This window comes from Thunnus albacares, chromosome 9 (genome assembly GCF_914725855.1).
Source record: "Thunnus albacares chromosome 9, fThuAlb1.1, whole genome shotgun sequence".
NCBI classification, from domain to species: domain Eukaryota; kingdom Metazoa; phylum Chordata; class Actinopteri; order Scombriformes; family Scombridae; genus Thunnus; species Thunnus albacares.
In genome coordinates this window covers 28,106,477-28,249,423 of record NC_058114.1, presented here as the reverse complement: position 1 = coordinate 28,249,423, position 142,947 = coordinate 28,106,477, and the positions used below count along the sequence as shown (strand labels likewise).

Below are 142,947 nucleotides of genomic sequence, written 5' to 3'. Positions count from 1 at the left end.
AGCCCAAAAGCCCCACCTCGTTGTGATGTGACGGTGTTTATATCAAATAGTCCCTGCTGCACTCAGACACAGCGCTGAGTGGCTCGCTGTTCACTTGTTTATTCAAAGCTTACTAATATTAAATGTGTCATGTGTCCAAATTGCACCAAAGTCGACCTTGTATGTCCATGGGTCCCCAGCAATACACCTGCCAAGCGTGAAGTTGATCGGATGAATGATTCTCAAGATATACAAAGGACACACACATACATACAGACAGACAGACATTTCTTGCTTTTTACTTAGATGAACTGCAGCACCCGTTCAAAACATGTCTGAGACATCTTGCAGTAAGTCTTGAACGTACATGCCAAGTTTTGTTCAAAATACACAATTCAATAGTAGAACTTAAGTCTCTTAAACTTTTTCAAGTCATTATCACTATGGATGTCATCCCACCTCCAACCACAATATGGGTTGCAATGGCAGAGTGGTGCTGTCCGTACTTCCACATTTTGACGCCACGGGCAGAAGAAACAGATGCAACATTGTTTATGAGGTATTTTTATATATTTTTCGAAAACTGCTCATCCAAACAACTTCACACTCGACACTGCACTTCCTTGGGTCCCCAGTAATGCATTCGCCAGGTATGAAGTATATCAGATGAACAGTTTTCGAGATATGCGAAGGACAAACATACACACAGACAGACAGACAGAAAAAGATTCCTTGCTTTATATAGAGATATAGAGAGACTACATGTCCAAGTCCACTTGGTCATCAAACAAATAAGAAATGGTATAAGTGTAGGTACTTTAGGAAGACTGGTGAAAACTCATGAATTCAAGTCTATGCAACTTTTGCTGATTGGTACACCTGCATTAACTGATTTTTTTTGGCCACTTGGGCACTTTGTTGTTGGTGCTGGGCAGGAAACAAACAATCAATTGTTTGAGATTTTTCACTGAAAACAACTGCCCGGCGCGGCACAAAATTACTCTGAGAGCAGTGAAAGTGAACCAAAAAAGTAAAGTTCAATTATCTCTAAACTGTACTCAAGCACAATACTTGAGTCATTGTACTTAGTCACTTTCCACCATGGAATAAATTGATATTGCACGTTTTGGTACTGCAAGTTGTGTCACTTGCAAGAAACAAATCTGAAAAATAATCAATGCAGCAGAGGAGATTTTTTTTTTTTTTTTTTTAACTTTTTTGTCATTTTTGCCTTTATTAAATTGTGGGCAGTGAGGAGGCAGACAAGGGGAGAGAGAGATGGGTATGACATGCAACATACATCCCTGGCTGGAATCAAACCAGGGACATTGCGGTTATGTGGCATGCAGAGTAACCATTCGGCTACTGGGGCACTCCATATGGAGATATTCTTAATCTTAGTCCCCATATAGATCCCACAATTCCCATAATACAAATAGCATATCCCTTTGTCCATGACTAGTAAATGATCTGACATGTAAAATCTGTGTAGTAAAAGTTTCATCAACCATCAAGCCAATTCAAAAGCCTGGTTCCCATGCCCATTTACAGATGTGACTCTATTAGCTCACATTTATATACAGTATAAATATGCTCTGTTTATGGGAAAAAAACATACAAAAAGTTGTCATGACAAGAATGTAATATTGCATCCTGTGAGCTCTGTCCTGTACCTTCTGATGTATTTTCTATATTCTGAGTAAATCCGGGAGTGTATCTACACTCTGGGTCACGGTTGGGCTCCACACAACTAAGACACGAGTATGTGCTCTATGGTGTGAGAAGTGCCTGTTTTGTGTAACACAATACTGTTAGAGTCTTGCTCTTCTCTCTGCCTGGGCCTCCAGCCAACAGACAGATTAACACGCTGACAAGCCTCAGTACATTTTTTACACTCACAGCCTTGACCTTTCACCTGGAGGGACATCCAGTAAAAACACAGAATAAGGTCTGACACATCTTTTAAAAACAAAGACTTTGCGCTGTGTGGCACCATTTGTGTAGTTCCAGGAAATGCAGCCACAAGCTCATCATAGCTAATGAGGGAGACAAAACTGGTATTGGAAATATTGTGGTGTAACGGAATGACTGGAAACACCAGATGCAGGGTCCAGTCAACTCTTTTCATCACAGCCCATAAACTGCCTAATTTATTATGTGCTGTTTCACTAAAAAGAATTCATCAGTGAAGAATCCAAGAGTAATAACAACGCTTTTGTCTAGAGGTGCGCTGCAAGCAGAGAAAGTGAGAAAGCCAAAGGAAAGGCTGGGAACCAGTAGGTCACTGAGCTCACCTTACACCTCTTGTTCCCACAATGTATTGGCTGCCTCCCAACTCATAAACTTATTCCTTCACGGACCCAGAGGGGAAAAAGTGAGTAAGCTGTTATTCTTAACTTTAAATCTCAACTAGCTTCTATTATCTGACACCATAATTTTGTGATCACAGGACGAGCATGAGTTGACTGTGTAAACACAAGTGCAGAGCTCCCTCCTGAGTCCTCAATGCAAAGAATCTTTCCCAAGAGCCAGCGACTGGGAACAGCAACACTTGGGAAGTAAAAGATTCCCATCAGCTTATTGTTCATGTTTATTTCCAAAAAAACATTGTTTATAGATTGACAGTGAAGAGTCAATGAATACATTCTGACTGAATAATCTGTCTGCTGTTGTTCACATTATATCGGCTGAATACTTTTCTTCTGAATGGTTTGCAGAGTGAGACTAAATATGATTGAACTCTTTGAACTCTTACTGGAAATGCCAAGGAGACTCTTCCGTCAAAAGCCTTCATGAATGGGAGGATCTCAGATGAACACTCAACACCATGTCCTCATTAGTGTCTAGAAATCACTTTATCTGCAGCAGTAGAGAGAATCACAGCAGAGGACACACCCTACACTATTAATCTGTGCCGTGCCCTGTGTCAAAGGCTGACACAGACTGTTACTTTGTCCCTCCCATGGACAACAACCCCCAAATTTGCTGAGCTCACACCATCAAATATGACTGATCTATAGTGTACAGATTATACTGTACATGCTGCCACATGTAGGCCAGGTCAGACTGAGGTAGACTGTCAAGATTTTCATGTAGTGATGTCTTAAATTAAATCCCTTGTTGGTGGTCTTATGACAGCCATTTATGTGAACAAAACCAATTAAATTTTCAGAAAAGCCCTAATCCAGTCATTAAGGGGCTTGGTTAACCCAAGATACAAAGGGCATATGTGCTTACTTACCCATAGAGGTATTTAGCCATGCATATACTGTAGTTGTGGTCAAAAGTTTTCAATGGAACTACTTTCTACCAAACAATTAGTCCCTATTAAAATTCCTGACATTGAGGTCTGTGGATTATCCAAAGTACTGAGGGCACTGTTTCTGGGAAGAAATGTTGCTGTTAAATTTTCAAATGTCATTTTGTGATTCTGTAAGCACTACAAGCTAAATTCCTTTCACCTCACTTGTACTGGGGTGGAGACAGAAATCTCAGACACTCAGATATTCTGGGTAAAGTGACCCTTTAAATTGCTTCCTCCCATTTGATATTCTCTATTGGGATGAATTCACATCATTATAATTTGTTAGAAAAGTGGTACAATTCAGTTTGGCAAATAAGGAGTTGGTCAAACTTGAGTTTTGGTGAGTCTACCCTGCACTGCAACCCTTGTTGTCAGACATGAAAAGAGGCAGCTGTTTTTGTCCTCAAGTGAGAGCAGTGAGAGCGAGCAGAGGCTCCCTAAAATAAACAGGCTATCTGTGCAGCCCCAGGGCTGGGTCAGGGTCACACTCCATGGTGCACACTCACTTGGGCTCTCCCTGCCCACATCCAAACACAGCCCCTCACTTCTTCACTAGCTGTGAGCAGAGCACTTGACTCAAATTAAGTAGGAAGCAGAACGTTAGGATTACACAATTTAAAAAGAAGGAAAAACATTCTCATTACATTGTTAGTTGACTGATTTGGGAGATAAATTATTTAGTATGAGAATGACAGAACACACATCAGTCATGCACAATTACAAAACTTATACAGTGTAATATTAAGTGCTAATAGTGCTGTTTTTCCATTCTGTTGTTAGTAATGTTTCAATTATATGTGCCACCCAGCGTTGCCAGATGGGAAATGTTATAGTATTGTACCAGAGGCTTAAAATGATCTTATTTTGAGGAAAATTACCATACGCGAGTTATATCCCATAGAACAAATAGGCATAAATGTGTAATTTCAGGAAACAGGAAATTTATTGAGACAAATGACTTTTTGACACCACCTACAAATCTAGCCACATAGTTTTAAAAAAATTGCTGACGTAGTTATATGATGCGTGGAAGGGGGTAACTTAGACTTTCAGGACTCACTCAAATAAAAAGGTCCCAACATTGAAAACAAAAGCATCTATTCAATAAACTAAAGGCTATAATAGTAAACGATAAACACACAAGTTGTAGCCAGCATCTACATGGAAATTAAATCAATAACATGCTTACCTTATCAGCTCAAGAGCTCTCTTCAAATGAGCAAGCCATCCAATCATTCTTGTTGTGATGAACGTCACATTCATCATCATAACAAGCATGATTGGCTGGAAAGATGTCATGTGAGAGGAAATGCATAAACACAGATGTAAGATCCATATTTTACTATCCTGATCGTGTCAGGAAATGAATTAAAATGATGATGATGAAAAAAATGATAGCCTAGAATTATTTCAACTACTAATATTAAGTGTCACAAAATGATCAAATTATTGTACATTATGGGACTTTTGGCATTATTGATTGTACATCGTACAGAGGGCAAAATTATCGTATAAATACGATAATCATTGTACATCTGGCAATGCTGGCACAACCCTTTGTGTAAAATGAACTTCAACAAAGATCACAATATTCAATCATGATGTACTGTATGTACAGTCCATTAAAAAACAATGTAGTGCATTTTTAAACAAGACTAGAGTCAACAGCAATGCTATAGTTGGGCAACATTAGCATGCTAACATGCTCACAATGGCAATCCTAACATGTTGATGTTTAGTTGGTGATGTTTACAATGCTTACCAACTTAATGTAGAATGTTAGCATGCTTACATTTGCTAATTACTGCTAAGCACAAGGTACAGCTGAAGCTGATGGGAACGTTAGTAGTTTGAACGTTAGTAGCATGAACATGAAACTGTGCACTAAATTTCATGGTAATTCATCCAATAGTTGTTGAGATATTTCAATCTGGACCACAGTGGTGGACCAACTGAAAGCTTGACATACAGATCGACAAACTGACACTGCCATTCCCAAGGCTATGCCACTAGCATGGCTAATAAATATATATTTTTAAAAATGTATGTATTATAAGAACTGGATACCAGACTCAAAGATGGCACCTACTCATTCGAATGAAAATTGCTTGCCTGGAACATAAGCCAAAAAAGCCCACTGAATATGTGCAATAGTGTTTTTCCCACTGGCCCTGCTCGTGCGTTGACATTGGGATGATATCACAAACTTTACAACAGCTTTTCTATGCTCTCGGAAAGGTTTACAAATATAAAACCTTCAAATCTTACTCAAAGTTGAAGTCAAAACTTATGATATATGAACTTACCAAAAGAAAAGTGAAAAGTGAACTTCCATGGCTGCTGCTTTCAGAAAATTTCCACTTCCGAAGTCATGAATACCACGAGAGGGGGGACTCTTCTTGTGAACATGGTAAACACGACCCCATTTGAAGGCAGCATCTTTTCAGCTGGTAATTAATTTAATTAATTACAGCTGTGCTTTTCCTTCTATGACATGTCACAATGTCTGTAGCTTTATGCGCTGGGTATAAAGTATCATTTTGGAATTGTTAGAGAAACTCAGGTTTAGTTTTTTTCTCCAGTTCTGAGCACTGAACAAACTTGATTTGGAGTGCTAAATTAATTTTAGAAAGGATTTTCTGTATGAATGCTACAGCCTCTTATTGTGAGAAGCTGTATTTGTCTTATTCTCAGCTCTGGCTGCACGTAAGCCTCACTGGATCACAACTAATGAACTCAGGCATTTACTGCTCCAGCTGGCTTCAGCTTCTGAGTGGAGAGTAAGACATACTCATGGATTGGCTGTGAGTAGAGAGACATCCCATGCTCTCTTTTCTATTCAGACTTGAATGATTTTTGATTGCAGAGGCATAATGGTTAGGTGCTCTTGTGGTTGATTATTTTATTGTTCTATAATTGATAATATAAGTGCTTTTTAAATCTCACTGGTTATTGTGGGTGCTCTGTACGTAGTGTAGTGTATTCTGACAATCAAAATATACCAAATAATGGCTTACTTAACGTCATTACCATATTATCATTGGGGGCTTCTTTTAACATGTATTACATATGAAGCTAGTTTATTTATTTCTATGTACTTTAAATTGAATGTTATATCATTTTCATCATTATTCAGTGCTTGAAGTTTAGTCAAAAGGTATTTGTCTCTTAGTAAGTTGTCCAACAGGTGATTTTATTTCCCAAAGTGCTTGTGAAATCCCGGAGGATGGGGACCTTCAAGGAATACACTGTAAAATCCATACATGTAATCCCCACGCCTACTGTGAATATATATTCAAAACTACAAGTATTTAAATAAATGTGAAAAAAATATGCATTAGATCTACATATTTAAATGTTAGAGAGGACATATTATGCCACTCTTTTGTGTGTGTGTGTGATATTAGATAGCATGCCGGTGTTCCAGAATCAGAGGCATAACGTGTAACTCAACAGCGTTTGGGCTAGTGTGTGTAGTCACGTGACGTGGTTGAAAAGAATGGCTGCATAGGGAAGGGCTGTGCCCAGCCCTGCACATTGCTGCAGGGCTGGGCACAATCCTGCAATTAGCTTTGAAACCTGACAAAGAGCCCAGTCTTCTTTGACTTATCTGGAAAAAAGTTGGCAGTACAGTGCAACAATGCCAAACAGTACTAGAAGTTCCATGAATCCCTCAAGAACTGGCTCCGGTGGAGTGGCTAACGCTAGCCTAGCTAACCAGAGGAAATCACTGCCTCGTGAAGCACCAGATACTGATGCACCTATTGCCAGCTCCATCTCCGGCAAAGTAGCCAAAAAGTTTGCTAAAATCACTGCACTAATCTTGGAAAAGTCTGAGACCCACGACTAGAAGCTAGAGGCTATCTGGGTGACAACAAGTGCTACAAATAGAAAATTGGCTTAAATTTCTAACCACATTTCTCAAGCCAAGAGCTGTCTATACTTCCTGGAGGAGGCTAACGAGAGGCAGCAGGCTAACCACCCAGCAACAACCACAGAAGTGGAAGCCCTCCAACAAAAGCTGGATGACATTGAGAACTAGGAACGAAGAAATAATTTACGTTTCATTGGGTTTCCAGAGGGCAGCAAGGAAGGCGATGCCCTGTCATTCCTGGGAAAAATTTTACCGGAGAACATTTGAAGTCTGAACATCAACTTCCCAAGGGGACTGGAAATTGACAGAGCACACAGGATTGGGGTATTGGCGCAAAAGCCCACATCCTGAACAGCCCTCACCACTGAGACCCATCATCACCAGATTCTTGAGATTCCAGGATTGGAACCGCATTGCAGATGCTGCGCGATGGGTAAAGTTATCTGGAAGGAGCATCACGTCATGGTCTTCGCCAATTACTCCAAGATGGGCATTGAGAAGCACATGAAGTTTAACAAGTGCAAGAATATGCTCCTTGAAAAACACATGAGATTCTCTCTTGACTATCCGGCAGTGCTCACCATGAGATCAACGCAGGGCCCCTGCCAATTTGATGGCCATAAAAAGGCCCTGACATACACTCATTCCCTGGGATAACTTGGTGTTCCTTTGCTTTGGGTTGCCATCATTTTTGCGCCTTAGTATCACCACCCTTCAGTGATGAGGCGTTAACCCCCTTCCCAAATATGATCCTATTGGCCTACCACTCACCCCTGAGCCCACACATGTATGGAGGTACACACACACACACACTTTCCCTGTATTCCTGTTTAACGGATGATTTTGCAGAGCCTCCCTAGGCCGGATGTATGATAGTGTTTCCCCTATAATAGTACAGGCCTGGCGGGCCACCAGGCCAATGAGAACCCCCACCAGGCCAAAAAATATTTTTATATGCCAAATATCTATTCATTCGGAAATCAATAGAGTTTTGGAGCTTCTGAGCTGTGCTGTTTCGAAACGCGAGTCAACATCTCTGTTGGTGCCTGGGAAACTGCAGGTAGCGTAACTCCTTTTAAGGAATAGGGCAGTACCAGCAAGTTAGTGGTTAAGTGAGAGAGCGAGCATCAGAAAAGTGACAGTGAATGTGAGCAGAGCAGAAGAAAAAGTTAGTTGTAAGGCCGTATTCAGACCAAATCAGGCGGTGCGGCGTTCAGCCGCAGGATCGAGCGGAGGTGTGTGGGGGTGTGGGCGTGTTTATTTGTCCAAGTTCAAAATGTTTTGCCTGTTGTTATTACAATTTATTATTATTTATTAATGGTTACGCTTGTGTCAGGCAGAGAGGAGGATGTATTGCCCTTGCTCTCCGGTGTTGGGCACAAGCTCAGAAGCAACTCTCTAACTTCAAGTTAGAGAGAGTTAGTTTTGGGCTATGCAGACGGATTTTCATAGCCTTTATTATATGTATGTTTAGATTTACTTTGTTTTTTGTCTGTTATTTGGTGATGTCAGGCATAAATAGCTCATTATGGAAGTTACAGCAAAACACTCACTATACATTATCTCAGTCAGTGGCAAAAAAGGTTTGAAGCTTATGAGCTGGAACGTCAGAGGTCTCTATAACATAGTTAAGAGAAGAAAGTATTAACTTTCATCAAATCCAAGAAGTGTGACATAGTATTTATGCAGGAGACCCACCTAGTAGCACAAGAATCCCAGAAGCATCATCTTGACTGGGTGGGCTTTGTGGGGGGCTATTTGTGGCAGTAGTAAGAGCAGAGAGGTGGCAACATTAATCAATAAGCAATTACAATTTAAATGACTAAGAGCGAGTGCAGATGAGGCAGGGAGAATCCTGTTGATGCTTCGTGAGATCCATGGTAACAGTGTCATACTAGCAAATATGCTCCAAATATAGATGAACCTGCATTTTTTGGACTACTTGAGAAGAAACTGAATGATATTGGAGACTACCTGATCATCATGGGTGGCGATTTTAATTACGTAATGGACCCAGTATTAGATCGTAGCTCTCCATCAGCCCACACCTCTAGAGCAAATATGGTGCTCAAAGATATGTCCAAAGTGTCTGGTTCGGTAGATGTCTGGCAGTTGCAAAACCCATCATCAAGGGATTATAAATTCTTCTCTTCATCCAATAGCTCATTTTCTTGAATAGATTTCTTTCTGGTATCTCAGTCATTGATATCCACTATAGTGTCAAGTGACATTGGTGATATACTTCTTTCAGATCATAGCCCAATATTTCTCCGTATACTGTCCTTTAATAGGCCAGATAGATCCACTAGATAGAGATTAAACTCTAGCCTTTGATTAGATGAGACCTTTAAGGAATCACTAAGGTCACAAATTAATCTCTACTTAGGAACTAATTTAACAACAGCTCCATCAACAGAAGTAGCTTTGGAGGCTTTGATAGCTTTTTTGAGAGGTCACATAATTCAATACTCTTCATTTAAGAAGACTCCAGGATCTTAAAAACCATCACAATTGCAGAGTCACACTTGAACAAAAACCCTGTCCTCGGTAAATCTTACCAGGTTGACTAGACTGAAGCACAAGTTCCATTCAATTTTGATCCAAACGACAGAATTCTCTCTCTTTTGTATTAGACAGAAATATTGTGAGGACGGAGGTAAGGCTAGTAGATTACTTGCCAGTTACATTAAACAAAGAAAAGCAATGAGCACTATCCCTGCCATCAGGAGGGATGATGGGCACCCTCTGTCTGATCCAAGGAGATAAATGGGGCTTTTAGAGATTTTTATGTAAAACTTTACACCTCTGAGCCAAAGGTGGACAAAAAAGACATTACATCCTTTCTGTCAGCTCTCAATCTTCCATTGTTGTCAGAAGACTAGCTCGAACGTCTTGACTCATCCATTGCTATTGAGGAGATAACGGACGTTATCAAGCACTTACCTTCAAGTTAAGTGCCAGGTTTAGACAGCATCATGGCCAAATTTTTTGTTTCAGACCCTGAACGCTCTCTTTTCTCTCTATTTAAAATTATTGACAAGTTGTCATCAGTTTCGGGTTACAAAGTGAACTGGACAAGTTTGAGGCTCTTCCTCTTACACCACATTGTCCCAAATTCCTTTTTCAATCAGGCAGTCTCGCTTGACTTAAGAAAGGCATTAAATATCTTGGTATATCTTGGTGTGCCTAACTTGTTATTTTACAATTACGCTTTCACTCTCAGGCATATGGCACAGTGGTCTTTGCCCTCGGAGAGAGCCCCCCCACCCTGTGGTTCAATCTGGAAAGCACCATTTGCATCCCTCTGACGTCCTTGAACTATATCACAGCCAAACTAGCTGCACAGAATAAGTCACATCCTATTTTGTCCCATATTCATTGGGTTTGGAAGAGAATGGCTCAGATCTTCAAATTCGACCCCTATCTTCACCGGTCTGATGGGTTTTGGCTAAATCCCAAGCTCTGTATAGATAAATCATCCTTCCTCTGGAAGTCCTGGTTGCAAAAAGGTATCACAGTTCTAGGGGACTTGTATCAGGATGAAACAATAAAATCTTTTGAGGCACTTAGAAATTCGACTTACAGCACAATTAATTTTGTAAGTATTTGCAGTTAAGACACCTACTAGTACAAACTTTTGGCTCCCCCTCAATAGCCCCATCTGGCGTTGGCACTCTAGAGAAGGTCCTAAACATTTTTGGACTTGGTCATGAAGCCTCTGCCTACTATTCTATGATCCTTATGACCTCAGATTCCAATATATTGTCCCTTAAATTGACATGGGAAACTGATTTAACGGTAACGTTTACAGAGACAGAATGGGAAAGAATTCTTAGGAATGGGAAAAAAATGTCAAGGGAATTGTGAACAAGACTGATCCAATTCAAAATTATTAATAGAGTCTACTGGACGCCATCCAGGCTGCATAAAGTGGGTTTTGTTGACAGCTCAGAGTGCTGGAGGTGTCTTGACACAGATGGTACTTTAGTACACATGCTTTGGAGTTGCCAAAAAATTCAGGAGTTCTGATGTGCTATACATATCATTGTGGAAAATACTGCCAGCCCAGATATTCCTTTCTCCCCCAGTCTGTTCATTTTGGGTGACCCCTCTGCATTAAGTGACTTGGCTCCACCACTTGCTGACTGGATCCAGACTGCCCTTATGTTAGGATGGAAATTTCTGGTCAAAGAATGGAAAGCCTCCTCTGCACCAGCACCATCTTTGTGGCACCCTTCTCTTGGTCAGCTGGCTGCCCTAGAACAATTATTATATAGGCTACTTGATAAGGTGGAGGAGTATCACTCGAAATGAGGGCAGTACCACTCTTATACACTCACTGGCCACTTTATTAGGTACACCTGTTCAACTGCTCACACAAATATCTAATCAGCCAATCATGTGGCAGCAATTCAATGCATTTAGACATGGTCAAGACGATCAGCTTAAGTTTAAGCCAAGCATCAGAATGGGGAAGAAAGGTGATTTAAGTGACTTTGAACATGGCATGGTTGTTGATGCCAGACAAATACCACTCGTTACAACCAAGGTATGCAGAAAAGCATCTCTGAATGCACACATCTAACACATCTAACCTTGAAGCAGATGGGCTACAGCAGCACAATTCTACACTGGGTCCCACTCCTGTCAGCTAAGAACAGGAAACTGAGGCTACAATTTGAACGGGCTCACCAAATTTGGACAATAGAAGACTGGAAAAACATTGCCTGGTTTGATGAGTCTTGACCATTCAGATATTAGGGTCAAAATTTGGCATAAACCACATGAAAGCATGGATCCATCCTGCCTTGTACCAACGATTCAGGCTGGTGGTGATGGTGTAATGGTGTGGATGATATTTTTTCGGCACACTTTGGGCCCCTTGGTGCCAACTGAGCATTGTTTAAACACCACAACCTACCTGACTATTGTTGCTTAGCATGTCCATCCTTTTATGACCACAGTGTACCCATCTTCTAATGGCTATTTCCGACAGGATTCAGTTCATTATATTCAAACGGCCTCCACAGTCACCAGATCTCAATCCAGTAGAGCACCTTTAGGATATGGTGGAATGGGAGATTCACATCACGGATGTGCAGCCAACAAATCTGCAGCAACTGCATGATGATATCATGTCAATATGGACCAAAATCTCTGAGGAATGTTTCCAGCATCTTGTGAATCTATGCCATGAAGAATTAAGGCAGTTCTGAAGGCAAAAGGGTGTCCAACCCAGTATTAGCAAGGTGTACCTAATAAAGTAGGCGGTGAGTGTATATTGGGCATTTAACAGTGTTTCCAGCTCATAAAAATATCAGTAAACTATCATATAAAATGTGAATAACTGATATATTTTGTTAGAATACTGGTTACAAAGCAGTTAACAAGGTTTTCTATATGTATATATATATGTCTGGGTATCTGTGGTCAAGTTTCTGTTTATTATAGTTTCCGATTTATTTTGTTTTGGTGTTGATCTGGCAATGTGACTCCACTGCTGGTTTAATGGCGGAACAGCAATGCCCCCCTATTCCTTGTTCATACCAAAACGGCAAGGCGGAATAACGGTGCAACATTCCCGCCTTGAACGGGCTGTGTAAAAAGGGGCTTATGTTAAACATGGTCAAAGTTCCAGAGCTTGAGGTTAATGTATGTAAAAAATGTTCCCTGCAAATCAAAAGCCAGGCCTTCCACTTGCTCTGCATGCTTTGTTTGTGATGTTTTTTTCTACCTTGCTCACAAGCTGATGTTTGCTCGTCACGCATGCCCATAAACAGCCATTCGTTCCATAGCCTTTGTTGTTGTTTGTCCATGTGTTATTTGCTTTGTCCGTTTTCATGTTTTGGATCTGATTTCAGCTCGAACATGTACGGATGTATTTGAGAGGTTGACTGTTGAGAAAGAATGAGAAAAAGTAGTAAAATCCTACTACTATAGTTTATTTCATGATTTGTTGACGTAGCTTCCGGAGTGGCAGAAGTCTCCCAAGGGGCAGTTTCTGAGAGCTGGCCAATCAGAACAGAGTGGGCTCCTCGGGAGGGGTGCCTTAAAGAGTCAGGAGCGACTACTATATTGCCTGTTTCACACATAAACTGAGGGGAACTGAGGGGCTGCATAAAGGGTCATATGAGTTAAATAAGGAGTTTTTTTTTAACTGTAAATCATGCAAAGTTATTCCAATAGAGCCCAAGATTTAAAATATAGACCTGTTGATGTGCATGGCATGTCCCCTTTAATAGTCAGGTCATATCTCATGCATTCTGTTCAAAACAGAAGCATGTTTTCATCTGAAGTTAAATCTATTTTTTTTAGGCTTTGTTGCCATAAATGTATACTTAGCTCTTAATTATAAGGTGGCTAACTGCAGATTCTAAAGTGATTGCAGCGAGGAGACTTTAATAGCTTTGTGGCTCCTCCTATAAACTTTAATTACAGCCAGTGTGAATATTGTTTTGAAAGGATAGTTTTTCATCCAGCTGTAATGAAAACGTGTTGGAGGGAGAAGAGAATGTAGCAGGAGAATATATCCCCCTGTTGTTTCCAGCGCAGGAAGGAGGCTTCCACCACAGGGACTGTGGGTCTCTGAGGGCAGGAGGCCTCTGAAGGCGTGTGGCTTGCCATCGGCCACTGGCTCAGGGGACAACTGTGTCAAGCCGCGGTGTTTGGCCCTGTGCCCTGACACAGCAGTTGCCATAAACAAACAGTGCTGAAAGCTACTGGCCCAGTCCCCAGCTCTTTTCAAGACGGTGCAGTGAGCCTGCTGACCTTCACTCAGCTCACTCCATTAACTTTGAATAGATTTTAACAGCACATTGGAGAGTTGAGCTGCTTGCACTGTTCACAACAAGTGCAATGAGAGTGAGAACAAAGTGGTTGCACTTTATTTTTCCATATTTGCTTGGTTACTACTCAACTTGAATTCAGATGTTAATGGATGTATTGGAAAAAACATTTTAATCTTGGAGAGTTCACAGGAACATCATTCAGCCATTTATTGAGGTGGTTGATGGAGTTGGAAAGTCGGAGTAAACTTTGCTATCTGAGCTCTCAACTATCCAGAATGAAAGTTTTATGTCAGTCAATGGTAACAAAACAGCATTTGTACACATGTTTGACAAAACAATCCAAACTCAATGTCCACATACTAGCTGTCTCTGGGCTGTCAACTGTAACACGTGGTCCTCAACAACAAAGTTTTCCCTCGTCTTAAAATTACAGCATGAAAGTTCAAACTCATCATCAAAATCATGTGATATGGTTAAAAAATCTAGAAAAAATAAGCAGAGTTGGAATTGTTTTTTCAAACTACTGTTTCCAAAGTTAAAAATGAAAAATGAAATGTCATGTCTCAATGTAAACATGCTTTTCTTAACATTAGTAATTGGCTTGACTGATTGATCAATCATAACTATAACTTCCTTAAAGGAGTAGTTCCACATTTTGGGAAGTACATTTACTCGCTTTCTTGCTAAACATAAGATGAGAAGATCGATACCACTCTCATATCTGTTGAATATGAACCTTCAGCCAGTAGACGGTGAGATCGGTTTAGCATGACGACTAAAAGCAGCCAGCCTGGTTCTGTCTAAAGGTTAAAAAAAAAGTCCACCTCAACCAAAACAACCGTTAAACCACAATTGTCATTTCTACTTTTTATACTTCAAGCTATGTACGAATTAAATAAACAAGATACAACTTGTTATTAGTGAGCTTTAGAGGAGCTGAAAATCACATGAGATACATTTGTTTATGATTTGTCCTCCACTTTCGATATTTTACAAAATATCACATCAATACAAAATTGATTAGCTGTCGATATGGTAATCCCTGAAGTCAAACCCCTCCAGCAGCTTGTCAGCATACAAACACGCTCTGTCTTGAAGCTTTGTTTTATGGCAATATAAAGAAGTGTTGAGTTTACTTTCAGCCAAGTTAAGTCCAAAGGAGCTGTTGATATGGTCACGGCTGAGTTCATCCTCTTTATGGTTTTGGAAGGTTTATACTCTCACATAGCTAGATTACCCTTTGTCCTACAACCATTTCCCAGGACAGTATTATTGTATTCAGTTACGTTAATAGTCAAAAGCTTTCAATGAATATTCTTTTCTTTTTATATTTATTTTCAAATGTTATATCTTCTGTTCATATTTTTGGAATCATGCCTAAAATTGAGCACAGCACAGTTGTACACTAAATAAATGACCTTACAAAGCAATCAAAAGAAGGAAATAGTTACATGAGTTCCAGTATATAGGTATAATTGCCAAACTGGGCAAGACAGTTTAATAAAGGAGGGAACTAAAGTCAACTGAAAGCGTGTGGGACATATTTCATTGCATGCAAAGCGTTGCCAGTGATTCTGAAAGAGCTTCTCAAAACTTCCAACATACACACGATTGTTCCGAGTGTTACTTCCAAGACAATATCCCAATCTGTCACGCCCCACAGCTCACTGAATGCTTTTACGATGCATGAAAATGTTCATGTCACGTGATCCAAACAAAGAGAGCAGTACCTGACGCAATGTTTTCCACCACCATGAACACAGCATCAAATGATTAAGTTTGTTTTGGAAAACCACTTTCACATGCTGCCAATAGTCTTCCAGTTCCTCCCTAAACTGAATGAAAACACTTAAGCTGTCTAGAGTGCCGGGTGTTGTCCATATCCCCTGTAGACCCTCTGTGTTGATGTTTATTTTAACAGCTACCTTTATATGAGCAGTTATTTTGCATGCTAGACTGGTTCCATAAAAGGTAATTATATAGGCATATGCCACATGCCTGTGGTGCATTTAGTAAAAGTAAATACATAAATGAAAACATGAACCATATCAGTATTGCATAATTTCAGTATTGTGTTATTGTCTAAATGTAAGAGTAACTGTTTATGGAAAGGATAAAAAAAAATGCTGCTCACAAATCTATAAATTTTCAAATCGACAATCAAAGTCGGTCATTCTGCACAGGATGTACTTCCACTGTCGATCTCTAAAAACAAAGTACAAGATAAAATTCTGTCAGTTCAACAATCATAAATCATAATATGTTTTAGTTCTGCTTAGGTCTGCCAATAAATTCTGGTCCCACAGGCCTCACTGCAGAGATCTTTCCTTCCTACAATTTTTGGATAGATTCTAGATCCAAACTGCTGCACTGTGGGATCAGAAGTTATTAGGAGGAAAAAAACTGCTGTTGTGAACAAACCTTAGCACACCACTGAATGTGGTCTGGGCACCTCGGATAAAGTAGCCATAAGTGGGGATAACCAGCTCTGCCTCTTCTCCGTGGTATTCAGGAATGTCGGAGGTCTTCCTGTGGAGAGCAACCAAAGTTTGTTTAATGTTTTGACGAGTGAAGTGTTATAAACCTTCAAACAGATAGTTTAGGAAATGCACTTAATCACATTCTTGGCAAGAGTTAGATGATTAATACCACTCCCACGTCCGTTAAATATGTGTGTAATATACAGTACCAGTCAAAAGTTTGGACACACCTTCCCATTCACTTGAATGAGAAAATGTGTCCAAACTATTGACTGGTACTGTGTCTTAGCTTAGCATATGGAACCAGCTGTCCTTACTCTGTCCAAGCAAAGAAACACTCTGGCATTTAACCAACCATAAAACTGGAACTTGTCATTTTTACTCTCTGGTTTTTGTACAGATTGTTTGTTTCCCTTGGACAGAGCCAGACCAGCTGGTTCCCCTGGCTTCCAGTCTTATGCTAAGCTCTCCACAACAAAGCAAATAAGCGGATTTCCCGAAATATCAAACTATTCCTTAAACATGATCTTGGCCTTGTGAGAACGTACATGCAGGAGTAGGGACAGCGGCGTTTGTAATAGCAGCAGTAGAATTGCCATTCCCGGTCAAGAACACTTTCAAAGTACTTGCTCTGTATGCCTGCAACCAGACCGTTGCGGGTGCATGTAGAAGTCCTGCAAAGACACATGAGAGTCATTAAGTTTTTTTAAAAAAATAAAACAAATCAGCAATACAGAATGTGGCATGCCAGCCCACCAGCACAGAACATATAGCGTTATATCTTCTACCAGCTGATTAACCATGGGTTTAGTGGCAATACACACACTGCAGCATCTTAAAATATATATATATATATTTTATGTGTCAGTAGATTGCCTTTGCCTTTTCTGAATACTGGCCAGATTAATGTGGCTGGTAAACTCCAAACATCCTTCCCAGCTGATCTTGTCAACAGTCCAGACTGTTAATCCAGAACAGAACTTTGAACAGGCAATCGCGATGCTCTTTAAGAGTAGGAGTCATGGAGGAAGATTGGACATTTTTATCTGTCTCAACAAGGTCATGTTTCTGCAATGCAACGGCCATCCCCCGAATCATTTGGGATTTTGCAGATCTTTGCTTTATTTCATCTGTTACTGACTGCTAGCTTGCCAGCCTAATACTAATGCATTGGCTTTACTCTACTTATCTTCCTGCTTCCCAGTGGACAATCCGTATCAACTTTCAACACATGACACGCATCGATGCAGACGACGCTTTATGCATAATAAACATGAACCCAATGGGTTACGACAACAGGTCATGTGTTGGGTTGGGTTCAGATCAGGATGCTGAACTCTATATCCCATACGCTCCAGATACTTCCAATCCATTAATTTCTCTGCTTTCCAAGCATTCAAACATAAAATTGGAGAGATCTTTTGATAAGTAGAACTCTGATAAACATTTTAGACAAAGAGAAGATGTGTCCAAATCTTTTAATTTAAATACCTGTGTTGTTTGTGCAGTTTGTTTATTGCCCAAACACTTCCCTGTCACCACAACACATCCAAGAATACCAGGTCCAAGAAGCAGGAGCTGAAGCATGTGTAGACGTTTGTCATGGCAACACGGGCAAAGCCTTCAGCTATTGAGCTGATGGGGGTAGTTTCCCTGCAGGGTAATGTCTCAGCCAGTGCAATTCAAACAGACAGCTATGTTAAAGGGAAGTAGATGTGGCAGTGACAGAGAGCATTCAGTGTTTGTCTTTGAATCAATGGGCTGGATGCAGTCAAGCTTAACTTGAAATAAATCTGAAGAGCACAAATGTGCTCTGCTCTTCAACCCAGCAAAGTAATCTGAAGCAGCTATAGCTGAGTCAGTGATCTGTTTAGTTTTATGATTCAAGTTGCTGTTTACAAAAGCTGCCAGGCTACGATTCTCCATCCAATCAGGTTTTCTAAAGGCTGATCCAAGTCCTTTAATTAGATTAACTTTCAGCATAGTTGATGTTTATACAAACATGTTAGGTGAGGTTTTGGCATTTGGAACAAGGTAAAATTAAAGAAGACCTGACTTTGTGTAAAGGAAGACAACCATATGAAGGAAATTAAAGGCTAGCACAAGATTTTTCTTCTTCTTCAGTGGCTAAAATAGATTCATGTAGCTACTGGCTGACTATTGCCAATTTTTATTCCATAAGCTGTTACTTACTTACTTACTATCTGCTTTATCAATGGCATGTTGCAAAATTTCTGGAGATTGCTGCAACATGTGGCTTATAAAATACAGTGGTATATCTCTGAGGGGCTATTGACAGTCTGTTGGATGAATCTTCCAAAAATTCACTGGAAATAGTCATGTTCCCTGGAACTGTCAGTTGGATACACATACGGCTGCTTTGGAGTGAGATTCCGATTCATAGAGGCCCATGATGACCTGGCTTTGTTCCTCTGAATGAGAAAACAGTGGACAGAATCCTTTTTTTTTTTAAAGTAACAGAAAAGATACACATATTAAAAGTTCGAGGTGAAATCTTGGTGTTGAAGGTGTGTTTTAGCAGAGACCAATTCAAAGTTTTGCAAGCTAGGAGTTGCACCAGCTATATGTAAAGTAATTGATCCATTAGTTTGTATGTGGGGTCCTTTGTAAGTTCTTAGTAACAATTAGCTAGTTTGAACTAGTGAATAAAAATGTTTGCACTATTAAAACTTCAGACTTTGGTAAATGTGTAAATCAGCCCTTATGCATACATTTACATTTCATGCCCTTTTTCTGTGGTTGTCAATATATATCTATATCTATATCTATCTATCTATATATGTGTATGTATATGTATATGTATATATATATATATATATAAAGAGAGAGAGAGAGAGAAATAGGTTTGTAGGAAAGCGCATCTTGAATAAAAATGAGGAAAACTCCCGCATGCTGTCTCGCTTACAGCTGGAATATTTATTATTTTACAACATTTCGCTCTGTCCAATCTTTATCAGGTTGTTTTCTCATTCAGAATTAAAAGAATCCAGTTTACATGGGAAATATTTGATTATGCTCACCTAGCTGATGCTATTAGGTGATATAGTCTAACATTATTGATGTAACATTTTGTTATTTGAGGTAATATGTTTTTTTAAAAAAATATAATTCAAAGTCTTTCCAGTTTACATCATCAACAGCATTTTATCAAGTGTCAGGTCAAAGTGTAGACAATATCCCATATTGCCTCTTTTTCGCCTCACTTAACAGGTCATATATTAGCAAGCTAACGTTACTTTTGTCAGTTAGGCTAACCAGTTCAGTTAGCTACAAAACAGTTACACAGTACCAGCTGCTGGGTGTAAATATTTAGTAACAAGTAATCTCTACATGAGAACTAGTTTGTGTGGTGCAGCTGGTTTTAATTTAGTGATGTGTAAATCTCAACTTAGTAAACACTTACGTTATAACTAGGCTGAATTTGAATTTACAAATAGCTGGTGCAACTGGCTCCCTGCTGGTGTTTAAATGACCAAAGACATCCTCTGGTTGCAGCTGTATCTCCAGACCTCATTTTATGCTCCAAATAAGGTCTGGAGGTCTTCCATTGGTGTGTTTGTCACCCACCCACAAGACGAGTGGTTTAACAGGGGTGGTTTTGTTCATACAACAGTTTCAGCAGCAAACTCCACACAGGCTTCGTATAGGCTTTTGTTGTCTGCTAATAGTGACCTTTAAACCTCTGTTGTTGGTCAAAGTATGTCCTAGAGTGAAGGAGCATAATATAGCAATTAGACAAAGGCATTGCTTTCTTTGATTGGTTCTTCCTCCTGTTAATTGTAACAATAACCCACAAACGTGTCAAAGACGTGCAATCTCACATGGCTTTCATATTTTTTTGCAATAAATTTCCCTTTCAGATGCTAATCTGGACTTTTCTTGCATATTTTGATATATTACATGAGAGGAAAGATATTTTACTTTCACATTTGCTGGGTAATCTGACTCAGATGTTCCTACATGACTAATTTGGCCAAGACTGCTGAATGTTGTTAACATTGCTATTATAAACTGGAAAAAAATACAGTTACATTTGATTAATGAGTGTGAATTCTGAATATCTGTGCACCACATCCACTACCAAGAAAACTACTGAAATTAAACTTTAAAAATCTTATTAATCCAACACTCTAAATTCTATAAATACATGCAACATATTCCCTGATTTAACCTCTGTCTTTCAGCATGACTTAGCTCACAGCTACTTTCTCTAAAAGTCAGAGCAAGTAGATTACGGGTGGTCTACAAGTGAATAAAACACATGTGACAGAGAACCTACCACTCCATCCCAGCACGGTTGATGTCATCCCACCAGCAGTCACTGGGCTCCCCCAGTCCTTCAGGTGCCGGCTGGCATTCAAACGACCACAAGCGGTCTGAGCCATCCTCTCTACTGAAGTAGCTCCTGATGGCCACGAGGACCTCTCCGTGGGGACACTGGAAGTTGAAGCCCTGTCGGTAGCCGTTGACCCATCCCATGTCATAATGGTCGTGAGACTGACCTGCCACTGCGGCAAGCAAGGACGACACAAGCACAACCAGAACAGGATTCATGTTGAAGAGATCAGTCCGTCTGCTGCACTCCCAACAGCTGCCTCACTTTAAACTCCTCCAAGTCTCCTGTTGTCCAGATGTTTCATATCCAGGAGTGATGTGTAATTTGCTGCTCAAGGGACAAATCCAAAAGTGGATCTTACTGAACATTTTAAGGTGGACTCTGAGATAGAGCATTAACAAAGTCTCAATGTAGATAAAGGTGCACCTTAAAAGACAGGATTTTTAGATTACATGCAATTCAAATATTTATGCGAAGCTTTATTAGACTCTGGCGAACCCCTTTACGTGTTAAAAATGTAATTGCTCAGGTTGTTAACTTTATACTGTGATCATCTTTATAGCTTTTTCAATATAAATGGCAATTTTGTGCCATTAAACAGTTTTATTTTATCATGAATGATCACAATTGATATCAATAATGTGAAGGTATTTGGGGGATGAATGTTTGTTTAAGGCAGCATCTACCAACATGACAATTAAGTAACAATCAGTAATGTGAATAACCTATAGCCAAGAGGAAAAAGGCATTTATCATAAATGTATTAAGCACATAAAAGAGTGTCTTTCTATATTTTTTTTTAATTGTAAACAATTCCTATAAAAAGACCAATACCAACAATGACTGTTCTTTGTTACCCTTCCTAAACCCAAAATACAAGAGCACAAGTGTAATGAATGGATTAAATAGTGTGTTTATCTGCACTAACATAAGCTACAAACATTAGCCTGTCTGGCTAACAAGCTTACTACCCACAGTAGTAACCCAGTGTTAGCTTGAGGAGGGGGGCTTTTCATGACTAACACGATCACTGTGTGGAAGCCGGTCCTGGATGCTACTGTTGGTTTAGGCAAATGTTGCTGGTCTTTTGGATTTGGGGAGGTTTGGCAACCCCAGCCAAACTCATTACCAAGATAGCATTATATTTGCTTAACACATTAGTTAGTTCTCATCCTAAAAGCCTCTTCTTTTGTTAAAAGAGAAAACATACTGTTTGAGAATATGAATAGTGTAAATCTAACCTCTGTCTTGCCTATCCAAGTATGTAAGCTAAGCAGCTGAATGAGGTTGTTGAAATAAATTAACTGTCTGATTTTACATTTTTGGCTGGAACAACCAATAGTTGTCTGTGAGTGAGTGAGTGAGTGAGTGATGATGTTACACCATTGGTCATCCGGCCCAGTGTTGGAGTTTCCCCAGTGGCTGTTGCTCTTTCAAAATTAATCGGAGCAAGGTGATGGAAGCGGAGGACAGCAGTGTGATGCAGGGTGACTGTGTTTCTTGCTCCGAGCTCTGACGCTCTCAGCTCTGGTGCTAAATGCAGTGAAGTCGGCTGAATTCCTGTTTAAACAGACACATAACAGCATCTCTGTGTCTCTTCCTCTACCGTCCAGTGCGATCGACTTGATCGATTTTATAAGTGATTTTATAACACAAATGATGAACAACAGCATTAAAACACAAGTCTTGCAGGTAAACATGTGACTCATGTAGATCTTATATCAGTTTAGTGCAGGGTGGCTGCTCTGTGGGTGACTGTAACTGCAGAAACCAGGGGGGGATAAGTCTCCTGAATTTGCACCCAAAATGCTGTCAGACTTTTCATTTACAATTTCCACCGCAGCCTCCATGATCATCGACTGGGAAAGAGGCAAAAAAAAAGGTGCATGCACAGTTAAAGCACTCCAAATAACCATCACTCTGATGAAACACTCTCTCAAAAATCGAGAGACATCCTCAGAGTGAAACAGATGAAAGAGCAGGGGGAGTTAATAATAGTTAGAATTGTTATAATTAAAGTAAGTTCTCTTTCAAATCAAACATCCCAAGATATGAGTGGAAAGTATTGTTCTTGCAACTGCATTTATACTCTTTTCTTTGAATCAAACATAGCTTAACCATGTCATGTAATATGCTACTTCAGTACACTTTACCAGCAAATATTACTGGGACCACTACAGAAAATTGCAGATTTTTTTGCATTTAATATCCAGGACTTCACATTATAGACACTACCACTGACTATCCCTGTAACACATTGGCCACAATTTCACACACTGACCGTACACAGTCCAGTCAAATACTATGCTTTGACCTAGTCTTGTTCCTTATCATACTGATAACACTAGGACTAACTAGCTATATACTGCAATATAAGAACAATGCTTTCATTCTTTACTTCTATGTCTTCTATATACATCATCAACTGCTGGGACATGTAGCTTTAGCCTCAGTCGTTTAGCCTGTTATTATGTATGCTTAATAGCTATCAAGTGACTTTTTAAGATTCCGTTATAGGGTTCTCATTTTAAATCAAGTCAGTCGGAAACATTACAGAAAGTCAGCTGGTTACAGCGTTTTCAACAAACTTATGAAACTACAAATAAAAAAAAAAATTTAAATCGTAGGCATCATCAACAAAATTGATGGTCGCAAGCTAGAAATGAGAAGCCTTCATTTGTCTACCTCTGTCTGAAATAAAGGACACATTGTTTCAAAAAAATGTACAGCCAAAACCATAGAGCTGTTGTCCAAAAACTTTCAAACCACATCAGGGAGCCACACTGTTGCACTGGGTGACATGTTCCTTCGTTACAATAAAGGGGTTTTGTATATTTTGAATCCCTCCCACATATGTCATCCTGTAAATACTCACTAGCACAGAAAATGTGTATTAATCCACAACTGAAAATATTCCCCACCAACAGCATTGTTTCAGTGCTATATCAATACATTGCCTATAACTCTACATTGCGGTAATTGAATAAAATGGTCAGAAAAGTCACGCTACTTGGCTTTTACCAATGGCAACAGAACCATCCATTACAATAATTCACATGGCTGGTAAACAGACCACTAAGTGCTAACATGACCCTCATATACAGTAGAAACCACTCACAAATGGATGCGTGCAAAATCACACATCCATTTTCTTCTCTGTATTACAGGATAACAGTTTCCACAGCTTCTCCTGTTCCTGTGAAACAATGTTCCTGTAAAAGCTGACTGGCAGACAAATTAGGCTTTGTGAGAAAATGAGCTTATATTATTTATGGGGTGTAGTGTTAGAATCATTTGCGCAGGTGTTGCTTTTGGTCATGCTTACATAATTTATGTCCTAATGAAAGATCTGATATTGTGTTTTACGACATTATGTCTCAGTTCAAGATGTTAAATGGGTTCAGTGGAACATTTTGATCGTGGGATTTTAATTTGTACAGAAAGTGTTCCACATTACACTAAGACACATTTTACTACATTAACAGCAGTGATGACATGTCATTTTTGCATGTTTTTGTGGAAACAGACAAAAATCCACTTTGCTAATGGATTCCAAAACTTGTGGCTTTTTCTTTTTTTTCAATGTAAGTTAAATTATTGAAATATGTACAGAAGCTGAGAACGGCTGTGCTTGCAATCATTTTTTTTAATGTCGTTATCTTGAGATCATGAGTTAATTGATCTCGTTATCTCAAGAAAACAAATGGCCGATTTCTCGAGATAATGAGATAATTTATCACGAGATTTATCACGGATGGAGCTCATTCTCATTTGTTCATTCCTGTCTTCTCCTCTCCATGTCTCCTTCACATGGTTAGCTCAGCTATTTAGATCAAGCACAGGAAGCCTTCAGGGGGCTCTTAAGGACATGGGTTCAAATCTGTCATATGTTGATTCTTATTCCCTCTCTCCAGCCCACTTTCCTTTCTCTCATTACTGCTTACAGTCTAATAAAATGAAAATGCTTGAAAAGTATTGTTTCTCCTACATGAAACATCCCATCACATTATGACCAGGAGATCAACCTGCCATTTGGCTGTGACACAGATGTCATTAATAAAGGTGCTGTTAATAATAATGAGTACTTCTTCATCTGACAAATCAGTTGCTACAGTTGTCAAGACGCCATCTATACATGCTAGCATGTCACTCCTCATCTCTGATAAACATTATAAGTAATAAGAGGAAACAACCTTTTGTTTTCTCAGGGTAACGGGTTGATTATCTTGTCATCTCAAGATAATACAGCTTGTTTTCAAAATAATGGCAAAAAAAAAAAAATCATTGCAATTTCTCGCCTTCATGATTCAAGATTTGAAGGTTTTACTCGTCACATGCTTATTCAATATGGTGGCTGTGCTTAAGTCTAGTGTGAAATAAAGAAGTAAACTAGGCTATAGATGCTGTGGTATGTGGCACCAGTTCATGCTATGCACTTGTCCCTGTACAAATATATAATTAGATAGAAGTAAAAATAAAATTTAGGTCAAGAAATAAAAAGGGTACATTTTTAAAAAAAAGTTAGTTAAATATATGTTATATAAGTATTAGAATACTAAAGCGTGTGAGGGTGGGTATGACATTTTTCAGTATATAAAAAATGTTATAGGTACATATTTTAAGACAATGTGATATTACAATGTACAATGTGATAGAATATGCTCTTACGTCATGTAAATGTGGTCTATTAGAGCATCGCTATTTATAGATGTTTTAAAAATAGATTTTCCACATAAAAGATACTCTTTATATCTGTTTACATCTACATCAGAATAACATTTACATTAAAATAATGCTAAATATTCTAGAACACAACATGTGCATAATCACTCCAGGAAGGCTTGTTTTTGTCTTTTCTGACCCATGTCGATAAAACTATCAGTGAATTCAGGGTAAAGATCGAAAAAAGGACAAAACTTTTCTGCTATATCTGCCTAGATTCTTGGAATATGATTCTAACTATTTAACACAAACTTACTAAGTATGATAAAAGCAAAAAAAACATGAACATCTATTAAAACTGTAGTTGCTGTGGTATTCTACAGTATATTTCACAGAACTTCAGTAAGACTTTGGGAAAGGCTCTCTTTTTACTTAGTGTGGTTAAACAAAACAAACATATATACAGTAACACAGCAACCCTACATTAACATACCATACCTTGATTGTTCTCTAATGTTCTCTGGCCTGTAAGACAACCTAATAGGTTCATTTTGTTGCTTTAATTCCTGAGGAGAGAAATCTATTTGTTAACCACGTGCTTGATAATTTGATCCCATGCGAGAGATCATCTTCAAACATCTAAAAATAAATAACGGCACATGTTAGGAATAGGGTGTGAGTCACTGCTTAAGGAGTTCCACAAAAGTCAAAATGGAGCAGAACTGGGAGGTATTTATAGACACTATTTTCTATTTAAAAATCTCTATTTAGAGCAGTGCTTTTGGCACTTTGAGAATGTAGGGCTTCATTCACAATACTTTGATCTGACTGTGACATACAGACTGCACTGTACCAAAGATCACACAGTGGAAGCAGCGGGGCCTCTGATTGAAGGCCAGTTCACACAATGTCTGTTCAATTCACCAACCATGATCCAGACTGCTTATAAATCACCTGCATTCACAAGTTGCTGATTTTGCATAACAAACATTATTTGAAAAGATGACCAGTGCCCATTTTGTAATTCTTCAAATAATAAATAATTTAGTTAGCATAGTGAACAAGTATCTCAAGTGTCTGAAAATATCACAGCAACATTTCTGAGAAAGATGTGCACACATTAAAGCCAGTCCTTTCTAAGGTAAATATTTGGAAGCTACAGAGCACATCTGCTTTTCATTGTATCAACAGCAGCTTTCATACAGTCTTGGCCCCACACTAAGGCTGGCAGGACAACACTCAGTCGCTTTTTAAAGGTCACACTGTGTGTGCTGTTTTGCAGCAGACTGAGCATTTGCAATGATGTAGTTGTATCATTTGGGCACTATGTGAGACAACAGTTGGACCCAGTTTCTTTAAATGCAGTGGAAAAAATAAACCACACCAGAGAGTCAGAATTGAAAAAAATGTTTGTGAAAGTCTTCCTGTTATCTTGTTTTTCATACTTTGATACAGCTCCCTCCATAAAAGGATAAGAGTGCAGCAAACAAGCTACTTGCCAGAACATGGACTATTCTGTAAAACCAAAATTTGGAGCCAACATTTTCAGTGAAAGGGTCAATCCAGCAATTGAATATTTCACTTCTACATAGTCTGGGGATTGGAAAGTCTGGGATTTGTCAAAAAAACCCCAAAACATTAGGTCCTACATTTCCCATAAGGCAACTTGATATTGTCTTACATTAGACCATCACTGCCGTCTAAATGGCCACTTCTCTCAAACCCCACGCTTCCAATTTTAAGACCAGCTGTCTTATAATTATTTAAAGTCTCCAAGCCGAAACTGAGATTACCCTAATGACATCACCAGGGTTATTTCCTTTTCAGACTTTTAAAATCTTTCAGACTTTATATATAAACTGAACCTTATGTCTAAAATCATTTTTTCTCACTACATCTACTTGTTTTAAGGTTAGGGGAAGATACTGGTCATGGTTTCAATAAACAAACATGCTAAGGACACTAGCTCCTGGATTGGCATTGAACATTAGCATTGGACTTAATTTACTGCATGTCCTGCAGAAACATTTAATATAAATGCAAATCATTTAATTCCAAAAGCCACCTATAAGAATGAAAAGTCATCTCAGTCTAGTATTTATGATGACAAAGAAAATCTACTGTGACATTGCACACTGACCTTCACATCCTTTGCTTCCAAAGGAGTAATGTCCTACTGTATTTATTTTGATGGGAAATATAAAGACTCAGTCTAAACATCAAATTATTACACAGCAGCAAACACAGACACACTGATAATCACTCATCTCCTTCCCACAGAGCTAGTCAGAGCAGCTCTGGTCTCTCTGTACCAAGACAGACTGTTATTGTCCTGCTGGCCAGAATGAGGTTTGTATTCAAATCAGGACAGAAGCAGCTGCCAAGAAGATAGTGTCCCATTCATAAATGTTTCTACAAACCTGACATGTTGACACTGTCTGTACGGGAGCAGAACAACCTGTGATCTCTCCTACTGAGCTTGACTGCACTGAAGAAACATGTTATAAAATAATACTTTTATAGATAAAACTCTCTCTGGCACTCATTTTCAGTTTGGTGTGCGTCATTATTCAGCCTTAAACTGTCATCTCTTGTCAATTATCATTAACATAGAAGGCATTGTTTGAAATGGAGTGAAAGGTTTGCCTGTAACAAACAGAGAAGTGTGAGAATCACCAGAGGACCGTGAGAGGGCAGAGCTCTTGTCAATAAAGACGTGTCATGTATAAATCAGTTCATCAACACCTGCTAGACAAACTCAGCATACACAGACAGCCTCATGTTGTCAGCAGACTTTACAGCAATATTTCGTAGTAAAGAAAAAATGTACAGCACAATACATACTCTTATTAATCATTTGTAGAGGAATAGCTGATATAAATGATATTTTTGTCCATGTAATATGTCTGAAATTTCTGTCAAAAGCATGTTGAATATCATCATGCATGATGATATCATATCTAAACATGATAGGCAGTGTGCTGTATTGTACTTATAGAATAACATGCAAAAGAGTGTTGACAGCAAGACCTGGGGCCTCAATTATCAATTTTATGCTTAAACCCTACGTGTACTCATTTCTACACATCAAATACAATTTGTCAATCTCTTCTCGTGCTATGCGCACAAATAGAACCACTTTTGACAAGGCATACAAACAAAGCCTCAGTGGTACACAGGTATAATCGTGGGATTATTTCCTAAATTACAGATACACAAACCAACTCTACTGTCAGTCATATAATAACAGATCAACAGGCTACCATTAATGCCTCTATTTCATCCTGTTTTTCTCACACTGCACCACAAAACACATGTGGCTCCACACAAGAGATGCTGAGGATATGTTAATGACATTTCAGTCTGCATATTAATAAACTGTTAAGTTTTGATACCATTCTTTTTAAATAGTTTAACTAAGCCATGCATATTTTCTGGCATGCTGAAACTTAAAAAGTGCAACAATTAAAAATTCATAATCTACAATTTACACTGAAGTGGTACTTTACCAAATGTCTTTTTTGTGTATTGCAATTCTTTATTTGATCATTACTTAAAGTGAACCATCAATCATCACTTGTCCCCATACTGTATCTTTTTTATTTATCTTTGGCCAAGACACTTAACAGTGTAGTTTGCCAGAGTTTTATTTATTATTGTTGTGATCTCATCAATTTTGCATTATAATTATAGGGCAACAATAGGGGCATCTTCCTTACACGAGAACTTATGATTGAATATGACACAGAGATCTTGAAGAACACCACATCACTTGTGGTTAAACTGTATAAGAACTACTCAAATGGCAACAAATGATGTGTTGAAATAGTATAAACATACAGAACACATTGCTAAATACAATGACACCAGTAATAATGCAGGAACACAAATAAAACTTATGTTCACAAGTCCATTACCCCAGTGCATGCTGGGAAGCTTTCCTTCACGCTTGCTCCCAGGACATTATAGGATCTTAACCTCATTGTCTGTGTCTGTGGTCTACTTTAGTCCACAACAAGTAACTCCACATTAAGACTACTGGAACTTTCACAGGGACGTGGTTGACTGTATTTAGCATTCTGCAGGTGTTTCTTTGTGTAAATGAGCCAGTATGCACACAAGAAGATGCATGCTGTTCTATTTCCATTTCAACTTCAATTACGTTAAGTTGCGTGTGTGCATATCTGTTAAATACCAATTTTCTTTTTCGTATTGACAGTTCATATACACCCATTTAGAACTTGTTAGATACATACTCTGGTAAATGAGGCCCTTGGTCTTGTATAAGGGGCACTACACAGATTTTACACATGAAGGTCAGTTTCTACTCATCCTGCAAAAAACACTTGTATGTTGTCTTCTATGGCTCTGGAGGAGCTTTTCAAAGTCTGAGAAAATAACCCAGATGACGTCTATCTTCGTACAAACAGTAATAGATTAAGTTGTTTCAGAGAATGCCCTAAAATTACATATGTTTATGTTCAAGTCACAAAGACCTCTAGCATTATGACTTTTGTCCATCGGGAGCAAATAAGGAAATAACAGTTCACAGAGGGAGGTCAGAGTGGATGGATGGGTCAGCAAAATGACTTTGACTCCCTTCCCTTATTTCCTGTCATCTTCCTACTGTTGATTTCTGATTGAGTCATAAAATACCAATTGTTGTATTATGGGAAAGAATTTGAGTTGAGAGAGTTAGAGCCACACCAGGGACTACAAATCAGGATATCTCAGCCTCTGCTGCTGGGTTTGACTATTCTTTTCCTTAATGTGTCTCTTGTGTAATACTAAATTGCTGGTGATCCCCTTTAAAGTTTAATCCAAACAAAGATACCACAAAGTCCAACATGTTGAATGTCAGTAATGAAGATGAGTATGAAAAGGTTATGCTAATATCAACCAGGTAGCTCTAATCACTATGATCATGGATCAGATGATATTTAGAGTGGTAATTAATTGGCTTTGTCACCATGACAATTTAATATTAACTATTCAAAGTCAACATTTACTAATCCTTCCAACCCAAACAAGATAACATATCACTGGAATTTTAATCTGTGTAAATTCTCTTCAAAGCGCAAATTATCATCTACATAATAATCTTTGAAAATATGAATGAAGAGTGCCTTTTTATCAAAACAAACCATCAAAATGAATTAAATCAATCAGTTCAACATCTTTTGCTATAATTATGAATGAATAGCGTGATACTTCACTACTAAAAACACAACTATCTCTGGTATGTAGGGTTACGCAACTACCACTGTGAGGATGTCAAAAGGTCCCTCAGCATGGTCCATTTTCCCATAAGACCTTTGCTGTTTAATAGTGCTTCACTGATGAAATTAAGGGGCCAGCCAAAAGGCCACCATAATAACGTCTACAAAACAAATCACTTTGCTTTAGGCTGTAACCTCATTAGAACAATGCGTCGTGGTTGCTTGGAGGATGTGTCTGAGCCATGGCCGGTGAGCGAGGCAGGCAGAGATAAGCCTCACTGACAGTAGTGATAATGGGAGAGCAGGAATGATTGCCTGGAAAATAATCACGCCCCAAGTATTTTAGGCGCACGATACCCTGTTCTCATTTATTTGGTTATATCGATGCCACAACTTCCCCCTCGAGCTTCAAGGTTATCTGTTAGATGATATGCATGGGTCCTGGTGTCTGACTGAATGTAAAATTGTCAAGAGCTTGGTGCTTCTCTATATTACACTTTCATTTCACTTTAAATGAGCAGAAATGAACAAACAAATTGCAGGGATATCACACAGTGACCTTGCCTTGCTATCATTTTGTCATAATGTGTATTTGCACAGATCTGTGTCTCATGTTTTGACATTGTCACTCACAAATGAGTCAATTAGTTCTGCTTGGAAAACCAGTACAGTTCAATAACTCTTTCTCATCTCCTCTGACAGATCCTAGAAAGTCAGGCTACCAGACTGAGAACAAACTAATTTCCAGTGGCTCAACACTACTACAGTGTTTACAGTAATTATTATTATAAAACTGAAATGTGTCCTCAATTTTTGTGTAAGGAAATAAAGTATCATGATACTGCAGCTAGTGTGCATTTTTTTCCATTTTTAAACAGAGGATAACAAAGGTTTTGGACTTATTTGTGGAAACAGCATCTACGTTTAAAGCCTCTGGGTGGGTGTTTCCCTCCCCACATCTGAGAGCCAACAGTGTTAGGAGAAGTCATGGATGTATTGTAAGAGCTCTTATACTATATATACTATTATATACTATAATGCTTCCATGGGGGAGGTGCTGTCAACTTCTGTGGTGCGCTACTGACTGGAGCACATCATCCTGCACGCCCTACGAATGTGACGCAAGATGGTTTTTTCCCCTTTTTCAACATGCCCACAGTAACAGGTTATGTAGCAATTCAAGACAAGAATTGTCTCTTTATAGCATTCAACATTGGAAGGACCCATTGTGCTATTAACAAAGGCAGGGAAGAAGAAGACATCAAGCTAGTGAATATGGATGTAAACAATGTAGGATTTAAAATACTTTTTAAGAAATCGACTTTGCAAATGTTTTATTTGGAAGGAAATGCATTTAACATTTTTGTTAGACCTCAAGGAAACACATGATGTGTTTTGTTGAGTAACGCTCAATGAAAACATAACTTCTGTTTGTTTAGAAGAAAACTTCACGTGGTACCTTTAAGCTAGGGGCGACAGCATCTGTCCCCTGCTGGTTAACTGCCTGTGTTGGACCTGAAGTGATATTATGATCTATTTTTAGTGCCCGTCCCCACAGATATTGCACCAATCAAATTACCGCTCAGTTCAAATTACAGTTTAGTTCAATTACAGTTCAGTTCAAATGACAGTTCAGTTCAAATAAAGTTCAGTACAAATTGTCAGTTGGTACCAACAATTCTTACCCTTTGGAGAACATTAATGTAGGGGGCGCTATCACTGCAGAATATTAAATCACACTTAAACGTCTCCTTTTTGAGCAAATAATTTTGAGCAAATAAGTACACAAGTCAAGACAAACACCAAACCCCCCCCCCAAAAAAACCAGTATATATATACTGATTTTTTTTTTTTTGTTGCAAAAATGCATTTTAATTTCACTCAGACTTTAATTTTTATTTACACTGTGCAGTAAGATGGTTTCAATATGTTCTGAAAGAAATTATTTTAATGATGTTTGTTAAGTATTCTGTTTCCTATGTGGGACAATCAAGTCTTGTCTCAATATCAGTTAATGGACTATCTGACCAAACAGGCATGGCATCTGTAATCCAATCCGCAGCAGAGAGGAGTGAGTTCGTAGTGATCATAAATCATACAGTGGAGTGGAAAATGTAGAACGTGACACTAACTCTGCTAATACTGTATTGTTTTCCAGCAGCTGATGTTCTTCAAATGATTCTGAGGAAACTAGAAGACAGAAGCTATTTCACTAATCAGTGTATATATTTCCTCCCAAGGCTCAGGTCTAGTTTTGTAGCATATTTGAAATTCAAATCAAATCTCTGTGATGTTGGCTTCAAATGTCCAAGGTCATTTTCCATGCATGTTAGTTTTCTGCTGATAACACTTAATTTGAGCTCTAGCATGCCAGTGTGGGTGATATAAACTGGTGTACCAGTTTATGCCACCATTTAAATCTGAGTATTTTTGCCCCAAGTTATCCACAATTTCCTTTTAACTTGCATGAAATGTAAACATCATCAAATTCTGCTGATTCTCGTTCATTATAAATTGGGTTGATTCATGCACCTTTTCCCATTTCCAAATTACACACCTGCACTGCACTTCAATTTCCTCACTGGATGTCAAGAACTGGGTCATGAATGCTGAAGGAGACTGGGCTATGGAGCTGTATGCCAACACACTCCTACTGCTGAGGGTGACTTTTAGAAAAACCACAATCATCACACGATTATCAGTATTTGTGGATGGAATAACTGAGTTGTATTATATATTCTGTCCAGATACATTATGTTGATCAGTTACTCTTGGTTGATTTCAGTGTTATCTGCCATTTGGATTATTGGTTACTGTGCTTTTTTTAGACCGAACTATGAACCTCATTATAGGAGAGATGAAGGCAGTCAGACAACAGTTTTAAATCAATAAAATCTATGAAGAATCAATAAGAATCAGATTCTGGCTTATTGGTCAAAATCTTGCCTACAATGTGCATGACAAAACTGAGTATGGTAACTATTGTTTTTACAATTCCCCAAACTACATACCATTTACTGTAAGTAAACATATGGTTACTTGTGGGTGAAGATTTATATGCTCGTCTGACACAGCTCGGTTTTGGTCTGTTACGGTAAACAGAAGCCACTGTTACAGTAGTAGTTACTGTATGGGTGGCCGAATAAGGAAACAAAAGTCAAGGGTTTGTTTAACAACACATAACATTACATCCATTATGTCGATTTTCATCAACATTTCAATGACCACATTCAATGTCACTCAAACAGTACAACCCTGTGTAGTGTCGAGTAGTGCCACATTGCTACTGTACACAATCCATCTTTACCAGTTATATATTTTTAGTTTTTATTAATGACAGCGGAGAAATACAAGCTGATGTATTCAGTAACGATGATCAAACTGGACTTAAAATTGAAAGAATTGTTTCATCTAATAATGCCACTAAGTTCTGATCAAATTATGAATGATAAAGTTTTCCATTAAAATTATCTAGTTAGACATGCACATTTTAAGGTTCAATGTTGAAACCACACAGAAATCACCAGCAAAGTCTATGACTTGAATAGAAATATCGCTCTTGCTCCACAATAAACATTAATAGGTTTATAAGTTACGTGGAGGTGGACTGTGTAGGGAAGCAGACCTCAAATCCAGTTGGTATTACCTCGGATAAAAACAGAACTGAAAAAAAGAGATTAGAGAGATTATTTTTTAAGAGGACCAACTCTTGCATTGGTGACTGTGTGGACAGTTTTGTGACGTGCAGTTTATTGATTTTGTCATGTAACTCAGACAACTGCTCCCCATTCTCCCTGCAGGGCATACTCTCCATTAGCATGCTCTACAACAAACATCCACTACTTCCTACCCTGCCTCAGTCTCTCTGTAATTAAATAGTGGAAGTTTCTGGAGAAAATGCACAAAGCACTACTGAACAAATGGTAACTTAGTCTTTTGTCTTTTCTATTGTAAATAATTTTGTATAAAAGGAATTATACTTTTTTAAAATTTATCCTGCAAAATGCATAGAGTATGCCACATCAGACTGTTGATACTGTATCTCTCTGTCTGGTGTTTTTTTTTTTTACTGATGATGTGTCCTCAATGTCAGACTGACTCAGTCCCTATCACTGTTTGAGCACAATAGCAAGTTTCATTAGTTTAGTGTGGAGGGCCTTCTACAGGCACAAGGGATCATAACATCACTTCCTATGTATTCAAAGGATTCAAATTAATGCCCTATGATATACTGAATTGAGTTGTATCAGCTGTTTGTAAATCCATTGCTATGTTTCTGTGTTCCTTGTGACTACTAGCTAGTTACAAACCAGCAATCAAAAGCTTTCAACAAAGTGAACAGGGAAACACTGTAGCATCACAAGCTGGAACTGCCTAAAATAACAGTTTTAGGCGACAAAACAATATATTAAACTATACTGTTGATCCTTCTAAAAGTAAGTATGACTTTGTTTTATTTATATATGCATACATGGAAGTGTTCATTCAGTTTTAAATGAGTGGGAAATATCTGATTATGCTAACGTAACCAACACTATTTGGTCATTTAGTCGTTTCTGGTATAGTGTTTTAGTTACTTAAAGTTATATTATTTTTGTGAAATGTATTTTCCTTCTTTACATCATCATTAAACAGCCTTTTTGACAAAAGTTGGGTCAAATAATTATTCCATACTACCTATTTTACTCTTCAGTTTAAGTGGGCCATGTTAGTTAGTTAGTTGGTTCCGTTAGCTGCACAAGTTTCACCTGGCAGTTACTGCCTATAAATATTTTGTGGTAAATAATCTCTACATAAGAACTAGTTTAGTGTAGTTTGTTAGTTCTCTACTTTGTGTGGTGCCACCTGTTTTAGTTTAGGGATATATAAATATCCATACTTGCGTTATAACTAGGCTATGTTTGAACTCAGAAACAGCTGATGCAACCGGCTTCTGGTGTGCTGCAATCTAAAGCTAAATTAATGACAGAGATGTAAGCAGTCAAAAACAATGAATGAAATGAAAAAAAGCCAAATCAAACATCATACTTTATGAATGTCACATGTGTCACATTTTTTAAAACTAGCTTAACACACGTGTTTTCAGTTTGAAATCTGGCAACTGCTAGCGTTGTAGTGTGTTGAACAGTGGCACCACCTATTCAGTACACTTTGTATTTTTTACTTTGTCACTGACTTAACATTATTAGTCAGGCAGTCTGAAGTGCTGAGGAAGTCTCTGACATTATGTAGTGGTATGCTGTGATTTTGTGTGGCATCAAAATATTGAATAAATATCTGATAGTCATAAAATGTTCAGCTGTGATCAGTTGTGTTATTATAGGGATCTCCAGTGTCTTGTTGATCATTTTGCACACAGTGTGATTGCGTGGTAAGGCCTGCTTATTCACCTGTGACACGGCATAACGGGCAGGGCAGAACACAGGGAGGGAGCTGCCCCATAAATGTAAAGGTCAAATAATGTGACCTCAGAGGAGCCATATGTTGTTTGGGAAGTTAAGGAGGAAAGGATGTGCAGGCCTCTCCTTGAATAATCCTTAAAATGAGAAGTCCACATTAACTTTTCCTGGCTATAACCACAAGGTATTTAATTTGAAGGCTCAAAACAAAGATGACTTTGTATGTGAATACAGCACCGGAAAACTACAGTATGCAGTCACAAAATGACATTTCTTCCACTAGATGCTGGTAGAGGACATTCATTCAAAGCCACAGTATACCCACCTATCGAGGAAACACATGTGCAGCTGCCACAGTGGAATGTGCAGTCGGTGAAAGGCTGACACTCCTACACACGGCACCAACTCACCACACTCACTCTGAATCTTTCTACAGTCATCATGTATACCTGCCCTACCGCTTTTAACAGGTTTCAGTCAGGTTTCTTTCAGAGTGTGGTGAATGTAGTGAATAGGACTGTTACCTCACACTCTAGGTAACTGCATTTCTGTCTTTCTTCAAAGTAATGTAGCAAGCTCAAGAAATTGTGGAGGAGTGCATGATGTAAATCTGCTTGAAAGTGGCTGATGGATTTACATTCCTGATCTTGTAAATGTGAATTACGCAAGTAGTGCTACTGCTTATGTACATTTTGTGACAACTTTTTTCACTTTCTAACAAAATGAAAAAAACAGAGATAATTATTGATCATCATGAATCCATCCCATAATGTTTGCCAGCATTTTAGCACAAGGGGAAACAGTTAAGAGAATAGTTATAAAGCATAAAGCCGGTGATATTCTGTATTTGAGTTATTGTCAACAAACCTGGTGAAAACACCAAAACCAACAATGCATTAGTCCGTCTCTCAGCCCTAATCCAATTTCACACTACTGGAGATATAAATCTTTAAAAACAGGTCACAAATACATAGTTTCCTTTTTAAAAAGGCTCAATAATATACTAAAACAGCTGGGCACTGTAGTTTTTAGCAAATGCTACTCAAACAGGAGTAAATTGTGCATTTGTCAGCCACGAATTTGGTGCTCTAGTGAGTATTTACGGCAGCAGGACAGTTTATATGAATATAGATTCAAAATAAACTACAGTGATCATGTTCATTGCAAAGGAGGAACATGTCAGCTGGTGCAACAGTGTGGCTAACTGGCTAACTTTTAATAGTTTTTGGACAGTGGAGCTCTAGAGGAGCAGAGGAATAAACTATAACAGTTGTGGGTCATATCGAGTCTATCTGGTCTTTTAATGGGATTTGTTGGCAATAAGAAGAATATAGAATATCATCAGACTTGTCATTTAAGTAGATGCAAAACATGGGGTCACATACCATGTAAGAACATCCCCAGTTTCATTCAAGTCATTCGTTTTCTTCCCATGTGTCTTGTGCTTCACAGCTACAAGTATCTACAACAGGAAAAAAATAACTTAAAAGTGCAAATCATGTAGAGCAGAGCCCAAATCTTTGTAGCACAACACAGTCTGCACAATGGGTGTTAACTTTTGGGTAAATCTGGCCTGCTGTGGTTTCCATCTCCAAAAAGTAGTCACTGCTGCCTGGGGAAGGGATAAGGGTACCTGGGATTTTTGCAAGAATCACCTGAATTCTCAACTGTGCGGAGAAGAGATCAGTATTTATATTCCAATTCTCTGTCTTTCTCTCCCTTCCTTGCCATATCTCGTCTGACCATGTAAGATTTGTTTTGAACTGAGGTGCTTCGCTCTGTGTCGGTATGAATCCACTGCGCTGTCAAAGAGCCAGTCCAGGAGGCCATCGTCCCTTTGGCCCGCCGCATAGACACGCTATTGTTGATGAGCTCAAGTCCAGCTCACACGCTGCATACCAGATTCCATCCACAAGCTATCTCAGAATGCTGCACCTCCTGGTAATCTTGGCAAACCCTTGATCTATGCAAACAGTGGGCTGCTATGTTATCACTGCAGATTCAATAGTCTTACAAAGGAGTGTATTACATTGTTTACTTTTAATGGTGTGAAAACAGACCAGCACATAAGATTGGCTGCTTTACTCAGAACCAAATTACTGACTAGTCCAGAAGAATTACTGGACTAGTCAGATCAAGGGAACAAGTTCTGGTTTTGACATTTGAAAATAAAGGAGGAATTTAGACTGGAGATGATCCTTTTTTTAGAACAGAAGCAAATCTGGTTTATGGAATTTTATATTAACTAACACTTAATATCTGTCTTTTCTTGTCATTTCCTAAACATATATTTATCAAACTTTTTGTCTTTTGTCAAACACACACACTGTTTTTAACAGGCTATGAGAGTTATTCCTGTGCCGTTTTACACTTTGATTCACAGAGAAAACTTGACAATTTAACAGAATCATCAGTTCTGTCACACCTTTTTAATGACTTTCCTTGAAAAACTTGTTGTTTTTGTCTCATTGCAGCTCCATGGACTATTGCTGCTCATGGTGACAGCTTGTTTTTCCATGTTCTCTAGTGAGTGAACTACTAACTAATGCTGTTATTTCTGTAGTTCCCGGTAATGTAAAGCATTTCCAGTGTGCCAAAGGGTGTGAAATACCTAATAATTATGTTTACGCACAACAGGAGATGTAAAACCTTATGCTAGATATGTTCAGTTGCTACTATGTTTTAGCAACTAGCACTAGACAGTAAAAACAATGATGGTAAGGCAAGTTGAGTTTTGTGATCTTCCATGAAAGCCATGACAACTTCTGGCAAAGCATTGTTGATGTATTTTTTCAGCTTCAGCTTCATAACTTTGAAACTATGTGAGCATTCACTATGACTTAGTGGGCATTGATTTAAGTGACCATATAACAATTGAATAAGAAACAAACGGGAAACAGTGACATGATAGACTTGCTGTGCACTGTCATTACCAATGATGCATAGGTTTGTTTATTATCATGAATATGGAAATACTGTAGCTAGAATGTTTAATATTCTACATGAAATATTCACTGATAAACATAATCAGTGGTGAGCACCCCTCCTTGCACAATCACGCAGTCAAACTCTGACTTCTGGGCACAGTGTCACCATTTTGTGACTCATGACCATGTGACACTGAGAAATCTTTTCAGAACAGATAAATGTTGATGATTAAGAGGACTTACTGTTTATAATTCAGGTTGAATTCTCCACACTTCATAGTATTGGTCAACACTGAATTTCCAACACCCTTCCTGTTTAGCTTGGTCCCACCAAACTTTCGGTTCTCCTTGTATTTGTCAATATGAGAGTTTGTTTCATCAGCCTTCCCGAAAAGCTGGAACATGTTTTCTGTCTATATTGTTAACTAAATGGGAGTGTGTCAGACAGTAGAAAAAACAGAGAATGTAACAGACAGTAAAACACTAATTTTAACCAAAATAAACAATTATTTTGTTAGCATTGCTCCCATTGCCTATGTTGTTTTATTTGGTTAAAATATTGAGGTGCTACTAGCTAGTACTGTAGCAGATACCAAGTATGGACAGAGAATCTGTTTATCATGTTTTTGTCTCTATCTGGACATCTACAGTCTTTTTAGCATCAAATTCTCTCTTTATATTTCCTCTGACAGTATTTCCCTGTTGACCTGCAGTGGAAGTATAGTAACAAAAAGAGACTTTAGCACTAAAAAGACTAATGTTGAAAGATATCTACCTGATTTGACTCATTTGGATGGCTGAAGCTTCATATTAGCGTCAGATAAACTTTTAAATACATTTTTGCACAGAAGGAGGACTGTGGATTAGTGAACTATGAAAGGATCTTCTAATGGCCAGTACGAACAGGAGGAATGATTACAGCACATAGACTGTAAAAAATAATGGACATAGACACTGTGATGTCACCCATTGGTTTGTGGACTCCCTTTTTGAAGCCTCAAGTTTGAATTTTGACCGCTACCATATTGGATTTTTGGAACCAGAACTGACCTTGACGAGAGGGTGGAGCTAGCAGCTAGCTGCTAACTTGCTTAGCACGGCGCATTTACAGTCTATGGTTAACTGGGATAATGCTAATGCTAATTTTAAAACAAAATGTACTTACTGGAAAAAAACTGCATATCTGACTCCTTAGAGGGTCTTTTAGTACAACCAAACACTGAACAAGACTTTTTACGTGACCAAAATGTTACAATTAACTTTCATGATCTGAAAACACACTGAAATAGCAATAGCTATGGCTACGCATATACTCTGTGAATCTGGGGTTACAACATGGTTACGTTACCTAACCAACGTTGTTGCCGTAGCAGCACATGTCACTCAAACATAACTTTAAGGTTTAATAAAATTAAATAGGTGAATTATATAAAAATCCAGGCTGTAAACATGTTAATATCTGCTGTAAAGTTGGGCATTTTAACATGGAGTTCTAAAGGGATTAACTTGCTTTTGGAACCAGCCTCAAGTGGCCATTCAAGGAACTGCAGTTTTTGGCACTTCCGTGTTGGCTTCATTTTTCAGCTGCTTGTTACAGCAAGAAAAACGTGCCAGTGACTATTAGAGCACCTAGCTGTTGTTTTAAGACAGACTTGAACATTTGTGAAGCTGTCCATATGTACGTACAGGTGGGTCTGAATAAACAATAAAGAACTGTTGGATTACTAAAATGAGGCTTATTTAGTTGACTATACTTTTAGAGTATGTTATTATCAACACTTATATGCAAGTATAACTTTTGCTTATTACTGACAGCACATGTTTAGCTTTGTCACCACATTTTTAATTACACTTTAGACAATGGAGAGACGTGAACCATACCGCCTAGTTGCCATGACACTGGCATCATTTAAAACGTCTGAGGTAACGGTTGGACGTTTTTTCTATTGGGACCCACAGTCTCTGTAACGTTACGTCTATGTGTGCTCGCCTGTTGGTTACAAGCCCCCATTTCATTTGCAGCTTACGCAAAAAGCAGAGGAAGCTTGTGATTTGCTGGCCTCAGCCCTCCCTCCTCTGGGGGTAACTTATTACAGGAGTTTGCGGGCGGAGCCGGTTTCCCTGACAGATAAATTGTGTGTGGTACAATTTGAGGAGTCGGGTACGAAACTGTCCTTTCGTGTTTCCTGTGAGGCACAGTTCACAGTCGAGCTAAAGCTACCCGAACCACACCGCTAAAACCAGATAAACCGAGAAAAAGGGGGATATTACCGGAGAGTTAATATGTCGGGAAATAAAGACAGCGACGGCGGATGGAGGAAATTTGTGTGGAATTCAGAGAAGAAGGAGTTTCTAGGACGAACAGGGGGCAGTTGGTGTAAGTACTGCCCTTTTCCTGTATTTTACTGAACTAACAAGCTAACTAGCTACTGCTTGTGGAAGACGTTACAGTGTAAAATAAACAGCGGGGAGAGAGAGAAGAAGCTGTCGGCGCTCTGTGGGTTTTTTTCTTTCATTTTTCTCTCCATTTCCTGACTGAACAGACAGCACCTGTTAGAGCCATGTTAGTCTCTGACACGCTGCGTCGTGACTCCGTGTTTTCAATGGAGGCTTGTGTGTTGAAGTTGGCTGTGTTAAATCAGAATCAACTCGTCTGTGAAACACGAAACTGGTCCAAATCTCACAGAGTGTAGCCCACCAGACATGCCACAGGTCGACTGTAATCAAAAACCAGGCTAATTATATATCAAAGAATCAATTAAGTCGCGCTGTGAATGGATGATTTGTTCCCCATGCTTTTATTATTCAGACAAATTTAAACTAACGTCAGACTGCTGGTTTTATTGTAAATACACTGTAATAGTAAATGATTACTTAAGGCGTAGCCCGTGTTGGGGCAATTATTAAAGATACGTCCTTTATGAAAAGGTCATCTTGAAGGACAGTGTGGTCGGCCAGGACTTTTCACTAAACCCAACGGTGAAAGTTGGGTAGGGTTTCTGCGTGCCTCACTGGTTCACCTCTTGTATTTTGGCATGCCAAGAAGGGTAGAAGAGAAGCAGAGGACATTTTATTCCTCTCATTAATAAGCTGGATAGCTGGTGTCTGGCTCCCGTGTGCAGGCCCGGTTATACTGCCCCCCCCCTCTCCCCTCCCCTCCCCACCCCCCTTCACTCTACTCAAAGCTAAGATTAATGGATCCAGCTTTAATCGTTTTACCACTGTTTTCACTACTTTAAGACGATGAGATGCTCGCCTAAGACGCTCAGAAGTGTGGCTGTCGATTTGATAGGATAACTACACACCATCATACAGTTACCAGTAAACTCACTAAACCGTTTTACACATTATAAGTGGCGTTTTTTTCTAGTGTGTGAAACATCGCCGGGTGCCGTGAACAGATCACGACTCACATGTCTCCAGGGCCGCCTCTCTCTCTCGCTCTCTCTCTCTCTCTGTCTGTCTGTCTCTCTCTCTCCATCTCAGAGGGTTTCTGTTTTTTTCCTCTTTGAAAGGGGACATTAGCCGGTATGCCCGTGCCAGTTTTAAAGCGCTCATCCCTCAATGATTAATGAAAGCTCAAATAAACGGTTGATTTCCAAGAAAAGGCAAATTCTCTGACGAAAAATCGGTGTTTTTTTTTTTTTTTTTTTTTTTTTGCCGTAGTGTCGCCCTCATAGCCGGGCTGGTGGTGGTCAATGGCGAGTTTATAACGAACTTAAGGCTAATTTCAGGTGATATTTTTTTTTAACCACCACGCGTTTTTAGTGTAGTATTGTTGCTAGTCTTGTACTTGTACTGGTAGTATGCATCTATTACAGGCTTACTGGTGTGTTTTGTCGTGAGAAAGAGTGATGTCGCACTAACTAAAAGTGAGCGGGGTCGCACTAAAAGCAACAGGTATGTCTGCGCCCCCGTGTTGCTCAAACCATGGCGGTCTATCAGGGCTGTTCGTTTAAAACTATGTTTATTAACGAGGCTAGAAGTGAGCTAATTCAATTTCTGTAGTTTTCCAAAAAGAGAAAATGTTTGGGAAATGAAGAGTGTCAGTATCAGGCGGGGTCTGCGTTTATGTGTGTTCATTTCGACATGTTAGACAGCCGAATGAGTCAGAAAATGCACTGCAGAGGTGGCAGAGCGGTAACCACAACTAAACGTCTGTTAGAAAAAAAAAAAAAAAAGTGGAGAGCCATCCGTGTGGCGTGAATGTGGCGAAGGTCCCCTCTCCACACGCTGCAGTAGTCTGGTGGGGGAGGTGCTCTCCATTCAAACTCTGCCTTTCACCACCACTAGGCCAATTTCTGTGCTATTTACATGTCTGTTGACTTCTGGCTACAGAAGGGTGTTGAGCTCCCATCACACAAAACTGATCTCCTGTCTTTCCCTATAAATCTCCGGTAATTGGCTATGAATATAATCATAATCCATCAGATGCACACAATGTACAGAAATGTTACTGAAACTAAAATGAATAATTTTAGGGCTGACAAAAGGAATCATTGCGTTGCTTATCCCTAATTGCCCTGGCTACACTTCACATGGTCTGACACTCCTGTTTGCCTGAATTTCAGCTGCATCCGTAAGATTTGCTTTGCAAATAGTGGTCGCCCATACAAGAGGAGCCGATCGGGACATTTTTATTTGTAAGGTGGTCTATTCCAAAGAAATCACTGCTTATAACTGTGATCTTACGCAACTCATCAGCACGAGTGCCGCAGCCTGACACGGCAGTCATTCTATAGTTTCTGTCTCAACAGGTGCATCACTGAGCTATCCTGCTACGGTTGCAGACATGCTCATTAGAAAATAGCTCACCACACATGTACATTGGTAGCAGGTGTTATGACAACCTGTAGCCAGACTGGAGCACAAAATCAAGGCTGCTGCCTGTTAGAGGAGGTTAACATGAGGTTTTTTTCTAGTTGTGGTACAAGCCAAACTGCTTCATACGCACTCTGCACAGCATCTGCGCATGTGCTGCTCCTGATCAAGTGCTGGAAACACTGTTCACGTGTTCCAAGTGTGCCTTAAGTGCAAAAACTTGCTGTATCAGAGTGACACAGAGAAGAGCAAGGGCAGGCTCAGTTAGCCAGGCGAATCTCCTGCAGACTTTTCAGTCAACGGTCTGTGGCGGGAGATAAGGCTGTAGGGTTGAACCTGTGATGGACCTGCTAAACTGGTTTTACAGAGGCTGATTTTAACCGGTTAGCAGCAGTGGAAAGACATTTGGGAAGGTGCCATAACAACAGCAAACACATCAGGAATGAGAACGTTGACGAAAATCTGGAAGAATGCTCATCAAGTCGGTGTTCAGGCACCCAAAATTAATAAAAATATGTCGTGGCTCATCTTCAGTGCATAAAATATGTTGATATATTCACTATTCATGTTAGTCCAAGGTGTTTTCAAAGTCAGATTCACTATTATAAGAGGGAATTAAAGTTATTTGTGGGCTGCTTTTAAGGGATGTGACAGGATGGGACTGCAAACTGTAGATTTTGAATTTCAATTGAGCTTCAGAAGTTCAAACGAGGTCTTTTTATAACCCGAGCCACATGTCTTTTCTGTAGACATGTTGATCTCTGAGATCACCACAAAAACATTTTCACACCAATCAAATCTGCAGTGTTACATTTCAGATTTGTAATACAGATACTGATCTGTCTTTTTCCCTACTGAACTCGACTGAAAGCAGGCAAACAAGAAATGCTAATCACAACCGTCTGTCTACAACCACATGAATAAAGCCAGAGAAAGACAAAGTGAGGCCTTGTTGTTCAGTTAAGCGAGGACAGTGTTTTTATGTTGAACCTGTTGTAAGTGACGACGGAGCAGGGGAAGGGTCTGCGTGAGAGGTGGCACTGACAGGAATGACCAGTGAGTCATCCTGTTGTACTGGAAATGAGGCCCTCCTGTTGTTTCATAATTTGAGAAAATTTTAAATAAAAGGAAAAAAAACCAAAAACCCATATGTTCTAAAATGGCTTCCATAATGAGAAGAGAAAGGGTTTATACTTTGTGGTAGCAGTTGATCTATTATAATGCAATTCTCAAGGTTTTTCTTGCTTGTTTTTTTTTGTCTACATCTCTTGAATGCTAACAGCTGTTTAGAGATGTCACTTTTTGAGAAAATAAAAGAGTCACTCATTAATTCTCACATTATCTGGCATATTCATTTCTTTCCATGTGATGAACTAAACTTATTTAATCAAAAGAAGCTTGTCTCTCTACTGCCACATATATATATATATATATATATATATATAAAGTTAATCATTTTACATCATGAATGACATTTACTTTTCCCTCCCTACAGTTAAAATCTTCTTGTTCTATGTGATTTTCTACGGATGCTTGGCTGGAATTTTCATCGGGACCATTCAGGCAATGCTGCTTACATTAAGCAACTACAAACCCACCTATCAGGACCGAGTCGCTCCCCCAGGTAAATATACTCTTCAGCTTTTTACTTACACTGATTTGCAGAGCAGATATCACAGTAGCAAAACTCAAACAAAAAAAAAGTGAAAGCAAACAACAGTTATCCAGATAGTAGTTTTGTTTTGGGCACTACTGATGTTGCTATGTGGCTGTTTGAAAATGACTGTAGGGGTGTGCCTTTAAGCAGCTACTCTATCAGAAGTCTTTCTGACCTTAGATAGGTTCAGCCATTTTGTCCTTCACTCCTCTCAGCCAGCCAATGTTTCCCCCCTCAGGCTACAGGGGAACTGTTGTAGCTTTACACTCATTGTGACTAAAACGATTCATGTGTGCTGTGATTATGAGTCACAGCCGGCATCTTTACATGAAACACACATGGCAGGCAGAGTTTGGAGCTTGTGCTTTGAAAAATATTTGTAGTTTTGTCACAGCTAAGAGAGGCCTCTAAGCTTGTTTTGTCAGGAGAAAATTCTCTCTGTAATCTGTAATCTTATGAGAACAACGCCATCGAAAGACTGCTACAGTCACACTAGGGGCGTTTCGAAATTTCCCTGCAAGCTTGGGAGACGGTGCAGATTAAAGTGCCAAGCCTTGTCTTGTTGTGCCAGTACTTGTTTGCACAGCACATGCTGTAGCCTTGGCGGTATTTTTAGCAGCCATTGTAAATGACTGGCTTCATACACACGGGTTAGTTTTCCTGCCGTTTCGTCTGTCATCCTTCCACGTCTGTTGACAATCAAAGACCAGGCCAGCAAAGCAGCAAAGTGAATGTGGAGCGCTTTGAGCTGAAGTGAGTTTCCAGAAGTGGCATGATAAAGGAAGCAGAGAGTAGTTAGATTTTTTTTTTTTTTTCCTCGGAGCTCAAGCCCGCCTCTCACTCTGGGGCTAAAAGTTTCCATTGTGAGAGAGTCACACGTGAGACTGGAAGGGTGGGGGCAGGGGATTGGTGAACTCTCACAAGCCTCAACTAAATGACTAAATGTTAGTTCTCTGTCACAAATGTTACACAAATAACTTGAATGCTGCTCACATATAAAGCAAGAAATAAACAAATGCAGTAGAGATGCTGGAAAAGGGTCAATAAATGTCATGTTTCCTTTCACTCATCTTACCCATCTCATTCTCTTCATGCCACGCCTCACCGAGGCCTTGTGCACAAGGTCTGTGGAAAATTACTGCTATAAAGAGCTGACAGAGACCATCTGAGGAAATCCCCAAGACCCTACATTGTGTGTTGTCCTAAGATAATAGACCAGACACACTCTCTCTCTGCAAATAACAACTTGCATCAAATACAGTGTAGACTCTGTCAGGAATTTAGCTGACTTTCCATAAACCAAAAAAAAAAAAAGTTTTATATTTAACTCTGTTATGACCATATCAATACTTTCCCCTTTCTTATCAAAACAATTTTCTGTTTTTCAGGTCTGTCACACACCCCGCGCTCAGACAAATCTGAAATTGCTTTCACTAAGGGCAAGGAAGACTCATATAAGGCCTATGTCGATAGCATGGAGAGTTTCCTTAAATTATACAATGAGGATCGTCAGATGGAGACACATAACTTTGAAGATTGTGGAGGCAAGTATAAGCCAATCATACAGGGACTGTCATACTCTGGCTGATCCCTGATGGGTATGTAACTATCGTCAATCAATATTTGTCACTTGTATTTATGTAGATCTTATACACACTGCTAACATTAATTTGTCTTGTAAGAAACATTGAAGCCTAAAGTAACATTTCTGAAACGTTGTATGTTCTCTTAATTTAATTAAATATTAGTCGGACTGACATTTGCAGGTGTAATGTGTCTTTTTTTGTTACTTTTTTGTAGATGCTCCTCAGTCATATAGGGACCGTGGAAGTCTGGAGAGTGAGGTAGGCCAGAGGAAAGCTTGCCGCTTCCGCAGGACTTGGCTTGGTAGCTGCTCAGGGGATGATCCCTCTTTTGGCTTTGCGGAAGGAAAGCCTTGCATTATTGTCAAACTCAACAGGATTGTCAACTTCAGACCAAGGGTAGGTTTACTGCACATTTACAAATTACAAAATTATGGTACAGTAATAAAACCAATGTTGTGTCATAAATTATAAGAGTAAAGAAGAAAAAGAGAATTTAATATTTGGCCAGCCATGTGGCACACAGTGTAACTCTGTTTTAGCTAATGTTACTCACCAATCTGATGATAAATCAGTCTGGATGAATAAAAGGAACTACTTTGTTGAGTGAGAAGATTGAGCTGCTAGCACTCCTTGTAAAAAATGAGCAGTACAAAAAAATGACTGGGAATGTAAATCAGGCTCATCCTATAGCAGTAAATCAGGTATTTTGCTCACAAATGCAGCAAACACGTTGGTTAAAAAATAGTGCACATTGGACTAAATTTGTTTTTCAGTACTGTGCTGTCATACAGTGTTTACATAAAGTCAAATGAATGCAGCAAGACACAGTACTGTATATTCAGAATTTCTTGGATTATTATGCACAATAATGTAGTTGTCAGCGGATATAAAAACATCGTTAATTATTCATGAATGTACAGTATTATATCTTCTCCTTTAAAGACATATTCTATACTGTGGATTGTCATTCGTTGTCTGTTTACATATCAATATCCACTTATGGGTGCCCACAAGAGTTACAGTTGTTAGCTAATATGTTACTAAACACTTATATCTGCTAACAACTACATTATAGTGTGTTATAAAGCATTTACACATAATATAAATGCTCAGAAGGGGTGGTTGGGTAAAGTGTTATCATTATGTTGTAATGGTAACACTTTACAACACTGATATTGGCATTTTTATACACTATACATTCAATATTGTCACAAATAGCCTCATGTCCTCAATTCCTGATTGAAATTTGCTGTCACATAGAATTAACTGTGCAGTTAAACTGTTGAAGGTGGCAGCTGGCTCCAATATTGTTACATTAAACTCAAATAAAACTGTTTTGCAGTGAGTCACATGCAAGTAAAATCACATTTTTTAGCAGCCAAGGAGAATCAAATACAACATAACCACCGGCTCAGGATGTTGGTCATCAACCAGCCTCTCTCTCTCTTTTTTTAGGCTCCCTCTAACAATCAGTCACTCCCAGAGCCCCTGCAGATGAAAGCACAGCCCAACCTGATCCCCATTTTCTGCAAAAATAAGGTAAGTTTAATATGTTTGATATCTGTCAGTGGTGTATTAGTAAAATATACTATATATATTTGTGGTAGTATCAGTGCTGTAAAAAGGTTAGACTTTAAGTCGAATTCAACCATTATTTTTGCAGAGAGAGGAGGATGAAGGCAAGATCGGAGAGATCAAGTACTTTGGCTTCGGCGGCGGCTTTCCCCTTCAGTACTATCCATACTACGGCAAACTGCTGCAGCCCCAGTACCTGCAGCCTTTGGTTGCCATTCAGTTTACCAACCTCACCATGAATGAGGAGCTGCGCATCGAGTGCAAAGCATATGGAGCAAACATTGATTACAGTGAGAAAGATCGCTATCAAGGACGTTTTGATGTTAAAATCACAGTCAACTCGTGACCTCAGCCATGACGAGCACTCTCATTTTGAAAACAAATCAAATGTAGAGAGAATAAAAGAGTTCAGATAAAACACCACTAGTCTTTGAACATTCATAATATACAGGACCTACACTTAATCCGTGTGCTTTACACTAGCTTTTCTGTGTGTCTGTCGAGGGTTAGAATGTAAAATACAAGAGTAGCAATAGCAAATATTTATTCTACTGTAAATGAAACTATTCCTTGAGCCATGGGATGTGTTCATCTATTACTGTAAAACTGCTATTCCACTACTGATGTGTAGCGAGCTGTGTTTCTGTCCCCAAAGTATTTCATCCTAATGTGGTTTCTATATATTTTTGGAGTGTCCAGTGCTGTAGTCTAGTCTCGTAATCTCTTCTGTCTTATGTCAGCTTTAGTGGTCCAAGGTGTGTGAGCGTGCGCTCGTGTCTGTGTGCAGGTGTATTAGTTTATGTGAGTGTGTGGAGTGTGTGTCAATGTGCTCTGACTAACTGAAATACTAGCATGGTACTCTGAACCTTTAAGGCCCATGTATGAGTAAATGACTGCGCTCCATGGAATCTTTTTTTTTGTGTTTCTTTACCGAGATGTTCAAGTTGACTGTGGAAGGATACATTTGTACACTTTTCTTTGTTGTTCACCTTAGCTGTAGGATATGGTTTGATGACATTTCTGTTTGATACTCTTACATCTGTTCATTCTTAATTCATAGTGTAGAGCTTTGTGGGTCCAGCCTAGAAGACTGTCACCTCCATGGAAACAGTGGCAACTCAGTGCTTTGAAATCTGTTTTGCTGGAGACATCACATGATGTGATGCAACTTACTATTGAATGTTTTAGCCATTTTCATGGTGGAAGAATTTTATATTTATGCAGTTGTACATTTTTTTCAAAGTGTAATGTATGAATCCAATACCAAAGTCGCTGGTCAAAAGTTAGAAAATCAGAGGCAATGCAGTATCCCGTGTAATAAGATGTTTAGTTGGTGTGAAAATACTTAATTCAATGTTGAAGATCAAAACACTTGTCAGGAGTCTGCTCTTGTCACTTTATTTAATCTGCATAAGGCTGAAACAATAAACAGAAAAATGGAACAACTGTGAAGTCTTTGAATAGAGTTAAATGTGTTTTCTCGTTTGCATTCACCCGTCCAAAATCTTGAAGAAATACTGCACCTGTGAAAAGAAGTGAAAAGTAATTACCTATACCTAAAAATGGACTTCTGCAGTATGTACAAAATATCCTGAATTCAAATATTACATCAAAGTGTCAGCCACAGTTCACAGAGCAAATGCTCCTCTGCACAAGCCTTTTCTAGGCTACTACTCTCCCAGTCTTGGGAAAATGGCAGCTCAGTCAGTCACCGGCTAATGGTTAACAAGGAGGCATTTGTCCAGGCCGCAGATCAGGAGTTTTCCTGAACAATGACGCTCGATGGGTCAGACCCACTCCCTACAAAACAATGGTTTTGTTTCAAATTCCGCTGCCAGTCTTGTTCTCCTCAAAACCAGTGTGATCTAAGGTTGCCCCAGCCCACAGAGCAGAGTCATGAGACTTGTCTAAAGACACAGCTTCACAGAGTCGGGGGTTTTGTTCTTGGCTAAATGCAAGGTGGTTATTTACGCAAGTGCTGGGAGAAGACAATGAGTAAACCTATTTGTGAGATCAGAGAAACTACACAGATGAATAATGTGGGTGTATTCGACAGCACAGTATATGCAGAGTACAATGTGCATGTGCCAGTGAAGTACCACCCACCTCCAGTACACCATCTTCAGGGAGATCTGTACAGTGAACTGCGTTTTTCACTTTGTCTTTGCCATACAGAGCACGCAATGTGGTGGGACGGAGATGCCGCGCAATTTCCTGTTGAAAGAAAACATCTGGTTTTAACTGAATGAATGCAGAAAACTTCTGATTGTGATTCACTCATGGATAAAACAGACAAATCATCTTATTAGTATTCAACTCAGTATCAGAAAGGCCAACATTAAACGACATGGAGCTTGAAACAGCAACATAACACACTTTCTGTCCAACTATCGAGTGTTGTGTGGATGATAAGGTGGAGTTATGAAACAGAACATCCTGTACTGTCGTATGTTACTGAGACAGAGTGGTTAGTCAGCAATCAGACATGTGATCCTGAAGAGGAAGTGACAAAACACAGTCAGCAAACTTTTCACACACTGCATGGTGGGAGAGAGATTAGCATTGTTTACTGCTTGTTTCATAATGTAGAAAAATGTTGACCATAGCCATTTTTTTCAATAATAATATGCTTCATCACTTTACACTACGAATACGGCAAGGGTAAGTTTTATTTTCTAGTGTTCTCCTTTTCCATTGCTCACAAACAGTTTTGCAGCAGCTTTATCTTGAGTCTTTGTCTCCATTATTTCAACATCAGACACTCCCAAGGTCAGAGCTGGTTCACTTGCCCTTTGCTACTTTGTGCCTCAAGGAAATGCAACCCTCCCACAGGGTCCCCTATCAGGGGAGGGATAATATGTGAATAATTAATTCACCATGATTAACTCTAAAGAAGAGAATGGAAAGGAAACATTATATAACATATAATTCTCATGTAGAATCTGATACATTGGGAAAAGCAAATCATGTATATTTTATATAATGTTAAGAGGTCTCATTTATAAAAAAAAAGCTCTACACAGGTTTGTTTGATCTTTAATGAGCAGTAAGGCCAACAAAAAGCAAATCTAACCATTGTTGCTTCAATGTGCTCTATTCATCCCAGATTAAACTAAATAACCAGATACAAATATGTTCACGTGACACCACCTGAGACTTGTTTTATCTCAGATTTTGTGGAGAAAAGAATTGGATTGTCTTATGACAGAGAAACATTTCCTATGACAGGTTCTTTACCCTCCAGTGGTTTATGAAAGGGCGCTCCAAAGGCAGGAAACAAGTTTCAAGGTCATAAATCAACCTAGCCTTCTTCTCAAAGCTGTTCATTGTCTTTTTAAACAAAAACCTTGAGGAAAACAAGTCCCCCGGTTAAAATGATTGCACACTGCTACAAATCGTTGAAGTGGATTCGACAGGAAGAAACTGTTGGAAGCAACAACTAGAAATGTTCAAGGACCTTGGGAACTGTACATCACTTGGGAATGATGGGCAGAACTGAGATCTATTTTAGTTCTGTGTACTGAACATTAAGTGTTTCACATTTTGAAATTACACAGTTACGTAGGATTTAATCTTCCAGAAAATGATTGAATGAGGTTTTGTGGGCTTCAGGTTAACAGTTAAATTTGTCAAATACAGTATTAGTCATTCTGCAACTGACGAGCCAACAGCACTTAAATGTAGAAAACTAAACATTTCTGACAGTAAGACCATGCAGGAAGGAAATTTGTAATAGTAACACAATGGTTCAATAGCATAAATAGTTATTGGCCTAAATCTAAAATATATGTGTTTTAGCATCCACTTATTGATGATTTGTGGTGAGATTGTCTGACTTTACATTGACAAGTTATGGCTCATTGTATTGAAGTGTTATCTACATTCTAAAACTGTCTTTCCTATGTTGGCCAAACCATTAGGAATACCAAATGTCATCATTTTTCCTGCCAAATCTGCCGGATAATTGAGAATTGGCTGGCTATTGGATAACTGTAGTTCCATCATCTGTCTAATTGGTGTAATTCTAAGTGGTTGGTGTCTGTGGGTATCACTTTCTGAAATCCTACTTTTCAGAAAGAAGATGAACAAGAATACTGTAATAAAGAACAGGACTCCTAATATGGCTCTTCAGTTGTGTAATAAACTTTCTAGGTATAATGATACAAGTCTGTATGATGTAGGTTTGTGTCTAAAGCAACTAAATACAGTTTATCCTGTGTATGACTGCCCTGTTGTTTATGTGTCTCATGCCACATGACCCTGAACCCAAAGACGACAAAGGGGGGGTAAGATTTATTCAGTGATAAAATAATTCTTTGCAAAAGGACTGCTCTCTGTAATTGCGTTAGTTACCCATGAGTGACCTGCTGTCTGAGTTTAATTTGATTTTAATGAGTCCCATAGTGTGCTAGATTGATGTTCACGTAATGACTGCTGGCCTTTGTGGACAGTAATGGCCGGGGCAGAGTGACCCGATAGTTACATGAGTGTCCAGAAATCGAAAAGTCTCACGTCGTATCCTTCACGCACCGCTGACTGTCCGACCCGGCTGAAGTGAGTTAGAGAGACACTGGACACGATTCTGTCACACTACACAATGCTGCAACAGTGGTCGATTCTACTGTGAAACATAATAATATAATAATAATATGTAAAACTGCATTTCTTTTCAAACTCTCTCACTACTTGACAGCAGCTGGGGACATTTAAAATAGAACCATACACTAACTATAGCTTAGTTAAAACAATTGGTTGACTTTCCAATGTGATCAAATTCCCACAATTCACAACAGAAGACATCACAATGGTTAATGTACCTCATTTGAACAATTAAACAGCAGAATAAGCCTCTGACAGATGTCTCATTTTGAAATACTGTATTAGATGACTTTCAAACTTTTTGTAATTTAATTTCAGAATTATAGCCTGTGATTAATCACAGTTTCCCATTACATTTAAAATTTAAAAGTATAAGTGAGACTCAAGGTTACCCTCTTAGTGGACACACTTTATATGTTCATAGAGCATAATTTTTGATGGCACAACAGAGCAAACCTAAACCACTTGTAGCTTATGGCTTGTGTATTTGATCTTATCATTAACGTTACTTTGTTGGAATCTTACTCCCTGTGTTTTTAAAACCCCATTCTCCTTTTTTTTCCTTTGTTATTTTAACTATAACTACCACCACTATTATCGCTTTGCCTTGTTTATTTTTATTACACACGATTGACCAGATAAAGAAAAAATCCTGAGCCTGTTGCCAAAATGTTAAGTGCCAAGCTGCCCTTGCTCCGAATACAAGAGCCTCTCAATGGTGCAAAAAATTTCAGCTCTGTGGAAACTATCCACATGTCAAAATAACTATAAAAGTCTGTCATAGTTTATCTCCTCTGCCATCTCTCCTGGCGTTAGCTTGGAGAGAGCAATTACAATATCTAGTTACAATTTTCACCCTTTAATCAACAACATACTATTTGTTAAAAACAGAACAGAGTAAAATTGAATCATTGCCCATTTCCGTTTCATTTTTCTGCCACTATGCGGTACTAAATCCGCGATAGCTGCCACCAGGGACAGCTAATATCATTTTCACTACCGCATTACATAAATGGGTCAAAAATCAACAGGCAAAGCATTTTTTACCAAACATAATGCAGGGATAGTCTTTTAGCCTCATGCAACAGGACATTTAGGCCTATTTGATCATCTTTTACACTCATCATCTACTGTGAGACATAGCCTCGCCCTCCACCACGCATTACTAATGTGTGGTGGAGGATACAAATCTTTCATGAAGTTGCTGATTTAAAAAGGGGAAGTGTATATTTAGAGACTCCAAGAAAATGCAACACGACGGCAGAGGGCAGAGAGTACAGGCTGGGTCAGGACTGGCTAACAGAGGACCGTTGTGTCTGTCCACTCTGATAACAGGACACATCACAAGACAGAGCACAATCTCATGACTGAGTGAGTGCAATGCAAGGCAGTTAAGGGTGTGGAGGTGTGAAACACATGAGGATCCTTTTGGGTAAGACAGATGACACCTAGTGAAAGCCCTCACAAGTCTTGCATCATATATTTCAGTGCATGTTTTGCTCTGTTCTGTAAGGAAATGCTGCAATTAAATTGATCTACCATCAACTGTGTATTAGCTCTAGTGTGATAACGTGTGTTTGAGGTCAATTAATTCAGCTGTACAGTCACGTGTTTATTCACACAAGACCTGTGTTGTTGATTAGTCGACTGGAATGAATCAATAGCCTTTTCTTACCACAAGCAACTGACCCTTAACTATTACTAGACATTCTGACCTCTTCATACAGTCTGGAGTGTCAGTGTTTGTCCAGGCAAATCTGTCGGCCTGATAATAATATCTGGAATGTCTTCATAGACTGTATTTGACAAGAAAACGTACCGTACTTTGGTACTTAGCGGAATAATGTTACAGGAAGCCACACATGCCCTGTTGGTGACCCAATCAGCTGGCCTCTAACAGACTGATCCAGTCTACAATGTTTCTTCTCCCAGATCTCTGTGCTGCAGTGACTTTCCGCTATCAGATGACTGAACTCCACTGAGGAGTAGGAGTGGTGATGTTTAGGTTATTTGTCAGATAATACTGAGGTTAGTCTGAGGTCGTGGAGTGATGAAACTGGTTGACCTCCCTATTAGTTGGGAAAGTCTAAAGCAATCAAAGAAGTTACAGAGTCCTTAGTGAGGAACAGCAGCTGAAAACAAATGATAGCAGCCAAAAGAGCATCAGTTATATCTAGTATATTTGAGAATCTAACAGTAGATATTGTAGAGAATGACCCTGCCACTTTGTCACTCTTGATACGATTGCTGAACCAGCTGTAAATTACAACCCGGTGCCCATTTAAATAATCTTAGTTCAGTTCCTTATACTTAGAGATCTCCTTCCAGAAATGTTTTAAGATAAAATACTCTACTGTGAATAATAATTTGTGTCTGATTTGGTTTTTCCATAAAAAAGTTCAACTATCTTGTTAAAGTCCTTAAAATTACATCTACTCCTTCTTCCTTATTAAAAATGTATAAATATGCAAATATTTTTTATCTCAAAAGTTTAACTGCTGGACATAAGATGTCTCCTGCTTCACTGTAAAGTCCATTCTCAGTGTTTGTGCACTGGAGGATTCAAGTTTCCACATCACACTTGTGTAAATTAAATATTGGACCAGAATTGGCTTCCAAACTATTTGTGATGTCCCAAATCCTGCTCACAGGTCAACACTTTATAACTGGATTTTCATTGAGCACAGAGAAACTTTCCACTTTCAGCAGATGAATGTGAAAACAGCCTTCTAGTCTCAAAACATCATTCTGCACAGTGAAGCTCAAACATTTAGCTGTGGGAACAAGAAAAACATATTTTGTGGGCACTTTGTGGACACAAAATATGTGGACTTTTGTGAGCTAAAAATGAAAAAATCCTGCTCTTCTGAATAATAAATGTCTCACAGCTTTCAAAATGCATAAATTAACCTGACAACTAATGTTGTTAAAGTCACTACAGTATGTGCAGAATTTGCCCCCAGCGTATTAAAAAAGACACTGCAAAGCATGCTGCTGCCCCACCTCCCTCTCATGGATTAACTGGGCTGAAAACAACACATACACTGCATCAATATGGTTTGACCGTTTCATATTTCTACAGCAAACATGTATGCTATCCGGGTCATTTGACAGATGACATATGGCTTTTAAGTGTTACAAATATCAAACCAAACCAGAGCCAGATCACATCTGTAGATGATAACTAATAAAATAACAAAGGACTGTTGAAAAGACTTAATTATTTTGGCATCACTGAGCAGGGGTGTAGCGTCATGTGACCTGGAAATCATTAGCCAATTAACTAACCCTATTCCTGCTCTGTGGCTGTAATGTCACTAACACGACTGTGGCCTGGAGGACTGAATATGAAACAGACAAGTAAATTCATTCATTTTAAATAAAAATGAAGCAGATGAAAATGACATAAACAAGCTGAACTGAAGATTCACATCTGAGTCATGGACCGCTGTTGGACTTGTGGTGAAATCATGCGGGTGTGTAGTTGCTCATTTTTCTGGTAAGCAAGCAGAGCGTCTTATCATTAGATTTCACATCACGCACCGGCACAGCCCTGCAGCACTGATTCCACCATATCCAGGAACACACACATGCATGCAGGTGTTCAAACACACACACACAAGTTTATTTCACGGGCCAATTCTTTTATCTAATCACATAAGCCACAAATTCTTTACAATGTACACTAAACAAAGGCTAAAAAAACCATTCTGGTGTTCATCAGTTTACTTTGTCAGATTTAAGACTCTTCAAAGCCAGCAGGGTTATGTGACTTTTCGGGTGATGTGCTCAATTTAAATTTAAAGTATTGGGCTCCTCATTCACATATGGGTCCAGCTTCTAGCTGTCAAGGTTAACAACTTCCCAGCAGTTGTGTCCCAGACTAATGTCACATAGTAATGTGAACACGTTTTCTGCTGCCTGTCTTTGACAACAAGGGCATTTGAAAAACTCTAGAGGAGGAGGAGGATGATGGATGGATAATCATTTGCAGATGACATATTGACTGTCATCACATTTAACCCAACTTTTGACATTTTACTTTGCTGAATAATCTTCTATTTGTGATGTCTCGGGAGTTTTTCTCCTGGAGCTTTTGAGGAGTGGGTGTAGGAGATGAAGACAGCGAGGTGTTGTCTTCCAACTTAAATTCAGTATATTCAGTCTTCTCATAACTAGTCAACTTAATTCTTACATAAAAGATAAACAAAACCCAAACAGGTATTTAAATCAAAATTCGAATTCACCATCATATTTGCAACATAATGAAAGTCCTGTCTTCTCTGTTCAACCTCAGTCTTTTCATCCACTTTCCCTCCACTCTCTCTTCCCTCACTAGGGCAATCAGATTATCTGGTTCAGCTGGGCAGCAACCATTGTCCTGACTGCCCTGCTGACTATGGGTTTTGTAGTCTTTTAATGGATTCCATGCGATGGGTGGTAGTCCTTGTTGGGGGAGGAAATGTATCTCCCCTCTATGACATTACCTCTCATAACATCATATATTATAGAATATTATGACAAAATAAATCATTTTTAATATGCTTTGACTCACCGGATCAGCAGGTCCACAGAAGTCCCTGAATGACTTTGGTGCGTCTGTGCCATGGATCTCTAGGACCATGCAGGGTCCAGAACACAGCTCAGTCACCATACTCTGTAGGGAGTGAGTGAAATACAGTTAAAACTGTGATCATGCCTTTAGCAAACACATATGTGTATCAGCAGTGAACAACAACTAAGAGAGGCACTACCTTAAACCTCTCTCAATTAAATACTCAAACCTCCTTATTATCCTTATTTCTCACTCAAATGAAGAAATATACTGATAATGTTAATACACAACAACTCCTCACTGTTACCGCACATGATCAATTTCTTTCAAACATTTGGTTGAGAGATCTTTTTCTCATTGTTCCAGATCCTTTCAAAAGATCAGACAATCTTTGTACTTTGATAAACAAAAGTAACAATTTAGTGATACAACTATAGTGCAGGTATGATGGCACAAGAATGCAGTGTACATACTCACAGGATATTCTGTAACAACACCTTTGTAAACTTCATAGAATTCTTCTGCATTTGCCCGATCCACATTGAACTGTGAAAAGAAAATATTACTCATGAAAACAAGCACAAAAATGAATATTTCACAACAAAAAATGGCATATGGAAACAGCAATCCAGGAAATGAAATATGAAAAATCAAAAAGAAACATCCTAGCTTAGTGTATGTGCTTTGATTTGTGACAACGGCTCCATTATCATCGTCATTCCCATAAAAGTATGTTAACTAATGTACTAAGAACATCAAAGATATGAAATATGTTTAGAAGAAAGGCCCTGCATGAATTGCTGATATTTTATTCCCATTCATGCACAACATGCTCAGCATGTGGTTACAGTGATAAAATCCTGATTGATTTATTTTTGTCCTACAGCAGAATGTGCATCACATTTGATGCGGCAAAACGAATGGACTGTGAGAGGTCAGTGTTTGCAGTGACGCAAAGTTCAATCAAGAGGTCAGGTTGGATCAGACAGAGTCAATACTGCACTCATATTGGCTCCATGAGTACAGCTAAGATATATGGGCATATGAGCAAACATGTTTACTTGTAAAACTAAATTACATAAGAAGACAGGGACTGTTTTCATTTTTACCACAGCAGTCCATTACTTAAAATGTATGACATACTCTACAACACCAAAGCACAAGGACAGGAGCATTATTTGTTAAAGTTTTACCATCTGAAGTGCTGAGATTTCAAATCCAGCTGCAGATATGGAGTTCAGGATCTTCCCAGTCAGGCCTGTGAACACATCAAAGCTGTTTTTATCTGTGAGCCTTCATGCACTTTTCCAGAAGTTTACACATATTGACAAGTAAGGTGTTCGGTGCTAAAATAAACTCTTAAATGTGATCCGAACCAAATAATCTCTGCTGCAGCAGTGAAACCGGTTAGATCACATCATTCTTATTCTTATCATATAGCTTAAGTTACTATTATTGAATGTGCTATGAAGCTATCATAATGCTCCTGTTCAGACATGTTATCTTATGTTGCAATGACCTCCGATTGTGGTGTCTCCTTTGGACAAAGTACAGTGAGATTGTCTTACAGATGTCCTGTCTATGCAAGGAGAGGAGATATTATTTTTGTACAGACAGTCAACACTTTGGAAAGGAAGATAAAGAGCTGGACCTTTTGTCACTGTGGCAGTACATTATTGTAAAAATGGTACAGCCAGTGACAAAGGTGCAACAGTGACAGTGAAGGTCAGACTGCTGCAGACACACATAATTGAAAGAGGGCGCCAGCCTCGTAATCTCACTCTAACATCCTGATAAAAAGTAGCCTGTGTACCCGTCAGGCAGGGTAGTAGTTGTCTAAATTTTCCATGAATTCTAAATACTGCTGAGTGTAATCATGACTCTCAGTTTGGGCCAGGTGCTACACCGAGTGATGATGAATTTCTCTCTTGTTCGGGAAATCGCTCAGTCACAGTCCAGTTACGTGGGTATTAGGTAAGTAACCACCTCCTGAGTCCTCTGTGCCCTCCACAGGCAGCAGCCAACAGCTTGCCTAGGATCGCTGCTCCCAAAAGCAGCTGGTGCTGTTGCTAGGAGATCTTATTCTGGGTGCCTGGCAACAGAAGCTTCTCTATTCCAGTCATGTCTGAGTGCATTTTCAGTCACAACTTCCTTTGTCAACACTGTGATTGGCTGTGCCCTGTACACGTAGCCATAGCGTAAATTAGCCTCTTAAGCAATCCTCAGGGGAAATCAAAGCAAGCTTTTGTTACAATCTGTCTTTGAACTGATTGACAATCCTAGTTTAAGCTCAGCTGGTCAAGCCCTTCAGACTGAGTTACTATTCTTGGCTGAGACCAAAGGTGCGACCTCACGTCTGAAGGTAAACAACAATTTAAGGTCCTCTGACAATGCAACTCTAAACCCTTGTAATCAGGCACAAGATGCGAATCATAAACTCTTGCCTCACAAAGCCAGAATTATTCCCATGAGCTTAGTTTTTGCTTTTTACTACAATAACTGTAGAGTTTCTACAAGTTTGTTTATTTGCCATTCATCCACATACAAAGAATACAGAAACGGCCCAATGTGCTACCACAAAAATGCGACATAGTCACGAAACATCATACAACACAGGACAAAGTACAATTACAAAACAAAAAACAGAACTATGTAGGCTGGCCGTTTAAAGTGCAGTGTGCACACCTGTATGTAAACGTAGTGAACAGTGTAGCCATGACTGACAGGATAAAATAGATAATGAAGAAGAATAAAAACAGTGAGATTACCTCACTGTATAGAAGTATTAGCAGTCAACACTATGAGCAGTGTAACTGTTATTGTGAATATTGTGAAAATATAAATATAAATAATACAGTACAACTGAATTATAAAAATTATAAGAATATCAATAATATAAATAATGCCTAACCAGTGACCTCTATGTGCACAATGCCTCTGAAAGATGATCCTGGATGGAGGAGAGAGAGATCAATATGATCTTCTCGGCTGTCCTCACTATGTGTTGCAGGGTCTTGCGTTCAGATGCTTTGCAATTCCCAAACCACACAGTGATGCAGCCTGCCAGGATGCTCTCCACAGTGCCTCTGTAGAAGGTGGTAACGATGGGCAGTAGTAGACTGGCTCTTTTCAGTCTCCGCAGGAAGTGGAGGTGTTGCTGTGGCTTCTTCGCTGCCGAATTGATGTTGAGAGACCAGGGTCCAGATGCATAAAACTCTGTGTAGATTCATGACTAAAACTGTGTGTATGCAAAAAGCCAGAAATATGCATACGCATTCTTTTCGTCAGATCTATAAAGCTGTGCGTACGCATGGTTGTTTTTAGAAATCTTAGCCATTGAGGAACTGGGTGCACGAGCCTCATTTCCACTTTCAAAATTAGACATAAATGGGTGAAGACACGTGCTGAACCAGCTCTTTTCACATCAGTTAGCCGCCTGCTCCACCAGTCTGTGCACTTGTCAATATAACAAACATGAAAGAGGAAGTACCGTTTCACTCATTGTGTTGCACCGGCGAGGTTCTCCAACAGCAGAACAGCTGTCATTACATGCAACCGTTATGCACAGCTGAGCGGCTCTTTATACCGTCCATATCATTAATTCATCACATGGACTGTAAACCATCATCAGCAGTGATATGTCAGAAATGTAATCAATGGTTAGTTTGTAGCTCTCATATCTAAACAAGTGCAAGAGCAGGGTGTAAGAAATAGTGTGATATGCAAACTGGAGTGGGTCCAGTGAGGTGGGAAGGGCGGATTTGATGTGTCTCAGGACTAGCCTCTCAAAGCACTTCATCATGATGGGAGTCAGTGCCACAGAGCAGTCGTCATTGAGAAATGTCACAGTCGACTTCTTTGGCACCAGGATGACGGTGGTCTTTTTGAAGCCTGCGAGGATGACAGCCTGGCTCAGGCAGATGATGAAGATGTCCATGAGGATGTCTGCCAGCTGGTTAGCACAGTCCCTGAGCACTCACCCAGGTATGTTGTCTGGGTCTGCAGCTTTGCGTGGGTTGACTCTGGATAGGGTCCTCCTCACGTCAGCTGAGTCCAGACAGTACAGTGACAGACAGTACCTGCTCCTGAGGGGGATCTCACATGCTGCCGTGTCATTTAGAGCTTCGAACTGTGCATGGAAGACTGTTCTCATAAAAATTGACTGAAAATGAACTAAGAAGCCATACCAATCAACAAATTTTAAGGAGTGCCAACATTTGCTGCCTTTTGAAAGTCCTGCACCTTGTAAATAACTGTTCAGACGAGGTATTGTAGATATAAATTACAGCAAGTTTCCTGCCTCAAATGTAGTCTGAAAATGACTTTGTTGGGTAGTTTAGGATGACATTGGCAACATATTTGATTAGTGGCCATGTGTTTACAGTTTGTCAGTCCAGTAAGTTCTGTGTTTATGTCTCAATGACAGAACTGTCAATAAACAGCACAGCCCACTTTAAATGATGTGTGTCCCAAGCAAATGCCTATTATGCTGCCAGACCAGTCCTCTAAAACAGATGTGCAGTAGAAATGTTTACATAAATTTACTTTGCCACAGAAGATTTATCATTAATAGCTCTATACGTCAAAAAATAAATTGCTGAAGATTTATGGCTATTTCTTTGAATTAATAGCTGCATGAATAGGTAACTGCAATCATTTGAATTATGTCTGTCTGTCGGTCAGTTCAGCACTTCCGTCCAGACTGAAATATTCCAACAACTGGATGGATGGATTCATGTTCCTCAGAGGATGAAACCTACTAACTTGATCCCCTGACTTCTCTCTGGCACTACCATCAGGTTGATGTTTATGGGTCAGACTGAAATCTCTTCACAACTATTGGATGGATTACCGCACAATATGGTGCAGACATTCATGGTCTTTGTGAATTTTGGTGATTCTCTGACTTTTCATTTAGCACCATCATCAGGTGAAAATTTGAATTAATAAAATACTTCGGTTTATCTGTCTGACAGTTTGTTTTTCATTACCAAGAGCCTCTCACAGCTGCTGACGTGGCTGTAGATTATTAGTCTTGTTAAGAGACAAGGGAGGTAGAATATTAAGGGCTCTAAGCACACAAATACAACTAATGATATAAATTCTGCAGAGCCTGTTTAATTATATGACTTCCTATCTGCTGTTTCTGATGAATACATATTTCATGCTAGGTTGTGCATCTTCTAATCAAAATGTCATCTCAGCACACGGCGTTCCCAAGTTTGTCTCTGCTGATATTTGTCTTTGAAAAAAATGAGAGGGCATAGTGTTTTTAAAAAATAGAAAAGACTGTTCAATCATAAACCAAACAAATTACCACTGAGGACAAGCAGTAAAGATTAAATCATATCAAATACATTTCTATGGGACCATGATGAACTTGGTTATTCTATAGAACGATGTTTGGGCTTATATGGCTGGAACAACCAGTCTAGGTCTCTCATCGGTCAACAACTGGTTGTGTGCATACTTCAGCTCTGTCCAGAGACTTTCACATTTCACAGGTCAGAGCTCTAGTGGCATGCTCCATGAACAGGGATCAGGGCAGGGATTTGGAAAAATCCAAAGCCAAATGTGGTAACCATGTAGTGCCTTTGTGTGACACAAACACGTTTACAGCCAAGGGTGGAAGGACGGCGAGAGTTATACAGGTTGGTGGCATTGTTTTTATGACAATTGCTACTGCACCTATATCATTTATATTTGTACAATTTAGAGAGGTGTTATATAAATATTAGAAACACAGTACAATTCAACAGCACTTCAAACTACAGCTTCCAATGTGACCATAAATTTGTATCAACACCTCTATAAAACTGTCTCTACAAAAACTAAACACTATAACCTTCAAGAAAGTTACTGCCGATTTACTTACTTACTGCACTGAACTATAACTATAAAATCATAAACTGGCAACTGAGTGTAAATGGATTTTAGATATTTTACAAACAAAATGTTTAATAAAAAACCTATAGATTAATTGATAACGAAACTAATTGTTTGCTGCAGCTAAACATTAAGTTGATACATGTTTCTTACCTTCTGATATGGCATGAGGTTTGATGATGCAACATGTGCAGTCTGTATAAATTGCTGTATTAGAGGGACCGTGGCCAATTGTAGATGGGAAAAAAAATTCTAGCTCCTAATAAAGCAAACAAACAGAAAACAACACTGTGGATAATCATTTCTGGGTATGTGGAACATGTGGCACAAGGGTACATATGAACATGCATCAAGCTATCCTTACTCTTGCTGCTGCAGCAAGTGAGTCAGAGCCATGTCCAACATTTTTGATGCCATCTGTTCCAAACTGGGCGCGCGCACACTGCGGTGCCTCCCTCCGCGCCACAGCAGAGTCTGTGGGTCCCAGGAGTCTCCTCCAGATAGACATGGCCTCATCACCCATCAGCTCCATGGCAACCACAGGGCCCGAGGACACAAACTGCACCAGGTTACTGCAAAATGGAACAACTCTCGATTAACACATTCATCTAAATGGAATAGCTTCTAGCAGTGGGTCAACTGCGTTAAATGTGTTTCAGATGTCACCACAATGTCATCAGGATCATCGTCACAGGATTTGTTAATGACAGCTGCTGACAACCAGAAAGCTTCTCTGCTGGAAAATCTCTCAGCAAATCATTTACACAGGCTCTCACCTGAAGAAAGGCTTTGACTGGTGTTCTGCATAAAAGTCCGCCGCTTGGCTCCTGTAATGTAAGAAAAACATAAACTATACAGTTAATGAGTGGCCAGATTATCTCAGGTATTCAGTGTGAACTCTGTGTACAAATGTGTGAGACATTTACAGAAGTCAATGATTTTTCAGTCGTTTCTTCCCAGAGTCAATGGCAACTGTGTGGAATCGGTACTTTTTGGCGTATGATACAATTTTAGCTTCTTTGATGTTTTGGGGGAAAAAAACAATGGGTCTGAGTTGAAAGCATTTAAAATATAAATAACAACGTCTTACAAAAAGCAGTGTGTAGTCGGGGTCATATTTCAGATGTCTATGAGTTGTTAACAGCTCCACCAAATAGTGATTTTTCCCTCTAAACTTTTCACATGATTTCATTTCAATAAATGTTTATGGAGTATTTTCACATTGCTGTATTGGTACTTTTACTTAAGTAAAAGATCTGAGTACTTCTTCCACCACTGACTACTGTTTATCTCTTAACTCTCTCCAGTGGTGTTTCTATTCAGGGCCACAGATGCCACAGAGGACACTGAGGTCATGACCGCAAGATTTGGGGGGAAATTTTTGCTGTTTTAGAAATCTGGAGGGAGTTTACATTCCAAAGTTAAAAACGTGCACAATTTTAGGCAGATTCTGGTATTTTTAGACCTAGTATTTTTCCACCAGCGGGGGATGTGGCAGTGTGGAAAGGGCTTTAAAATAGCAGTTACACATCCATCTTGGGAACTTTATTTTGCGGGTCCTTAATTTCCTTAATAATAATTTCCAATTTTCCTCATAATAGTTTCTGGAAAGATCTTTGTCAACTGGTACTAAATATAGAGAAAATAAAATTTCACATAGAATTGTGTTAGTTGTGTTAAGATGATAAAATGTTGATTTTCAGAGGAATTTCCTTGATAGAATTGCTTCATTTAGTTAGTAGAAAAAGTAAAATATGAAAAATCCAAATAATTAAAAATTTTAGGGACTTTCTTTTTTAGGGGGGTTGAGGTTGGGGGATCTGGACAAATGACTCGCAGAATTCATGTCCTCTTCTTTTTTTCTCAATACATGTAACACAGTGTGTGACTCATAATGTTTAAATTTGACTCTTTTTAAGTCAGCAAAATAATAATAATAGAAATCACAGAAAGTATAACTGAATAGTTACCCAAATAAATGAAATATGAAAAATCCAAGGAATTAATAAACAATAGAAGAGACTAGGTTTTTGGTGTCTGGTCAACTTGTGGTGAGGGTACATTGGGGGGATCTGGTATTTCTGAATCCTGGCTACAGCCCAGAATCATATCCTTTGTATGCTTTCAAATATTTTTGCTGTATCTGAGACTGAGATTGGTTTGATAATTTAACTGCACAATGACTGAGCACCTGATAAAACTGTTGTGTAGTTAATTAAATGCCATCCTTCTCTGCCTCTTGGCATGCCATATGCTCCTAATATGTGTGAGAGAGCAGAGCCATCCATCTGTTTATGTGAGGATACTGGCACCAAACAGCCTGTGTCTGTCTCTCTGACCAGAGTTTGTCTGATACATTTCCACAGTATGACTGGTATTGTTATTAGACACTCGTCTGTGATGCTTTGACCTTACCATGTAAGCTTTGTCATTTTGGCTTTGGTCACAATCAGGTTGGAGGTGTATATCAATTCAAGGACATCTCCAATCTTTGTAACTGCATCTGGCTTTATCAGAGCAAGAGTTCTGGAAAAATGAGGATAGAAAATTAAACATAAATAACAGTAAACAAAAACTAAATGTGATTTATCAAGTTGCTTATTATCCAGTAAGTCAAAGTTTTCTTTGCAGTTGATCACAATAGAAATGTTTGACAGCTATCTTATAGCAAATGCTGCTTGATAAGAGTGCAGTCACTGAAAATACATTAGATTCTAACTGAATCTTCCTTCAAATTATGATAAAAGTAAATGTAGATATCTTAGCAGTTTCCAAAACATGCTAAAGTAAATCATGAAATAACACCATTAATTACACAACGTTTACCATTCTGAGGACAGAGTACAATGTGCACTTTATATTGTTTGTGAGCAATTCTGCACAAAAAAAGATTTCACTCGTCTAAAAATAATCTTAAAAAAACAACAAGCTACAATTACAGGGTTTAGTTACAAGGTGCTGTAAAGCCATGATGCATGTAACTGGAGAGGATAATGTGGGTTTATTGCACAACCTACACAATCATACCTTTCTTTTTTGCTCCCAAGCTTGTTTGCTGTGAACTGATCTCCATATTCGATCAGATTAAGCTGTCGTGAGAACACATTCACTCGATTACCAACAAACAGGTCCTCTTGATGGAGGTCATCATATTTGGTCCTTCTCAAAAATATCCGCTGGTTCTTTACATCAAACTGCAAATAAAAAGAAATACTTTTATCAAAATTAACCAGTGGTAGTTTGCAGATTTCAGTGAGACATATCACAGATAATAATATAACTTGTGTTGCAAATGTAATCTGATCTTTCCATAGGAGGGTCTATTTTTCCAAATGCTCTTACTATAGTACTTATAATCATGACAAGTACTTAAAATGCCGGCAGTGAAAATGGCTGTGCCTTTATGAGTGGATTAAGAAAGTTGAAGCAGCCTAATTTAAAGAATAATAACTGCAGCATTGCTCACCATTTCCACTGAGCCATCTTTGGGGTAGTAGAACAGTTGGTAGCGCCGTTGGAGAGCTGCAGTGGGGTCATACCACTCAGTAAGAAAGGCGTAGCGATCCTCCTGATAAAGTAAAGAAGGAGATCAAATCAGAGTAATGAAGGGGACAGAATAACTAGAAATACAAGCTTTTATAAAATCATGGGGAATATTATAATGTTGCTTGAAACCAGGAGAGTATGATACTGTAACAAGCAATTTTAGATTTTATGTCAAATATATTTGTAGAGGCCTTAGCTATAGATCCAAATAGCTTCACAAAAATTCTAAATGAGAACAAGGAATTACTGATTAGTATGAGTCCTAATAATTGAAGGTTAAGTAATATTTTTGTCCATGTCTACAGCTCCATATTTGTTGCAGTACACGTCTCAGTCCTTTAAGTTTGTAAAAGAACAATATCAGCAGTTTTGCATGTTGTAGCCCATTTACTACAGCTCACATGTGCTTTATATTACTGTTAACATTTTTCAATGCATGCTTTAGTGTGTCAGATTTTTAAATGGGTTTTTCAACGTTCTTCTGCATCATTGTTTTGGCAAAAAATCAGCTTGCAGAGACTTAAACCATGCTTGAGTTAGGTAATGAAATACAGTGAATGAAAAGTCATTTATTTTGCAAAGTAATGCAATGCAGACACTTCATATCTTTCACTTGCACAACCATGCAATAATAATGTAATTTATATAAGTTATAATTTCACGTCCCTGGAAATTGTTTTAATTCATCACAAACCACTAGTATAGTCTTTGAAATAGCTGTGATTAGGTACATACAGACTGGTAGGTAGGGAGCAAGAGTAAAGTAAGCATACTTTATCATCTTACATCAAAACATGAGTGATGATGAGACCTGATTCTATGCATCTTGTCAACCAAAAAAGGATTAAAACCACCAGGGTTTAAAAGGTAGTGAAAACTAAAAAAAATACAAATGAATGACATAAATTAATTTGTCAATTTAGTTCAGACTTAAGCTGAGTTTGCTGAAGAGGCAGCTCATTTATTTGCACTCATAGCAACAGGGGCCTGTGTTTGGCTCCAAGCACTTTCTGTGCAGACGGTCACCATGGGAGCGCTCATCTCCTCCACACAGACCAAACTCATTCATGCCAGGTGAATGGAAGACTTTATCTTGACCCTAGTGAGTGTGTGTATGCTTTCTTGTCTTCTGTCCACTGTTAACTTGAAGAAGCTCCAGCATCTGTGACTGACTGAGTAACGTTAGGCACAAAATATAAACAACCTCTCTCTTTTGCTTTACACTGAAATTATGTTACCAAATAAATTATCAAGGACTGAGCTGTTTTGCATTTAGCAACCTATTTTACTACAGCAACCTACTGCTACTTTTTATTAACAAGCTTTTAAAGTTATTTAACAAGCTGGTAAACGTGGTTTCCTTCACACTAAGTTACAACTCAAGATGTATTGACTATCTAACCCAGACTGTAACTCTCATGATGCTAATACATGTGAGGTACAAACTGAGGCTATTTACCACCCAAATTAGCTTAACATACGACGCAAAACAAGGACATAAATGTTACAACAGTGTTAATAAAACTCATTGTACTGGTGAATGTCGTCACCGGAAAGCTAGCATGTGAACATAGAAACTACAGACGCTGCAACGATAAATGATCAGGTACTAACGTTATGTTAGCAGTAGCTTTAGCTAGTCAATGCCTACCCACTGGACAATAACAAGGAAGTTAAAATACCGCCAATTATTTTTAAAGCTATCTTGAAATAGTTACTACTTTATTTTGGCTTCTCCAAAATGCCAACATTAATAAAATCATTTAATTCAGCCCAACGTTGTTGGTTAACGTTAACGGTAACAGCGTGTCTGTAACGTTAACTGTTATGCTAGTGTTTGCTATGCTTACATTAGCAAACAGTTATCCGTTCGGTCCGTTAAACTTACTAATATTGTGTTCGTATCATTGTTATTACACAGGGAAATTTTTAACTTACCATTTTTGACATATTAACAAAGTCTACATGTCCCAAAGCTGTTTTCAGTTAGCAAACGTTAGCTCTCCCGGGCTATGCTTCGTTTCTATAGTAACTGTGGTGACAAGCCGAGATGCGTTCAAAGAACAATGTACGTGGAAATTGTTGTTTTTGCTATAGAAAGAAAATGAACTGTAACCACTTCAGCCTTTACCAGTGAGGCAAAATGTAACTAGAAATATACAACATAAAGTACAATAGGCAACCTACACACGTCAGACGCACCACGCAATTAGTTTAACATACATAAGTGAATATGAATATGGTTTGTGAGTAGGGAAAATGACATACATAACATGATGCTGTTGGCTTTGTTCAAGTGGTAATTTTACAGCAGGACAGAAAATCACAAGAACAGACTGATTCATGAATTGGGCTTCATTTATGTATAACTCAACACATCCACTGACTCTACCTCATTGCACCGATATTGTGTCATGCGCCATCTAGTGGTGTTGCAGAGGTCTGAATCATCCCAATTTTTACAGTTTCGAGCGGCAGTGAACACAACGTTTGAACCTTCTCTTTTACCCGGAACAACAACAAACAACAGTCTGAAAAGTAACATTAAGTATTGCAATAGCGTGTTTAATGTAAACACCCGTATCTCCAAGACTGTAGGGGTTTAATGCAGATAGTAGTGGCTTCAGTTGTTTCTCAATGTGTTCCTCTGCTCGTCTACGACATTACATGAATGATAATGGACCTTTGATATTGGATGGTGGACTCGCAACTGAACTGGAGGCGCAAGGAGCCAAATTACAGGTAAAAAAATTAATGAAGTTTATATCGCATAGCTTCGACATTACGTCCAACTGTTTTTAAGCCAATGATAATTACGTGTATTCTTTCCGTTAACACAGGAATAATTACAACTTTTGTGAGTCAAATGTAGCACTTACTCAACCTGGACTTCAGCTGGTGTTCCCATTACAGTCTAGTATATGATTAAAGTCTTTACTCGTATTTCATTTTATTCTATTTTAATTTTTGGTGGGAAGTGCTTCTATGAAAAACACTGAAGCTGCTGCTTTAGACTTATTGACCATTTGATTGTTCTCATCTTATCTTGGGTTACAAGATATCACATTGGTAATTAGACAGTTGCACACAATAAAAACGGAATCATTTTAATCCTGAAGGTTTTGACATTCTGCAGGGCTAAGAGCTGTGTTTCCATGGTAACATTGACAACTGTTAACAACTGACAAAAAAGGAAACCTTAATTTGTGGTTTGATAATAACATTGTGGAGTGAGCAATGATAAGGGAAGTGGAGATTCATGCTTTTGCAGGTGAAAGTTGATGTAATTGTTAAAAAATTGAAGCCTGCCTCAATAAATCCACTAGGTGGAGCCATTGGTCCTGTGCTCACAATCCATCTAACTAGCTGCCTTTTATTCTTGTCAGGGCCTCCTTATGTAATAACTATATACCAGTTTAATTTTATGTTAATATTTTTGGACATAAGTGCACAAAAACATAAAATAAATACTGATGTCTGAGTTTGTGTGTCTCACATACAAAGGGAGATCCTTTGTGGAGCGCCAGGCTTTTGCACACTAATCCCCAGTTCATAAGAGATGCTCATTACAGGTATGTCCATGCAATATATTGAATGTGAAAGCAAATAAATGATTAACAACTGTATTATTTTTTTTCAGCATAGTTCATAGATGTGATCTATCAACAGGTTTCTCCTTAGTGGTGCTGATGTTATCACAACAGCCACATACCAAGCAAGCATTACAGGATTCATCAATTACCTGGACGTGAGCTCAGAATGCGCCAGAGAGCTGCTGATGTCTGGAGTTCATTTGGCCAAAGAGACAGTGGAGAGATTTGTCTCTGACAATAATTCAACAGGTAGAGTAACAATCCAATGTGCATACAGAACTATAAGGGATTTTTTTTAAGCTGAGTAGTCACTGTGTCTCTGTAAACTATGATGCAGTTCTATTGTGTTGTTTGTTAATCTCTTAAGGGCAAAGATATCCCCTGGTGGCAGGCTCTGTTGGACCATATGGGGCCTTTCTGCACAATGGCTCAGAGTACACTGGGGCTTATCCAGAGGAGATGAGTATTGAGGTGAGTGGCTCTCAGCATGCTGAAACTGGTTACATAAAAAGTTATTTTGTATGCCGTGTGATGATAACAACATGGTATTTCTCCTGCTACTCATCAGACTGTTGACCTAGGTCTTGACTTATTTGTTAGAGTCAATTGATAATCAATGTCTTTTCTTTTTGTCTGCTCCAAGGAGCTTAAAATTTGGCATCGGCCACAGGTCGACTGCTTAGCAGCAGCCGGAGCTGATCTCATTGCTTTTGAGACAGTCCCAAATATCAAAGAGGCGGAGGCTCTGGTGGAGCTGCTCAGAGAATTCCCAAACTCTAAAGCCTGGCTCTCCTTCTCTTGCAAGGTAACCACTGCTAATGAACAGAAAAAATAGTGTCAAAAAATAGCAGTAAGTGTCAATCCATTAGCGTATGAAAATAACTCACTTTTTGTACAAAAACACTATCAGGATGGGAAGTGTATATCAGACGGCAGCTTGTTCACAGATGCAGTCCAGATTGCTAATAGATCCAAGCAGCTGGTGGCTGTAGGAGTCAACTGCTGTCCTCCAGCGCTGGTGGAGCCGCTGCTGGACTCTGCCAGGTCACTGCTGAGCCCAGACATGTGCTGGGTGGTCTACCCCAACAGTGGAGAGGAGTGGGACACTGAGCGGGGGTGAGTCTATAGTCAGGGAGTTTTAATAAGAAGGTCACAGCTTCAAGAGCCACTGTTTTCATCAGCAGATGTGACATGTCAAACACAGGAACAACATACTTTCACCATGCAAACGACAGCCAAAAAACCTGATTCAACTTACCTGCTGTTGTTCAGAGGTGTTGCTGTTAAGAGAAGTAAAATTTTTAATTACTGTATTTTAATGCACATGGACAGATTGTGAGAAAATTTGGCTTTTACAGACACTTTGGTTCCTGAATTTAAGTATTTTCTTCCTCTTGGAGATGAAGAGAGTATAAATCTTTCTAAAAGGTTTCTGCCACAACAGATCTACACTTACAGAACTCTCCACAGATATCACATGAAATACTGTCGCATATTATACCATGTGTATTAAACCATCAAAATAAACCTGTGATACATGATATGTTTTCTTACAACAGAGCTATTCTGCTGTCAGATGTCTTTTAATTACTTTTTAACTTACTCAAGTACTCACTGTGCAGCTGTATTATGGGGGAAAAGTATATTAGAAATAAATATCAGATCAGACTCATTATCAAAAGATACTTAAAGGATCAGGAGCAAAACATGATTCCGACATTCCTGCTTTTTGACATTCAGTAATTCATCCATGGATGTACAAACAACTTTTAAAATATGTAAACTTGAATGTAGTCTTTTCTGATTAGCATATACGTATCTGACTCTCAGTGATGGAAAGTACATTTGATCAAATCCTCCACTTAAGTACAATTTGAGGCACTTTTTGTGTTTTTCTATTTCATATTACTTTTTACTCCTAGTCACTGCAGTTATTCAACAACTTTAGTTCCAAGTTATTTTGTGGATTAAGGTTTTAAAACCGAAACAAATGAGCTGCAGCCCATTAAAAAGCTGCTTCCAAATGAATGCATTAATAATAATAATGATAAAATGAAATCAAATCTCTAACACTACTTTTACCTTTCATACTTTAAGTACATTTACTGATAGTAGTGTTGTTTTGCTTTTGAATGCAGGACTTAAACTCGTCATGGAATATTTTTACATTGTGGTATTACTACTGAAAAAGGATCTGAGTGCTTTTTCCAACTCTGCTGACTCTTTCATGTTCTCCTTTCTTACAAAGGTGGCAAACATCTGAGAAAACATCAGTATCAATACCTGAACTGAGTCATACATGGAGGAAGCAAGGCGCTGCTTTGATAGGTAAACTGTTCTTCTACTCTGTTCATATTTTCTGTATCTTCTGTATTTTCTCTGATGAGTCTCTCTTTGTCCATTAGGGGGTTGCTGCCGTGTTGGTCCCGCTCAAATAGCAGAGTTAAAACATCAGTTAAAAGGAAGCTGCACATCTCCAGCCTCTGCAGTGTGACTGAACTGAAGATGAGAATTAAAGCTGTCTGGATAAAAGCAAAACTAGAAAAGAAATGATCATTGCTGTAAAGAAAATAATGTCTGTTCCAAGAGTTTATAAAAATCTTAATTTATTGGAAAATAAATAAATAACTAACTAACTACATCAAATCCACGTGAGTACACAATGACGTTGTGTTGTGTCAAAGACGAACGGCACCACAGGGGTGCGAAACAAAAGTGTAAGAACAAATTATGGCTCTACATAAACATGAAAATAAAACATGCAGTCTTCACTGTCTGTGGTTCACATTTTGAATGATTTTCATCAGTTTGAGGGATTCCACTATCACTTCTGTACAGCTCCTGTCTTTTAAAAACTGGGATCGTCTACGAGACAGTCTTAGGTTTCACAAAGCACAACAAAATGTCAGCTGCTTTCACAACACTTTCACTGGACACCATTTCCACTGAACTAACCACTGTATGTCAGGCGCAAAACAAGCCCACTCACCTGTACAATGAATTATGGAAGTGTGTGAACTTCAAACAGAATTTACAGCAAATGTGTCGATATCATGTGTTTGCTAGTCATCACTAGTTGAGTGTAGTGTACACTCCTACAGTATCACTGCGGTGTGTTTGAGAAGATGAGATATAACCAGAATTAAATCCAGAGAAATGTGCAAGTGATTAACACTAAAATGAAAGAAAAAATAATCCTGTAGTGTGACTGTAACATGTAAGAACACCTACTCTCCTTCTTTTGGTTTAAATACAGGGATGGACAAAATAACAGAAACACCTTACAGTGCATTAAAGTTAATACCGCCTGGCCTAATAAAGCTCATGTTTCAGTTCAGTTTTTTACAACTGTAAGAGGTCAGTAGGAGCTTAAACTTATTGTTCATTTTTGAGGCCATAGTTCAATGTGCTGTTGAGGAAATACCCTGTCAAGACACTGTTCCTCTTTTTCAGTGTATTATTTTTTTGCCTTACTGTTTGTCGTCATGACTTTTGAGACTTTTCCTCTTTCTTTTACATGACCTTTACACTCAGACATCAACAATCTGTGTGCCAGTTAAGTTTTCCGCCTTAATATGCTGCATCAAAAGCCCTTTTATAAAAGCAGTGATAGACCACTATTAAAGCTAACGCACACAGCTTAATGATAACTTAATGTGGTTCACTTGTGTAGCAGCTGATGTAATTGTTATTAAGTAGTTGGTGTGTCATTTGCAGGCACTGCGAAATGACAAAAGTGGCTAAAGAAAATGTTTCAAAAATCACCGTTATTTCGATTAAAAAGACTACAAACTACAATACAGCCTCAAAAATGATAGGTGCATTGAATTAACATCTTGGTGACATTCTATATTTTTCTTTTTGTCTACAAATCTCATAAAAAAAAGACCAAAACCAACTATGAATTGATCCTTCTAACAAAGATTGTGTGTCGCCAAAACCTAACATGGCTTATTCCTCTGTGCCATAGAGCTCATATGATGCTCAAAAATGATTAAAAACACATCAGTGAGCTACAATGTCACACTGGGTGACATGTTCCTTCATTATCATGAACACTCACAGGAGGTTATTTTGAGTCAATCTCACACACACTGTCCTGCTGCTGTAAATACTCACTAGAGCACCAAATGTGTATTTATCCACCACTGAAAATAGTCCCTAACAAATGCACTATTTACTTCTGTTTGAGTAATATTTGCTAAAAACTACAGAGCCCAGATGTTTTAGGAAATTAACTGGGCTTTCAATTGGACTTTTTAAGTATTGAGAGATGAACTAACACATTTTTGGTCTTTTCATGGGATTTGTTAACAATAAGACAAATACACAATAACACCAGACTTATCCTGTAAAATGTATCTTAAGACTATTGTTCTGTGTTGTAATTTCTGTTATTTAGTCCTCCCCCTGTATGTCCCAATGAACCTTGTCAGTCTGTGATGTCTTCTTCGAGATCACTGTCGGGGGAGCTCCTCTGTCTGTACTCTGCTGTATTGGACAGATGTTTCCAGCTGGTGTCTTTCTGACTTCCCATACTGTGTGAGCGTCCCAGGTGGGCCAGGCGCTTGGCTGACGTCCTCTCCCCTATTTCCTCTGCGGTGCTTCCGTGGGCCCGCTCCGTGCCGGAGTGGTGGAAGTCGTGGCGCAGGTTCTCCAAATTCAGAGCCCAGGGGCCGAGCTTCTGCCAGTTCACCCTCTGGAAGGCCATGATGCAGTGCAGGTTTCCACCCACCTGTGAGCCGGGGAATGTTCTTTTAGTTCAGCTCTGACTCAGAAATGTTTATAGAAAGAGACAAATTTTGAAAGAAAAGATTATGAGAAGGGGAACCTTTTTGGTTTTGCGCCGCTGAATCCCCCTCTCTGTGTGACGAATGTCCAGGTACTCTGGATTTTGTGTGTTGAGGTCAGTCACAATGTCCAGCCATCTGAAAAGAGTTTTTCATGTTAAACAGCTCAACAACAGCGCCTGATAAAATGTAGCAGAAACTGAGCTTACTTTTTACAGTGAATAGCTGGGTGTTTCCTGCTGGGTTCACCGATTAAGATCCAGTATTCCATTTCATTTGTGGGTAGAGGGCCCCTTTCCACAAAAGTGAAAAATACTTCAGTCAGTTCATAATCTCTTTCAAGCGCCTGGAGACTTATCCTGCAGAGATGTGACCTACCTATATGCCTTTGCTGCTTTGAGTGGCGTCGCTTCAAAGCCCACTGGGCAGAAGTAGTGGTTCTGGCAGTGGTAAATGTAGGCCATTGACTCATCCTTCAGCCCCTGTGTCAGCTTCATTAAGGCTCCTTCAGCTAAATGAGACCAGAGTGGTTACCGCTTTGCTTTATGTCTTTATGAAGAGACATGCGGTTGAGTTTAATAGGTGGGAGACTCACCTGTTTCTCCTGCCGTCTTGTGTTTTCCGTGTGGTTTGTACAGAATGTAGGAGCAACCTCGCACTCTGAAATTGTCATTAATTTGTCTGAACCATCTGTAAGAAAAAATATTGAAACTTATTACTGAGCTGAATAAATATTCTGAAGTGATTATTAAGAAAATCATAAGAGCAGTTCTGTGTACCGCATTAGTGTAGCGTTGCCAGTGAAAGGACCAAACTTGATTTCTTCGAAAGGCGGCTGAAACCCCAGAATATGCAGCGCCTCCTCCTGAGAGATGGGCGGCAGACTAGCAATGCAAATAAATACACATTTATTAAGAACAATTGCACCTTTAGTGAGCTGTATTTTTACATGACGTGTGATAGCAGACATTATGTCCTGCTCACCTCCCTGCACCCAGAGTGCTGTACAAGAAGTTCCAGCAGGACACCAAAGAAGAGATTCCACAAGAAGTCTTGTACTGTGGCCGACTGATACAGTACCTGAATCAGAATATACAAAATCCAGAGAATAAATTATTATATATTGAAAATGTTTTGGAACTAAGTGTACTACTATGGCCTGATGTGAAGCTTCACTGTGTTTTTATTTAAATATAAATATAACTTTACCATCGTCTGAGGTCTAGCACTTTTCTCTGTTTGATCTCCTCCAGTGAGGCATGAGGTGAGACATCTTGCAGGTTTCGGCTTGGCCTGTCTGATGATTTCATCTTCTTGGTGCTGCATTTCTTCACATTGCCTGAAATACAATGTTAGTCAGTGAACACCATACCAGAATTCAAATCTTTCACTAATTATAGAGCAGATAAATGATCAAATATTTTCATGACATAAATAATAATAAAGACAAATGTCATACAAACTGATGTAATTGGTCAGAATTGCATGAGTGAATCACAGACTGAAAGAATAACAATTTTTCTTACTCGTTCTTGTTTTTCTTGTGAGCACGGCATTGAAGTCTGTCGTATCAATCTCCCAGGCCAAAATAGGCTTAGTGTTGCCAGAGGACACTTCTTCCATGTCACAGTCGCCATCTGATCCCACATGGGCCCCTACAGCTGCAGATTTGGGCTTCACAAGTGGGGGCCCATCATCCTGCTTGTTCGGGGGACGGTACACAGAAGCAGCCTGGTTGAGCAGAGCATAATCGGAGCAGACGGTGTAGAACTTCTCCCGGGAGTGTGTGACCGGGCAGGTCCATGGCAGGTGCAGCTCGGCACTGGAAGCCCGCCTTACCCTTGCAGCGTCCCGGGCAAGGGAGCTGAGCAGACCGTGGTTCTCCTCCCCATCGGTGGGCCTTTGCACACCTGATGGTCCTGCTGGCCCAGAGAGGTTCGGTCCTTGACCTTCTGATGTGTTAGGCATTGAACAGCCACTTATAGAGGCTGATTGTGATGTTGACGTGATGAGACGTCCCTTCTGGGGAGGAAAGGACATGCTTTTTTTTAGAAACACTGGAGATATAAAAGGAAGAGGCAGTGATAGAGACACAAGACACACTGTAAACTCTGAGACAATCAGATAACATGAACAATCTTTTAACTACAGTTCATAACCTTGAATGCAATCGTTTTAACTTACATACATAAGGAAACGTCATACACTACCTCTGACCTGATATGAGACACCTATTATTCAGAAGCAGCTCTTAGTCCTGCCTGTAGTTAGCTGTGGGGTTATTGAACATTAACTGACATTTTACATGTGGAGCTGCATCTGCACTAACATCTGTACTAACACAGCTGTATCTGCACTAAAAGTACTAACACAGCTGCATCTGTACTAGCAGATGTAGTAACCTCTGTACTAACTAACACAGGTGCATCTGTACTAACCTCTATACTAACTAACACAGCAGCGTCTGTACTGGATTGTAACTGGCAGACGTAAACACGCCCAGCGGTGACGTTATTCTTATTTATTTTACCTTGTGAAATATCTTGGGATCAAACGTAGGCGGCTGGGAGTTGGCAGAACGTCAAACTAGCGACATATTACCAAACCTAGGTGCACGTTAACTCTGAACATGTCAAAAATTAACTGTAGTGACTCCGAAACGTCGTCCTCCTGACCCGTATCCTCTTCCTGTGCAGGTTATAACGGACTGTACCATTACGAGGAGCAACCGGGGTGTCCAAACAGAAGAAAATTAATTAAAGCTGGATAATAACATTGAAACACTCACCTGAATGATACGGTTTTAGATAAAAATGTAATGTAATTTATTCAAACCTTATTTTATTGCATTATTTGGAATTTACCCTAAATATACATGTAATTGCCTTACAGCGTACAACCCGTATTAGTAAACCGTGAATTGGTCCTGAAATTCAAACCAATCACAGGAGTGACTGCGGCAGCTGCCCTCTGAACACAAACTGAAGGTAAGTGGTCATTTTAACTGACCAGCTCACTCTAATGCTGTAAAAATCAAAACTACACACGTGACCGCTTTTTAATAACTTCTAAATAAACAAAAATACTAAAAGTTGTGCCCTAGACATTGCTACAGTGACGTGGTCGAGTGACATCACTTCTTTGCAGTGAATGCAAACTGTAACTTTTGAGAGCAAACTTGATAATGAAAAATAACGTTATGTCATAGAAGAGCAAATTATGCAACATACAATAGACCCTTTGAACAGCAGATATTTTGACTTGTCAAAGCAGGAAAAGCACAGGTGAAATTAATAACATCATTGATGGCTGCAGGCTCTGGTATTGTGCATGTTCACTCACTGACATTTACTGGGATAACTGATGGAGTGGAGCTATCGTTAGTATTATTGTTTACACCTGTGCATTCCTTGCTTTGACAAGTCAAAAAGCGCTCACCAGCAGCACTGACAAATTGTATAGATTTTTTTTTAATCAACTGTGTGTAAATGGTCTTTAAATTTGATAGACACCTGCGCTGAAAAACACGCTGGAAAGAATTCAATAAATTCTCAATTAATTAACAGTGAAGGAATGAAAAAATGCATTAATCAGGTTGTATGGAAGTTCATTGTAACATAGCGTGAAACATAAAAAAAACATACAGTATCAGTCAAAAGTTTGGACACACGTTCCTGTTCCCTTGAATAGAAAGTATTCAAACTTTTGACTGGCACTGTATGTTTTACACTTTAAGAAAAAACTTTGCTAACTGTACAGAAATGTACGAAGACATTTAAAAATACTCTGCTTGGATAATAATTATGTTTGTCTAACATGGTTTTCCAACAAAAAACGTATAATTACCACTATAAAATCCTTAAAATTACATCCACTCCTTTCTCATTAGAGTCTATGAATATGAAAATATATTTCATTTCAAAAGTTTTAAGTGCTGGACACAAGATGTCTCCTACTTCACTGTAAAGTCTGTTCTCAGTGTTTGTGCACTGGAGACTTCAAGGTTCCACATCACACTTGTGTAAGTTGAGTATTGGACCAGGATTGGCTTCCAAACTAGTTTTGATGTACCAAATCCTGCTCATAGGCCCCGTCCCTAAAAATCTGATTCTCAATGAGCACAGAGAAACGTACACTTTCAGCAGATGAATATGAGAAGATCCTTCTAGTGTCAAACTCTGCACATACATGATTCTGCACAGTGAAGCTCAACAATCCAAATGTAGGAACAAGAAGAAAAAAAAGTTGAGTGGAGGGAGACATGGATGTATTATTTTGAATGTGATTTTGGATATTTGAATTTGACAGGAGACTATGGCAAAGAAGCTGGTGATCATCGACACAGACTGCGGCATAGATGATGCTCAGGCTATAATGATGGCCCTGGCAGCGCCTAACATTGAGATCCTGGGCGTCACCTGTGTGTTTGGGAATGCAGCAGTTGAGAATGTGTGTCAGAATGTTTTGAGGGTGCTCTCCATCTGTGAGCGTGAGCAGGTAAGTTCACTGAAGCTGAGTTTAAATGACCATATAGACAATATTATACCTGAACAGATTCATTGCAAAAGCATATAGTGTCATACATGCTACTACACTGTTTTTGAGTTGGGCTTAAATGATTTTTTTATGCTTTATTTTTTCACATTAGTAGTGTAGATTTTGTAGGATTGACTTTCCAACATTTTCTCCTCCCTAAATGATAAAATAGGTTGTTTGTTATTGTTAAAAGAACCAACCAACTTCGACTGTCCTACTTTACTTCCACCTTTGCTTCTGAGAGAGAACAAAATCATATTTGCGTGAACACTTGTCAGGAAAATCTAAACATACTGTACAGTAGGTCATTTTCAGCATTTTAACAAATGACCAACGCAAATTTTTCTGGTGAGGACAGTCTCTCTTTGTTCAACAACCAGCAGGTAACAGGATAGTTTTCTCATTTTCCCATTTGTCATCATGGTGGATGAACTGACTTCATTTTGGCGTCATGTTTGCTCAGCAGCTTGAGATTAGATTGTAACGTCATTATGAGAGTTTGGAGTGGGGTTGTGTTGTCTGTCTGTAGTCTTAAGCAGCAGGTCATGTTAATCACAGTGTGATTTCCATCCACTACATCACTTTCTGGTCCATGAAAACCAAAGATTGAGAATTGAGAATTGAGAAGAAATTGAGTGAATTGAGAATTAAGTCAGTCTAAATGAACAGAGGAAAATTGTGCACAGGAAAACTAAAATGTGTAACCAACAAACTATTTCTTTATGCTACAAGCAACATGGACATTGTACTTATAAACTCTTAGAAAGTAAATGTATAACCTGAAAAGTAGAAAAGTTTTTATTGTTCACTATTGCGAATGTCGGTAATTAAAACATTGAATTTAACATTTAAGATTAAAAATGACATTTTGTAGTAAGGAAACATGACCATTAGGCGTCATACTTAAGTATTCTGTAAACAAACCGCACCTAATAATTATCTCATGCTTGGCTGCATGTCTGTCAACAAATCCTGCTGAAAACTGCACTAAGAAGAACTTACCTCTGCAGATCCCAGTGTTTCGAGGTTCTGGTGGTCCTATGGTTGGAGCCAGTAACGCGGTCAGTGACCACTTTGGAACCGATGGACTTGGGGATGTGATTGAGGACAGAGATCCACGGTGGGAGGATAAAATCCAGAGAGAACATGCAGTCAATGCAATGATTAGACTGGTGTCTGAAAACCAGAAGCAGGTGAGAAACCTCCCTGTGGTCTGTCTGTTGTGTGTGTGTGTGTGGCTGCTTTCTGGTACTGAAATGTGCTTTATGCAGGTCTCCCTGGTGGCTCTCGGCCCGCTCACTAATCTGGCACTGGCTCTCAGGCTGGATCCGTGTTTCCCCCAAAAGCTCAAAGATCTGTACATTATGGGTGGCAACATGGAAGGTAATACCACAACAGGATTACAGTTTGTATTTGAAACATGTGGCCTGTATAATGTTCTCTTGTCTTTGCAGGGAAAGGAAATGTGACACTATGTGCAGAGTTTAACTTTGCAATGGATCCAGAGTCCGCCTATATCGTGCTGGAAGAATTCCTCTGCCCTACACACCTGGCATCGTGGGAATATTCATGCAGAAATGCACTGAAATGGGTAGGATGTGTACTTGCGGAGAACTACATAACCCTGCAATAACGACTGTTCCACTTAAAACTGTTAAATATTTCTATACAGGAGTTTTTTGAAGAGTTGATCAATCAGGACGCACCCGCTGCACGCTTTATGAAGACGATAACCTCTAAATGCTGGGCCTACTCCAAAGAGGCCATGGTGAATAAGAGGGACGTGTACTTTGGGCCCGGATTTGTCTCTTATGATGCTTACGCGATGGCGGCCTGCATCGATGGCAGCATTGTGACAGAGAGCATTGAGTGCCCCGTCCGCGTGGAGCTGCAGGGTTCGATCTGTCGCGGCATGATGGCACTAGATCGCACAAATCAGCTGAAAAAGAGCCACAGAGTATTTGTTATGACTAAATGTGATGTCGCCAAGTTCAGTCAGTTACTCATGGAGTCCCTCAGACAACCCTGTAAAAAGTCATCTTTAGTGCCTTGATGGACATGCTGAGTTGATATCATGTATGCACATCTGAGTAAGGAGAAAAAAGATAATGTGCCACCCAGAATCAAATAGTTTTTGATTATATTGAATGAAATCATAATCCTGTACTTAAATTTGCTGACAAATAGAGGTGATGTACAAAAGACCAGTTTACTCTGATGTACTGCAAGGCTTTGATATACTGTATGCCTGTTGTCTTTCCTGGATTGCTCAGAGTGGCTGTAGACAACTTATTTGAATTGAGGCCGACTGATGCCAGTACCTGAGGCTGCAAAAAGTCTCATAATGAGTAAAATGTAGCATATTTTCTGTTTTTTAACAAGAAAGATTAATAACAACAAAATTTCACATGTGAAAATAAAACTACCTCTGATTTAGGACAGCAGTTTATTCTGCAGAGGAGAATCAAAGTATAGTATTAAAATATTCTCTTCGGTTGCAAAAAAATGTAGTCTTTAAGTGCGACCGTGTTCAAATTCTAAGAAAGATATTTAGTCTTGACTCCCAAATTATTTCAGAGAGCTGTACAGGTCTGTTCAGTCCGGTAGGAGTCACCAGCAGAGGCAGCAGCTACACGCTTTCCATGTTTGGGAAATATGTGATGATAAGTTGATAGAACACAGAAAGTCTTTGTCAGTGCCAACACTACCTGTACATGATGGATTCAGCATGAATATGATCAAATGTTTGCACATTACTGTGATCCTTCCTAATGTTCACATTAAACACATCTTTGTTAATTATAATGTGTAAAATTATTCTAAATATATAAACCTGTTAGTACACTTTTAACAGGAACCATTAAACATGTTCTTGAATCACAAACAGAAACACTTTATTAGACCTCTACAGATGAGTATCACTTGAAGGCCTCTTATATCCTTTAACTAATTATAACCTCTTTAAACTCAGCTTTTATGAATAATACGGTAATATTCACTCTAGCATATATTGATACTGTCAACATAACTGTAGTGGACATAACTTATATAAGCTTGTCCCTTACATGCTACAATGTATTGAAGCATATGCAATCTTAGATACAATGAATGCTGGGTAGTCTTAATCATGACAAGATGAGCATTAAGCTGTGATGCAGCCATAACATGTAAACTTTGGAGGTCTCAAAGATTCAATACATGGAGTCACATTTAACTTTTCTAAAAGTTACTTTGTTTCTTCATACAAATCTTCTAAGTCATACATCAAATTCAATTCAAGTCATTTAAGAGAAGCTATAAACTACCATAAACACCTTGGTTAAATGTCTCTTAGATCCTGATGATGTGTCAGAAGACTCACATGATCAAGTTATCAGTGTAGAAGGAGCACATGCATCTTTTTTTTTCCCCCTTTAACCTTTAATTATTCAGGGAAATTTCACAGAGAGGAAGACTCTCTCTCTCGGGAACACCCTGATCACATTCACACAGTTACACATTCACACCTTGAAGCTGCCCAGTACAACCAGTCTGACCTGCTGGCTCGAGGGCACCTAAGTGGTGTTAATGTAGGAGGTACAAACATTGCTTTTCACTTTCCCCACCCAGAATTATCCTGCCGGTCCTGGGATTGAACTGACAACCCACTGGTCACAAGTTCACTTCCCTGACCTTTAGGCCACCACTTCCTCCAAATTCATCATCATTCAGAACCCACCAATCATAAACTGCCCTAAACAAAACAAAACAATTGTATTAAAGTTGACTGAAAGTTAAACGAAAACATGATAAATGATAAATAAGTAATTCTAGAGCGCATTATTCAAATCATTAAGTTGAAGCCTTTCACAGACACAAACACATGCACGTGTGTTTTAAGGATGGAGACAACGGACAAAAAACAAAAAGGCAGGAACAAGTTTAAAACCAACATCCTCCAGCAGGACATAGAGCCAGCATGCAGTTTCTGGAAAAGAGCCGCTGCGATCCGAGATGCATCGTTTGTAAGCTTGAACTGTTACACAGCAGCAGAGGAGAGGAAGCTGGATGTGAGTGAGAGAGAGCAGCCAATAAAGCCAGGTGACATGTTTTGGTGGCTTACTGAGGAAGAGGCAGAAATGTTCCTTAATTTGGAAAGTCACAATCAACATCCGGTACGGTTTCCCCTAACTGTAGGGACAACTGAAGAACCACAGCACACAGTGGCCCCTAAAGAAAGCACAGAAAGCAAGGTCAGAAAGCTGGAGGAAGATCGTGAAAAAGATTGTCAGGAGGATGTGGAGACTTCCCTGGCATGTCTGCGGAAAGAGAAGTCCAGACTGGTCCAGGAGAACAACCTAGAGAAGATATCTCATCTTGAGCAGCAGATGTCAGAGATCATCAAGAAACCTGAACAGCAGTCTCTGTGGAAAAGACTCCTGCAGCTCTTCAAATGAGCTGGATGAATCTCACCATCCCCGTTAACAGCCTAATATTCCCCTACAGTCCAAAGACATGCAGTTAACATGTATGTTAACTGGCCACTCACTGTAAATTATACCCTTGGTGTGACAAAGTGACTTAAAATATAAACCCCAAATAAAAAATATCAACTGTATTTAAATGGTCTTTATATTTTTCCCACCATATTTCTGTTTTACTACACTGATCTTATCCACAACATTAAACACAATCTACAGTGTTGGAGAAAAAGGTATGAAAGTTGTCTTTGTGGTTCAGTTTCTCTGAATACATCACATATATTTGACTTGAACATCACTTGCAAGCAAGAACAATTTTTTCTGATATACCTCTCACTGTGTGACCATGTAATACAGTAACAGTATGCATTAGAGTTTATAGCAAGGTAAAGTTAAACATGAAGAAATTCTCATGCCCACTTGATGACTGTCTCATTCACATCTGTGAACAAATGCAACATTTCAACCTGAAATCACTTCTTCATGTTTAGATGGAATAAAATCACATGCCACACAAATGTTTTGCTGAAATCCTTTATTTTAATTTGCTGACAAATAGAGGCGATGTATAATACAAACCTCAGACTTAAGTGTTGTTTGATCACTCAACCAATTGATTCTCACAAAAGGCTTTGATATTTTTTAGGGCAGAGCCCACTTTTAAAATGGGGAACATGAATGTTCATGAAGATTTCTGAGCAACTGTGAAAAATCCCATTTCAGATGATGATAGATCCCTGCTGCCAAATAAAAAGCCTTGAGCAATGATTCTCAAACGAGCTGCGGTATGTAAATCTGACGTTTCAAACCAATTTCTATAATAAAACAATTAGAACCAAAATTATTATGAAAACAAGACACATGGCTTAAAATAAGACATCTGTTCCAACATTAATACTGAACTTAAGAGATTCTGTGCCATGTATCAAACTTTCAGAAGGAATGCCAGCCTTTCTATAACAGCAAAATGTCTGCATTGGCATTAGCACGGCTTGCTAATGCCAACATTTCTTTATTTAGGGGCACCTGTTAAAACAATTCCAAATAAAAGTTAGCATTTCTGCCCCCATGAATAAAAAGCTGCAGAGAACTAAATGGCGGGGTTGGTAACCTCCAGCATGGGGCTACCAAATGCGTTACACTTCATGTAACATTGCTTTCTGTTGGGATTTAAAAATAAATGATTTAGCGTACAGAGTACATCAAATCCGTAACGTACTTCTGTTAAGTGCCATCATCTGCTGATTAATTGCCATTTTCAGGTGAGCTAGGCCAGGGCTCGGAGCTCCGCCTGCTCAGGGTGGGGCGCCACATGCTCCATGGGTTGTAGGTCCGACTCATCTCATTGGAGGCTGGTGGCGACGGGGTGGGACTGCTGACCAGATCCGTCAGAGTTGTTGAGTTGGTCGGGGGAGCAAAAGGGTGTAAGGCTGAATCTGCGCTCGTTGACCAAATGGAGCTGCCGAAGGGTGTGGTTGCAGACCAGGGATTGCGGGTGTTTCCCAGGAGTGACTAGAACAAAAGACCAGAAATCTCCACAATAGTAGCAAGAACAGGAGGAGTATCTGTGAGCTACATTAGCACAAAAATAATGGATCTTACTGCGGTTGGGGCAGTCGGTGAGCTGGAGCTGCTGGGCCAGGAGTGCAGAGAGTCACTGCTTGGTATGTCCCATATGGAGGAGGAAACATTGGTGAACTCAGGCCAGCTCTGCTGAGGCTCAGAAGACTTTGGGAGATTCATTCCACTGAAAACTAAAAACAACACACACATGATTCAGTTTGACTCCAGCAAGTCATGTATAAACTGCTCCACCAGTTACTCTACATTCTTCTCTTTGTTATCAGCCACACAGGTTACCTCCTGTCAGGTTAAAGGAATTGTTGGGTCCGAAAGCAGAGAATGAGTTGGCAGGGTGGAAGTTTGGACTATTGGCCGTGTCAATGGGACTCCATAATCCAGAGCTGTAGCAGGAAAAAAATTACATATTCAGTATATGTATATGTATTATATGTATTCAGTATTCAGGATTGTATCTTGATGTCACGCCTTGATGTGAATTTTAATTCTCACATTACCTGTCAGAGCTGTCACTTTCCACTGAGGTCATGTGTGCCAGAGGCTTTCCCTGGTTGTCACTTTTACCTGGGCCAGAACCACCTGACGGGAAGATAAAACATTTGCGTCCTCTTGTAAACAAACTATCACAAGACACACACTTTGACCAGGTGTTAGTTCGTTGCTACATTTTTACCTGGGCTTTTGTCATAACCTGCAGCCACAGCAGCAAAGGTGGGGTTGCCATTTTTGCCTGGGAGCGGAGCGGCTGTAGATACTTTATTTCCTGGGGCCTTCTTCTGGTTTCCCTCACTGCAAAGATGTCAGAAAATCAGCGAGGATCTGGATTGGTTGAGCGCACTGAAATGCTTCATGAGTGAAGTTTAGTGATACCTGTTACTGTTGAGGACGCTGCTGTAGGTGCCTCTGGACAGTAAGCTGGGAGAGGTGGGTGGAGGGGAGCAGGTCCCGGCTGTTACTGATCTCTTCAGGAAAGGGTCTGCGTTTATTGTCTGGAGGGAGATCTGCTGAAGACTATCTGCTTCTGCATGTGGAGAACAACACAAAAAGCGCTTTATAAAACAGATTATTGGGCATTTTAGACAGGCATGAGGAGGTCGGGCACTGGATATGACAGGTTGGTTTCAGGTCTGGACTTACGGACGCTGTTTTTGGAAAGAGGAACATCCCACTCTGGAGACGCAAACTCCTTCTCGCCCTCAGAGCTGCTGCTGTGGCCAAGCTCTGGCACTGAGCCGCTAGACAACAGTTTGGCTAACAGAGAGGGGCGCCCGTCTTCCAGCTTTCCGTCTACTGCCGAAAACAAACATGTCACAAACACATCTGGTGCTGTGGCAAAAAGGGAACGTGACAACATTTAAGTAAAGCAACTCACATCTCTGTTTCTGCAGGGGTCTGGTCTTTGGGATGTTGGTGAGAGGGTGGAGAGCTTTGGATGTGAAGCTCTTGCGTTGTTTGTTCTCCAGTGGGGTTACATATGGCAGCTCCAGAGAACTGAGAACAATAAAGATTTGTCAAAAAGAGGATAAAAAAAAAAAAGGAACAAAAAGCGATCGCTGTCATCTGCAGTTAAACAAACCTGGATTTTTCTGCTTGGTTCTCCTTCTTTATGGTTCCTTGTTTCTTGGTTTTGGGTTTAATAAGGAAATTTGTTTCCTCTTTCACTTTTCCTGTGGTTACTGTCCTTCCTTTCTTTTTCACTGGTTCCTGGCAGAAATGAAAAGAAAATGTGTTATATTGACATCTCTGCAGAGTTTATACTTCCACAATGATTATTTTTGTCATTTCCATAGTAGTAGATGCAATGGAAAGAGATGTGAGACTCCAACGCTGTTATTTAATGTATGTCTGCTTCTTAAGTCTCCTCTCTGTACCTCTTTGATGTTTGTCTCCACATCTGGATTGGAGGTCTCTGTAGTAGTTGAGGAGCTGTCATCGTTGTCAGCCAGGTTATCTTTAAGCTCGTCTCCCTTTACTGTTGATTTTTTCTCTTTCTCTTCCTTCTTCCTCTGGGCTTTTGTTTTACCCCGCAGCTTCCCTTTGGATTCCAACACTGAAAACAATATGAACACACACTTTCAAAACCTGTTAATGATGTCAAAGACCTGTTGTCCTTCTCTCTCCTGGTAGAAATGAAAGTGCGTACCTTTGTTTTGTATCGACTGTGAGCTCTGCTCCTGCAGAGGCTCGGCATTAAGTGTCTCTGGACGGTCAAGGTCGTTGTCCATGGCTCCGAGCAGGTTGGCATATTCTGCATCCTCAGGGCAGAGGCCTCTGTGAGACAGCGATGACCCGGCTAAACTTTGACTCTGGAGGTCCAGTTTGGTGCTCCGAGCCTTCCGGTTGGTTAGTTGGCAGGCAGCTGGAGGGCCATCTTGGCCTGAGGTTGTACTTCCTTTGGTCAGCTGGGAGGAAGTAGCTTGCATAGATGGGCGGCTGAAGCCGATCCTGGACCTCTTATCTTGGCTATCTGAGTCTGATAAGGTACGGCTGTTGCCCTGACGGCCTCCAACCCGTGCTGCTCCGTTGCTGGACGTGTATAATACTCTGGAGTTCTGGGGTGAATCACTGTAATCGTTCAACCTGAATAGAGACAGAAACGTGTTCAGTTATACTGTACATGCTGCATCTTCTGACACTTAAACCAACTTTCTGTGGATCCTTTCACTACTTTGTTATGTGTTGATGCCGTGAAGATAACTGCTCAGTTCTTTTTGTCTCTTACATTTTTACTAAATCTGAGTTTATTGTGACATTAGCGAAGTTAAACAATTGTACCAACTTCTGAAAGTGCATTTAAACACAAATTAGACTTGTGGCTTCAGGTTAGATCACAGCATGAAGTCTAATTGAAAATTAATCTGAACCTACTTTGAGAGTTGATTAATGGTTTAAGTCAAACGTTTGGCAACAATGCTACCATTTGATTTACCAGCTTCTCAAATGTGAGGATCTTCCACTTTTCCTTGTCATTACATTAACAGTCAACTCAGTCTTTGGGTTTTGAACTGTCGGTCACAAAAAGACATCTGAATACGTCACCTTTGGTCTCTCAGCACTTGTAATATGCAATTTTCATTGTTTTCTGACGTTTTATAGACCGCAGGATTTATCAATTAATCGACCCGACAAGTTGATAATGAAAATAATTGTTAGTTATAGGAAAACAGAATATGTCTGTTAAAGGTTTAAACTGGTGCCACAAAGATGATTTAAGCGCTGCGGTCACAGCATTTGGGCTTTTGCATCTGGAAAAAGTGCAAATGTGCGGTGAAATCTCACAGACTGCCTCTGACTGAACATGCAAAGTTGTCCGAATGGCCAGTGATAACTGTTAAATACTGGCAACAGTGCCAGACACTGGAAAACCTGTGGGCAGTGGTTAACCTCAGCCCAGTGGTGATCAACAGTCTTCTCTCAGTGTCAGAGCCCCAAATGTAAAATGATGATCTTTGTCCTTTGTCACACTTTTCCGTGTTAAACTTACTTTGAATCACTGTGAAGTTGCACAATGTCCCTGAGATTAAATGGTCTCCCAGTCTCCAAGGTGGAGTTGGATTCCACAGACACACGTTTCTTAAAAGGCTCCCATATGCTCTGAGCCTCCAGGTAGGCTGTGGCAATCACCAACAGAAACATGGAACTGAAAGGACATTAACAAAACTCATCATTTTTTGTGCTGAAATTAAGTTTTAGAAAATACAGCAGCAGCAGCAGCATGGTGGTCTAGTGCATTTCGATACCGTGACTTCACTCTTTTTACCGGTCCTAATGTTACACTCACCTCATAATGAGAGACACAATGATGTAGAGCTCCAGCTCCCAGCTCGGTCTGGGCAGGGTCTCTGCACATGCAGCTAACACGTGGTAGGGCAAGGAGGCGTTCAGGACAAACACAAACTCAGAGCCCCCACACGTCACCAATTTCAGCTCCCGGATCACTCGAGATGAAGTGAAGTCGGGTGTAAACCTGTAAGGAAACGAGGGAAATGTCAAAGTTTAAAAGACTGCTCATTAATCTGCACCGTGTGACCACAAATTAGTAATAAAATGTATCGCCAGAGGTCAGAGGACTTAAGTGATGGTTAGTTGGAAGAACTGGGAATCTATGTGCCACTTGTATGCATCAAGATATATTCATTTTAAAAAATGTCCAACCTGACCAGTGACCGTGTGTGTGGGTGTCTGTGGGTGGATTTCAAACATCCTTTGTCTCAACGAAAACTGGAAATGTTCTAACATAGCTGACTGACTGGTTACACATTGCTATTTGTTACAATGAACATGCCTGAGATGAGGCATGTAGCAAACCTGTTTGAGGGAGGCGGCCACATTTTTTCATTTTCTTCTTGTGTGGTCATTTTCAAAATATGTATTAGACACAAACTGACGGAGCATGTACTCCCTTTCTGTCTGCTAAAGTTCTGGACTGATTGCAGCATTAAGACAATTACAAATCAGAAAACATACACTGTAAACAACAGTCAGACCAACATGATTGTAAAAAAAAAAAAACCTGATTCAAAAAAGTTAGCTGTCAAATGAGTTAGCTACACTGTTCATGCCAGGAAGGAAGAAAGTATCATCAGTTAGAATCATCATTGAGTCTCCACAGGAAGTACGGTACTGTAAAACTCTAGTAAACATACACAGAGTGCAAAGAGGAAAAGTAAGCTACTAAAGTGGCTAGCTTGGTTAGCAGTAAGCTGATCAACTAAATTCTACTAAAATTGCATATATAACTGTAATAAAAAGGAATACCTACAGATAATTCTTCAACAAGTTCATTTGGGGAGTAGACTACAGATGTCTGTCAATATTAGCTCAGTCACAGATCTGACAAAAAACGGGATGTAGCTAACAGTTTCAGCTAACTGTGTAGCAGCAGTTAGCAACAGAGTGTTCGACTGAAAACAAACTGCTGTTAAAATAGTACAAACGTAACCGTTATGGAAGCAAATGACTCATATCCAAGCAAACACAAATGAGCTCATTGTGAGCACAACAAACTGTTAACATGTATTAGTAGAGAAATCCCCTGCATTAAAATATGACAACATAAACTCATGTGATAATATGCACAGTGTGAAAAAATGATTTAGTGTGTATTTACTCTCTAAAGAGAGACATCAAAGCTATTTACATTATTAGTTTCACTTGTGCTTTTCAAGGTATGACAAGTCAAAAGTTGATGATGAAACATGCTAGTAAGGTGAGTTGATTTTTCCTTTTTTGTCATTTTTACTACATTATTTTCTACTGCCATGTGGCCCTTGAAGCTTAATGACAAGCTTAATCAGCAAGTTTACGGTGTGTAAACAAATCATAATCAGAAAAACTATTATTGTAGGTGGGTGTGGCTTCACGTTTGACATAGTTCACATATTAAAAGGCATTACATCGGCTGATTAGACCTCTGCTTAGTCGGGACTTTTCCACAACCAACATTTTGACATGACGGCAGAAAAGGAACAGGTGTAACTGATAAGATTAACGACGGCTGCATTTGGATTTCGGTGCACCGGTTCCATGGCCTTGGTGTTGTGCAAGGTCGCAAAATTTCATGTACTATAGAGACACCCATACACAGTTCTGAGAAGAGGTCTACCCAGGTAAAACAAGTGGAAATACTGTAGGTTTGTGTCATCAGAGCGTAGGAGTTTTAAAACACAACACTTTCAAACTAGAGAGAAGAAATGTCAGTTCAATTACACTTTTATTAACTTTGTTTTGTAAAGTGTAATTTTCGTGAGTTGACAGCAGCTTAATGTCTCAGAATCACAGCAAAACTTCACAAAACCATTTAATGACAACTGTAAAGAAGCATTCAAAAGGAAAATATCAATGCAGTGTTTTTCTTTTCTCTGTCTTTCTTATTAAATGACACTGTTGCTTTCATGAAATCTGACTCAGGAAACCAGCAGGTGACTATTTTAACGAGGAACTATGAAACTATGAAAGAGAATTCAGAGACTGAAACAACAATTAAAAGTGTGGAGTTCTCCCGCTCTGGTGTAAAAATCTTTCTATTATTATTTTAGTGCTTTGCAAATGGACGAAAATGTATTTTGAGGATGACTGAAACTTAAAGTGATGAAGAAAAATGAGACCTGAGGGGAGCAAGCAGAAGCTGCAGGGAGCAAGAGAACCAATCCTCTTACTGAAGGCTTACTCAGCCACAGAGGTTGAAGACAAGTATTAATAGAGCGCACGCACACGCGCACACACACACACACACACACACACACACACACACACTAGAGCAAATTAGACTGGGCAAACTACTGGAGAAAGAAAAACAACATGTGTAGCGGACTGTTCACTTACAGTATGATGAGGTCTTTTGAAGCATTTGGTTTAAGTGCAAATTCTTGACAATTGAGAACTTTGAATCCATATCCTTCACAAGCTTGCCCGTTGATTTCTGCTGATCTGATGGTGATCGGGAGCAAGCCTGTGTTCTCCACTCTGAATGTTCTTTTGAGAGTGAAGTTTGGCTCCTTGACTTTTGTCTCTGAAATAAACAGGGAGACAGGAATTTATGCTCTTTGAGTCGGTTGCAAATGAGACAGAATGTTTTTATTATCCATCTTTAAAAAAAGGGAATTTGCAATTTTGTGGGGGACGAAGTATTATCATAGAGATTCCTGGGATAAACTGAATGTTATTATTTTGTCACTATGTGTCTGATGTGAGAATACACCAGCACATACTCTTGGAAAATTGTTAACATAGAAGTTTATCAGTGCATCTACAGTAGGCACAGATTTCAATTCCCTTCTAGTTTTGAAAAAAAAATGATCTATCTTATTAAATACACTGATGTTAGTAGTTGATAAATGTACAGAATGTGTTTTACTATCTGTTCAAATGATCAGAAAAAGTGATAAAGTAGAATATAGTAAATGCAGACTTGGTAGTGGTGGACATCTGAAGTAAATCAGCCTCTGTGTTGACACTGAGCTGAACCTCTGCAACACACACACACACACACTCACTCTCTGTGCAGTCTTTCAGCAGGGCCTCGGTCATCTTAAACCTCAGTGAGCTGCCTTGTCCCGGAGGCTTCCCTGCAACCTTCAGGCTCTCTGTTGTACCTCGTCCGTGAAGTATGATCGTATCGATCACGGTCAGATTATTCCTAAATAGATAAGAACACAATTTCAGAAGAGGAAAACAAAACATTTACTGATCGTACGGTTCTGTTTGATACTTTTAAAGCTGACGTTACCTGACTATGAGGAGGGAGGAGACACTGTGGTTGCTGATGGGAGTGAATCTCACGCTGAATGACTTGACTTCTCCGGGCAGCAGGAGGAGGTTGTACACAAAGGGTCTGGTTGATCCCTCTACAAACCCTGTACTGCTCTTCATTAGGGATGTCTGACAAAAAAACAAAGAGCCTGTTAGAGCCAAACAGCTTCCACATGCTTCCTCGACCGTAGACAAGAGGACTGTGATTAGCAGTGCAGCTACTTGCCAACCAGCTGATTCTCTGAATGCCTGAATAAGGGTGAAATCAATCATCCCTTTTGTAGTACTCACGTGATTTCTGTGAACCTGGAACTCTAAAGTGTTTGTGTTGATGTTGATGTTGGACAAATTCCCTAACGGCAACCTGGAAAATGAAATCAGAGAGAATCACCATATTTTTCCAGAGAAGAGGAGGGGATGAAGAGTAATAAACATGCTGGAGTTGTTGAGACTTCCCACCTGTCAGCCAGCTTTCCAGAAAACACCGAGGGGTTGGGCAACAGCGCCAAGGGGAGAACTTGGACAAAGACGGGGACGTCGGCAGGATTCTGCAGAACCACCTCCTCGTCCTGCAGACACACAGAAAGACATCCGGCCCTCAAGTCCAAACACAGAACTTTTAACAACACCTTAAAACATTCCTGCATGTGGTTTGTGCACATGTGCATGCGTGTGCCAACAAGAGGCGGATTGTTTCTACTCACAGAGGAGCTGTTTGTGTTGGTCAGAGGGAATGTAATGCGTTGTGACGAGTTGACCAAAGAGGGCCAGGTCAGCTGTGCTGTTATTTTCGCTTGCACGTTTTTCTGAAGATCTGTGTTGACTTCAAAGACTGCTTCGATCCTTCAGTGAGAAAACAAAAAAATCTTGTGACATGCTGTATATAACCCACAGGTGAAACCTGATAACCACAAAGCCTGAAGCCTAATAAAGTACCCTGATATGCTTACTTGTGGCCTGAGTGCTCTTTCAGCTCTTTCCATCGTCTGAGAAGTTTCTGGTGAAGATCCACATCAGCATCCCAGATATCCTCCTGTAACGCCAGTCCATGAGGCTTTGACTCAGCTGTGAAAGAAAGATTATATTTTTATTTTTTTAAAATGATCTCTTATTTGTGTTACACAGACTCAAAAAGCTACAATATCAGCAACACTTACATTTAAGCACAAATGGAAGCCCCACATAACAGTGATCACCACACTGCAAGCTGGCGTCAAAATAAATATTTGCCACCTGAAAGAAATGGAGGAAAGAAAATGTTTATGTTTGGAAGTACGGATACAGCTACGCTAGTTTTGCGCCACAGGATGAGGGCATACCTTAGATTTACGTCTGGGCTCCAGCTCGTCTTTGTTGTTGCGGAGCTGTTTGTAATAGAAACGTATATCTTCTGTCAGGGAACGGATCTGCTGTAGTCTCACTTTCTGTGTGAAAGAGCTTTGTATGCTGAAACTTTGATGGACAACTTTCCCCTGTAGAAAAACAAATGACACAACATATACAGACATGTCAAGAGCCATAACACCTCAGGCATTTAACAGGAAGGTACATCCTGCTTTTAACACTTTCATGTCATGTGCTTGCTTCAAGTGTGAAATCTCACTCTCATATCTAAAGTTAGAAAATAAGTACAGTGACTATATTTTAAGTCCTGTAATTCTCATGAATAGATCTTTTAAGTTACTTACGGGAAATGAAGGTGGCAAAATGATGTGTTTAGGAGAGCTGTTTAATGTGCCCACTGCAATAAGAGCTTTCACTGGGATGGTTAATATCTGAAGGAAAAGAACAATTCATGTCAACATTAGACTGAATGTTGGTTGCACCTTCCTTTGTATGAAAAACATATCTGAGCAATGACTCACCTCATAGTCTGTGGTTATGTGTATGGCTCCATCGTACGTGCCCTCCAGTGCCTTGGCCACTAGTGTCACTCTGAACGCTGCGTAATAGCCAGATGCTAATATCACCTTTGTAGAGACAACAATATATCTATTAGTTTTTCTTTTTCATGCAAAGCACATCTTGTTAACAATAAGTAGCCTGTAGATTCTCCACACCAAGCAGCTGTGAAGGATCATGGGTTTTTTTTGTTTTTTTTTGCATTCATCAGTATTTCGTGACTTTGGAACTGAAAGGCTCTATCTGCTATCTCAGTGGTTTTGAGATATTGTGGTTCAAAGTTTTCACATCCTACAGAAGATAGCAAATATGGTACGCAGTACAGTTCTCTTATCAGTTCAACTCACAAGCATGTTTAATGTACTTTAAATATACGTTATAATATAAAAACGACATTTTTGAGTGTGTTTACAACAGGTGTTTTGCAGATAGAAACTTATGCTCTAAACTCATTTTCACTTTGAATAATAAGGCTCTACTTGGTAAAACATAACATAACAAAAAAAAGTCAGTTGCGGATGCAAGTTATGATATGAGACATCTGGCCACAAACAAACATGTTTTAATCTAACTTTCACTGATAGATTTGAACTGAAAGTAATTCATCACGTTTTACTAATAATGCAACAAAACATTTTTTTTCTTTATTAATTTCTGCTGATGCTGTCTCTCCTTGTTCTACATGTTATGTGTTTGTTACTTCCCCTCTATATGGTGTTCTTCTGTTCTGTGCAAGAGTCACCATTGTCAGTGTCTGAGCTTGTGTTTATCTGCTGCATTACATATTACGTTATCCTTACGTATTATTACATGTTATTACGTATATTGCATTATGTTGTAAACAGACACAAACCACAAAGATATGAGCATGGTCCAATCAACGTCTTCTCTAAGTTGCCGTCATCTCTAAAAGTCGCCATAGTAACTGTAAATTACTAATAATAAATATAAAGCTGACTATTAACTTATTTAGCATTGTTACAGTATCATTTATAATGTTTTCATAATCATTGATAAAATCATCAATTTTGAGGTTTCAAAACTTGCTGTTATGATTGGTTCTCCTGTGTTCATACTGAGCAGTGATTGGCTTTAGCAGGTTTACCAGGCTTTAGCAATTAGGGAATGACGTTGGGGCCATTAATGCATAAAAGTAAAAAAATAAACTGACACAAAATGTTAATGACTTGTCGAAGAATAGTGGCAGGTTAATAACTATATGATTCTAAGGTCACAATTCAAAGTATATGAAAGTAAACATTTGTGTGTTTGCAGTGTAATTTCATCCAAAACAGCAACACTACAACGTCTAAAATGACCATGATGTTAAACTGAGACCTGTGGAAGAAATATGTTGTTTTTATATCTGCTTTGTCTTGCTATGATATCTTGCTGTAAAATATTATGTGCTCACTGCTTTGTTCATGTTCCCACTCCTTTGTACTATAATATACTGCTCTAAGATGTACTCCCAGGTTCTCTCTGATGTGCCATGACCTTCCCTTCAACCCATGCCTCGCCCTTCATTTGAACTTGTGCTAAAAGCCTCTCGTCATGTTGATGAAACCCAGGACTCTAATTAAACTGATGTATTGTGGTGAAATCCTCTGCATTGTACTACGAGTGGTTTACTCCTGCTGCAGTGTAATTAACACGTTTCTTTGCCTCAGACTCTGATTTACTTTTCTGCAACAATACCCATGTGACACAGTCTTAAAGTCTTAATCTCTGTCTTTATAACTGTTACCAAGCATATAATTCAAGGTACCCACTGGACATGTCTCAACGTAAGAATAGTTCCCTAACATCTTGGTGGATTTATACCAAACTACATGTTGCTTTGGATAATGATGTAATCTCATTCTTCTGCTCTATTACAAAAATCATTCAGAAAAAAAACCCCTCTTTGTTCTTTCCATGAAATTTAGTGTCATCATGATCTCAACATAAAAACCAAAAGCATCTTTGGAGTGACACTGTGAAGGTCTTACTGTTTTGTGATGGGAGGCTGAAGTGTTCTGCAGCTCTCTCAGGCGACTCAGGGCCACTGTTGTGTTTCCTTTCTCTGTCTTCAGCAGCTCCATGGACAGACTGTCTCCTGTCACCAGCCAGGACTTGATCTCCAGCTGGAGGACAGAAAGTGGTTTAACAAGACAACAGTGTATCATTCCCTTTGCACTGGGATTGTTATGCTTTTGTTAAAACAGTGTGTGACTGTGCTTTAAACTAGTCAACTTAAAACACTTTATCCACTATATTTATTAAGATAAAGGCTTTATGTTGCGGCATGATAAAGTTTAGACTGAACTGTATTTAAACAGGACAGACAATAACATAATTGTGGCCTATGCCAAGGAAGTTCCTCATATTATAATTAGCTTTCTTCCAGGAAAACCCCACATACATTTCATAGTCACTTCCTGTATGTTCTCACCTCTATAGGGTTACTGTTCACCACCACAAATGTGATGCTGCTGGTGTCTGTTGCACTGCGAACACCAAAGTCCAGGATGTTCTCCTTCAGACTGGGAGGCAGGACCAGCGGCTGTTCATGCAAGGCCACAAAAAACAAAACACCACATTACACAGACACATATAAATGTATCTAATACAAACTGGATGAGAACATGCTCTGATAAGATGAATTAGCTCTCAGTTCAGTATCACTTTGATGATAAGTAGGGGACTCTGAGACACAGCAGGTTACTTTAACAGACATCTTTTGTGTCCGTTGTTTACCTCCAAAAAGCCTGTGTAGGCCCGGACAGGCAAGTGAAACTTTGATGCATTTGTGATGAGCAGGATATTGCTGTCTATGTGAATGGAAGGTCGGACTGGCCGGAAGAGGAGGGAGAAGATGTAACGTGACTCATGTGGGGGAATAAGGATGGGTGCGCTGAAGTTCTGCACCTAAAATAGAAAGGAAAAAGGTGAGGTCATTTTGTTCTCCAGAAATGCAGTATATATATACACACACACACACACAACACTGCAACCAGAATAACTTCTGTACACCCATTCTGGCAAGACTCACATTAAACATGGTTTTGGCCTCTTCAGGCAGGGACACATTGTGTAGTCGGATCGCAAAGTTGAAGGCATTTGTGAGAAATATGGGTCTGTCCACTGGGTCGACGGGGCTGTCCCTGATATGGAACAAGGTTGCTGTGTGGTCAAAGCCCAGATAGCTGAAAGAGGAGATGATAGGGCAGAGAAACTTTTTGAAAAAAAGCTGTAATTCTTGTACGGAAAAAAAATTCTCTTGCATAGTACATGCAAGCAACCCACTCTCTATATTATCATTAGTGGACGTATAGCCACAAAACAACTCACCCTTCTAAAACTTCTGCCTGGTATGGGATTTCAAGCTTGGAGTAGCTCTTTTCTTTTGCTTTAACAGTTATTTTACCAGCGAACTGATATGGTCTTCTCGCTTTTGAGGCTGTAATGAAAAACAAGATCGAAAGAACGGATAAGAGCAATGAAAAAGGATACAAGGCCCCGCAAGAGGAAGTTGTGCAACGCTAAACCCAAGAGTGTAAGAAGTTGCTAGAATAAGGACATGATGTAAAAACATTTAAAGCAAACACTAGAGTGATACTTAAGTTATTACCTTTTTAAAATGTTCCCCAGGATGATGAATAACCTTACAATTAAATTACAAATTCAAGAATTTTAAAAGGAAGTTTATACAAAATATTGTAAATAGCATATTGGGTTTTTATTGAGATGATTTTATATATAACTGTGTGCCAGTGAAAGGGGGGAGGGGAGGAAACTGCCATCTTGCATTTTTTGCAGTCAGGTGCAGTGGTGCATTTAACTGCATTTCCTCAATCACTTTTGATTTATGTATGCCTGTATCATGTTCCATTATGGGGGTTGTGGAGCATGCATAGGGTAGTTCCGGATGGGTATATTTTTATTTTTAACTGTTAATATCTAAACTCAAAAACAGGAACCTTTTTATTTACTTTCAAACTGAGATTTTGCCTGGTTTAAGTCACAAGCTTTGCTGTTTGTTTGATCAATTATGACTGTGTATGGTTCAAGGTATTTAGTTTAAAAGTTAAAACATCAAAACTACTTACCATCAAAACTAATACTTGCAACTTTGGTATATCTGCTCTCTCCAGCTTTCAGTGTGACAGCTTTGAAATCTATGGCGACTGCTTCATTGGAAGGTGTTGTGCGTACACTCTGTAAAGCAGAAATGATGGTGTTACATAAGGGTTAAGACGACAGTTAACAGTACATAGGTTTAAAATGCAAAAGGATACCTACTGTGATTGGAACATCTTTTGCTCCTGAATTTAAAAGGTGAAGATTCAGCAGTTTTGGGCGATCTGTCACACAAAGAAGTTGGGAAAGAGAACGGAAGGAGAGTGAGCCAAGACGATCTGCAAAAAGATTACCACAGAAAAAAATGCAAGATGTAGCCTCTTTTGTAACTGACTCCATACCTTGTGACCGTAGCGTACCAAAATCAAGCATCTCTGTGGAGGAGTAAATACCAGGGGCTGCACAGAAACGACAAAACAATTTTTTCAGAAGCTGAACATGACAAATGCTGACCTGACAGATGGAAAGACAACCTGTAGCTTATGAACAAAGGTTGGATAGCACACCTGATGTGACCTCCACCTCAACAGGCAGGATGATGAACTGGTCCTCGTTGGGGGCGTTGGTTTTGATTCTGATGAAAGCCGTGTGGTTGTCTACATCTCTGGATGAGAAGCTGGCTCTCATTACCCCCTTTGTCTCGAATGGAGGAATCTCCTGCAGGGAAAAAACTCAGCATGAGTAAACTGTGGCTCCACTCCGAGCACCATTATCTTTCATCTTTAAAGTTCCATCAAAGATAAGATACAACACTGGAAAAAAAAAAAAAAAAAAAAAAACACTAACCCATAATTTTCCAGTGCCTCCTTGTTGACCTGTAGGAAGCTCGAGATGTAGATCTCCGCCACTGGAGTACATCTCAACAACCTGGAGTAAGCCAGGAAAAGACAACACGTCCCATACATGTTAAATCAATACACCAACATGAACCATGCAAAAACAAAGCAAATATGCTAATTTAACCATTCTAATTGCTCTAAATTACCTGCAGTGGTTCACTGTATGGGTTGTGGATGTTTATTAGAGGCGAGAAGCTGCTGTTTACTGGGACTCGAGCCCCTATGAAGGGACGGAGTCTGTAGGGGTTTGGGATGCCAACCCCAAAAACCTTCAGGACAGAGATGGAGAGGTGATATTAGTCTCTCACATACACACACACACACTTACTTCTGCTGACACTAGATATGCAAGTCATGTAAAAGAAGTGTTCATATGTTGGTCTATACCTGGTATGTAAACACTCCATGATGTGATGTATTAATAAATAAAGTGTTTTCTACATTCCCAACTACTCGAGCGAGAAACACAACATCAAATGACGTGTTTCCTCCTGGTGGAATTATCTGTTGATGAGACAGATGAAAGGTTAAGGCTTCTGAGAGTTATGAACAAACATTGACCAACAAATAACTGGGTAATAATCTCTAAGATCTTAACACCTACTTCAACACCAGACCTTAAAAAGGTCCATTACTATGAAAACTTTACAGCTACACTCTAACTTTAGCATTTTGGTGCAGACTGTGGTTGCAAGAGGTGACTGTTCAGTGGCTTTTGCCTCAGATTCCCCTAAATCATTTCCTGTCAGTTTAAAGTGAAACTAACAATCTACAGAAACAGCTACAAAAAAAGAATATCTTGTTGATTTCTCACAACAGGACATCGTGAGATGTTGCGCACTAATACATTTTACAGTCTGCAATTCAATTTTTGAATTGAAGACTAAAATTTGTGAAATAAAGGAGAAGATTTTGAGAGAGAGATTTTGTCTATTCTAGATGTAGAAAGCCTTTATAGAAACATGTCTCATGACAGAGGACTGAAGGCCTTAGGTTGTTATCTTCAAAACCACAATGACTTCGCTCCTACCCCATGTCTTTGTGATCTAGATTCTCATGTCCTGAAGTTGGTATTTTTTTTATACATTTTACATGGAAAAGCACATGGCCTTGCTTTTGCTTTGGTGATCTCTTTGCTATGATTAAACAAGATCAAACAGTTCCTTCAAAATTATGGCTTTCGTGCAAATGCAGAGGACAACGATCTAGTCATCCTCCTCAAGGCAACCTAACATATATAATAAATGTCTCCTTGCCTCACTGGTAAATTGTATGTGCAGCAATTGTGCCTAAAACGGTATTATCTGTAAAGGGGATCTTTACATGCTGTACAGAGAACATGATGTATTTGCAAAAAAATTGTGAAAAAAATAAAATGCTTTGGAGAAACATTGTGCTCTCAGGCAAACAACAAATCCGTCCTCATCCTATAGGCCTTCACTTCAGTGACTGTTATCATAGTTTTGAGTATGTCTGAGAGTTATTTTGGACCCATCCTCTTGGGACAATGCATCCTGTGAGTTTAAATGATGCTTTAAACTCACAGTGTACAGTACAGGATGCTTACTTTGCCTGGTGTGGTTTTACTGTGTGTTTATGTGTCTTTATACACTTTTATCTAAATAGATAAAGACTAGATGGAGACAAGGGATCACATGTTCCGGTGGCACATGTGATTTGCATCGGGACTTCCAGTGTATGCTGCTGTTTGCTTGCTTGTTGTTGATGCCTGAAGAAAGTCTCAGACTGAAAATATCTATTTGAGTAAAGCAAAAAAAAAAGGAGCAAATGGCACCTAAGAGAAAGGATGGGATGTGTTTCTTGATCACAGCCTCTTTTGTGTACAATAATTATACTAAAGCACTGATATTGTTTATAAATGCCTCACTGTTCAAAGTAACTGGAGGGACCAGTGATAATGAAATAAGATGGTAGAATCAACTCACGGCCATGTGACTTAAGATCAACAGGACAGTTTTTTTTTCTGTATTAACATGGCAATTCACATTTTCAAAAGTTCCTTATTAGACAAAGATCAAACTTGTTGTGACAAATGGGTTGATGACAAAAAGAAATTAGTGTTTACATTAGAGTGACATTAAGGTGATAATAACTACTTACCCTATTCTGGAAAAAGGATGCGTGAAAATGTGCTGTTGTTGCTGATATTGATATCAAACTAATTTCCTCTGAGCTAGGATTATGTAAATAAACTTTCTCCATTTTTGGCATTCCAACAGGCCTGTGAATGAAGACAAGAAACACTTATGAACAAGTGGATACATTGGTCAAAGCAACAACATACAAATTAACATATTTCCTAATTGTATAAATCTCTTTACACATCACATTAATGTGAATTCCTATGTGTTCTAGAAATATTTGCTTTTCCTTCAGGCTTGTGTCATTTCAAAAAATTGAAACTATAATTATAGAAGTTCCCTAACAGATGTAGCACGTGAACAGAAACTCTAATAAAGCTAACAATAGAATGACACTTCACACAACATGACACTAAAATCACAACCAGAACCTTCCTGTTTATCCACACCACAAGATGACTAATGATGGACTTGACGTTCCTCAAAGTAACCAGGAGGAGAAAAGGAGTACGCCAGTGGTTTTGCACGTTACGACCCATTATACTGCTCTTTTTTTATATACTGCTAATAAACATCCAAGGCATACCATAAACTCTTTGATTTCCTACCTTCCGGGCAGCCTGTGGCTTCTATCATTTCAATGTGGTATGAAAATCAACTCGCAGAGACTTGAAAGTTGGGGAGTTTTTATGATACTCCCTGATCGCAAATGCATAATTACGCAATCATAAACTTTGGCTACAGAATAAAGTCCATTAAATATTTACAGTGAAGTGTTCTTTTAACTGTCAACTGATTTGCACTTGCTGGGTTAAAATCTGAAAAACACCTGTCTGTGTGTTTTAAACAAAGTGAACAAAGAAGCGTGTGTTATGCCTCTGACACAAATGAGGTAGAGATAAACTACACTGCTTCTAAGTTTGAGTTTTTATGAGCTGATTTATTGAGTCTTATCCAACCCTGACTTCATTTCCAGCGTGGTATACACAGGTTGAGAATTTCAAGGTCTCTCTCTCATGCTCTCAAAACATTCACAACTGATAAGTGGATTCTTTATTGAGGAAGCAGGACAGGGGAGGACAGGCGGAGACAGCTGGGTTTCTCACTGTGAGCTAGTGTAGAGGTACCAGCCTCTCTGACGGCTACTGAATCATGTGCACTGTACCCTAGTAGGTTACACTTGAGTCTGGGTCGTAGTGCATGGGTGTACACTCGCTGTCAGAGAGGAATGTGGTGCAATAAGCCTGGCCTAGGTGAAATAAGGTGCTGGCTGAGGTTAAGAATATGTGGTTTTGTTAAGTGCATTCCACGAATTGCTATAATGCTTCTTCAGCAATCCATTTATTGTTGACAAGCTCAGGTCTGAATGAAATTTTAACTTGTGTTAGAGAGTAATAGCACATACTGACTGAGCAGCTGTCTGTTAATTATCCACTGGACATGGGATATGTTGTTTAATCACATATTAGACTAAGCTTTAGTAATTTAGTAAGTTCTAGTAATTTAGTTTTAAGGGCAATATATTTCTTCATTGATAACAGAAAAAAAAAGAACTGAAAATTATAAATAGTGTCTCTAACAATGTGAAATGGTGCAGATCAAACAACACAAAATGGTCAATTTGTGTAATAATACATATGAGACACTCACTGTTCGTGAAAGTCCAACATTGGAGGCTCAAAGCGTATAGGTCGGCAGTTCCCACGGTGAGGGGAAGTGCTGTGAGAGACAGGAAGATGTGACAGGAGGAACAGCAGGCTTGGAAAAATAGTATCCATGTTTGTGTGCATTTCAAACAAATGAGAAGCTAAACACACGAAGCAAGACACCACATTGTGCGCCCAGCCTTTTTTAACAATGCATTAAGATAGCCATGAGGCCACTCCCATCTGCAGCGGACTATTTCCATCTGGAAAATCTTCATGAAAATCCATAGACTGGAGCCGCGTTAAGAAACAAAATCAACCAGAGGAGATAAAAACGTGTCTCTTCTTGACACCTTCAGAGTGTGCTGTTTCTATTCCACGAAGGCGACGCTTTTGAACATCGGTTGGACGCGCCTGGTTGGAGGACACACACATTGACTCACCAAACCTGTTTAACAACAGGTGTATCTTAACAATAGACAAGGCCGTCCCCGAAGAGAAGCAACTCTTCTTTGGCGGAGGTAATATACAACAGAACAGTGTAATGAGAGACTTCATTTCAATCTGAAATCAGAAGTTCATCAGCGACGCCTGTGTGGCAAATTGATCTTCAAGTCATTTAATGTTTGAAAAGCAAACACCTGAATGACACATGATCATTGTTTTACAAAGAATGTACAGAACTATTCTTGGAAAAGTTAAGATGGCCACCAAGATATAACAAACATGGAAAAACTCCATCTTTGTACTTGTTTATCCATCCTTCTTTTGCACCGCTATTGATGTGATAGCACCTAACACCGTCCCCTAATACACCACTCAAATGTAATTACTCCAACATCACCCTGGAGTCAGACAATTTACCAGAGATCAATTTCACCTATTTACTACCAAGTCGACATGTACGGGAGCAGACAATGGCCATAGCAGTGCGCTCCAATAGCTGAGCTCACTGGAGACGGGATGGATTTCCATCCCCTGAGGCGCACAGAAATCCAAACAGAGACCCCGGACCATTCAGTGTTCCTCCTGGATAATCTGTGATCTACAGCCTGTCCTCACTTCTCTCATTAATATAACAACTACTGACAAAATTCTTGTGGGATTAAGGATTTAAATGTATCCTGGCTGTGAATTCAGTGTGGCCTTTTGCTTAGTGCTTCACAGCTAATGTGTTGAATGTCAGTGTGTAATTGGAGTAGCCAGGGGAGGGGTGTGGGGGGGGGGGGCTCTACGTCTTGGCCTCAGATCTGCATATGTCAGGCTAACCTTAGGACGAGTGCATTAAGAAAAAACAAAACAAAAAAAAAAACTGTGATAGTGAAAAGCATTTTCATTCCTGTGCAAGTGACTAGCATGTTGACAACTTTCTTTACAAAAGAAGAGTACACTGAGTAACAGGGAGGAGATAATAATTAACAACAGAAATAGGAGCATTTCCAAGCGCTGCACACAGACGACTAACCCTGGATGATCGAGGAAAAAAAGGGGAAGTTCAACATTTTAGAAACCCTCTGAAACAACACAGTCGAACAGCAAAGTACCCCGTCCTCCCCCCCCCCCCCCCCCCCTCCTCCCCCACAACTCTGTTGAGGGAGTGGTCATGCTATGCCCGTGCAAGATAACCCTTTTATGGATTAGAACACACTGTACAAACAGTAAAGGCTCGCTGTATGCTGCACTCAGACAAAACACACATGAGAAAAGTTAGGACAGAGTAGCTGTGTTATTTGGAGGCTGTCAAACAAAAACATGACCTGTCTTTTACATGTTTCCTGCCTTGTTGTACTGAGGTGGAAACAATGTATACGCGTTTGAGCCGTTCTACCTGTTGGACAAATAGCCGCATTTACTGTACAGCCAGTCACACAGTAAAAGATAGTTCCCTTGTTTTTATTGGTAAGGATCAATCTGTGTATTAGCATTGTAGATGACTCATTACACGGTTCTTAGAAAGTTTTTATAGTCTTCAAAGCACGAGGACTTAAGACTGTAATGTCAGTCTGTGATTGACAGGAGAAAGCAAACAGTAACTTCCCCAAAGCACTCTTTTGTCAGCCATGATTGCATCTGCATTCACTGACTGTGAGGCAATGTGGCCTAACCGGGGACACTTGGCAGCACCAGAGTTGAGGCTCCATGGTGGTCTTGGTTGAAGTAATCAAAAAAACACAACCATCTGCCAGTCTGCTCCTCTTAGCCTCATCGGTGTGGGTACAAACTCACATGTCCACGGCCTGCCTCTCTAAACTCTTCCAAGTATGTAGGTGTGGCGAGAGAGGAGAGAGGCACGCTGCGGTCTGGTCGAACAACAGAGGCGCTCTCGGTGACACAGACTAAGCAGTTTCCCTGACAACTAATGTCACTAACGGCATATGATTGACAGAGCTGACGGGGGGACTCGGTGCATACGTGTGTGTGATCTCAGGATGAAATTTGTTGCGTCTCTCTTTCTCTAATGGATTTCATGCTACTTAACCAACCTTGTAACAGCAGTTAGTATGGTTTCAAGTTCTTGCCTCGTAGGCTCTGGCAGCTTGTGATTATGATGCTCAGGCTATTTATTTTTGGTTGATACTTTGTAGCCTGCCAGATGTAATAAAATGCCTGCCTAGGTTCATTATCCCTGACAAATAACCTTTTTGTACTTGCTTGCTCACATGACCACAGTGGCTGATGATGCATTTGCAAATTTGTTACAGTGCAATTTCAGCAGCATATTTGTTGTTAACTGCTTTGTTTGTGAATGTTTAAAGCTAGAGGCACAATGGAGTGTGCTGTAGAAGATTGGTATTGTTTTGCCCTGTCATTTCAGTTCAAGAAGTCCTTAGGCTATGCTTACACTCTCCACTTTACGTTTACGTTGTAGTAACAGTTAACAAAAGAATGCGATCCAGTAGAGCAGCACACATTACAGCCTCAAAATTCACCAGCTGAATCAGCTGTTATAGTCTCAACTAAATTTGAGCATAATAACTTATACAATATTAGAATCTACTGTACAGGTGTTTTTATTAGATTGTGCTATATTATGCCCACCCAGGTGTACATTATACTGTATATGCTCAATGTATATAATATACAACAGCAGCACTCTCCTTCCTGACTACACCCACACTTGGATAGTGGCATTTAAATACATAAACATCTATTTGATGAGGGTTCTGGTGGAAAAGAGGGGAGGACATTTCTGAAATGACTTACCTTTGTTGATGATATAAACTAAAATCAATGTCGGAGTCAGCCTACAAAAAGAACAGAGACATACATGATCATTTAAATATGATTTAACTAGGCATTACATTATTACATTCAGAGGTAGTTTGATTTGTAAACTAAGTAAATGACTTTATTTTAACTTCTTGCTCTATAATGGTGTAAATGTTAGTGGTTAGTAGCAGTACAGTTTTCAAGATGAACAAAAAAGAGGAAAGAAAAGCAAAGGCACTTACCTGTAAAAGGCCTCCCTCACCAAAATGTAGAACTTCTAGTATTGTGTCTGACTGAATGAATGCTGTGAAGAAAACGATAGGAAGACTACATAAGTATCAGCAACATCAAAAAGGAAAAAACACTCTGCTTCTAATTTCAGCTTCTAATTCAGTATGAATACTGAAAGAGAGAATGACAAACTAAATACACTGACATTTTTAACTGTTTGCCTGTCACTGAGCAAGCTACCAAGATGTGATATATTTAAATTGATTTACATAGCAAAGCAGAGGGTGCACTGTCAAGATTCAGGTTGGACGGCAGCAGCCAAATGTGTCATAAATGAGCTGAAGTGTGGTGGCGAAAAACTGTTGCAGAATCAAAAATCATTTAAAACAGCTTTCTGCTATTAACTACTGCACCCAAATATCCAAAGTAAAAGGTGCCTGTTATCAGTGATTACATCTTCCTGAACAACAAAGTAATATTAATAAAGATAACTCCCCACTTGAACTTTAATCTCTTGTACTCTCAGAGCAGACAAGAGACAGGAGAAATATTCGTCTTGAGATCTGAGTTCACTCGCTGCTCTGCTCTAAGTATAAGTCTGATGTCTTATCTATGTTATACCGAGGACGATTACTTTATGTACTGTCAATACAGGACACGCTCATGTGTTTCTGCATGTTATAATCAACTTGAACAGCCTGCTATAAAAGGACGAACCTAAGGCAGTACACCCTAATATTCTTGAGTTGTGTGTGAAAAAGGGAGTAAATCCTTAGTAATCACACAATTATCAACAGGATTTTCAAGACTGGTTCAACAGATATGCAGGATGTTTCTTGCATGAACTCTCATGTTACTCACTCCTGATGAGTCTACAACCGAAAATTCAACTCACATTTATTACTGCTTTCACTCTAATGAGAAGCTTTTCACCTGACACCACCGCTGAAATCCCACAGCTTGTGCTGCAAGATCAACCTTCACAGATCGTGTTCACAGCCCACTTTAAGCAGGGAAGCCTGTTATTATGTTAGGCATGTATTGACAAATGAATATACTCCTGCTGGCTGTGAACCTTGTTTTACATTAAACCAACTCAGCAGATCCAGATCATCTTATCACTTAATGCAACGTATCACAGATCCATTATCTTTACAGATTTCACTACAGGTACATCACACGGCTCACATTAGAGCTCTTCTTCCATGGGTCAGCATTTGTTCACTTTTTTTTCAGTAATTTTGTTGAGTTTTTCCAAACTCAATTCACCCTTTGTGTTAGTATGTAGTGGAATGAAAGTAGTTTCCTTACTGTATCACAGTGGATTGATACGACTGCATATTGTGAAAGTTAAAAAGGACTAGAGCATGAATGCAAGATTGCGCAGTTAAAAGTATTTTCCGTTTGGATCATTACTTCTTCTTGTTAACCAGCACATAATTTAGAATTTGCTCAATACTCACATTATTTTTAATACAACAACGAGAGTAAGTAGAAACAGATGTGATCATTGCAAAAGATAGCCAGGAAGGTAGCCATGTTAACAGACCAGTGTGTAGACGGAAAACATTGTATTTCGGAAACACAGTTCACTAAAAAACGTGTGAGAGTAAGACAAATAGTGTAAAGTCACTATTCAAAACAAACAAGTTAAAGCTCTAAATGTCTGATCTATTAGTGCTCAATCTGTCGAGAACATGCATTAACAGTGTAGCTGTTGGTCGACTGTAGATTTATTTCGGGTTGCCAACTAAAAGGAAGCAGAAGTTGTATCCTTATTCTCCATTAAATCACATGCCACTTCTCCTAACGTGTGCCTGTGTAAATCTGTACAGACAGTTTCAACAGTGAAGCATAAAAACAGCAGCTATCTCTGTCATAGTTAACCGTGACTCTCTTTGCTAAGCTTGCAGTGTTGACGTTGGTAGAAGCGTGACAGTTTCTTTTTCACGGCTTTAACTAAATACTCCTTTATAAAACTCAAGTGTATTTCTTTTAAGATAAAGGCTTGGGGTTGTGTTGCAACCGTTTGGTACCAATGTAAACAATTTATAGGCACCAGACACGTTTTTCGAAGTTGGCACAGCCTATCTTGTACGTGGACGAGGAGACTTGTCACTGTGACCCGACACGATCAGCAGACCTGACTGCTGGATGAATAACATGCGGACTGATCATTTGGACTGATCAGTGCCAAGCTGGAAACAACCCAGGGTCAAAATCAAAACGCTCGGCCACGTTTACAGATAACAGTCATCTGACTGTGCCCAGGCACTGACTTCAACTGAGTCCAGTATGAGGAAGGCAGACAGTGTTGTCGTTAATGTTAACTATATACACAGTATGCAGTCACACAGTAGCTGGTGTAAGATAACATAAATAGTAGCCATGATGCTAACAAGCAGCCCTTTCCGTCCCTGACTGGTATTATTTGGTATGTTTGCCTAACTTAGCCATATATGGAGGGGTGACAACATGACAACAAGCTACAAACGGAGCTAACGTTTACTGTAACGTTAAAAGGCCACATACAGCTAACCTAACTGACGGCGACACTTTCATTTTCAGCTAATGTTATGAAAGAATTTCTAAAAAATGCAGCCCTCTCCAGCTTTAAGTGGAAATTCGTTAATGTCACCAAGAGATAAGTACATTTAACAGTGTTAACGAGGAGTTAATGTTAGCTGTGATAAAGTTGGCCCGCAGAGGTAACCTCAGTGTCTGCGGAAGTTAGCGCTACAGCTAATGCGGACGTAGCCAGCTAAGTTACAAACCTTGTTTATTCGCCCGCGTCGTGTGAATAAAAGCAATAAATAACATCCTCAATAATCCGACACATGATGTTCTTGTTCTTGTGTGTGAGTGGCGATGACTCTGGGCTCTTTCGTGGCTCGCCATGCCGCAGCTCTTTCTGTTAGGATAACCAGCGAGCGAGTGTGCGGACATGCCAGTGTAAACCTCCGCTGACTCTGTCAATCATAGCCGTGAAGGAAAAAACTCCAACTCCAGCGAGCAGCTAACTACTGAGCAGGACGTTAGCCTCTGTTCTTCCTCTGCTGCTTCTCTTCCTCTTCCGTTTTGTTTGTGTGACACGCACACAGCGGTGTATACTGCAGCCTGCTGCAGCGGAGTGAGCGCGCCTCTTCAGCCGCTCTGCGGTCACTGCTCAACCTGCAGACCAGCGCTTACATCCGCAAAAAGACACACTTTGTCCTTTCTTGCTGTTTTGGTTTTTGCCTGCTTCATATTAGTGCAGGCTGTTTGGTCACCACGTCTCTGAGAAGCACCGGTGGCCTATTTACTGTCATGTACCGAGGGATCTAATTATATCGCACCATAAATTATAATGTAACGACCATTAAATAGGTCAAATGATTAATTTGTACTCTCTACATTTTTTAACACAATTTATATATCATTTTTTAACAATGACTTTTCATCAGTGGTAACTATACACTCACTCAAGTGCTGTGCTTGTACAATTTTGAGGTACTACTTTATACTTCCATTTTACCACATTTCAGAGGGACATATTGAAGTTTTGAATCCAAGTCAGCAGCTCTCAAACTTTTTCACGTCAAGTACCCCTAAACTGACTAAAACCACAGACCCCCATCTGCTGAGATTTTTGCTTTTAGATGTTTTATTACAGAAAGTATATGGAACCCATAACCAACATAGCCATACATTCTATCATTGTGTTACTTCTGGATGGAAGTATAGTGAAAATAAATTATTCCTCTTTTTGCTGGGCACCCCCTGGAACCCCCTTAAGGACCCCGGGAGGTACCAAGACCCTACTTTGAGAACCACTACATTAGACAGCTTGTTAGTAGTAACTTTGCAGATTCAGATTTTACACATGAAAATATGTTCAGGATATAAAATATTTGAGGGAGGAGCACTGCACACAGACTTGTTTGTTTCATCGACTTCTTTATTTAAACAGCATTGTGCTGAATCAAAGCCAAACATTTGGACTTATGCTTTCATCAGGGGCCAAACAGGAACACTGGGTTGAAAACCACTTTTTATATATTTCCAAAGATTATAAAATATGACACAATATAATGGATTAAAGCACCAAGTACTGCACAAAGGGGTTACAATTCACTCAACCCTGATCAGCCTCAAGATTAACATTCTGTTTGTACATTAATACATTGGCAATAACAGTCAAATAAAATAAAACATATATAATAATTAGACCTCTGATATAGGCAACCCTGCATCATAAGCACTTTTACCTAAGTAACATTTTAAATGCAGGACTCTCACATGTAGTGTATGTTTATATGATCATTTTTGCTAGTTTTATTTAATTAAAAGACCTGAATACTTCATCCACCACTGCTTTTCAAGCCTCTGATTCAGTTTTAGCCATCTCTATCTGATCTCTTTGATTTGATCGTTACTTCTTGTTTATTTGATTGGATTCCCATTAGCTTCCCTCTCCCATATCTTTGCTAATCTCTTATAATCCTTGGTCCAAATAGTGAGATAAAAAGGGATATAACAAAAGCAACTAACATCTATATAGGCCTCAAACAGGATCAAGGAATTTGAATCAAATTAAATCGACAGAAAACTCAAATACATAATAATCAAGATAAATGATACAGCACATGGTCACTGTGGGAGAATGAAAGACTGGTGGTTAATGGTTGATAGCAATACAGTCAATGATTGCTGACAGTGAAATTTATGGACAAAATTTAGGAATAACCAAGATAACGTGAGACCAAGGAACCTATAAAACATGATAAGCCACGTTGGTCTTGAGGATATTTAAACGTTCCTCAAAGTTGATGGTAGTTCATCTGGTAGTTACTGGTAGTTTAGTGGTGGTTACTGGTGGTAACTGGTTCCTTTCTATGGAGCCTCTGTATATAGTCATGTAGTAAAAGGTTTGGCGTTGCGCTTTAAAGAAAGTTGATCTATATTGTGAGTTAGAGTTAAGTGTCTCTAAAAACGTTGTTGAAGAAGAGCAACTGGAGTGTGATTTATTCTTGACTGAGAGCCATGACACCCTATTAATGTCTGCATTACTGTCAGTAGAATTAGTACAGTATGGACAAAAACAAAGTAATTTGGCTCGAAGGACTGTTTATAAACCATATCACTCATAATAAGATAAGACTAACAAACTTATTACTTCTTTGATAACTTCATGGGTGACAAAGGTTGGATATTTCCTGTTGAGTGCAACACAACACCTCTTCTCATTCACACAATAATCTGTCAGTATGTTTTTACAAAGACAGAAGAGGATCAACACTGACTTTCTCTAGTTTGGATTCTTGTTTAGAGCTGCTGTTACCGCCCTGTTACTGATCCACACAGATTTAGATTTGTATGTGTAGGCTACAGTATTTAAAATAATGTTGTTTGTTTACTGCTCATAGTGCATAGCTGTCAGCTGAATAAGAGATACTTCAGTTAACCCATTAGGCTTTACAGATAACATTACAATTAGGTGGTGTTACACGTTGCTTCTGTTTATGACTAACAAAATAATACAGTTTTGGATTTTATTAGTCAAACTGAAGATTTTGGGAATGTCCAATGGAAAAATTACAAACTTACGTAAAGAGGTGCATGTCTGAAAGGGAGTAATGCAGTAGTAAGTGAGTGAAGCAATAAAAAAATGTGTAGTCTGTCATAATCACACATTGATACCCAAAAATAGAAACATCAGTCAATTAGAAGTACTGGTCCAGCTATTATTCACCAGTAAGCATGTTAGATAACAGTAGCAAAGTCAAATAATTGGATAAATATGACAAGTGATTTTTAGGAAGTAAATGATGCAACAATTTGCTACTTTGACATCAGTAAGGCCCAAAGTAGTAGTAGAGGATAACTAAATAATGGAAGTCCACTTCTTTTTACATGAGTAGAACTGTAGATCTGTGTTGGAAATGACAATAGGTGTCATGTTTGTAAGGCAGTAGCTGAAAATTTAACCAAAAAAAGCTATGAGTTTCAGGGTTGTTTACAATTTGCTGCTGTAACTGATGGACTGATGGATGAAGCCTTGGGGAAGCTAGAGAGCAGGAGCTCTGACTGACAGTAATATGTACATCGCTGGAGGGCTGTAACTAAGAGAGAAACAGTCAAAGCACGCCTTCTACTAACTTTGATGTGAGCGAACATTCGAGGCAGATCATCTTACAGCACAGAGGAATGCTCTCAGTCAAGTTTGTGTGAAGCAAACATCCATTTAGCAGAATGCCCTAAACTGAGATGTGAGTTCATTTAAGAGCTGATTTATTGCTGTCTGTCATCTCTCAAACAAGCTTTACATTACTTATGAAGAGAATAAGGAGTTGGGGTGGTTTTGAATTCATAGCATGCACATGACACATCAAACACTTGCTTGTTTGGACAAGTGTGTTTACATTAAAAATGTCACACAGGTGTATAGGAGTGAAAGGCACTCTGCTTTGTCTGCTGAGTCTAACAATGACTCACACAGTGTAAAGCACAACCTGGTGTGATGAGTGTTTGAGGTTATACAGGGACAGACTTTTGAATTGCTTTTGATTGGGAGAAAAATGTTGATTAATCATATCACACATTTAATGTAGAGGTATCATTCTTAAATTTGTATGACAACAAAAATGGCACTTTAATAGCTTCCCTCTGTAAGTACACGTAGCTTAAAACTGGCAAGAAAACAGACACTGATGTTGTTATCTTTGAGTATGTGTTCAAAAGATATCTTTAAGGGTTAATGGAGATTTTGGCTGACATTTTGAGTTGCCATGCAGGTGTCACTAACCACAACGACTGCATTACATACAGTAGGTGTGACAGTTCCACCACCCTGCATTTGCATGCTGGCTAACTGAAACTAACTGAAATGGAGCCGTTGTTAGTGCTTCTCATGCTATAACAAGTCAAAATGTCACTGTGAGAAAAGTCTATTATAAATTTATAGAAGCTATTTCTATAGGGACTCACTGCCGGGCTGGTGAGAGCAGTTTCTGAAGCTTCCTGCAGAGGGCAGAGGTGTAATAAAATCTCCACTATTGACTGATGGAAAGTTCACAAAGGCCTTCTCTGTGAGCTGCTCTGTAACACAATGGACATATATTATTTCTAAGATATTTCCATTAGCATTTTATCAGAAAACAAATGTACATTTGAATTTGAGACAAGGATTATCTGTATTTTAAATTGAGACACAGAGTGTGGGATATTTCTTAAGACGAGAAGGTGTAAATAGCTTGATGTGACTTTTAATAATGGACAAAATCTGATTAAAGGTTACAAAGCATTAGATTTTTTAGTTTAATACCATAATCAGTTTGATTAACACAGGTGTGTATGAGCTAATATTACTGAGAGGATGCTGAGAAGAAAATGTTTTATCAACTGCTACATGGGACTAACCAACACATGTAGCCTTTTTAACAGCAGACATTTTTAACTTGTCATAACATAAAAAGCGAAGGTGCCACTTATAACATTTATGGTGGCTTCGTTTCATTCAAGTGTCTCAGTAAGCCCAGACAGTGTGACAGTGAGCCAGCATGCACAACATCAACACAGAAATAGAAGTAACTAATTGGAATCATTAATTTAATCATTTACACCTGCGTAAATGTCAAAATGTCCTCTGTGAAAAGGGTTTATTGCAACAAAAACACTGACTAATTACACCTAATCATTCTCAGCTGCTCATAACTGACTGTGGCAAACAGTGCTAATCATGTTAAATTCCATCAGCACAATTTATTATAATGTTATGACATGATAATAGTTTATGAGATGAACAGTATTTTTTCAAAGGCTCCTTGCAGCTCTTTCTTTACGTCTGTGATGCAACATGCTGATACTCCGAGCATCATTTATTTGTGGACGTGCTTGTTTTATGTGACCTCAATTATTGCGAGCTCACTCATTCACATTCACTCTGATTAGACCCTGTATTCACTCTTCACAGTGTCGCTCAGCAGCCTCATGTGGTGCTGCAGAGAATTCAGAATGAATTTCAGGCAACAGAAATAACATACTCCTGTAATCATGTAATGCACATGTTATTGTGAAGAAGTGTGAATGTAAAGGTGAGCACACATGGACACACAAATACTTGAGCTGTCGAATGGTGATTGCATGCGGGAACAGCATAAGTGTAGCTGATTACAGCACAGGTAAAGATTACTGCACTATTATAGTAATATGAAAACAAACAAAACAGGGAAACAAACAGTAATGAAGACAAGTGCTTCTTTTGCAACACAAATTTAATATTATTTATGTACGGCTTCAGAGAGAGGAGAGTTTCAGATGTTCCTCGTGTTTGGCATGACGTCTAGTAAAGGCTCACAAATCACCACTTTTGTCCTTGAGGTTGTTATAGCAACCCTGTGTTAAGTGTTTGGCGGGGGATAAATCGTCCCCTCCGTTTGGAATAAAACAATGACAAGGTACAAGTAATCATCTCCAGCATCTGATGAACAAGGTACAACTCATCAGCACAAGAGGACTCACAGCACTGCTACAGCCACTTAAAATGATACTGCAGTGAGGACACACCTGACTGCCTACTTATTATGTATCCTGCGCTGTAATATCACTGGCATGCATTGCATATTTAGTCCATTTATTTCATTAAAAATATAACTTCATCTTTGGATTTTTTTTAGTTTAGCTTATATTTAAGATACACAGATTGTACATATTTCTGAAGCCTCCTTTTTTTTTTGGTGCTCTGACACTGTTTTGATTCACTGAATTATCAGGAAACCAACACTTCCACACACTTTGGATCTCCAAGCACATTTCAAGGATGGGACAGTCTGCACAGCAACAGTGCACAGTGATGTGTTTGTTCTCCATATCCTTGGACACACATTGGCCAGATTCACATACAGAGGCAGCATTTCCATTTAAGGGTCTCATGAGTGACTACTTAACATATTTAAAGGATACTTTTAGTGATATTATATATTTATCTTATTGTCGACAAACCCAATGAAATGACTAAAAACAGCAACTAATAGATCCTACAAACATTTTTCCTGTGTAGCCAAAGCCTGATTTATCTTAGCGCTCTGTGCCATAGAGCTGCATTGTTATTCATTTAACTATTAAAAACACATCAGTCCCTGTGACAAAGTGGGTGAGACCCCGACATTTGTCCCCATTACATTTGGTATTTCTTTTCATACTTGTCATTCGTTTGTTTAGCCAGTTTATGTAGCAGTGCTTTCACATACTTTTGTTTGTGTTTAGCATTGTTGTTATATTAACATTTACATCTGTATTTCTGGTTTAATAAAGACGAACAAGTATTTAAGTTCACTTATTGTTTATTAATTTAAGTCCTGAGTTTCTTGAGTTATAGGTTAGCTTGTGTTTCTTACCACACATACCATGCTTTCCAGGAGTCAAAGGAGGAGTCACACAATGACTTCCTGCTTTTAAACTCTTGTTGACATCACCAGTGATGTCATGGGTTAGACCAAGTATGGGGGGGTTTATTTTACTTAGGAAAATGTTTGGTTTAGTATCTATAAGATTTGTTCTTATTTTGGCTTGTAATGAGGATTATGTGGTTGTGTTAACAATGTTAACTGATACAAGTAGCATTGTTGTTTACCTGTCATAGGTGGGGGAATGAAACACTCCTGCAAGAAGGATGGTTCTGCCTACATAGATTGGAGGGCATATTTACAGGAGAGTTGTTGGTTTGAGACAGAGCAGAAATGAAAGGATGTCTGTGTAGCTGTGTACACATGAGCATTCCTAAGTTTGAGTTGTCCCAAGTTAAGCCAAGTCAAAAAGTTTTGGGTTTTTTTTTGGGGGGGGGGGGGGGGGGGGGGTTGTTGTATGTTTTTGGTCACATGGGTCAGAATAAATCACATTTTTTTAGTAATTCAACAAGTCACTGAGTCTGCCTCCTACCACCTTCCTAGCCACTCTGGTCAGGCTTCCCCACAGTCCCACAAACACTGTCTTACTGCTGTAAATATTTGCTTGTGCATCAAATCTGTGACCGAAAATAGTCCAACAAAAACACCATTTACTCCAGTTGTTTCAGGAAATTGAGTTTTTTTTTTAATTATGTGTTCATGACCAGTTTTTAAATGTTCACATCTTCAGTAGGAACCAATGGGCTTGGGGCTGTGTGCCATAGACAGAATATCACTGTATTCTTTACAGCAGCTATCAACAATATTTTGATATGAACAATGGATCACATGACTACTTGTATGTGAAAGGGGTTGTTAGTAGTGGTGAACCCAAAGAAAATTAGGCCACTGTTTTCAGTGAAAAACTCCAATATCCCATTGTACACTATACCTGTCCAGCACAAAACTGCAAAGGTAGTAACTAGCTAGTGAACATAGTGGAGCATTTAGCAGCTAAAGTTCCCTCAGGAGTCGGTGGAGACCAAAGCTAAAAGGAGTTTAAATATTGGACTCACATTGACCAACTGGCCAGAAACATGAATCAAAATTAACACTCATGTTGCTTTGTGTCTGCTGGATGTGTAAATGTGGACAACTGTTTGCAACACGTTAGCTATATCAAATATGTCAATTATGTGTTTAGAGCTTCTTTCCTCTGGTCCCAAGTGGCCAAAGAATCAGTTAAGGCAGGTTTAAATAAGTCAGATCATCAATTGATGAACTCTGGCAAATTGGGCAAATCTTCTTCCATCCATCAGCGGTCAGTCTCCAGACATTATACTCATTACAACTCAGGATTTTGCAGAGAAAATACATAATCTGATGGGATTTGACTGAGCCTATGCCTAAAAACATAAAAAGCACACATTTTCATTCTGTAATGAACCTCTGAATTGCTGCCCAAATCTTGATTTTTTCCAGCTATTCAAATATTTGAATTGTAATTCAAATAATCAGCAATACACTTTGTTTATCAGGCTAATTCTGTGGTGTGTTTTGGTACTTCAGCCGCTGCACACAAACCCAGCCCTTCTCCTTTCCTGCTGTCCGCTGTTGTTGTTCACCTGCTCTCTGATCATGACCACATCCTGGCCTCATGCCCGTTGTACAGCTTTGCCTTGTTGTCCCGTGGTGCTCTGCATCTTCTGCATGATCAATGACAATATCAAGTCCATACTTGATCTAGAGTGAGTATACAAAAGCAGACAGACCAGGTGAATACAGGCATACGCCACAGTGCTTAATTAATTTACTACATTTACTCCACGTTATACTCTGTGCATTTAAAGTTGAGCTCACAGCGAGCGTGCTGCCAGCTGGTGATCGGTCCCGATTAGAGACTCATCACATCAGTTTGGATGCAGCTCATTGTTGAATGGATGAGGGTTACAAATGAAGGGGATGCAGAGTCTGATTGACTTGGAAATGCATGAGGAAGCCATCATGCAGGACACAATTGTTGCACTGTGTCATGGTGCACTCTGGGAAAGCCAGGGTTTAGGATACGGTAATTACCATGTGCCTTCTGGCAGACATGTAAAGAGGCTTTCAATAGATCTCTATGCACCTGGAGCCGATCCTAAACCTAATGAGGTTTGGAGAAGGGGAGAGTGATTGGTTGGCTGCTTCTTGATTTTTTTTCACCACAGCAGCATTCAGTTAAAATTAGGCACTCAAAAAATTAGTAGTATTAGCTTTATGCTACTTCATCACTAAAAATAATGTTTCATCCATGGCAATTGATTTGAGGTAGCCCAGACTCTCACATAGACATTTATATCATCTGCTAAAAACTACTCAGCTCTGTAACCACTGAATCTAAATTTCATCTGATGGTCTTCTCATATAATCTCTAGTAATCTTGCTTTTAATTTGACAAGCTTACATTATTAATTTCTAGTTGACATTGTGGGTGTATGTGATGTGCTACTGTGTGTAGCTTTGTATTTTGTATACTGTGTCCTGTGTGTTTTTTGCTTTGTACTGTTTGCTATTGTGCTGTTATATTTTTTATTTGTAAGGGACTGCAGATGAAAATTAGTTTTAAAGCTAACTCTGGTGCAGTACATCATATGTTAACATTTATGTTTAAAACCGTATTGTCCCAATAAATACAATACAATATAATTTCCAGAACTTTCCCCAAAAAGAAAAAGATCCAAGTCATATATTCAGATTTTTGTGTCAGTTTCACTATGATCACAGCAATTATCCAACACCTACTTAAGAGGACACTTACAAGCTTCAACATGTTGCATTCAAAGTAAATTTAGGAGTAAATTCAAGTAAATTCCACATATTGAGAAACAACATGTGGAGAATCATATAGAAATTTGGCTGTTAGTGTCCACAGAGACTCTGTATACTGTATAAGCACCTTTTCTGTATATCCAGTACACTGTTTCTATTAATGGATTGCCTAAACCCACTCTCAGTGAGGACAATCCTAAAGTCTATTACGGTGCTAATTCCCTCCAGTTTGAGATGACTACAGATGCACAAAAAAAACAACATCATCAGAGTTTGCAGCAAAATTGTCCACATATGAATTACAAAGTTGATTTTTAGACCAGATTCTTGAAATATCTCAGTGAATACAGGAAAGTCAAAAACCACATGCCAAATTGATGACCATAGGTATAACTCAGAGCAGCTGGTGTCTGATTGTTTGTGAATTTGTGGCAATATTTACACAAAAGGGAAAATGTTCTACAAAAGTGGCACTTTGCTTCAAGAGACCACATCCATGAGGGGGTATTAGGTGGCTGAAATAGGTACTCAAGTCTAAGCTGGGATTAGCAGCGCAGCTCCGTATATTGCCAAGGGATTTCTCTTTTAACCTTACGCCTTTATGGTGGTGGTGGTGGTGGGGGGTGGGGGTGGGGGGAGGCACACTGTGACAATGAGCTGATGGTGACAGGGGAAACATTGTCATGTATAGGATGCTTTTCTCTGACTGCCCTAACTCACATTATTGCTCAAGTGACTAGTGTCCATTTGATACTGCCATTGAAAAGCTATATTACGGTGGATACATCATCTGTCACATCTCATGCTGACATATATTAAGATATAATCTTGGTGCAACAGCAGGTGATCAACAGGTCTGTTTCTGTCATATGAGAACTTGTATGATGTAAAAGAGAAAAATATGTTGCCTCAACTTTGACCAGTTGTTACAAGCATATTTTAATAAAGTAAAGATGAACTTACAATATGGGGGGAAAAAGATATTTTCTTTATGAGAAACTTTTCATTTTCACTCAAATTGTCTCTCTGAAATAATTAGTTTGGATTAGTTTAACTCAACTGAATTAATATGCTGTAACTGTTTCATTAATATTTAGCTTTTAACTGCACACACAGCATATATAATTTTATTTGCTTACTTTAGAGTTTATTTGCCACCGTTATTATTTATCATCCCTACATTTTTCATTTTTGCCTTTTGATTGGTAGATATGAAATGTATTTCATGATCTCTGCAGTCATGTTTGTGTGTGTGTGCTGTGAGTTGGGGATAGTGATGACAGGACTCCTCCCCTTGTCTGATGTGGGACCTGTCAGCTCAGTCTCTCCTCTCTCATCCAGCTCAGCCGCTGCTGCCAATCATGGACAGCCGGTAACGATACTTTTTGGTGACGCTGTGCGCGGACAAAAGGGATCGGAAATATTTCGCTGGAGATAATATTACATTTGTGTTTGGAAGATGGATTTATACAGAAGCAACCAGAGAGGAACTACTTGTTTTATCGTTTTGCAAAACTCATTGTGAGAAGCTTCATCCAGGTGGGTCATCAGCCAACAGCGTTTATTCTGCCATCAGAGACTTCGAGATAGTTTGAATTTCAGATCTAATGGTTAAAAGAAAAATATGTATCACTAAAACCTCCCTGACATATTCATGTAGAGATTTAATCAATCGGTTTCTGTCGTTCTTGAGTTTTAGATGCTATGCAGTTTATCACAGCAGCAGGTGAATGATCGGAGATGCTCAAATATTCCACTGACACCTGTCAAGGCTTTTATATGTTTTGCTCAGGGTATGATGTTGAGGCAACTTATCACTGAGCTAAAATGCTAAAAGGGTTGGCTACAGGGACAACACAGAAAAATGTAAACACGCATGCTCATATTATAAAGCATAATCAAATACTGGAATTCAATGTGACTCATAAGGTTATTTTAAACCTTTAGCAGATGCCAAATATCCAAAAAATAATGTGTTAGTTACACAGTGCATGCAGGAATATAGCCAAGGCTTATTAAAATGTGTGTATTTGTATGGAGAAACTACCAGTCTATTGAAAATCAGCATCAAATCACCATATCATTTTACATGTGTAACTGGCTTTAATAAGCGTATTGAGCTATTTCTTTAAAGAAAACCAGATAAAGCTAATGGATGCACAACCTCACCACAAGTCTCAAGCCTCTTAGTGGGTCTTGACACCTGTGTGCAGCAGGACATCTAATCTCCAGGAACAAAACCAGCAATAATGTAAACTATGGTTCTGATTTTAAAGAGCAGTTCATTATACACCATTATACACCTTTATACACCGACTAGAGAGCATTGTTACATCAGTATATTTTAAAAATGTTCAAGAAATTTTCAGCATTGGCAGATAATTCAGAAGCTGTTATTTTGCAAATTTTGGGATCAGATTCAAATATCAGATGTTAGTCAGGCTCAGGTTTTGTGCATCAGTAAATTCAGTTCCTGTAAATAGTCACTGGATAAATGAACATATTATAAAGGTATTTTTATGAATTTGTGGTATAATTGAACCAAAAACCTTAATATGTTTTTCTCTCCAAGGTGTTCATTGTAAATATGGATTCTCTGGATGAACAAAACTACAGTGTGGTTCAGAGATGATGATGATGATGATGTAACTCATGTTTAGTGTACAGAAGCAGCGTTGGGTTTACCTTTAGTCATCCTTCAAGCACACAGCTTCAGGATGATTCTGTCAGTGTGATTTAATTTGGTGGGGGTTGGTTAACTCCTTGGTATTAGTACTAATCTACATGTCTGCACGTGTTACAAACATTGGTGTTCCCCAGAGATCCGTGAGTCATTATTTACCAGCAAATTGCTGAACAAACAAATATATATATATACATATATTATAAATATATTATTTCAGGCAAAAAACCCATTAAAACTGTGACCCTTTTAGAATCTTAATTTGGTAGGAAATTCCCAAAGGATGAACTATATCAGAACATAACATTTTTGTAAATGTAATTCCTGGAGACTTTACAGGATCATATGGTAAGGCTGATTGGACTGTTTCTTCAGACTGTACCTTGAAGTGAATAGAGTTACTGTCCTCAGCCACGTACAATTGAACCTGTTCTTTAAGTGGTGCCCTAATAGACTTAACCTGTTGTATACATGACTGAACATAGCAACTCCACTCTAACCATAAGCCATAGCTTAGTTATTTTAAAAACCAGCTGATCACAGAGTGCTATTACCAGAGATCACAGACCGTTCACAGAGAGAGGGCACTGATCCTGTTTAGTGTTAAGGACATAATGAGGATGTATTTTTAGGTGCTACTCTCTGACAGAGAGTGAAGAGTAGTGTTCAGTAAACACATCAACAACATGTCTCTCACAAGTGATATTTGGGGAGTTTTATGGGAATAATGAGCAGTGATTAAAGGCAGCATACATGTGTGTTTTGCAGTCATTTTCCAAGTATGTCACTGGTCTCTAAAAAGCATAACAAAGCACGTACATATGCTTAGTTTGACACTAGGCTGTGTTTTCATGTGAGATTTCTGGCCTCATCTGATGTTCTTGCCACAACATGGCAGTCTCTTACGCTGTGTGTTTCTCTGTACCTTTGTGCTCCAGGCCAGCAAAGGCCAAACACGACAACATGGCGAAAATCGGCATCGAAAAATCCTTTTCACCCAGACAGCGGTTGTCCAGCGACACGCCTGATGATGAGCTTGCCGTCATTGAGAATGGGGACAGCAGGTCTGATATCACCACAAAATTCTTAAGATTCAAGTAATGTTAAAACATTAAAGGTGTACTATGAAAGATTTGGCCACGTGCACCAAACAAATAGTGGGCAGCATATCACCAGAAATCACAGTCCATTGAGGTACAAAGTGGCCAGCTGGTTAGCATGCTAACTTCAGTAGATATCTCTACAACACAATACATAGATGTCTTTGACATAATGTCAAAACTAAAATTATGGCCAAATCGTACATAGTGCACCTTTAATCATGTACTGCTTTTAAGGTTTTGATTTCAGGTGCTAGACTGAACACCTCTCTACCATATCAATGCTTTTTGCAATACACTCTATCAAGCAGTCACTCTAGTCACTTGGTAGCTTCTGGTAGAATTTGCACTGATTATTTTTTCCCAACACGATCTTGTCAATGTCACAATTTTTTCCCCACCTGCTGTCTCCCAGAGCTCACTCTCTTTGTGAAGACAACTGTGAAAGAGCGCTGACCTCAGGGTCCCACAGAGATTCATTCACAGGTGCTGGGGCAATGGCCAGGTAAAACAGATCTTAGCGGATATCTATGTATTCTGAATCAGTCTACTCCTAGCCTAGATGGGTGTCACTCTGTACTTCTTTTACCTCCTGCTGACCCTCTAGGCTCTCTTACTTCTTCTTCATGCTGCGGAATTGGGCGTCTCACAGAATGAACCCCGAAGCAGAGAGGCATGACTCTTTCCTTGAGCGTTTCAGAGGCCCTGAGCTCAAAGACATCTCCAGTCGAGAGAGCAATGCCCAGTCTGTGGGTCACAATGATGCACTCCGCAAGAGAAAGTAAGTACTGTACACATGTAGCAGCACTGATGATAGTCAGTGCGTAAAAGGCTAAATTGTCTGCACTCACAAAGACAGTCTTTCAGGTTGTCTTTGCAATTTTTCAACTCGATAAACCAAACGATGAAGCTACATGACATGAGTAACAACTGGCTCAAACCTTTAATGAACCAAACTGGGCTGAATGGAACTAGAAAAGCATGTTAAAAAGCCAATCACTGTGAGACACTGTGAGGGTTTGCTGTGCAAAAACGTTGTCCTTCATTTCTTTCCAAAGTCATGCCAGTAAGTGGCCGCTAGCTGCTTACAACATGAATAACTGCAACAACACAGACGAGTAAGTGTATGTGTATCTGTGTCAGAAATTAGAACAAAAATAGAAGTAGATTTTTAGAAAAATAAGTCATGGATCATGCTGGATGTCAGGTGCAACTGTGGTATATTCTACACTCAATAGCATAGCTAATAGCATAGAAACATGTTTCCCATGCTCAATTCCTCTTTAGTATCTCCTTAACACCTCCTCAGTCCCTTTGATTGCTTGTGGGAATGTTTTGTTGCAAGTCTTTGTGTAAGTTGTCCTGATTTAGACTTCAGGACTGATAGTGAAGAACTTTTTCTTTAGCAAATAAAAGTTTTCAAGTAGTAAATATTGAAAGGAGACATGAAAATCAGCTGTGTTTTAGTGCCATCTGCTGGACAAATGTGAGATCTCCACTGGACCTCCCCCCATGTAGTCTAGTAGCCTCCCGACAATCCCTCATAGACCATCTCTGTCCCTTTTTTCACCAACATAAAAACTAAACTTATGATCCATAGCAAAAAAGAGGACAAGAAAGACGAGATTAAAAAAGATGAGAAAAAAGAGGAAGAGAAAAAAGACGAGAAGAAAGACGGGGACAAGAAGGAAGAGGAGAAGAAGGATGAGAAGAAGGATGAGAAAAAGGACGAGAAGAAAGATGATAAGAAGGATGATAAGAAAGATGATAAAAAGAAAGAGGAGCCCCCGTAAGTACTCTATTAGATACAATGAGTCTAGTGGGACATGGAAAGTTAATTACAGAAAACAAACATGTCTGTCTGTTTCACACTGATGTTGAAAAAAATCCATAAAATCTTGCAACAAAATCATTAACGTTGAGTTGTTTTTAGGAAAGAAATCTGGATTATGGATCCAGCTGCAGACCAGTATTACAGATGGCTGACCATCATTGCTGGCCCAGTATTTTACAACCTGATGATGATTGTAACAAGGTAATGTCTACATCACAGGCTTCACAACTTATTCCTCACTCAGTGGGATGTTCACAAAATTTAAAACATCTCCGTCTTGTCTTCTAGAGCCTGTTTTAATGAACTCCAGGAGACATATACAAAACTCTGGATATTCTTGGATTACACCTCAGACTTCATCTACTACGCAGACACATTTGTCAGATCCAGGACAGGTCAGATTCTTGAAAATGTTTATTTGAAGATATTATTAAGACAGAATTTGTATGTAGAATTATTTTAACCATTTTGTTTCCTCTGTAGTTTTGGCTGCTAATTTTCTGTTTGTTCCTCAGGTTACTTGGAACAAGGCCTGCTGGTTAAAGATGGCAAGAAACTGAGAAGTAAATACAAAACAACATCTCAGTTCAAGTACGATATGATTTCAATGATACCCACTGATCTACTGTTCCTGAAATTCGGATACAACAACCCGGAGTACAGATTTAACCGTCTTTGTAAAATGCCAAGGCTTTTTGAGTTTTTCGAGCGGACAGAAACCAGAACCAGCTTCCCGAACATGTTTCGAATCAGCAATCTCGTACTTTATATCCTCATTATTATCCATTGGAACGCTTGTGTGTTCTTTGCCATTTCAAAAACCATTGGTTTTGGATCGGACACTTGGGTGTATCCCAATATCAGCCACCCAGAGCATGGCCGCTTGGCCAGAAAGTACATCTACTCCCTGTACTGGTCCACGCTGACCCTCACCACCATCGGAGAGACACCTCCACCGGTTAAGGATGTTGAATACCTCTTTGTCATTGCCGATTTCCTCACTGGTGTGCTGATCTTCGCTAGTATCGTTGGTAATGTCGGTGCCATGATCTCCAACATGAACGCCTCTCGTGCTGAGTTCCAGGCAAAGATCGACTCCATAAAGCAGTACATGCAGTTTCGAAAGGTCACCAAAGACCTGGAGGCCAGGGTCATCAAGTGGTTCGACTACCTGTGGACGGAGAAGAAGACCTGTGATGAGAAAGAGGTTTTAAAGAACCTACCAGATAAGCTCAAAGCTGAGATTGCCATCAACGTGCATCTGGACACACTGAAAAAAGTGCGTATTTTCCAGGATTGTGAAGCTGGTTTGCTGATTGAATTAGTGCTCAAGCTGCAGCCACAAGTATTCAGTCCTGGAGATTACATCTGTAAGAAGGGGGATATTGGCAGGGAGATGTACATCATCAAGGAGGGGAAGCTAGCTGTGGTGGCCGATGACGGAGTCACTCAGTTTGTAGTGCTCAGTGATGGTGCATACTTTGGGGAAATCAGTATATTGGGCATCAAGGGCAGTAAGGCAGGCAACAGGAGAACCGCCAACATCAGAAGTGTAGGTTACTCTGATCTCTTTGCCCTGTCCAAAGACGACTTGATGGAAGCGCTCACTGAGTATCCAGATGCAAAGAAGGCTCTAGAGGAGAAAGGGAAAGCCATCCTGATGAAAGACAATCTGATTGATGAAGCGGTCGCTAACGCCGGTGCCGATCCAAAAGACCTGGAAGAGAAGATTTTCAAACTGCAGGGCAACCTGGATGTCATGCAGACCAAGTTTGCCCAGCTCATGGCACAGTTCACCTCCAACCAGGCAAAGATGAAGCAGAGGGTCACTGAGATGGAGAACAAAGTGAAATCCATGAAGCCAGAGGACCTATCTGAAGTGGTGGCCGACAAGGACAAAAAAGTGCAGTAATATGAGACATACCCAAGGACTTTACAGGAAATGAAGGGATTTTTCATTTAGAATAGTAAAATGACAATTTTTAAAGGCCCATGTTTATATCTATTTATACACGTCTATCATCATCCTGTGTCAAACTGTGTACAGTGCATGCAGGAAATATATATTTATGTGTATGCTATGATTGGCTTTCCCTTTGATATTGTCATGAAACTGAGTATGTTGATCAGAAGCTCTCGTGTATGCAAAAAAAAAAAAAAGGCTTTTCATAGCCTTAGAGTAATGAGGAATGATTTTTTTCCCAGAAAATAACTTGATCCATCTGTAGAGTATAAACTACAACTCACACACATTACAACTGAATATCCATTTGATACTGTAAATATAAATGTACAAATGAATGTGACCTATAAATCTGCAAAGTTATATGTGAATAAACATTAAAATGTTCATATAACAAACACTGTATTTGTCTAATTTGTCATTTTGTAGATAAAAGAAAAAGATCTTTTCTGTAGTAGTGTGAACATTATGGCACATATTTTTTGATTAATTGTCTGAGTCTTTGAGTTGTGGGCCGGAAAACGAAAACAATGAGTTGAAAGATGCTATAAATCTCTGTAGAGCTTTGAGGAACTGCAGAGTTGGGTGATGAAGAGCAGTACCTTTCACGTACAAGTAGTCATGTGACCCATTGTTAGTGTAAAAAATTTGGATTACAGCAGCTTTAAGTTATCTATATCATACGCGTTTAGTGGGAGTTCCTTCAATGCATCTTTAAAACCAAGTTTATAGATCATTTCACCTTTATTCGCTTTGCATAATAGTTACTTTACATTAGAGTTTCACATTATCTGCATATTCTTTATGTACCTGAGATATTTGGCCAAATAAAACATTTGATGTGACTCTTTTGTATACAGGCATTGCACATTTTGGCGACGCACTTACAAATGTGTAATCAGTGACACTTCATAGCAAACAAACCCAGAGAAGAGAAACACTTTTTTCAGGATGTGACAGTCTGGACTGACCAGTCAGTACTTTGAAACCCTGCAAGCTATTGAAACCACACCATCTGGTCAGATTTACTGTTTCACAACACAAAGTACAATATTCATTATAAACGTAATACAAGAGGTGCAACACAGAAACACTTTAAAATAACCTTCAGGTTAGTTAGTGGTGAGTTTGTCACACTGACAGGAAAATTGTTGTGTAGTAATAATATAAGCTTGTCAATAAGGAGATCTGGATCAGCAGTAATATACAGGGGTTCACCTCAATATACAATGACTGTTGTACCCTAGAAGCACCATTGCACCCAGTACAGTGACGTGTGTGAAGAGAGCCTGAAGACTGAATACTACTACATTATGAAGAACTGAAATACAAGACAAAAGTCAAACAAAATCAATAAATATATGTGCTGACATTCACTTATATCTTGTGTGTAAGTGCACTTTCACAGTTTCACAAATCAAATACTCTTCATGTTTACTCAAAAACAAAACACACGTGAAAAAAATAAATTATTTAAGTGCCTTGTTAAACTCTTTGGGAAACCTAATGTATATGAAACCGACTCTCAAAGGAAACAAGGCCTCAGAGTGAAAGGCCGACAGCGGAGTTTGACTGGTAGAGGTTGGTTAGGCACAGGGTTATTGCAGCATTTTGTTTTATGGCATTTCCCTCAGTATATTTGTGATACTCCCTTTTTTTGTTGAAATAAAAAAAAAAAAAAAATTAAATGCAGTCAGAAAACTTTCTTTGTGGATCGGTCACAGCATCCCAAATCCTTTGGCATAAGTGATGGCCTTGAGGAGTCTTTCTCTCAGTTTTTCCTTGGAGGAGTACTCTGGAAGCAGCAGCGCATTGAAGCAGGTGTGCGAGGTTGGTAGCCTGCAAGAAAGGATGGAAAGTAAGAGCAGCGCCTGGCTTGGCTCTAAAAATGAGACAGATCTGAACTGAGAAAAGCTTATAGTATGCGTTTAAGCATCAGCAGAATGTTCTGAATCTTTACTCACATAAGCACACATAACAAAGAAGTAACAAATCATCAGTTGCAGTCATATTTTCACGTATGTTGGATGATAAAATAGGGACAAAAGGGCTTGTGTGGCTGAAGATATCTAAATAAAACCGAACAGAAAAGCTGGCTGTACTGTACCTGTCTGAGTCAGAGCCATTTTTGGTGATGATCATTTTTAATTTGCCGAGCCCGCCAACTGGTGCTCTGTCTGTGCCTGTGGTAAATTGAAGAAATAACCTCTTCTGCTCCTCTCCAAATGAGTGAATCGTTTCCCAGAAATCTCTGCACAGAAAACAAAAGAAATTTTTAAACAACAATGACCAGAATAATAAAATCTGTCAATTTTGTATTAGGTCCTGCTGGTTATAACATGCTTTCACATTATAATTAAACTAGTGTGCTCTGGATGGTTAAAAAAAAAAAAATCAGACTTACTTGATAATTTGACTGTCTTTGCTATAACCGCCGTCATATTCTGTTGTCTTTTCAAGTGCTTCAAAGTCAAGTTTCTGTGAAATCATAAAAGATGAAACTCTAAGTAATCAAACACTGGCCGCAATAGAGCAACAAATATCAAACCTCTGGTTTGTTTCCTCACCCTGCTTCCACAGATAAGAAGCTCTACTTCTTCAGGTCTGAACAAATATTTCATTGGGGACTCATTCGTGACCATCAGGAAACCTTTTTTGAAGGCTCTGAACTGTCTGTCCACACTCTTGTTCAGTATGTACTCTACATACAGATCCACAAACTCCTGTGAATTACAGATAGAAACAGCAAAAAAACATTTCTGTCATAACTGCAGTAAAATAACTTAATAACTTTTTAATGAAATGTGGTGAAGAAAATTACAATTATGATATCAAGCTCCTGTCTGGTGTACCAACTGCAAATTAATGTCCCTCCACTAACATGATAGACTTACTGCAGCTCTTTAACTGTAAAAAAACATGATCATCCTTTAAAAGAGCACCGTTGTGCTTTTGAAAATTATGTTTTTTTAGACATTTCACCTGTCTATTCTCCTTAGTAACAGGGATCTGGTCTCCTTTCTCCTTCAAGTCATGTAAGACTGGATTTCCAAAAAGGTCTGTGTGTGATATCTGGAAGGTGAGCATCATGTCTTTCTCCACATTGCCAGTATGTTCGAGTAACTCCTTCAGACTCTGGTAGAGAACCTGCAATAGGAGAAACAACAGCCGTTTAACTGCTATAGCAATAAAACAGTTAGTTTTATGTTTATGGTTTCTTTCCAGCAACTCTGAAAACTGCTACATTATTTTGCTGATTTTACCTGTAAAATACAGTATTATAACACCATGCACATCACAGATGTCTGTCAAACTGATGCATTGTCTTTCACTGTGCATTAACTTTGGGGAAAGTTACTGTACTGGATGTGAATCTGACAGGTCCAAGTAGGTCCCTTTCTTGCCCATGAGTTTCCTGTAGACAACCATTGGGAAATGCACATCCAGAATGCAGTTGTTGTAAATGGCAAGCCCCAGAACGATTCCAATGAGAGTGTACTGTGCTTCATTCTCCAGTGAGGACGCATTAAACCAGAACAGTTTTGTGTCGTCATCATAGGTGAACATTCCTGTTCAGAAGGTGAAAGAGAGAGAAACACAAACAGAAAGAAAAATAAAATACTTAAAGGAATGGTTACATAGAGGTAGAGCTAAGAAGATTGACACCATTTTCATGTCTCTAAATATGTGCTAAATATAAAGCCAGCAACAGGAAACAGCAAGCCTGGCTCTGTTCAGAGAGAAAAAAACACCTCCAAAAGGCTCAGTAATTAGCATGTTATGTCTTGTTTGTTTAATTTTTGACAAAAATTGTAATGTAATGTAAACTGATGAGTTGTGGTTAAACGAGAGGTTATTTGAGCTATTTCTTGGCCAGAAGCAGTGACTTCCTGGAGTCATAACCCCCCACAACACTGCAACATGTCTTTTATACACTGGTTTTTGTAAGATTTTAACAAACAAGGTAAGATGTGTTAATTTGTGAGCTGTAGAGGTGCATGTTTTTTTCCCCCATGAACATGGTAGCCATGTTTCCATGTAACCAGTCTTTATGTTAAGCTACGCTATCCATTTCATGGCTGTAGCTCTATATTTAGCATACACATATGAGAATGGTAACTCAAGTAAGAAAGCTAAGAAGCAAATTTTCCAAAACTGAAAATGAACTATTCCTTAAATATGATACCACTAGAGGGATGCATGGGATGAATATATAAGCACGGTAAGATTGTGATTTCTTGTCTCACCTATGTCAGGATTGAAAATTTCCTCCAGGACCAACTGAAAGAACTCCTTTGAAACCCCTCCCTCATCTACTCCTTGCTCCCCCTCAAACTCAACAAACAGCTGTTTCTTCAGGTCAGATGGGTTCTCCATAGAGATCATCTCCAGCTGAAACACAGAGGGATTCAAATGAATTGCCAAACAGCAGGACTGAGCCTCAATTTGACATCCTATCTAAATGGAGCACCGACATATCAAGCTGTTACTCACTCTGACGAGGGCGTCGTCGATTATGTGATCTCTGCGTACTTTTAGTTTGAGATAGGGGTTGGGCTGCTGGCCCTGCACCATGCTGTAGAGGGCCGTGAGGCGTCTCTCGCTGTACATCCTGATCCTGTTGTCATAGTACAGCCCTTGGTTCTTGGTGATGATGTTCAGGATGAAGGGGCAGCTCTGGAAAGAAAACTTGGTTTCTGCATCAACCTTGAAGAAGGTGAAATCCTTGTCCATCTCCACCACGTCATTCAGAGATTCGTTGATAAAATCCTCAAAGGGGATGAGGGGCTTCCTGCTATCTAAGGGTCTGACGCCCAGTTCTTTCTCCAGGGGATCAACCCGAGGACCCTTCTTATAGAGCCGCTCCTCGCCTAGAAGCTCGTGCAGTGTGAGCTCGTCTGAGTCTGAGTCTTCATCGTCGTCTTCGTTTTGCTCGACATCCACATCACCACCCAAGATGCTTGCATAGAAGACAACTTTTAAACACTTGGTAGCAGCCACCACAGTCTCGTCATCATTCACCAGATTTTCAGCATCATATTCGTTGCTGACGACTGTGAAAGTGATGAGCTGCTGGAAGGTCTCCATCATACGGCGGATGTGTGGTAGACCATACTGGGACCACAGCTTTGACAGTCTGGCGAGCGCAGGCACTGGCAACTTACTCATCGCCTTGCAGAACTGCGGCAACGCAAATTCAAGGTATTCGGGGCTGTGAAGGTTACTGTTCTCCATCACGATGATGAAGATATTCAAGTAGTCTGGGTCTGTCTCGTACACATCAAGGTATTCCAGGTCAAGTTCTGTATTCGGAGTAAGGCAAACTAGTGCGTTCACAAGAGCTGCATCAACCTGGTCGATGCTTAAAAGTCTGTCATAGACTCTCCTCACAGCGTCAATGTCAACTGTGACCTCACAAGGGTCGGACACTTCATTAGGAGCCTCATCTGGTAAAGCAGCCGCAGAGGAAGCACCCATCTTCTCTGAGGTTCGCTCACTCTTCTTTTCACGCTTGTTGACGTCTGCCGGTTTACAAGAGTCAAGGTTTTTGGTAGTGTTGGGTTTATCCTTCCTAAAACTCTTCACCAGGGCGTCTGTGTTTGAGAAAACCCTGCCAATGACGCGGATGAGCGCAGAGTAGTCCCCTTTCTCCTTGCAGGAACTCAGGATCATACAAACAGTGTTCTCTGTGAGGTAATGAACATCTGGACCAAAACAGCAAAATAAAAACTGAATTAACAAAGTGAAACACTTCAACATCAGTGTCCATAAGAGTCAGAGTCAGTTCTACAGTACCTGAGAAGTCCTCTTTGGTGGGACTGAGATCCGTTTTGCTCATCGTATCGTCCAGCAGTGCGTTTCCGTTGGCGCCGGAGTCTGGATGCAGAGTGTCCGATTCTCTCTTGGAGGGGTGAGGATCACAGAGTTTGGCATTAATCTTAAACAGCTCAAGCGCTTTGACGGCAGCTGAATTGTTATCCAAAGGTTGAAAATCACAGCATGATGCGCAAAACTCATTCGTGCAGTTGCCATTTCCACAGCCTTCAGTTAACTGCCGAAAGTAGCGCTCAATTAGATGCTTTGCTGTCGTTCTGTTCCTGCGCAAGACATTTAAACAGGAGGTCAGACTCATGATTCAGCGTCATCTCTGGTTAGAACTGAAAGCATAAACACATACTTGCAATGCAAATAATAAAATACAATACAAGCAATGTACCTCAATACTGTACAGGACTTAACATTGAACAAGCATTATTACACATGTTCTTATTTTAAAAGGCTAGTACATAATGACACATAGATGTGAAACATAAAAAACACGGGTGCAACTCTGAAGAAAGACATATTAGTTTAACTAAGTGCATGTACATTAGTGTTGCTAGTTTAACTAGATGAGTGCAAGTCCACATAAAGTGACTTACATTCGGCTGGATTAAGATTCCCTCCTGCAGGCCCGGTGGACAGTCCTCTGAAAGAAAAGTATAGCAATAAAGCCAATTAAAGATATTATTATCTGTAAATGTGTGGCTTACCATGAAAAAAGACCACCCCTTTGCACTTAGTCATGATCATGATATTAGGGTCTCTGTTATATACGACGTTTCCAAAGCCAGTTTTTAGCTCATTTGCCATAAACTATTAATCATATTCAGAAAAATGGTTGTCACATGTCAGTAATGTAGTACTATGTAGTAGTAATATGTATCAGGTATACCCTGGCAGATATATTAATATATTGGACAGTTTTCTTTCTGTTCTTTTTACATTAATACATAATTTTTGATTTTAAAAAATGTGTTTTTTACAGAACTGATACCAAGATATGGACTTGACGTCACTGTTTCTAAATTACTCCGAACATATATTTGGCATTTCAGTATATAAATTTCTTATTATGCACCAGCCAACATATAAGTCAATATTAGGGCTGCAACTAACAATTATTTTCATCTGATTCAATTAATCTGCTGATTAATTTCTTTTATAAAATGTCAGAAGATAATGAAAAATCCCCAATAAAATTTCCCAGAGTAAAAAGTGACATCTCCATGTCTTGTTTTGTCCAACCAACAGTCCAAAACCACATTGGACATAAACTGAATGTCTAATTCAGTTTACTATCATGTATGACAGAAAAGAAAGAAAGAAAAGCATTAAATCGTCACATTTGAGCCGTTGAAAACAACAAACACGACTACACGACTAAAACAATTAATTGATTATCAAAATAGTCGCTGATTAATTTCAACTAATTTACTTATTGTTGCAGTCCTAGTTAATATATCTTCCCAGTCCAGTTTATTTGGTCTTTATTGAGCCCTAGATTTGAAGAAATCCTCCTTCATGTCTGTGTTCATTTGCAGAGGGTCAGTAGTGCTGGAGGAACATTATACAGATTTTTAATGAACACTGGTTATAGAAATTACAGTCAGCTGAAGATAAAAATGTGGAAACAACAGGGAAACTAAATCAGTGAAGGTGCACTTCCAGAAATGTTGAAGTTTGGTCTGATGTTGGAATTAAAGGCTTGAAAATTCAGCTCATGTTGTGCTGTTGAATATTTAGCCACAGCTGACAACAAACAACAAAACAAAAAAGCATTCTTACTTTGCAATATTTTAAGCCTTGTTAAATTACATTAATTACTGGTATGATAACAATTTGAGCTGCCAAACAGCTGTTTTTACTGGTTAGAGAGGTGTTTCATTCCAATGTTAAATCCAGTGTCATGCCATGTGTCCGCCAGCTTCATGTACCAACCTGTGATTTGAACAGTCCTGTCTGTGTCTGTCAGTGACAGTGCAAAAACTCTTCAGTCAGTCAGTCAGAGAGCTGCAGCAGCGTCATGCAGTCCGGACAACTTTCCGTCGCTCCGTTTTAAACAACTTGACTTTGCTGCAACGCACGTAAGTAAGGCTGAAGTGTGACAGCGTTAGGAAGTCGTTATACTTTTTGTTTGCAAGTCAGAGCAAAATAACCTCCTCTACCATCTTGTAAACAAGAGCGATGTATCCCGGCATGCAGCGCGAGGCTGTTAAACATCATGCCCACCTCCCCCCTCCTCCTCCTCCTCCTTCTCCCCCTTCCTCCCCGCTCCACGACCCACAGAAACACATAAAAAATATTCCCATAAAGCACAGATAAAGACTGCAGAGTTCATTCTCTAGTCCACATGTTTTCATCATGCATTTAATAAATATAATAAACTTATGTGATTTAAACAGGCAGGTTTAAGTTTAAGCTCACTTATGATAGACTAATGTTTTATAAGCACCTATACATCTATACATTCAGATCAGTTCTGTAGTGTATCAGTGTAAAGTTAAAGAAAGGTTTATTTGCACAGTTTATACACTAAGGCATTTTAAAAGCAACATAAATACGCTTAAACTTAAAAAAGACAGTAATGTCTCAAAGCTTCAGATAACAGAAATCATCAGGACAGTAGAAAATGAAATATATGTATATACTTGTATAAATATAAAGACATATTAAGAGGTAATCCTGGTATAAAAACATATATACATTATCACATACACATACACACAAATTTAATTGTACGCCTGATGTAAGATAAAAACATAAAATGTAAAAAAAAGTATTAAAGTGAGTAGGCTGTTCATTTAGGTTCTTGCTCCTCAGTTTGACTGTCACTGGCTTGCTATGTGCAGTGGTGGTATTCAGACCTTTTACATAAATAAAGCATTAATATGATGTTTATGTTAGTTAATTACAATTACATGCAAGTCCGGCATTCACAATCTTACTAAAGTAAAAGTACAGAAATATTATCAGTCAAATGTATGTGTAATGTAAATGAGGTAAATATGTACTGATGTAAATTATAAGGTAAAAATGTACTCACTATGCAGAAAATGTCGTCTGTGAGTGTTATTATATACTGTATATATTATTGGATTGTTAATACTGATGCATTAATGTGTGAGCAGAATTTGAATGTTGCAGTTGGTTGAGATTGAGCTAATCTGATGTACTTTATATACTGTTGGGTGGTGTAATCCAGAACATCTTATAAATGATCATATTTTGTGTAAATTCTTATAAATCTGATACTGTGACTACACCTGTTGAATAATTGTAGTGGAGTGAAAACTACAATATTTCCCCCTGAAACGTTATGAAGAAGAAATATAAAGCATAAAATGAAAAGACTCAAGTTAACTACAAATACCTCAAAATTGTACTTAAGTACATGAACTTAGTTAAATTCTTTCACTGACAATGTGCATGTGTAGCAGTTCATAGACTATTATACACTTTGCTATTTTTATGTAAAATGGCATTTATGGAAATATGTAAAAGTGGGATTATTTATCAAAGGTGTGTTGACTAAAGCATAAATCCCTAAGTAATACCTGCTGTATACTGAACAGGACCCAGGATACCTTCAGCATGAAGTGTGCAAATGTCATGTGCAATATGTGTTGATGGAGGCCAAGACACAGTGCAATCTCATTCATAACCTCTAAATCATATTCATAAACCATAAATCAAAGCTGGCCTATAGAGCAGGTTGTCAAAAGCCTGCCATCTCATTCTGCAATAGGCCTTTGTAAATTATGCATTATCTAAGGAGAAGAGATGTTTGTTATTCTGCCAGTGTTCGAGCCTGATGTACTGTGGAGTTTTACACTTGGTGTGACATTTGGTTTCTGTACCCGTCAGTCCTCCGTGTCACGCTGCACACTGAAGAGACTTCATCTTAAACCGTGTGGTTTATGGAGGTCAAAATAAAGTAAATACAGCTGTTATGCATGCAAATACTAATGGAAATTAATTCACAAAGAGAGCCTAAAATGGAAATAAGTTAATATTTTTTACAATAAGCGAATGTATTCATAGATGATCAAGAACATGTTCCTGAAAGCAGTCGGACTACTTTTCAGAATATTAATAAGAGCATGTTAAAATTCTAAGAATGTGAGAAAATGAGATTGAGACAAGACAAGTTGAATAAAAATATAGCACGCACAGTGTTAATCACCATCCTTATGTGAGCATAAAGATTCTACATTAGCACATTGCTGCAGTTCTTAGTGTGAACACTGGAGGTCTCTGTAAGCACACAGAGCATCAGGTGAGCAGGTTTTCTTCTTATGAGCTGCTTTCTTGATGGCTGTTTTATTTGGTTTATTTATTAGAGTCCAAAAACCAAAGATTTTTTTAAAAAGTCTGAAAAAAATAAACAGAATTTTGGTATCAGTCATTGATTTTTCTTTCTTTTCTAATCATCTCACGACCCCTAACATTTACCTTGTGACCCCTTGATGAGGTCCTGCCCCCAGGTTGGGAACCACTGGCCTACATTACAGTATTTCTGTTGCCAATTAGACCTTTTTGGATGTAAAAGGAAACATTTTAAATGTAAAAGATATGATTCTAATTATCTAATTGTTTCCAAAGAATTCCCTTTTTTAAAAAAATAAAGAAATGTTTTGATCATTTTTGCCCCTTTCTTATTTTTGCTTCCATTTTAAAAGAAGTATTTTAAGAAAAATAAACAAAACAATAATTTATACTCTGATGCATGTATTCCATCACAGCTGCATGTAGCGGAGGAAAAGGAGAGGGAGTCATCTCTATTAATCTGCTGTATAGCCTGAGCTTTACACTCCGGTGCACACAGGAACTTGTTTCATCATTTCCAAGTAACCTTTCTGCTCAGGTTGTTATGTTTAATGTTTCAAATAGAGGGAATGGGGGTTAAGCAGCCACTGACTCATGCAAAGCGCTAACACTGAACATTAGCTGATACTTGTGGCTGTTGCTCTCTATGTGTGATAATCTGCGGTTATATCATTCCCCTCCCAGCCATTTGATATGGATTAAGAGTGCCTAAAACTGACATCATCACGACACGTCTCTTTTCCTGGAACGTATCAATTAACCTCAATTGTAGTGTTGGCAGTTTAGGAATGTGACTGCAGGGTGGTACATAGTTCAGGAGAGGACATTGAAGGTTGCACGGCTGTAGTGTGGAGTGTGGGATTATTTTATCGTGGTTGTTAAGTGATTCTTGGACGTGTTTCATACAGTGAACAGAGACAGGGTTCACTGAGGTAAGAAGGACAGAACTGGTGTCTTCAGGATATGTGAACTAGAGACATGAAGGCCACGTCTCTGATCAGCCTTCTCACTTTTTGCTCATAATCCAAGCTCATCAGATGCCTGGGGGATTTTCAACACATCAGATTGTGAACACTGATATCATAACAACAAGCGGGCAAACTGTTGACCTAAATGTTTGTGAGGCAAAAACAAGGACTATGTGAATAAGGCTTGTTCTTGGTTTATGCGTTGCACTGTTTTCAGATGTCCTGGTTACTGGTTCTTGCTCAGGAGTGGGCTTCACTTTTTAAATTATTTTCTTGGCCTGCTTCAATTGGGAAGGTTGCTGAGGTGGCAATAAAACCTCCTTTTATTATTATTATTATTATTATTACTATTACTTAGCACGTTTTTAACATGCTGTTTCTTGTCCTTTAGCTTTCGTTTTTTGCCCTAAGTTTTGTGAACAAGCTTTTTGAGTCTTGTATCACTTTTGGGAGGGCCCACTCATTTCCTCTACTACTGAACTGTAGAGTTGGTTATGATGTGACGTTGTGGACGTTGCAGTTATGTTGTAGGACACGTAAATTGGACACATGAAGACCACATCTCTGTCCAGCCTTCTCACTTCTGGCTCCTGTCAAATTCAGTGAATCCAAACAATACATTTTTCTAAAGTAATAAAAAGTGAGGGCAGATATGATCAGCAATAAATCGTAACAATTGACTCCACAGTCTTTTTGTATGCGGGCAAAGACCAAAATAAATGTTGCAGTGTTTCTCTGAGCTCCCCACAAAAGGTACAACTTACATTCTTGAGTTTATGGAAATAATGATTAAATGGATAAAACCTGTGAAGTATTTTAACCCTCAGAGACGTCCACAATCTTGGCCGAAATTACTGTCTTTCAGAGGCTGTAGTGGGTTCAGTTTTAAAGCGAGAGTGAAGATACTGGTATCATGTGAAACTAAATGACCTAAGGCCATTGGTACCAACCATGTCATGCTAGCTTGTCAAATAAGCTAAATAGTGCTCCAAAGTTAGGCTAAATTTTGACAAGGGAAAAACTGGCATGGCCATTTTCAAAGGAGTCCCCTGACCTCTCACCTCAAGATATCTAAATGAAAATGGGTTCTATGGTTACCCACGAGTCTCCCCTTTACAGACATGCCCACTTTATGCTAATCCCATGCAGTCTGGGGGTAAAGCCATGCAATTTTTTCATGAAGTATAAATGTGTTATTTTCGCCTATTCTAAAAATGGTGTACAGTATTTGAATATTTCTGCATACTGGGGTCCCTAAATAGTCTTTGAGCTGCATAAATGGAGTATGACTGGAAAGCTGAGACTCTTATGGATTCAATGAGCCCAATTGTATTAATGTGTGATGATGTTAGTCCCCATAGAAGCCATTTCATTGAAGTGAGACCATTTTTTAAAACTTGACCTCACTGTATAAAATGACCTATAGTGACCTGTAGGATGATCACAGGCTCATGAAACTTTACAACCACAAACTAGAGACCAGGGTTTTCAGAGGATGTATGACTTTCCCAGGTATATTGACAATAAGGAGGTTTCTGAGCAATTTCCAGAACAGAAGTGTTCTCCATCCAATCACCAAATGCAATTCTTACAGAAATTTCCAAATATCAAAAGTTTTTGATCACAGCATGAATTTTTCTATGGTGTTCCTCAAAGTTTTGGTCTTTGGTCTTAATGTGGTATTTTGGAGGGATTTTCAGGAGGGATCAATTCTTGAGTAGTCAAAATGGTTAAATTTTGCACCAAATCTGTGTAACAAATGGTATCAATCCAAAAATTGCTGCAACAACTTATGAGACATAATTGAGCATGGGAATGGTCATCATAATGTTCTAAGCCCTTATACATTTTAAACTTTCAAAATTTGAATAGGTGCCTAACCAAAACACAATGTTTGTTACAGATTTATGACTAGAAAAACTTGACACACGGTGCTGAGCTGCATCTCAAATTTGTCTTTAAGTTCCCAGCTTTCAGATGCTGTATACCACTTCTATGTGACATATACTGTTGACCTGCTGTCTCCCCCTAAAGATCTCCTGTCTCAAAAAGATAAAAATGGGTCTATAGTGGGTCTCTAATAGTTAAAAGATATCTCTTTGACTTTGTGTAAAACACACACACACACTAAACAAACAGGTGACATCACACCTCACTACATCCATCTTTATATACAGTCTATGGTTACTTTCTAGGCCTAGTTTTGTATTGAACTTAATTTAAAGCAGCAACATGCTGAATTCACTACAGAACTGAAGTCAGTCATAATCTGTGCTGAATGTTTTGGCGGTGTGAACAACGATGATGTTGGAAAAAAAACCAAACAAACTACACGGTCAATGACTCCGAATCTTTGAACTCAACTGAACGAAATGAGGATCAGCAAAGTGAATCATAATTTCCACCAGGATCTTTTCCCGAATGCCAATCCACCACTGTTCCTGTTCCTTTTCTATGTAGAGTTTGCATATTTACTCTCCAATTTCCTCCCACAGCCCAAAGACGCACAGGTCAGGTGAACTGAAGACTAAATTAACCGTAGGTGTGAACATGTATCTTTGTGTTATCTGTTCAGTGTCTCTGTTGGATGGATTTATGTGTCAGTGGGAAGTTAGGCTTGAAAAGAGCAATAATGCTTTGGCTAAAACCACTCCTACGTGATAATGCAGAATGGAGCCTCACAATGCCTCCACCAACTGGAAGACAGATGGCCCTGGCTCGCAAAAAACCTTCATTTGTTTTTGGAATCAAAAGTGATGCAGGGCAGATCTCCACTGGTGTAAATGAACAAATCTTCAAGTCTTCTCAGCAACACTTGGGAGAGTGGAGAGGAGAGGCTGTAAGGCTTTTAACGCATAAACTCTTCCCATAATCCAGTTTTCTGACGGCTTCATTGGACCAGATTATTTATGAGGCAGTTTAGGAAATTGAAAATGTCCTGATTTAAGCTTGTTAAAACAATGGGTCATGAGGCGGGTCAAGGCGACTTTAATGACCAGAATCAATGGAGCTCCTCTATGATAAAATGCAAATTAAACTCCATTAGCTCTGCAGAATTAGTCTCCTGACTGTCTGCAGACTGCAGGTTATCAGAAAAGTAATTAGAGAAAATGAAAGAAGGCTGTGAGGAACCCTTCATTTCCAGAGTGGAGCCTGTTTAATTATATTATCAATCTTTTACATTAATTCTCACACTGTTGACAAAAATTCATTTTATGTATGTGCAGCTTTAAAAAAAAAAAAAAGCGTTTAGAGCTTTGCACAATGGCACAAAAGTTCCACACTTACATAACAGTATGCAGAAAAAAAACAGTTGATCAATCCAGCTGGTGTACACTCGGGCTTTGAAAGAGATGGAGAGAGCAGCTCTGCAAGGGTACAGGAGTCATCATTATCTCTGTGTTCAGTCGAGGAACCTGCTATTGCAAAATGCAGCAGGGGTCAGTAATTTGGCCGTCCCGTTGCAGCGGTGGCAAAGTAAAGGCAGCATCAGCAGAGGCTCATCTGTTCCTTTTCCCTCATTGTACCTTAAAAGAAACATTAATAATGCCCCCACTGCAGATGCTATACACACCAGGCAAAGACAAACCGCTGCAACACCAGGCCAAAGATCATCCATCTTCTGGAGGCCTCTCATTTCACACCTTTGTGCAGATATGCAAGCAGATGAGGACAGAGAGACTGAATTTATGCAGATATACCGCATATTACTGAGACAAAGCACCACTAACTCCTTCATAAGCTGACTGAGGTGAAGGGTCAAGCTATGTGAGAGTGCAGATGAATTTTAATGTGTTTCTGCTGCTGGTTTAACACTATGATATACTTTATTATCACCATCATCTGCTACATTTCTGTTTTTCTTTCCCTCCACCTGCCTTGTCTTTGTCATTTTTTTAGCACCTGTCAGCATGATGAGAGGTTACATTTTTAGCATGCATGGTGGATCCTGTGGGAATAAAACCCCTAACTCTGGTACTGATCCACCCAGTGGGCTACACACATGTTACTTGTGTAGGAGAAACCACTTATACCATTAAAGCACTTACCAGATTCATGTTGAAGTTCAGAGATCAAATGCTTTTAAGATGGCAGTGATTTGAAGAGGACATAACTTTTAACTTCTTTTCCTTTTTCTTTATTTTCACTCAAATATGTCAGGGTGTTTGTTTTCATCTGGGAAACATAACTGCCTTAAAGGAATGCAGGTCAAACAACTCAAAGACAATATTAAAAAGAGACAATTTAATTAATTATCATTTTTATTTTGTTCACAAGTAGCCACGATAGAAGTAATGTGGATATATGAGTTTTCCTTTTGCTTAAAAAGGACAAAGAAATGATCTATACTTGTCATTCTGAATGTTTTTTCCAAATTGCTGATGGCATTTGTTGAGCTCTGCAGTGTATCCAGTTTGCTACAATCATCTCCTTAGAGACGCTGGACTGTACCACAACTATGTGATTTTGGGTCTATTAGATATCTGGATAAATACCTCACATGATAATTGAATTCAAGGATTCCCTCTTTTGAGTGTTACAACCACAATGTAAAAACATGTGCAACTATCTACAACCTACCTTGTGACCAAAATACAAA

At 39.2% G+C, this 142,947-nt stretch overlaps 9 protein-coding genes across 15 annotated transcripts; 4 read left to right on the top strand and 5 right to left on the bottom strand.

Annotated features, from left to right (window-relative positions):
* Positions 1-14,019: 14,019 nt before the first annotated feature.
* Positions 14,020-21,253, bottom strand: dpt (dermatopontin). The gene is made up of 4 exons (XM_044362064.1): positions 20,726-21,253; positions 16,974-17,099; positions 16,367-16,474; positions 14,020-16,150 (listed from the first exon to the last, which is right to left on the bottom strand). Exons 1-4 carry the CDS (start codon positions 20,998-21,000, stop codon positions 16,084-16,086), a joined length of 576 nt encoding a protein of 191 aa, XP_044217999.1. The 5' UTR covers positions 21,001-21,253; the 3' UTR covers positions 14,020-16,083.
* A 19,712-nt stretch (positions 21,254-40,965) lies between these two features.
* Positions 40,966-50,080, top strand: atp1b1a (ATPase Na+/K+ transporting subunit beta 1a). The gene is made up of 6 exons (XM_044362500.1): positions 40,966-41,366; positions 45,306-45,434; positions 46,856-47,011; positions 47,268-47,449; positions 48,509-48,592; positions 48,717-50,080. Exons 1-6 carry the CDS (start codon positions 41,273-41,275, stop codon positions 48,972-48,974), a joined length of 903 nt encoding a protein of 300 aa, XP_044218435.1. The 5' UTR covers positions 40,966-41,272; the 3' UTR covers positions 48,975-50,080.
* Positions 49,874-69,402, bottom strand: nme7 (NME/NM23 family member 7). The gene is made up of 12 exons (XM_044362498.1): positions 69,153-69,402; positions 67,135-67,236; positions 66,696-66,862; positions 66,084-66,194; positions 64,445-64,495; positions 64,033-64,240; positions 63,822-63,927; positions 58,976-59,040; positions 58,260-58,328; positions 57,783-57,884; positions 50,735-50,842; positions 49,874-50,151 (listed from the first exon to the last, which is right to left on the bottom strand). The coding sequence occupies exons 1-12, from the start codon at positions 69,162-69,164 to the stop codon at positions 50,119-50,121; spliced, it is 1,134 nt and encodes a 377-aa protein (XP_044218433.1). The 5' UTR covers positions 69,165-69,402; the 3' UTR covers positions 49,874-50,118.
* A 97-nt stretch (positions 69,403-69,499) lies between these two features.
* zgc:172121 (uncharacterized protein LOC337599 homolog) lies at positions 69,500-73,592 on the top strand. The gene is made up of 8 exons (XM_044362499.1): positions 69,500-69,956; positions 70,719-70,786; positions 70,884-71,056; positions 71,175-71,278; positions 71,451-71,612; positions 71,718-71,923; positions 73,056-73,135; positions 73,213-73,592. The coding sequence occupies exons 1-8, from the start codon at positions 69,852-69,854 to the stop codon at positions 73,299-73,301; spliced, it is 987 nt and encodes a 328-aa protein (XP_044218434.1). The 5' UTR covers positions 69,500-69,851; the 3' UTR covers positions 73,302-73,592.
* Positions 73,593-74,969: 1,377 nt separating this feature from the next.
* LOC122989428 (basic immunoglobulin-like variable motif-containing protein) lies at positions 74,970-78,271 on the bottom strand. The gene is made up of 10 exons (XM_044362304.1): positions 78,128-78,271; positions 77,124-77,619; positions 76,807-76,936; positions 76,582-76,677; positions 76,377-76,481; positions 76,193-76,287; positions 75,976-76,108; positions 75,807-75,890; positions 75,639-75,735; positions 74,970-75,542 (listed from the first exon to the last, which is right to left on the bottom strand). The coding sequence occupies exons 2-10, from the start codon at positions 77,563-77,565 to the stop codon at positions 75,240-75,242; spliced, it is 1,485 nt and encodes a 494-aa protein (XP_044218239.1). The 5' UTR covers positions 77,566-77,619; positions 78,128-78,271; the 3' UTR covers positions 74,970-75,239.
* A 50-nt stretch (positions 78,272-78,321) lies between these two features.
* Positions 78,322-82,932, top strand: si:ch211-201h21.5 (uncharacterized protein LOC555526 homolog). The gene is made up of 7 exons (XM_044362305.1): positions 78,322-78,412; positions 78,490-78,584; positions 79,906-80,094; positions 81,144-81,326; positions 81,405-81,516; positions 81,588-81,724; positions 81,806-82,932. The coding sequence occupies exons 3-7, from the start codon at positions 79,912-79,914 to the stop codon at positions 82,184-82,186; spliced, it is 996 nt and encodes a 331-aa protein (XP_044218240.1). The 5' UTR covers positions 78,322-78,412; positions 78,490-78,584; positions 79,906-79,911; the 3' UTR covers positions 82,187-82,932.
* A 2,181-nt stretch (positions 82,933-85,113) lies between these two features.
* tmem131 (transmembrane protein 131) lies at positions 85,114-110,649 on the bottom strand. 2 transcript variants are annotated; one of them, XM_044360948.1, is made up of 41 exons: positions 110,252-110,649; positions 107,489-107,550; positions 107,241-107,281; positions 104,041-104,109; positions 102,410-102,530; positions 100,676-100,792; positions 100,435-100,557; positions 100,236-100,316; positions 99,956-100,106; positions 99,791-99,847; positions 99,612-99,673; positions 99,419-99,527; positions 98,661-98,769; positions 98,362-98,515; positions 98,067-98,237; positions 97,762-97,872; positions 97,319-97,453; positions 95,291-95,395; positions 95,114-95,200; positions 94,745-94,897; positions 94,583-94,658; positions 94,376-94,490; positions 94,130-94,268; positions 93,885-93,994; positions 93,717-93,789; positions 93,403-93,554; positions 93,170-93,312; positions 92,499-92,685; positions 89,956-90,141; positions 89,659-89,814; positions 88,318-88,754; positions 88,046-88,224; positions 87,751-87,878; positions 87,547-87,665; positions 87,312-87,461; positions 87,045-87,195; positions 86,848-86,963; positions 86,672-86,753; positions 86,454-86,557; positions 86,196-86,347; positions 85,114-86,105 (listed from the first exon to the last, which is right to left on the bottom strand). In XM_044360948.1, the coding sequence occupies exons 1-41, from the start codon at positions 110,421-110,423 to the stop codon at positions 85,839-85,841; spliced, it is 5,412 nt and encodes a 1,803-aa protein (XP_044216883.1). In that variant the 5' UTR covers positions 110,424-110,649; the 3' UTR covers positions 85,114-85,838. The 2 variants fall into 2 exon arrangements, with proteins under 2 accessions (XP_044216883.1, XP_044216882.1); XM_044360947.1 differs by having other exon boundaries at positions 87,312-87,464; positions 110,252-110,648.
* A 10,343-nt stretch (positions 110,650-120,992) lies between these two features.
* cnga3a (cyclic nucleotide gated channel subunit alpha 3a) lies at positions 120,993-127,622 on the top strand. Of its 5 annotated transcripts, none has more exons than XM_044360513.1 (9): positions 120,993-121,189; positions 123,272-123,397; positions 123,849-123,938; positions 124,086-124,214; positions 124,492-124,551; positions 125,034-125,222; positions 125,367-125,468; positions 125,556-125,662; positions 125,783-127,622. In XM_044360513.1, the coding sequence occupies exons 2-9, from the start codon at positions 123,297-123,299 to the stop codon at positions 127,177-127,179; spliced, it is 2,175 nt and encodes a 724-aa protein (XP_044216448.1). In that variant the 5' UTR covers positions 120,993-121,189; positions 123,272-123,296; the 3' UTR covers positions 127,180-127,622. The 5 variants fall into 5 exon arrangements, with proteins under 5 accessions (XP_044216448.1, XP_044216447.1, XP_044216449.1 ...); XM_044360512.1 differs by having other exon boundaries at positions 124,041-124,214; XM_044360514.1 differs by lacking the exon at positions 124,492-124,551 and having other exon boundaries at positions 124,041-124,214.
* A 333-nt stretch (positions 127,623-127,955) lies between these two features.
* Positions 127,956-135,244, bottom strand: ube3a (ubiquitin protein ligase E3A). Of its 2 annotated transcripts, none has more exons than XM_044361917.1 (11): positions 134,992-135,244; positions 133,653-133,699; positions 133,027-133,328; positions 131,725-132,935; positions 131,478-131,622; positions 130,594-130,799; positions 130,213-130,377; positions 129,798-129,953; positions 129,635-129,708; positions 129,338-129,481; positions 127,956-129,069 (listed from the first exon to the last, which is right to left on the bottom strand). In XM_044361917.1, coding segments are annotated over exons 2-11 (2,526 nt in total). In that variant the 5' UTR covers positions 133,655-133,699; positions 134,992-135,244; the 3' UTR covers positions 127,956-128,948. The 2 variants fall into 2 exon arrangements, with proteins under 2 accessions (XP_044217852.1, XP_044217853.1); XM_044361918.1 differs by having other exon boundaries at positions 133,027-133,132.
* Between the last annotated feature and the right edge of the window lie 7,703 nt (positions 135,245-142,947).

Bases quoted from the DNA above. Each gene is read 5' to 3' on its own strand.
- dpt (XM_044362064.1), bottom strand. From the start codon at position 21,000: ATGAATCCTGTTCTGGTTGTGCTTGTGTCGTCCTTGCTTGCCGCAGTG. The intron at 16,475-16,973 runs GTACGTTCTCAC...TGCTCTCCACAG, and splicing joins CGCTGTCCCTACTCCTGCAT to GAAGACCTCCGACATTCCTG. The intron at 16,151-16,366 runs GTTTGTTCACAA...CTTTGTTTTTAG, and splicing joins ACATTCAGTGGTGTGCTAAG to AGATCGACAGTGGAAGTACA.
- cnga3a (XM_044360512.1), top strand. From the start codon at position 123,297: ATGGCGAAAATCGGCATCGAAAAATCCTTTTCACCCAGACAGCGGTTG. The intron at 123,398-123,848 runs GTCTGATATCAC...GCTGTCTCCCAG, and splicing joins ATTGAGAATGGGGACAGCAG to AGCTCACTCTCTTTGTGAAG. The intron at 125,223-125,366 runs GTAAGTACTCTA...AGTTGTTTTTAG, and splicing joins AAAAAGAAAGAGGAGCCCCC to GAAAGAAATCTGGATTATGG.
- nme7 (XM_044362498.1), bottom strand. The intron at 64,496-66,083 runs GTAAGGTCAAAG...CTTACATTACAG, and splicing joins AAAATGACAAAGCTTACATG to GAGCCAAGCGGCGGACTTTT. The intron at 63,928-64,032 runs GTAAGGATAGCT...TTGCTTTATTAG, and splicing joins CACTTGCTGCAGCAGCAAGA to GAGCTAGAATTTTTTTTCCC.
- LOC122989428 (XM_044362304.1), bottom strand. From the start codon at position 77,565: ATGCCTAACACATCAGAAGGTCAAGGACCGAACCTCTCTGGGCCAGCA. The intron at 76,288-76,376 runs GTACACAGAACT...TTTTTCTTACAG, and splicing joins GGCAACGCTACACTAATGCG to ATGGTTCAGACAAATTAATG. The intron at 76,109-76,192 runs GTGAGTCTCCCA...GGTCTCATTTAG, and splicing joins CAAGACGGCAGGAGAAACAG to CTGAAGGAGCCTTAATGAAG.
- zgc:172121 (XM_044362499.1), top strand. From the start codon at position 69,852: ATGTGTTCCTCTGCTCGTCTACGACATTACATGAATGATAATGGACCT. The intron at 71,057-71,174 runs GTAGAGTAACAA...TAATCTCTTAAG, and splicing joins CTCTGACAATAATTCAACAG to GGCAAAGATATCCCCTGGTG. The intron at 71,924-73,055 runs GTGAGTCTATAG...TTTCTTACAAAG, and splicing joins GAGTGGGACACTGAGCGGGG to GTGGCAAACATCTGAGAAAA.
- si:ch211-201h21.5 (XM_044362305.1), top strand. From the start codon at position 79,912: ATGGCAAAGAAGCTGGTGATCATCGACACAGACTGCGGCATAGATGAT. The intron at 80,095-81,143 runs GTAAGTTCACTG...TTACCTCTGCAG, and splicing joins CCATCTGTGAGCGTGAGCAG to ATCCCAGTGTTTCGAGGTTC. The intron at 81,327-81,404 runs GTGAGAAACCTC...TGCTTTATGCAG, and splicing joins TGTCTGAAAACCAGAAGCAG to GTCTCCCTGGTGGCTCTCGG.
- atp1b1a (XM_044362500.1), top strand. From the start codon at position 41,273: ATGTCGGGAAATAAAGACAGCGACGGCGGATGGAGGAAATTTGTGTGG. The intron at 47,012-47,267 runs GCAAGTATAAGC...ACTTTTTTGTAG, and splicing joins TAACTTTGAAGATTGTGGAG to ATGCTCCTCAGTCATATAGG. The intron at 47,450-48,508 runs GTAGGTTTACTG...CTCTTTTTTTAG, and splicing joins TTGTCAACTTCAGACCAAGG to GCTCCCTCTAACAATCAGTC.
- tmem131 (XM_044360947.1), bottom strand. From the start codon at position 110,423: ATGTCCGCACACTCGCTCGCTGGTTATCCTAACAGAAAGAGCTGCGGC. The intron at 97,454-97,761 runs GTGAGAACATAC...TCTGTCCTCCAG, and splicing joins TGAACAGTAACCCTATAGAG to CTGGAGATCAAGTCCTGGCT. The intron at 94,269-94,375 runs GTAAGCATATCA...TTCTCACTGAAG, and splicing joins AAAGAGCACTCAGGCCACAA to GATCGAAGCAGTCTTTGAAG.
- ube3a (XM_044361917.1), bottom strand. The intron at 130,378-130,593 runs GTACAGTAACTT...CTCCTATTGCAG, and splicing joins ACCTGTCAGATTCACATCCA to GTTCTCTACCAGAGTCTGAA. The intron at 129,709-129,797 runs GTGAGGAAACAA...ATGATTTCACAG, and splicing joins TTCTTATCTGTGGAAGCAGG to AAACTTGACTTTGAAGCACT.